This window comes from Notolabrus celidotus, chromosome 18 (genome assembly GCF_009762535.1).
Source record: "Notolabrus celidotus isolate fNotCel1 chromosome 18, fNotCel1.pri, whole genome shotgun sequence".
NCBI lineage: Eukaryota > Metazoa > Chordata > Actinopteri > Labriformes > Labridae > Notolabrus > Notolabrus celidotus.
Window position 1 is genome coordinate 668,035 of NC_048289.1, and position 144,179 is coordinate 812,213.

At 43.4% G+C, this 144,179-nt stretch overlaps 3 protein-coding genes and 1 long non-coding RNA gene across 6 annotated transcripts in view; 1 reads left to right on the top strand and 3 right to left on the bottom strand.

Moving 5' to 3' along the window:
• si:dkey-94l16.4 (transcription factor 20) overlaps window positions 1-10,321 on the bottom strand; it is a 16,710-nt gene extending 6,389 nt beyond the window's left edge. Inside the window, exons 1-5 of one of the 2 annotated variants that reach the window (XM_034707424.1) lie at window positions 10,099-10,321; window positions 4,588-7,052; window positions 2,459-2,552; window positions 2,050-2,099; window positions 1,837-1,908 (exon numbers count right to left, since the gene is read on the bottom strand). In XM_034707424.1, the coding sequence (XP_034563315.1) occupies window positions 1,861-1,908; window positions 2,050-2,099; window positions 2,459-2,552; window positions 4,588-7,047 (2,652 nt within the window). In that variant the 5' untranslated portion in view covers window positions 7,048-7,052; window positions 10,099-10,321 and the 3' untranslated portion in view covers window positions 1,837-1,860. The remainder of the gene's footprint in view (window positions 1-1,836; window positions 1,909-2,049; window positions 2,100-2,458; window positions 2,553-4,587; window positions 7,053-10,098) is intronic. The other variant, XM_034707423.1, reaches the window with a different exon arrangement.
• A 4,959-nt stretch (window positions 10,322-15,280) lies between these two features.
• On the bottom strand, window positions 15,281-101,492 carry mprip (myosin phosphatase Rho interacting protein). Of its 2 annotated transcripts, XM_034707201.1 has the most exons (25): window positions 100,573-101,492; window positions 86,044-86,121; window positions 82,004-82,069; window positions 65,856-66,007; window positions 65,643-65,727; window positions 65,388-65,559; window positions 64,533-64,977; window positions 59,350-59,476; window positions 56,417-56,521; window positions 48,943-48,999; window positions 48,527-48,595; window positions 47,467-47,556; window positions 47,258-47,367; window positions 44,962-45,487; window positions 42,917-43,054; window positions 36,067-38,595; window positions 29,497-29,644; window positions 28,139-28,256; window positions 23,961-24,120; window positions 23,756-23,860; window positions 23,499-23,585; window positions 23,031-23,193; window positions 21,831-21,916; window positions 21,099-21,172; window positions 15,281-17,721 (listed from the first exon to the last, which is right to left on the bottom strand). In XM_034707201.1, exons 1-24 carry the CDS (start codon window positions 100,693-100,695, stop codon window positions 21,140-21,142), a joined length of 5,772 nt encoding a protein of 1,923 aa, XP_034563092.1. In that variant the 5' UTR covers window positions 100,696-101,492; the 3' UTR covers window positions 15,281-17,721; window positions 21,099-21,139. The 2 variants fall into 2 exon arrangements, with proteins under 2 accessions (XP_034563092.1, XP_034563090.1); XM_034707199.1 differs by lacking the exon at window positions 21,099-21,172.
• Window positions 101,493-110,641: 9,149 nt separating this feature from the next.
• Window positions 110,642-130,736, top strand: dhrs7cb (dehydrogenase/reductase (SDR family) member 7Cb). The gene is made up of 6 exons (XM_034707195.1): window positions 110,642-110,810; window positions 114,054-114,166; window positions 119,152-119,362; window positions 125,801-125,893; window positions 127,991-128,152; window positions 129,986-130,736. The coding sequence occupies exons 1-6, from the start codon at window positions 110,657-110,659 to the stop codon at window positions 130,192-130,194; spliced, it is 942 nt and encodes a 313-aa protein (XP_034563086.1). The 5' UTR covers window positions 110,642-110,656; the 3' UTR covers window positions 130,195-130,736.
• On the bottom strand, window positions 124,862-125,149 carry LOC117829617. The gene is made up of 2 exons (XR_004634648.1): window positions 125,043-125,149; window positions 124,862-124,942 (listed from the first exon to the last, which is right to left on the bottom strand). It is a non-coding gene; the product is annotated as an uncharacterized LOC117829617 (long non-coding RNA).
• Window positions 130,737-144,179: the final 13,443 nt, after the last annotated feature.

Sequence of the window (144,179 nt, forward strand, 5' to 3'; positions counted from 1 at the left end):
TTCATTACCTGCACACATGTGTGCTAACAAGGAGCTTAGGAGGGAGGCATGCTAGTTGTAGGCTGTCTTAATAAACACAAAGGTCGGTTTTACTCCCCACGTCTGCAGATTTGAAGATCTAGTGGATGATTTTTATTTGTCATGGATAAGTGCTAGCGCTAATTAGCATAGCCACATAGCTATATGTTCATAGCTGTAGCTGTAGCTGTAGCTGTGTACCAAGACACACGTCGACATACTGACAAATAAAACAACAAGAAACACAGAATCTGTGACCAATCCTTCAGAAAGGTCCTGCTGTCTTTCTGGCAGAGGTCGGTTTTACTCCCCACGTCTGCAGATTTGAAGATCTAGTGGATGATTTTTATTTATCATGGATAAGTGCTAGCGCTAGTTAGCATAGCCACATAGCTACATGTTCGTAGCTGTGTACCAAGACACACGTCTACATACTGATAAATAAAACAACAAGAAACACTAAATCTGTGACCAATGGTTCAGAAAGGTCCTGCTACAGGCGCCTCTCCGTCAGGATCAGATTCAGAGGGTTGAAGTAACATGATCTCTGAGCAGCCGTGTATATTCACATTAGATCAACGTGCTGGAGAGCCGAGGCACATCCACTTCCGGAGGGGGCGTGGTCAGAGGGAAAACAGAGTGTTCTGATGAGGAATGAAGAAGAGGACTTTTCAGGCATGTCAAAATCTGATTTCTAAGTGTTTTTTTGAGCATAAACTTTAAAGACATGTTTTGGGGACCTCTTAGACCAATATATATTGATGAAAAAAGCGTGATATGTCCCCTTTGACTCTTGTTCATTGACTGACTGGAGCGTTTCTTTCGTGGTCCCTTTATAAAATAAATATTAAGTTATTAATAGCTGTAGACCGGCTTACTGCAAACGTACAGCTATATTTTTTTTTACCAATTGTGCATCTTTCAAACATCTGCTTTACATTGAAATCTCTTCAGTGGGTGATCTTGTGGCTCTTCATAGTAACTTTATGGGAATAAACTTCACCAACAAGTTGCATTGTGGGATTTATGCTTTGGCTAATGTCGCTCAGATACAATCTTATCGTAAGTACAGATAACAGGACACACTTGTGCACTGACACTAAGCACATGAACGCACATGCCAAGCACCCAAACGTGCAAGTGTGATCAAGTGCACGTAATGGGACAGCCCCTCAGCCTTACTACAGCTCAGAGGGCTGAGGCTGACAGTGAAGGGTTAATTCCTCCTGTTAGTCACTCTGCATGAAGGAGACAGAGAGGGACTAGCTTATGCCGAGTTCAAATACATTGATAAGATTGGTCCCTCACATCCAGAGTCAGTACTGCTGAAGCTGTTAGCATCGTTCATCCAACCGAGAAGAAAGCGGCTTAACTTTGAACTCAGATGGCCCCGATGTTCAGGTCTCAGGCTGAGGAGTGGTCAGGACCATCGGTGGGGTTTTGTTATCTGGAGTTAGCAGATGGTTGTGCTCACTTCCCATGATACCGTTCATACGGAGAGGGTTTTATTTCAGCTGGTGAAGACCACCGTAGAATTCAAATGTCTGGGTAACAGAGAGCTGTGTGGCAGGGTGTTCAGTGTACCAGCCTGCCTTTTAGTACTGATACATCATGACTCTCTCTGACTGTGTTCTGCATTGTTACCTTTATCTCTTGTACACTTTGTTCTACACACAGTTTCACAGACTAACACCCCTTGGTGTGTTCCTCTGTGTGGTCTGAATAAAAGGAGGTCAGAGGTTTGAAATCTGAGCTGCATGTAAAAGAGAAACAGTTCATCTAGGTTTGAAATTCAGCCCAACAGATAGATGTACTGACCTCACGATGAGTCTGTTATCGCTGTCACCTGTCATCACAGCGGGTCCCTGCAGAAGCTTTGAATGTCTTGTTCTGAGGAGGGATGAGGAGTCACAGAGATCACTTTCAGTCGGCACACATAAAAAACAGCTTCTCTTTTCAGCTCTCTCTCTGAGATTTGAAAATATGTCTCACTGCTCCGAGTGTCTGTACCGTGCAGCGCTTTGTGCTCACCTTGTGCTTTTTACACTTCATGGAGAAGTTTTCTTCGATGAGGACACAGTCTGCAGAAACAAGAAGAGAACAGGAGGTGAAGACGCTCTGATTCATACAGAGTTCAACCTCCCACAGCAGCAGCTTCAGGCTCAGGAAGTGATCAACGCCCACCACACTCAGAGGGGTTATTTACAGAACACACACACACACACACACACACACACACAGATATACATAATCTGCAAGCTGGAGGTGTTAACATGGCATAACAACCACAAAAACATCCGAATCTAAAGGAAACAAGTGTGTGTGTGTGTGTATGTGTATGTGTGCGTATGTGTGTGTGTATGTGTATGTGTGCGTATGTGTGTGTGCGTGTGTGTGTGCGTGTGCGTGTGTGTGTGCGCGTTCAGAGAGCAGTACGTACCTGACTGTAGAGCACACCTGTAATGGTATTTATTGGGACAGCCTTTGAAGAAGCAGCCCAGTGTGGCTCCAGAGTCCTGACATGCGGAACACGTCTGAAACACAGCAGGTCAAAGGTCAAACCAGCAGCTTGAGTTAGTAGAGCTCTGACTGTCTTCCTTTCAGTCCTCACTTCTGACTGGTTTAAGTCTGTGCAACAACTTTAAGTCATTAAAGAAGATTGCATGTTTAAAAATAACATTTGTTTCTCAGTCTCAGCAGATGTCTGTCTAACATGAGTCTGGTTCTGCTCGAGGTTTCTGCCTGTTAAAGGAAGTTTGTCCTCTCTTCTGTAACCAGCTAAATACTGCGAGGTGCAATGCTCATGATGGATTAAGGTGGGGTCAGACTGAGTCTTATCCTGTCTTGGTGTTGGGTCTCTGTTTATAATTTGACATAGAGTGGTCTAGACCTGCTCTGTTTGTAAAAGAGTCTACAGATAAGGTTTGTTGTGATTTGGCGCTATACAAATAAAGACTGATTGAGTGATGACTGATTGAGGAACTCTGCCATGTCAGCAGCTACAGATCAGAGAAATCAATTCATGATCAAATATAAAACCACCTTAATAAAACAGACTCCTCTCTGACAGTGGGAAACACTGAATATAAACATGTTCCTGACTCAGATCTGACTCTGGGTTCCACTGTAGCACAGGAACCTTCTAAAGTCAAATCTTAACTCAAAGATTTCCACAGTGACCTCTGGAACCAGGAAGTCTTTACTCACTGATATCAATAATCAACACCGTGAATGTCCTTAAGATCAATCAAAAGAACTGCTCCTAATCCAGACTACAACAAGGATGAGTCAGACTGGACCAAACCGGGTCACTGAGCGATGCCAGTGTTTAGATATCAGGATGACTGATGAAAAGATGAAGGGCTTGGCAAAGCATGCTGGGATACAGGCAGTAGTGGGGCACCATGAGGTTCTTACTGCTGAGAACTGAAACATGAAATGGTAACTGGACTAGTACTTCTATCTCTTATCTTTCTGAGCACTCAAAGCTCTTTTACACTACTGGTCACATTCACCCATTCATACACATTCACTCACTGATGGTAGAGGCTGCTACAGTAAGGGACCATCAGTGTTAATCTCATTCATACACATTCACTCACTGATGGTAGAGGCTGCTAATGTAAGGGACCATCAGTGTATCAGGGTTTAGGGTCTTGCTCAAGGATACTTCAGCACGTGACTGCCGGAGCTGGGATCAAACTGCCAACCTTCAGGTTGATAGACGATCGACTCTACCCACAGAGCCACAGCCGCCCAAACATTAGGCAGTTGTGATCAGGAGGAAGAACCGGTCTCTGCTCATGGAGCAGATTCTTCCTCAGTGCTGACTAACCTGGAGTCTCCTTAAACAGCACTGTACGGGGGTGAATTATTTTCATAACGCGGTAATTTCCCCTTCCTGCCCCTCTGTCCCCTCTGCCTGTTGACACTGTGGTAAAGTGTTAGTCTGTTAGCATGCTAAATCAGTAAGCTAATTAACTCAGGTTAGCTAGCAGCATGAACAGACACTCATTCTGTTTGATGAGTTCATTAACAGATCATCAGTCTCAGCTCTGATAACTTCATGTCTCCTAACCTACCTCTGCAGCTACATCCTCTCCTTCAAACATGGAGACTCCAGAAAAACAACATGGCCGCCCTGACCCTGACCCAACGCTCCACACACTGCTGTGTTACGTCACTGTGTACTCATCCATTATTCCATCAGCCTGTGGTCTAGATTAAGTTTCAAGTTTGATCTTCCTGGATGGGCCGCCCTCATGGCATCACTTCATGGGAAATACTGGTTTTGAGGTTCACATTTAATGCCCCCGTACTCAGGTCTCATGAGGACCACAGAGGTTACACCGAGTAAGCTCTGAGTGGTGTGATCACAGAAACCTGCTCCCTTTGAATCCATTAAGCCAGACCCTGTAGCCCCGTACAGTCTGTCATACTGGGCTGACTTCAGAGACTCTTCTTTCCTACGTTATTGAACCAGACTCAAACTCATCACTCATGCTTTTCTCTGATAACAGCTACATCATCATCATCATCATCATCATCATCATCAGAGTGGATCTTTACCGTCTCCTGCGCCGCCCTCAACACCTCCTCCAGCCCGTACACTCTGCCCCGCACCAGGTACACGCCTGTAGACCAGATCCCGCAGTCCTCATGGAGCCAGTACTCACAGGGCTCGGCAGGCAGTACAGGGGGACTGTACCAGTCCTCCACGTCTGCAGAGCCAGCACCAGACCTGGCCCGCTTAGCTGCAGGGCTGCCTGTACTGTCCCCAGTCCAGCAGGGGCTCTTCAGGTTGGCTCCTGGCCTCAGGGGCCGCGGTGTGGAGGGACACTTCCTCCCGCGGCCCCTGACGCTACAGGATGAGTCCGAGTCGCTGAAGTCGTCCTCATCCTCTTTCAGGCCTGAGACTCTGGCGGTGGTTTTGGTAGTGAGCTGGTATCCCTCGGGGTAGTAGGGTCCATGGAGGTCTCCCAGGTCCATGGCGTTGGCGGGGTGTCCACACAGGCAGCAGACGAGGGAGCGCCGGTGCTGGCCGTGCGTGGACACCCGGCCCAGCTTCAGACAGGAAGTGCTGGGTATGGTGGCAGAGATGAAGGCACCCTTGTGAGCCTGCTGCTTCCTGGTCTGAGGTCTGACCTCCTCGGGGTAGTTCATCACCGAGCAGAGCGCCGGAGACGCCTGCTGATGCTTCACATGGACATACGGAGAGAAGCCGTCCGCCCTCAGGTCCCTCTTCTCCTCCTTGTAGTTGACATACCTCAGTTTGATCTCAGGCTCTTTGGGGGCGAACATGGAGGACGCTTGGCTCTGTGTGACCTTCTTCCTCCTCCTCTTCCTCTGAGGAGGGGTGGTCTTGGCAGTGGGAGACGGTTTCTTACCTGGAGCTTTACCTTTTTGTTTCTTTGGAGAAGGTGTGGATGATGGTGGAGGTGGAGGTGGTTTTGGCAGAGAGGGTTTTGGAGGGGAACATGTCGCCACATGGTTTTCTGCTGAAGGTTTAGCGTGAGAAAGAAGCTCCGCCTCCTGCTTTGAGTTTTTGAGCCCAGCTGACCTCTTAGAGTTATGGATACTTTTAGAATCAGAGGTAGAGTCTTTGACGTGGTTGAGGGTACTGGTTTTGCCCCTCCTCCTTGGAGTGACTGGTTTGTCTTTTGTCTTGGCTGTGGGAGGACCACTGGCTCTCCTCGCCCTCTGTCCTGCTGAGCGGCTGTCTGTCCTCTGAGGACCTGATACCTTTGAATCGCCCCCTGTGGATGGGGAACTCTTCTTCTTAGTGCGAATGCATCCTGACACTTTATACCTGCCTGAGTTAATGCTCATCACTATGGTCTCTAAGCGCGTCCCTCTGCCGGGGCGGGCTGGCAGTCTCTTCCCTTTTAAAGTCCTCCTTGGAGTCTTTGTGTTCCCGTTGACGTGAGGAACGACAGCCTGTGGTTGGTTCTCTGAATCGTCCTCCGTCAGGTCGATCAGAGGCTCCAGCTCCGCCTTCGGTCTGTGATTATTCTCAGCACTGGAATCTAACCCTGAACCATCATTCAAGTCAGACCCGGGCTGAGCGCCCCCCTCTGTCCTCAGGCTGTCCCATTCAGCCTCCTCAGTGGTCTCCAGATAAGAGGCGGCCCCGCTGGGGGAACTGGAGGCCTCAGGCAGGATGAACACGTCCTCCACATCATCCTGAGAGGCTGCAGAGGGAGAGACTGGGTCCTCCAGAGGACTGACGAACTCCCTGCTGAGTGAACACAGGTCTCTAACACCTGCGCTGCCCGGGGCCATCACTGGGGCCTGTTCCTTAGAGAAGAGGAAGATCACCTCAGAATCCCCGCTCGTCTCTGCCTCCCCCCCAGCAGGAGCGAGAGTCTCCGGGGAGGATTCAGCACAGACTCCTGAACCTGACCAGGTGTCACCCCTACCATTCTCCAAACCCCAACATCCTCTCTGCAGGTCTCCAGCATCTGAGTCTCTGTCGGGGGACACCCCCCCACAGTTCAACTCATGTCCCTCCTGTGTGAGATAAGCCCCTCCATCGGTCCCTGGCCCCCCCTGAGCCTGAGACAAAGACTGAAGAAGAGTCTGAGCAGCAAGGTCCACCGGCCCCTCTACCTGCTCCTCGTAATGCTGGTTCAGTGCAAAGCTGGTCTCCCTGAGTCCTTTATCTGAGTCATGGAGGGACAGCCTGCTGAGAGGGGGCACGCTGAAGGACAAGGAGTCTTGGGTGGAGAAGACGTGAGACCTGCTCACGTAGGACAGGGTGACTGTAGTGTGGGAGAAGGCGTTGTCCGGTTGGATCTGATCTCCGGGTTGGGGCGTGATGTCAGAGGATTGAGTCTCTGAAAATCCAGGGGTACTGGTCCCTGAGTTCTGGTACCAGGCGGAGCTCGTGACCCTCCGCAAGGCATCAAGGGAGGCGGGGCTGAGGACACACTCCTCTCCTCTCCTGGTCAGGTCCATCACTGAGGGGAGGCTGGAGGTGGAGAGGTCCTGAGGCTGGAGGTCATCCACACTCATGGGTGGCTCCTCCATCACAGCTAAAACAGACAAGACAGGAAGAGACTGTCAGGGTTCCATCTTTAACATTGATCTGTTTCATCTTTAACATTGATCTGTGTTTCATCTTTAACATTGATCTGTGTTCATCTTTAACATTGATCTGTGTTTCATCTTTAACATTGATCTGTGTTTCATCTTTAACATTGATCTGTGTTCATCTTTAACATCGATCTGTTTCATCTTTAACATTGATCTGTGTTTCATCTTTAACATTGATCTGTGTTTCATCTTTAACATCGATCTGTGTTCATCTTTAACATTGATCTGTTTCATCTTTAACATTGATCTGTTTCATCTTTAACATCGATCTGTTTCATCTTTAACATTGATCTGTGTTTCATCTTTAACATTGATCTGTGTTTCATCTTTAACATCGATCTGTGTTCATCTTTAACATTGATCTGTTTCATCTTTAACATTGATCTGTGTTTCATCTTTAACATTGATCTGTGTTTCATCTTTAACATTGATCTGTGTTTCATCTTTAACATTGATCTGTGTTCATCTTTAACATAGATCTGTGTTCATCTTTAACATTGATCTGTGTTTCATCTTTAACATTGATCTGTGTTTCATCTTTAACATTGATCTGTGTTTCATCTTTAACATTGATCTGTGTTCATCTTTAACATTGATCTGTGTTTCATCTTTAACATTGATCTGTTTCATCTTTAACATTGATCTGTTTCATCTTTAACATTGATCTGTGTTTCATCTTTAACATTGATCTGTTTCATCTTTAACATTGATCTGTTTCATCTTTAACATTGATCTGTTTCATCTTTAACATCGATCTGTTTCATCTTTAACATTGATCTGTGTTCATCTTTAACATTGATCTGTGTTTCATCTTTAACATTGATCCGTGTTTCATCTTTAACATTGATCTGTTTCATCTTTAACATTGATCTGTGTTTCATCTTTAACATTGATCTGTGTTCATCTTTAACATTGATCTGTGTTTCATCTTTAACATTGATCTGTGTTTCATCTTTAACATTGATCTGTGTTTCATCTTTAACATTGATCTGTTTCATCTTTAACATTGATCTGTGTTTCATCTTTAACATTGATCTGTGTTCATCTTTAACATTGATCTGTGTTTCATTCACCTCAGTGTTACAGCAAAACAACAAACAACAGAGAGACGAGATAGAGGCGACAGACGGTCAAACATGTTTGTATGTAATGTCCCAACATGCAGGCCTGCTGCTCGTACCTAAAGTCTCTAAAAATAGTACGGGAGGTAGAACCTTCAGATTTCTTTCGAATCATTTTACAATTCTTTTTTTTTTATAGTCATGTTAATTAATTTTCAATTAGGAGTACTCTGTGTACAAATAGTCAGAACTTTAAAGCTCCTGTTTGCGTTGATTTTGGCGCCCCCTGTGGACAAAATCATACGTCCTCTCTCACGTCCGATCTTCACTTGTGCATGAGTTTTCATTTCTGTCTCATCCTGGGTTCTTTTAATCATCTACCAGTCAGGGTCTGGGATGCAGACACCCTCTCTACTTTTAAGAGTAGGCTTCAAACTTTCCTTTTTGATAAAGCTTATAGTTAGAACTGGATCAGGCTTGGACCAGCTCTTAGTTATGCTGCTATAGGCTTAGCCGTCCTCCTGCTGTGGACGTTCCAGACTCCAGCTGATACGGACGTGCTGGACTCCAGCGGCAACTGCTACTACTACTCGTCTCATCACTATCACCGCTCCCTCTCTCTCTTATTCTCCTCTATCCCTCTTTCCAGACCCAACTCGGTCGAGGCAGATGTATGTCTAACATGAGTCTGGTTCTGCTCGAGGTTTCTGCCTGTTAAAGGAAGTTTGTCCTCTCCACTGTAACTAGCTAAATACTGTGAGGTGCAATGCTCATGGTGGATTAAGGTGGGGTCAGACTGAGTCTTATCCTGTCTTGGTGTTGGGTCTCTGTTCATAATTTGACATAGAGTGGTCTAGACCTGCTCTGTTTGTGAAAGAGTCTTGAGATAACGTTTGTTGTGATTTGGCGCTATACAAGATTGACTGATTGACTGATTGACTGACTGATTGACTGACTGACTGACTGACTGACTGACTGACTGAGGTCTACAGAGGATTAATGATCAGTAATCCTGTAACATTTTCTACAGAGTGGATTCTCTGAGCAGATATTCAGAGATCAAAGTTCACTAAGTTTGACTTTAAACTTTATCACTTTGTGTTGTGTTGATTTGATGTAATGTAACTGAAAGGATACTCTCAGAAGTTAAAGCTCACTCCTCCACCTTCTTGTTGAAGTGTTGACAGAAGCTGAGCAGGCTTGAGTTTAATTAACGGAGGAGAACATGGCAGCGCTTACTGACACTTAATGATTCAGCTAATGTCCATATACATGAATGATCACCAGACTGACAGGTCCAGAGGGTCTCTCTCCTCCTGACCCCTGCTGACTCTCACCCCGCTGACAGCTCTGAGCTGCTGTACTCAGTTAGCTTAGCTTAGCCGCAGCTAACGCTAGCAGGCTAGGCCCGGCTTAGCGCCGGTGACCCTCCACTGAACCAGACTCCATTAAACATCCCACTGATTGGACTGATCTTCATTTAAAACAGAAAGAACACAGCCCAGGACGAGACTTTAGAACTTTTACTACTTGGCAGTGATAACTTCACATTTCGGCTTCAGTTTCCACCTGAAGAAGGTCTTCATTTTGATTAAACACCAGCTTCAGGAGCTTATTAGTCCACAATGCTCGTTACAGCTCTCTAACTTTGAGGTAATCAAATCCAGTGTGAGAATGTCACACCTTGTTTCCATCGCTGTCTTCGGGTGTGTTAAATGTACTCCGTATTGAAGAATGAACCAACATGATTCAGAGAAGTGCCCTTCTTTTTTACTTCCATTAGATTAATCAAAAATAATTCAAGTGTTATTCAAATGTGAATGACTTTAGATGGAGTTCTGCAGCACGTTCTCCACATTAAGATGAACGGCAGGCATCAAGGCCCAGCTGGATGAAACAAAGACTGAGAGGTCCTGGAACTTACCGGGACAGACAGGGGGGGACCGCAGCGTGGTTAACCGTCCAGGGAGGGCTTTATCCCGGCCTGCATCTCCTCCAAATGCCCGGCTACTCTACTGGAGACTGATAACAGGACAGAGAGGGACAGAGAGCCCCAACATTAAATTAAGATCAGGACACTTTCCCGGAACACACTACTCTGATCAAGTCAAGTTCAGTATGCTGCAATCCACAGATACCGGAAGTCCCTTCAAAATAAAACCATCAGCATTCTGTACTCTATAGATACCGGAAGCCCCTTCAAAATAAAACCATCAGCATGCTGTACTCTATAGATATCGGAAACCCCTTCAAAATAAAACCATCAGCATGCTGTACTCTACAGAAACCGAAAGTCACTTCAAAATAAAACCATCAGCATGCTGTCACATACAGATACCGGAAGCCCCTTCAAAATAAAATCATCAGCATGCTGTACTCTACAGATACCGGAAGTCCCTTCAAAATAAAACCATCAGCATGCTGTCACATACAGATACCGCAAGCCCCTTCAAAATAAAATCATCAGCATGCTGTACTCTACAGATACCGGAAGCCCCTTCAAAATAAAACCATCAGCATGCTGTGATCCACAGATACCTGAAGCCCCTTCAAAATAAAACCATCAGTATGCTGTAATCCACAGATACCGGAAGCCTCTTCAAAATAAAACCATCAGCATGCTGTCAGCTACAGATACCGGAAGCCCCTTCAAAATAAAACCATCAGCATGCTGTGATCCACAGATACCGGAAGCCCCTTCAAAATGAAACCATCAGCATTCTGTACTCTAGAGATACCGGAAGCCCCTTCAAAATAAAACCATCAGTATGCTGTAATCCACAGATACCGGAAGCCTCTTCAAAATAAAACCATCAGCATGCTGTCATCTACAGATACCGGAAGCCCCTTCTAAATAAAACCATCAGCATGCTGTACTCTACAGATACTGGAAGTCCCTTCAAAATAAAACAATCAGCACGCTGTACTCTGTAGATACCGGAAGCCCCTTCAAAATAAAAACCATCAGCATGCTGTATTCTACAGATACTGGAAGTCCCTTCAAAATAAATCCATCAGCATGCTTTACTCTATAGATACCGGAAGCCCCTTCAAAATAAATCCATCAGCATGCTGTACTCTATTTATACCGGAAGTCCCTTCAAAATAAAACCATCAGCATGCTGAACTCTACCATAGACTGTTAATAAAAATGGACAGCGTTGCTCCGCCTCTTCCCGTTGTACGGTTCTGAGGCCAAAAAACCCCGCTCCATTGTGCAGCCAGAGTCTGCGAAGCCACAGAATTTCTGTGGTTGCCACGGTAATTTCTGTGGCGGCATGGTAACGAGCTCCGCCCTACAGCGTAGCATCACAAGATCCTATGAAGTTTCCCTCTACGGTAGCTGTGAATCAAAGCAAACCCAGATATAAAACCCCGTTTTTTAAACTCTAATAACTAATGGAAAAGAAACTTTTCAGAAAAAAGAGGCCTTGAACACAAAACAGTCAAATACTAACTACATATCACCACAGCATACGGGTGTGAGGAACATTCGTACCACGTGCATTCATTCACATGAATGGGGGAGACAGAGTTTTTGACCAATACTGCAGCCAGCCACTAGGGGGCAGACTATTTGCTGGAAGCTTCACTTCCAGCCGAGCAAGCTGCACCCCTGTACTCTACTGATACCGGAAGCCCCTTCAAAATAAATCAATCTGCATGATTGATTTCCACAGATACCGGAAAACAGAAGGAGATGTCATGGGATATGGGTCTCGCAAAACATTTTCCAAAAATGTGCTCGCTAGCGCCCCCTAAAATTTTCAAAAACGCCTCCGTATTGGGGTTATTTTGAGCTACATGCTTGAAAAATTTTACGCATATTCATGGCATCAGGACGCACAAAAAAGCCTCTCACACACATATCCGAAACTCAACAGGAAGAGCGCCACCTATTTTTGAAAATAAAAAATGGCTCCAAAAGGCGCCCAAAAACGTCCGAATAATGGTGCATACTTTTGCTATTAACTTCTAGAGCTTTTCTCCGATTCATTCCAAACCAAGGTCAATCTATAGTAAACCCATTGACGAGAAAAAATTATCAGAACAAATTACGTTCAGACGAAAATTGTGGGCGTGGCAGACTTTGGGGCGGGGCATAAAAAAAAACTGTCAGAAAATGGATTTTTGTGACTTTAAAATGCACGTAATCTCACCTCATCAAACACACTCATCAGTCCTTGGAAAAATTGCGACATTTTATGGGTTTCGCAAAAAAAGTCAAAAAAATGTGCTCAATAGCGCCCCCTACAGTTTTCAAAAAACCCTCCCAATAGGGCTTATTTTGAGCTACATGCTTGAAAAATTTTACACATATTCATGGCATCAGGGCGCACAAAAAAGCCTCTTGCACCCATATCCCAAACTCAACAGGAAGAGCGCCACCTAGCTTTGAACATGAAAAATGGCGTCAAAATAATGGTGCATACTTTTACTATTAACTTCTAGAACTTTTCTCCGATTCAGTCCAAACCAAGGGCAACCTATAGTAGACACCATGACGAGAAAAAATTCTCAGAACAAATTTTGATCAGACAAAAATTGTGGGCGTGGCAGACTTTGAGGCGGGGCATCAAACGCACATACAGCACTGAATGTGAAGAATGAAGCCCGAATAAGGGTGCATACTTTTGAGAGCTCCTCCTAGGGTTTTTCTCCGATTCAGTTCAAAAAAGGCACATTCTATAGCAGACATATCGATGATTATAAAACCATTAAAGGCATTTCGTTCAGACTAAAATTGTGGGCGTGGCACACTGTCAAGTTTGGAGGTTTTCTTGGCAATCTGCCAAAAACTTGGAACATTTACACCACCTAAGCCAGCATATGCTCTCTGGTCTTGCTTTCACATCATGTGGTGGCAAATATCAGGCGGCGGTTTACATGTGGCGGTGACTCTCATAGGCGGCGGCTGCGGGTGTGCGAGGGCTTGTTCATCGCCGCTTGCGGCTTTAATTAAAAAGTATAATTGTAAAAAGTCTCAGATTCAAAATCTCCCTTTTATATAGTTTGTTTGTTTGTGTGTGTTTGTGTGTGTGTGTGTGTGTGTGTGTGTGTGTGTGTGTGTGTGTGTTACTAAAAGGCAGATGAGTTATTGTGTTTATTCAGCAGATCATTTGTACAGAAAAGAAAGACATTCTTTTTTTAAAGGTTTAATTCATACTTTAATTCCAGAGGTTTTACTATGAGGACCTTAAACAATATGCTTGATTCAGATTTAAGATCATAATAGCTTCATTGTCATGATTTAAAAGTGTTTGTATGAGCTGAAACATTCTTTTTCTTCTGTGTTTGAGTTTTCCTCCTCTTTTTGTGGTTTTTATTGTCATCGTAACTTCCCCTTTATGTTCTATGGTCTGTTCTCTCAGGTCTCTGGCAGTTTGTGTGTGTGTGCAGTGTGTGTGATCAGTGACCATCAGATGTGCTTTAAGGGTTATGTTGTATGAATTAGTGCAACATCACTTTTTTAAAAATGGATGTTTCAGTTTGTTTTATTTCTTCTGTGAACCCCAGTGAGTTTACGTTTGTATGACTTCCTGTTCAGATCAAATTAAATTAATTTCATTTAAAATGATTTATTTTTATTGTCATGTGAATTATATTTCTATGAGGAGTACTTGGTGTACAAATAGTCAGAACTTTAAAGCTTCCGTTTGCGTTGATTTTGGTGTCCCCTTTGGACAAAATCATACGCCCTCTCTCGTCCGATCTTCACTTGTGCATTAGTTTTCATTTCTGACGAAAAATTCTCATCCTGGGTTCTTTTAATAAAACATATCCCTGTGAGTATATGCTGTGGAAAAGGTAAAAATAAGTTTACTGGTTACGTGGTTATTTCACCACACTGTAATTCGCCTTTTCTGTCACCTACCCCCTCACAGCAATTTCAGGCATTAAAAATGACGTGATAGAAACTGTCATCTTTGTACTAATGGTCTAATTTGCTTTAGTTGGTTACAATGAGGCATCATTAGGCGTTTTTCGAACAGTTAATCTCCCCTCTAAAATGCCCCTGCTAGAAGGGTGGTACTTTTCAAAGGTCCCGGGACTTTTGGGGGGCGTGGCCTGCAATGCTGAACGTGTCTGATTGGTAGATGAACCGCAGTGTTTTTATTCCTCCCCCCGTCCACAATAACATCACACACATCTGTGATTCACTTGATTTCTCTTTCTTTCATTAGTTTTGATTTGTTCTATCTTTTTTGTATGTGTGTGTACTTTTCAAAAGAAGAAGCTGTGATTCTCTTGATTTAGCAGCTTGTAACAGTAGTCTTCTCTCAGCCCACCGTGAATGCGTCTCTCCTCCCGGTGTTCCGGTTTTAAAAGTGACCCTGTAAACTGGAGACCTTCAGCTGAACGTGTCAGTGTTTGTGGAGTTTACACAGCTGTTGAAACACAGAGGGAGTTCCTGGGAATGCAAACTAGTTTAGTTTTTTATTAAGATTTCAAAATATCCTTATCAGATATTTAATGATCGTCTAAAGACGTTTATGAGGGATGCATCCGGCTGAAAGTCTCCAGTTAACAGGGTCGCTGTTTAAACCAAAACACCGTCCGATCTCTGCCACGGCTTTTTGAGTTCAAAAGGATTTTAAAGCCGTGTTGAAACGTCTTTGCTACTCGCGCTTATCTCCTCTCACGTGTTGAATCAGTGAATCCATCTGTGATGAAATATAGCACCATCTAAAACAGACCAGCTGAGTCTCTTCATGCTAACAGGCTAACTGTTGTGTTGCTCATAATGATACCTGCCTTTACGTCTGCTTCTATGGTGTCATCTGTGATGAATGGCCTTCATCTTTGTGTTACTGCCCTCTACTGGTCTGGTGGTGTAGTGCATGTACTTTTTTTCCTCCATACGTCACTGGCCTGATTTACACAATCTACCCGGGACTTCAGCCCGTGGTCGAAACGCAGACAACAATGGGGGCACAGGAACCTTTTAGTTCCGGGTAAAGTAGTTCTGTGGGCTAAAAGACCCCGGAACTCTTGGTCCAAATGCACCTTCTGTTGATGTCAGTCTGTTTCATAACCAGTTATAAATTCCCCACAGGAGCTTTAATGATGACTACATGAAATAATCAAACAGTCAAAGACACAAGAAGGGTGCAAAAATATTTATTGCTAATAAACTTGTAGTCAGTTGGTGTATATTTGCTTTATATTTACAATAATAGAGTACAGAGGAATGGGAATGTGAAAGAAAAAATCCCAACCATTCAAATAAATACAAAGGACTGCCACTGAACTACAAACAAGACCGACTCCAACAACAGCTCCTCTACAGCGGACCCAGGACCCAGGACCGCAGCCAGAACACAACACGCCACACACACGCTCAGAGAAAATTAAATTAGAATCAGTGAAACGTCCAAGCTCGTCTCAGACCTGACCTTCATCATGTTAGTGTCCGAAGCATCATGGAGGCTGTCTCTGATGAAGACCTGCTCTTAGTTAGTGTCTTAGTGATGAAGATTTGTCCGTTTTTCTAAATCTGATGTAGGCGATCTCGATGGTTTATTCAAATGAAGACAAGCTTGTTGGTTTATTTGAATAAGACCAGCTCATTGGTTTATTCCGCTGAGGATCAGCTCATTGGTTTATTCCGCTGAGGATCAGCTCATTGGTTTATTCCGCTGAGGATCAGCTCATTGGTTTATTCCGCTGAGGATCAGCTCATTGGTTTATTCGGATAAAGACGAGCTCGTTGGATTATTCGGATGAAGACAAGCTCGATAGTTTGTTTTGGATGAAGACAAGCTTGTTGGATTATTCAGATGAAGACGAACTCGTTGGATTATTCAGATGAAGACAAGCTTGTTGGATTATTCAGATGAAGACGAACTCGTTGGATTATTCAGATGAAGACGAGCTTGTTGGATTATTCAGATGAAGACGAACTCGTTGGATTATTCAGATGAAGACGAGCTCATTGGATTATTCAGATGAAGACGAGCTCGTTGGATTATTCAGATGAAGACGAGCTCGTTGGATTATTCAGATGAAGACGAACTCGTTGGATTATTCAGATGAAGACAAGCTTGTTGGATTATTCAGATGAAGACGAGCTCATTGGATTATTCAGATGAAGATGAGCTCGTTGGATTATTCAGATGAAGACGAGCTCGTTGGATTATTCGGAAGAAGATGAGCTTTTTGGATTATTCGGATAAAGATGAGCTGGTTGGTTTATTGGGATGAAGACGAACTCGTTGGATTATTCGGATGACGACGAGCTCGAACTATATTTCGGATAAAGGCGAGCTTGTTGGATTATTCGGATGAAGATGAGCTTGGACGTGTATTTCGGATGAAGACGAGCTGGTTAGTTAATTGGGATAAGACGAGCTGGTTGGTTTATTGGGATAAGACGAGCTGGTTGGTTTATTGGGATGAAGACGAGCTTGTTGGATTTTTTCAGATGAAGACAAGCTTGTTGGTTAATTGGGATGAAGACGAGCTTGTTGGTTTATTGGGATGAAGACGAGCTTGTTGGTTTATTGGGATGAAGACGAGCTTGTTGGTTTATTGGGATGAAGACGAGCTGGTTGGTTTATTGGGATGAGGATGAGCTTGTTGGATTTTTTCAGATGAAGACAAGCTTGTTGGTTTATTGGGATGAAGACGAGCTTGTTGGTTTATTGGGATGAAGACGAGCTTGTTGGTTTATTGGGATGAAGACGAGCTTGTTGGTTTATTGGGATGAAGACGAGCTTGTTGGTTTATTGGGATGAGGATGAGCTTGTTGGATTTTTTCAGATGAAGACAAGCTTGTTGGTTTATTGGGATGAAGACGAGCTTGTTGGTTTATTGGGATGAAGACGAGCTTGTTGGTTTATTGGGATGAAGACGAGCTGGTTGGTTTATTGGGATGAAGACGAGCTTGTTGGTTTATTGGGATGAAGACGAGCTTGTTGGTTTATTGGGATGAAGACAAGCTTGTTGGTTTATTGGGATGAAGACGAGCTTGTTGGTTTATTGGGATGAAGACGAGCTTGTTGGTTTATTGGGATAAAGACGAGCTTGTTGGTATATTGGGATGAAGACGAGCTTGTTGGTTTATTGGGATGAAGACGAGCTGGTCAGGTGGAGTTATGAAGCAGCGTCAGAGCGTCATCGTGCACACCTGAGCGCTCTTGGAGCTGTCAGCATGTAGCAGAGCTGAATCCTCAGGTTGGTGCTTTGGCAGCGACAGTCGGAGTTAAAACAGTAGCTTCCACAGTCAGAGTTTAGTGTTTGCAGACATTAAAAACAGTATTTACAGTAAGACATGGCAGCAAAACATACAAATGTCACAGTTAACCGAAGTGCATGGAATGCAAAATCTAGACATGAAATTCAAACTTCATACCATGTTTAATAATAATATATGATCTGTGTTTGTGACCAGTGTGTAGTGTTTCTAAATTAGTAATCAGAGCTAAAATATAGGGTGGGCTTGTAACATGCAGGCAGACATGAAGCGTCGCTGTCAGAACTCCTTGGTGTCTTTGTTGTCGAACAGGTGGAGTCTCTGCTCGGCCGTCAGCCCCTCCTTCAGACTCTGCAGAGACGGACAGACCACATGTTAGAGAGACACACAGAGACACACGGTAATAATCTGTGTGATGAACACATGTCCCTCTCTGGGCAGATGTTCCTCAGCAGGCAGTGTGTCTGTAAATCTGTCATCACCCTGTGATCACATGACGCCCTCACACCACAGATGATTAAAACCCTCCGACACCCTGTGAGAAGTGGAGCCCCAGAACACAGAGAGGAGCGATCAGACTCTGAATGTTGAACTTTCTGGAGTCCCTGAGTTGCCTTGTCTCGTAGGTTCCTCTGGATCTCTGCTGCTGTGGATGTGCCAGACTCCAGCTGCTACAACTACTACTATCCGTCTCACCACTATCATCTCTCTCTCCCTTCAACTCAACATGAGTCTGGTCCTGCTGGAGGTTTCTGCCTGTTAAAGGAAGTTTGTCCTTGCCACTGTAACTTGCTAAATGCTGCAAAGTGCTCTGCTCATGGTGGATTAAGATGAGATCAGACTGAGACCTGTCTGTAAGATGGGACTGGATCTGATCCGGTCTTGATGTTGGGTCTTTGTTAATAATAGAACATAGAGTACGGTCTAGACCTGCTCTGTTTGGTAAGAGTCTGAGGAGAATGTTTGTTGGGATTTGAGAGGGGGCCAGCTGTAGACCTCCCCAGTGCAGAAACTCCACAGTCAGGTCTGGACCTTATGTAATATGTTGTTGTGATTACGCCTGGAGACAACGGTAGCTGGCGATTCTGAAGAATCCATACCAGTGAAAAAATAAGTCTTTATGTAACTTACATTTGATCCTTTTTCACAGTTTCAATCTGTCTGTCTGTTTGTTTTAAAATAGTCAACAGAACGTTGACGTAATCTGCGTGTGGTTCTTAGAGGACGAGTCTTCCTGTTTTTGAGCTTGGTTATAAAGTTCTGTAAAGAGGTTCAGCAGGTCAGGTTTGTTATTTGTTGTCTGAGCAGCTCAAAGACTGCACTCAAACACTGCAACAGATGGGGTAACCTGTACCTCTGCCCTCCGTGCCCTAAATCTAAACCCACAGAGAGTCTGAGACGTGATGGGTCCCTCATGATGTTTAAGGCTGGACCGGGTCCTAATGAAGTTCCTTAATAAAGAATCTTCCATCATTGTTTTCAGTCTGTGTGTTTGTTGATTTTCTAAAGTGAAGCTCTTATTAATTAAAATGCACAAAGATAAGCTCAAATAATAAAGTGAGACTTCATGTAGAGTCTGCAGCCAGTAGAGCCGTACTGTCAGAATAACATGAGAGTAGCATGATGCATTCACTAGATCATTCAAACTCAAACTAGATGTGTGTGAATTACATTCATATATATATGTTTTACTTTCTTTCATCATGACTTTGAATATACATTTATTACCATTATTTCGACTCTTACTTTTATTATTATTAACTTTATTACTATCATTAATCTTCATTGAGTTATCATTGTTGTATTTATTGATGTATTCAGCTGTTTACCTGTTTATTTATTAGAAGTAAATCAACACACCAACTTGTTTTCATTTGAAGCAGCGGCTCATAAGCAACCTAATCTGTCAGCACTAAACCCTTCTCCCCCTGCTGCTGCCACCCTGTGTCGGCCATCTGTGGATCTGTCCTGTGTTTTTTAACTTACGGTTGCTTGCTCGTGTTTTGTATTTGTTGTGTGCATCTGTAGCTCAGTCTATACGTTGCTTCATTTGAATTGCATGCAGCTAGTTTAATGATTGGTAGTCACTGCCTGATGTGAATATATACATCACTGTTAACTGTTGTCCTGTTGTGTCTGCATGTGTCTTCTTAAACATTTCCTCATTGCTGCTTCCTGATTGTCTTGCTCCGTGTGTTTTATGTTCATGGACACTTTCTCAAAGACTGTCATATCATCTCCTTATGTAGCATTGAGTCATTTTTAATCGTATAGTGCTATCTAAACTTTTCTTTTCATTTCTTCTTCTTTTTTTTGTTTGTGTTTTGGTTTCTCCCCTCTCTTCTTATTTTCATTTTATTTTACTTTATTTTACTTTTTTGTTTAATCTGGATCTTTTTAGGGAGCCTTTTTTAACATCTGGCAAGGGACTATGGATGTAGCTAGCCTTCTGGCTAATTCTGGCATATTAACAGAAGTGTTAATTAATATGCATGGTTGAACAAAACAAAATGATTTTATTTTATGTGTATGCATGTATGTATGTATGTATTTATGTACAGTATATATTCATTATGTCAATTTATGCAGGTGTGTATGTATATTTAGAATTATTATTGTTGTTATTAATATGTTATTACATTTCTTTATTTATATATATATATATGTGTGTTTAAAACATAACAAGATATTTGAATATTGGACCTGTATTTTAAAGTTTGCACTTTGCCAACAAAAACAGATCTTGTAAAAAAATCTGAACAAAGAGAGAGTAAGGATGGAGCACTGTACTCCATGTTTCAGCTGAGATGTGTTTTAAGAAGAGAGCCTGAAGTTCAAGCTGCAGACTCAATGAACTTGTTTTTTCTTCACATGTATTTCACACTCAGTAGAGTTGATTTTACATTCTTACTTTATAAATCAGTGACAGGTTTAAATGAGATATGATGTCGGGTTATCTAAATAAATGATTTTAATGTTAACAGGAAGTTCAACAACATTTTATTTTGAAACTTTTTGCGTGTGTTTCCGGCCTTCACTGTGGAGGTCTGCAGTTAGACTGTCCGGGGGATTTGGTGCTATAAATAAAGATCGATTGATTGATATCCTCTGACCTACTTCAGACAGGAGTACCAGAACTTATCCTCTGTGGCCCCAGGAACCTTTCTGAGGGTCTGTTCCAAAGATCAGGACTGAGATGGTGTCCCCTGACCTCTCAGAGTTACAAAGAGCTGAGGCTGAAAGAATAGGAGTCACTGGATGCTTTGAGGAGCTGTTAATGACTCGGAGTCAGACACACGTGGCTGTAGTGGTTCAGCTTGATATTGATTCTGATTGAGACGGACTGGTTTGGAGTTTTATTGGATTAGAATCAGTTCAGTATGATCTGATCTCCTCTGACGCTCACATTTCTTGGACTGTGTACTTTCTTAAACTTAAGACCAAACATCATGGTGCAGATATCTACGTCCACTGATGAACAAACAGGTGGATGAGTAAAGCTCCTTCAGTCCGGTCTGGTCTGCGGACTCTCTGAGTCTCAGGGCTCCACCCTTTAAAGACGGGATGTGATGTGAACAGACACCTTTAAACCCACAGACGTTCACACACTTCATTCACTCTTCATGCGTCAGTCAGGCGGAGATCTGTGGATGTTAATGAGTGCTTTACAGGTAGGCGACGAGAGAAGGCGGAGCTTAAACCAGCCAAGGTGCATCCAGGTAGTTTACCTAAAGGAGGAGGGGGAGGGGCCTACGGGTGGTCAGCAGCCCTAACTGTCCCAGGGCATGTCTGGACTCACAGACTGAGGACAGAAACACACCAACACACGTGTGTGTTAGACTCATGATATCACAGTGAGAACAACAGGAACACTACAGGAACACTGATGGAGAACACAACGCAGGAACACTGATGGAGAACACAACGCAGGAACACTGATGGAGAACACAACGCAGGAACACTGATGGAGAACACAAGGCAGGAACACTGATGGAGAACACAACGCAGGAACACTGATGGAGAACACAACGCAGGAACACTGATGGAGAACACAACGCAGGAACACTGATGGAGAACACAACGCAGGAACACTGATGGAGAACACAACGCAGGAACACTGATGGAGAACACTAGGCAGGAACACTGATGGAGAACACATCGCAGGAACACTGATGGAGAACACACTGATGGAGAACACAACGCAGGAGCACTGATGGAGAACACAACGCAAGAACACTGATGGAGAACACAACGCAGGAACACTGATGGAGAACACAACGCAAGAACACTGATGGTGCAACAGTGGACATGCAGCGCTGCATGCAGCTCAGCCGGTGACCAGCAGGGGGCAGTATGTCCCTGCTGAGTGTGTGTGTGTGTGTGTGTGTGTGTGTGTGTGAGGAAACAGGCCAGATGAGTGACAGACTGATGATTCAACACCTCAGCTTTCCAACACTGACCTTTGACCTCATGGTGCGCTCAGAGCGTTTGGCTGCAGCAGCCGCCATCTTTAGGATGTCAGGGTTACTTTTGGACTTCATGATGTCTGTGAGGAGAACAAGTCAGAGTGTGAACATCAACATCCAGCAGACGCATTGATCAGACAGGAACAATGTCACAGTAAAGGTGCAGACGCTGGAGGAGCTCCCAACATGCAGGCCTGCTGGTCGTACCTAAAGTCTGTAAAAGTAGTATGGGAGGTAGAACCTTCAGTTATCAGGCCCCTCTCCTTTGGAATCATCTACCAGTCAGGGTCCGGGAGGCAGACACCCTCTCTACTTTTAAGAGTAGGCTTCAAACTTTCCTTTTTGATAAAGCTTATAGTTAGAGCTGGATCAGGCTTGGACCAGGTCTTAGTTATGCTGCTATAGACTTAGACTGCCGGGTGGAACTGGCGCACTAGGATCCTATCTCACCCCCTTCCCCCCAACCCCTTCATCACTTACTTTAACTCTCCCTGTCCCATTAAAGTTACTAACCATAGACCTTTCTGGAGTCCCTGAGCTCCCTTGTCTCGTAGATTCCTCTGAGCTGCCGTAGACGTCCTCCCGCTGTGGACGATCTGGACTCCAGCTGATACGGACGTGCTGGACTCCAGCGGCAACAGCTACTACTACTCATCTCATCACTATCACCGCTCCCTCTCTCTCTTATTCTCCTCTATCCCTCTTTCCAGACCCAACTCGGTCGAGGCAGATGGCTGTCTAACATGAGTCTGGTTCTGCTCGAGGTTTCTGCCTGTTAAAGGAAGTTTTTCCTCTCCACTGTAACTAGCTAAATACTGTGAGGTGCAATGCTCATGGTGGATTAAGGTGGGGTCAGACTGAGTCTTATCCTGTCTTGGTGTTGGGTCTCTGTTCATAATTTGACATAGAGTGGTCTAGACCTGCTCTGTTTGTAAAAGCTTCTTGAGATAATGTTTGTTGTGATTTGGTGCTATACAAATAAAGATTGATTGATTGAGGAAACTCAAACACTTCTTCTGCAGCTCCTCAGTGGCTTTAAATCTAAGTCTCCTGAGTGACTCCTCCTCATGACACCAACTCACATGGAGTTAAATCTAGAGTTTAAACTGACCCGTATGAACAGAACTCAGAAAGAAGCAACGTTTTGAATCAGGGGGTAAACTTGATCAGGTGTGTGTCTCCATGCTCTCGTACCGTATCCTCCTCGCTCCACCTCCTCCAGCGTGGGCTCGCCAAGCGCCTCGTGAGCGAGCTGCAGCTGGTCTCTGAGCCGGCCCAGGTCCCGCTCTGCTTTGGCCTTCACTATGCTCAGCTCTGTGTAGATGTCCTTGTACTTGTCTGTGGCATACTTCTTGTCCTGCACACACAAACACACACACACAAAGACACACACACACACACACACACACACACACAAAGACACACACACACACACACACACACACACACACACACACACACACACACAAAGACACACACACACACACACACACACACACACAAAGACACACACACACACACACACACACACACACACACACACACACACACACACACACAAACACACACATACAGATTAGGATCAGACACAGAAGACTCGTGCTGTCTCTCAGATCTCACTGAGGTCTGCTCTTAGATCTACGAGCAGGGAAACACACTCACTCTTTGGGCGGCTTGGAGCTCGTCTTTCAGGGAGTTGATCTCCTGCTTCAGGTACTGGACCTCTGACTCCTTCACTCGCAGCATCACCTGGAGGAGAAGAAGAGAGAGGAAGATGACAGAGAGGTAGATCTTCACCTTTCTAAAGAGAGGCAGCTGTTAACCTCATGATGATAAAGAACCTTTAAGCTGAGGTTGTAGAGGTTGATGATACAGATTTGAAAAGGCACTGACAGACTGTCTCCTTGTCTAAGCCTCACCTCTAACTCGTACAGCTCTTTGCCCTGTATCGTCGTGTCTCCTCCGTCCTCAGACGTCATTGAACGCATCTTAGTGATCTCTGCAGCCAGTCGATTATTCAGCTCCTGAAAAACAATAGAAGAGGAAGTTCAGGATCCCTGTGTGATCACCAGCACACAGGTGTGATGTGTGTGTGAGTGTGTGTGTGTGTCAGAGTGTGTGTACCTGGTTGTGTGCGTTGAGCTCCTGGTTCTCTCTCTGACACTGCCTGAGGGCCTGACGCTCAGCCTCCAGAGCCTGAGCCAGGTGAGCGTTCTCCAGACACTTCTGAGAGTACTGCTCCGACAAGACCTCGATCTCCCGCTGGAAGGAACACAACTCCTCCCTGAAACACAACAACAACAGCACTGAGAGAGAACACAACAACAACAACAACAACAACAACAACAACAACAACAACAGCAGCAACAACAACAACAGCAACAACAACAACAACAACAACAACAATAACAGCAGCAACAACAACAACAGCAACAACAACAACACTCCCCCCCCTCACCCCCACTCCCCCCCCTCACCATCCTGAACAGCACTGTGTCTACTGTGGACTCTTTCAGGTTCCTGGGATCCACTATTTCCCGGGACCTGAGGTGGACCTCCCACATAGACACAATCAGAAAAAAGGCCCAGCAGAGGATGTACTTCCTGCGTCAGCTCAGGAAGTTCAACCTGCCTCAGGAGCTGCTGATCATGTTCTACACCTCCATCATCCAGTCTGTTCTGTGTACCTCCATCACTGTCTGGTTTGGCTCTGCAACCAAACTAGACAAACACAGACTGCAGCGGACTATAAGGACTGCAGAGAAAATCATCGGTGTCGACCTGCCCCCCATCCAGGACTTGTACCGGTCCCGGGCCAGGAAACGGGCAGGGAGCATTACCGCTGACCCCTCACACCCTGGACACAAATTCTTCAAACTCCTCCCCTCCGGCAGGCGCTACAGATCACTGTGCGCCAAAACAACCCGCCATAAGAACAGTTTCTTCCCCCAGGCTGTCACTCTGATGAACACTAAACCATAACAGTGTCATACCTGTCAGATAAATACTCTCTGTAAATATACATGTAGATACACAATGCAACAATTCTCAAAGCAGAATTCCATATTTCTATTTTTTGTACTATTTAACTTCTATTTTATAATGTAAAACTACCTCTGCAACTCACCACTGCACTTTATCATATATTTTTAGCCTGTACATATTAGTCAAGCTATTTGTTGTTTCTTGTATTTATAGCTAAGGTTATTGTTATTATATTTTCATTTTATTTTTTATTGTAGTTCTTATTCTTATTCCTATTCTTATGCCTTGTACAAAGAGAGCACAGTTTACCAAAGTCAAATTCCTTGTGTGTTCAAGCATACTTGGCGAATAAAGCTGATTCTGATTCTGAAAAAAAAAACAAAAAAAAAAAACAAAAAAACAAAACAAACAACAGCACTGAGAGAGAACACAACAACAACAACAACAACAACAACAACAACAACAACAACAACAACAACAACAACAACAACAACAACAACGCAGAGAGAACACAACACTCTGCTGGAAGGAACACTCAGAAAGACAGACCATGAGGGATTTTTCAACCGGAGGATCTTTACCCCTGAACTTCCGGTGGACCAGAGTCTAAATGTAGTTCAGGGGTAGATAATCTCCCCCCTAAAAAACCCCTGCTAGGGGGGTAGTACTTTTCAAAGGTCCTGGGACTTTTAGGGGGCAGGGCCTGCAATGAATGTGTCTGATTGGTAGATTAACCGCAGTGTTTTTATTCCTCCCTCCGTCCACAATAACATCACACACATCTGTGATTCTCTTGATTTCTCTTTCTTTCATTAGTTTTGATTTGTTCGTTCTTTTTTGTATGTGTGTGTACTTTTCAAAAGAAGAAGCTGTGATTCTCTTGATTTAGCAGCTTGTAACAGTAGTCTTCTCTCAGCCCACCGTGAATGCGTCTCTCCTCCCGGTGTTACGGTTTTAAAAGTGACCCTGTAAACTGGAGACCTTCAGCTGAACGTGTCAGTGTTTGTGGAGTTTACACAGCTGTTGAAACACAGAGGGAGTTCCTGGGAATGCAAACTAGTTTAGTTTTTATTAAGATTTCAAAATATCCTCATCAGATATTTAATGATGGTCTAAAGACGTTTATGAGGGATGCATCCGGCTGAAAGTCTCCAGTTAACAGGGTCGCTGTTTAAACCAAAACACCGGTCGATCTCTCCCACGGCTTTTTGAGTTCAAAAGGATTTTAAAGGCGTGTTGAAACATCTTTGCTACTCGCGCTTATCTCCTCTCACGTGTTGAATCAGTGAATCCATCTGTGATGAAATATAGCACCATCTAAAACAGACCAGCTGAGTCTCTTCATGCTAACAGGCTAACTGTTGTGTTGCTCATAATGATACCTGCCTGTCCGTCTGCTTCTATGGTGTCATCTGTGATGAATGGCATTCCTCTTTGTTTTACTGCCCTCTACTGGTCTGGTGGTGTAGTGCATGTACTTTTTTTTCTCCATACGTCACTGGCCTGATTTACACAATCTACCCGGGACTTCAGCCCGCGGTCGAAACGCAGACAACAATGGGGGCACAGGAACCTTTTAGTTCAAGGGAAATTAGTTCTTGGTAGAAATGCACCAATAGATGTGTCTTCTCCTTCAAGTTCAGTGGTTCAGTGGTTTAGTTTCTGGTACCTGGTCCAGTCTCTAAGTGAAGGAGCTGCTCTGTCAGCTTAACAAAGATCAGAGTGATTTACTGTCTTCCCCTGCTCTCATGTCACCTGGTTCACAGCAGCAGACAGGTGAGACTGAGCAGTTAGAGACAGGTTGGAGCAGGTCCCCAGAGACAGCTGCAGAGTCTCAAACCTTATCTGATCAAACCAAACCTTTATTTAAACGTTAGCTGGAGAGGAAGAGTTGTCTGATGTTCAACCCGTCTGCAGACTGAAAAACATTTTGTCTCTGAGAGCCAGCACTTTCTCTGACACCTCTCCTGTGTTTAAAGCAGCCGCTCTCACACTGAGTTTAAAGAAATTATTTTAATCTTTATGTATACAAAATATTTGTTTAGGCTCAGCAGATCAGTAACGAGCACTTTACTGATCTTCAGACGTCTTCAAATTTTCTCTATAGTCAAATTGGTTTATACGGACATTTGTATTTCCTGCATTTACAGCACTTCTGGGATCCCCGCTCATCAGCCGTGTATTTCATCTCCTCCTCTCTATTCTTCATGTAATCATGTCTGTATGATTAACAGCAACATGTATCAGCTGTAGATTAACAGAACACGCTCTGAATCTCTGTGGAAAAGGAAACAGAGATCGTAGCGGGGCCGGAAGCAGGCGACCGGCTATCAGAGAGACCACACTGCCCTCAAGTGTTTCAGTGGAGATTTGCTGCGTAACACGGACACATCAACACACAAGTATGTGGTGCTGATGTCAGCGTCATCCCCTGCTGTGTAGGAGAGACACTGAAGTATAAACCATCCTTGTATACATCTCCTTCATTCCCAGCGCTTCTGTACATAGCTAGCTGCTATCTGCGCTTCTGTATATACTTTATTATTATTTTATTTTATTCTATTTCATTTGATCTTTATTCTATTTTGATTTGATATTTATTTTGTTTTATTTGATCTTTATTTTATTTATTCTTTTTTATGTGATCTTTATTTTATTTTAACTTATCTTAATTTTATTTTATTTTATTTTAATTTATCTTTATTTTATTTTATTTCAATTTATCTTTATTTTATTTTAATTTATCTTTATTTTATTTTATTTCAATTTATCTTTATTTTATTTTAATTTATCTTTATTTTATTTTAATTTATCTTTATTTTATTTTAATGTATCTTTATTTTATTTTATTTTAATTTATCTTTATTTTATTTTAATGTATCTTTATTTTATTTTATTTTATCTTTATTTTATTTTAATGTATCTTTATTTTATTTTTATGTGATCTTTATTTTATTTTATTCCATTTTATTTATTTATTTTATTTTATTCTATTTTTATTTGATCTTTATTTTATTTTATTTTATTCTTATTTTTATCTTAATTTATACCTTCTTGTATTAATATTTTGACTTTCTTACACACTGTTTATAAGACCTCTGTAATGACCACATTTCCCTCCCCGGGATAAATAAGAATTTCTGATTCTGATTAAGGTTAGCTACGCTGTCAATGTGACGCAGAAGTATAAACCAGCATTTAACCTTTCAAATCCAAACACCACCACAAACACAAGCAGTAAACTCTCTACTTGAGAGGCAGCTTCGTTATTAAACAACCCAAAGATCAAACCTCCTCATGTGAAAGGATGAACTCACTCGTGCTGTCTGCGGATCTCCTCAATGTCTGCGTTTTCTGTGTTGTTGTTCGCTTTGCGAGCTCTGTCCAGCTCCTTCTCCAGCTCGCTGCGGTGTGCGTTCTTCATCGCTTCAATTGCTGCAGACAAAAAAGAAAATCAGAAGTTGATGCACATGTTGTGATGTAAGGCAAAAGGCATTTTTCGACTGGAGAAACTTTACCCTGGAACTAGGAACTTTACTCCTGAACTATGTGCGTTTCAACCGGTGGACCCAGGGTCTAAATTTAGATCAGGGGTAGATAATCTCCCCCCGGATAAGCCCCTGCTAGGGGGGTAGTACTTTTCAAAGGTCCCGGGACTTTTGGGGGGCAGGGCCTGCAATGCTGAACGTGTCTGATTGGTAGATCAACCTCAGTGTTTTTATTCCTCCCTCCGTCCACAATAACATCACACACATCTGTGATTCTCTTGATTTCTCTTTCTTTCATTAGTTTTTATTTGTTCTATCTTTTTTGTATGTGTGTGTACTTTTCAAAAGAAGAAGCTGTGATTCTCTTGATTTAGCAGCTTGTAACAGTAGTCTTCTCTCAGCCCACCGTGAATGAGTCTCTCCCGGTGTTACGGTTTTAAAAGTGACCCTGTAAACTGGAGACCTTCAGCTGAACGTGTCAGTGTTATCCTCATCAGATATTTAATGATGGTCTAAAGACGTTTATGAGGGATGCATCAGGCTGAAAGTCTCCAGTTAACAGGGTCGCTGTTTAAACCAAAACACCGGTCGATCTCTGCCACGGCTTTTTGAGTTCAAAAGGATTTTAAAGGCGTGTTGAAACGTCTTTGCTACTCGCGCTTATCTCCTCTCACGTGTTGATTCAGTGAATCCATCTGTGATGAAATATAGCACCATCTAAAACAGACCAGCTGAGTCTCTTCATGCTAACAGGCTAACTGTTGTGTTGCTCATAATGATACCTGCCTGTCCTTCTATGGTGTCATCTTTGTTTTACTGCCCTCTACTGGTCTGGTGGTGTAGTGCATTTACTTTTTTTTCTCTCTCCATACGTTTCGACCGCAGCCTGATATGATCTACCAAAAAGACCCTGGAACTCTTTGTGGAAATGCACCTTTATAAAGTGTAACACTGACTGACTGTGTGTGGACTGGTTGTGGTTTGAGCTCATTTTCATGTGTCTGTTGATTCTTCAGTTGCTGTCTTTCCTTCATTTAGAGTGCTCAGTTTAAGATGTGTAAGCCTGCTGCTCCCTGACCTCTCCTGAAACACCGGTGTTCTGATTATCTGGATCTCTTTCAGTTTGAGGTGTAGAAAAAGAAAAACAAAGAGAGTGAAATCTACGGTGGTTCTTTTCTGTGATGTACCGGCGATCGTTGCTGCGGTCTCCTCTGCCAGCAGCCTCTCCTTCTCCTCCTGCAGGTTCTCCAGCTCTCTCTGGTGCTTCCTCTGCAGCTCCTCGATCACCTTCTGATGGGAATCCTCCATGGCTGCGAAGCCGCGCTCACAGGTGGCCTGTCAGAGAGGAAACACAGTGCACCTGTGAGTTCAGGGCTCACCTGGACACGGACCAGAGGAAGAACCCCCTGAAGCCTCAGTGGAAATGATCTATGTTCAGCAAATAACTTAGCAAGCTGCAGCCTGTTAGCCACGAGCGGGTCGAGTCTGTGAGAGTGTGAAGGAACAAAAAGGTTAAAGGAGAGAGAGGGGACGCTGGAGGAAGGAGAGGAAGGAGAGGAGGAAGAGGCGATGAGAGGAGGGAGGGAGACATGTTCCGGATCAGACTTTAAGCACAGCGGGAACCGGGAAATGAAGCTAACACTGAAGGACTGCCGTTCCCTCAGAGTCCACCAGAGTCTGTCTCCTGTTTGATTCTGACCGTTTCTGCGCATCTACTGAACATCATCAGGTCATGCTGTCAGACCACTGCTGCCTCTCTTAATGAGCTTCAGTCATATAAACCATGAGAACCATCAAGGGTCAAAGTTCAGGACCCCCAGCATCCTTTACCTGAGGGGTTTCAGAAGCGTCTTTCAGAGAAAAGGTTCAGTCTTCACAGATCCAGACTCTTTTAGTTTGGGTCTCTAGAGCTCATTTCTCTCTTCATGACAACTGTACAGCTGAGTTTATATACAGCTCACCTTACAGCAGGTTAAGGGTTAAGGGGAGGTAGATTTAGGGGCGTGGCCTCTGAGTGACAGGTGGGAGCTGCTAGCTGTCTGCTATGTGTCCCTTCAGCTAATTCAGACCCTGAACTTTAACCTCTGGACCGTGTTTGTGGTGTTGGATCATTTTGGAGATTTGTTCATGTCATTTATTGGACTAACAGACCAAACCTGGACCTGGACTGTTAGCTGGTTCACAGTTTGCCGTACACTGATCTTTTAGTTGCTAAAGTCTCTAAAAGTAGTATGGGAGGTAGAACCTTCAGTTATCAGACCCCTCTTCTTTGGAATCATCTACCAGTCAGGGTCCATGAGGCAGACACCCTCTCTACTTTTAAGAGTAGGCTTCAAACTTTCCTTTTTGATAAAGCTTATAGTTAGAGCTGGATCAGGCTTGGACCAGCTCTTAGTTATGCTGCTATAGACTTAGACTGACACACTAGGATCCTGTCTCACCCCCTTCCCCCCAACCCACTCATCACTTACTTCTTCTCCCTGTCCCATTAAAGTTACTAACCATAGACCTTTCTGGAGTCCCTGAGCTCCCTTGTCTCGTAGGTTCCTCTGAGCTGCCGTAGACGTCCTCCTGCTGTGGACGTTCCAGACTCCAGCTGATACGGACGTGCTGGACTCCAGCGGCAACAGCTACTACTACTCGTCTCATCACTATCAACGCTCCCTCTCTCTCTTATTCTCCTCTATCCCTCTTTCCAGACCCAACTCAGTCGAGGCAGATATCTGTCTAACATGAGTCTGGTTCTGCTCGAGGTTTCTGCCTGTTAAAGGAAGTTTGTCCTCTCCACTGTAACTAGCTAAATACTGTGAGGTTCAATGCTCATGGTGGATTAAGGTGGGGTCAGACTGAGTCTTATCCTGTCTTGGTGTTGGGTCTCTGTTCATGATTTCACATAGAGTGGTCTAGACCTGCTCTGTTTGTAAAAGAGTCTTGAGATAACATTTGTTGTGATTTGGCGCTATACAAATAAAGATTGATTGATTGATTGATAGTGATCTGTAAACTGCGTCTATGTTAGCATGTTTGTGTCTTTGGCCGACGCTCGCCCTCCTACAGGAGACGTGAGTGAGCAAACAGGAAGTCAGCTGTGTTCCAGGATCTCTCTGAGCTCCTTTAGTTGGATAAAAAGCTTCCGTCTGTCACCAAAAGAATCCCGCTTCATGTGAGACATTAACTCACCCCTCAGCTAATGAATTAACAACAGGCACTCACTTTAAAATGCTGCAGGCTAACCTATGACTCCTCTCCAGCCCCGCCCTCCTCTGGATCTGGAAAGCAAGATGGAGAAATCTAAGCCTTCAAAAAAAAGGCAGACCACCAACCGACAGGTGACGTCTGCAGTGAGGCTCTTCTGTTATTTGTACAGTCCACGTCCCAAACAGGGAACATGTTGTTGAACAGGGTCCACAGTCTGCACCCAATGTGCAAATCCTAATCTGCCTCTGGGTTAAATCTGTGCTGGAATGTCGGGTTGAGCTAATAGGCTAATTGAATCATGGCTGGATGGACGTCTGGGTACCTGAGGTTAAATATATCTCAGGTGAGGTCCAGCTCTGCACCTCAGGGGGTCCAGAGAGATGGATCCTGATCAGCAGAGATTGAATATACAGAACAGTCCGACTTAACGCCTCCTCCTGCGTCTTTCACTCCCGCTAATCTGAGGACGCAGTGGACGGCCCACGTCTCTCCCTGCCTCCAGCCAAACAGGGGAAATGGAGGTCCAGCGTGTTTTCACAGGGATCAAACCCCCAGAGAGCTCAGACCCAGGAACCCCGCCCCCCCCCACAGAGCTAATGTAAACTTCCTGCTGTGACATCAGAGCAGCTTTATTTAGCAGCATGTCAGGCTGTGTATGTGTGTGTAAATAAACCCTGGGTCACGGCTGGGCCAGGGACTGGGACACTGCAGAGTGGAGACTGGAGCTGACGGACACAGCAACACGTGGAGCGCTCTACAACCTTTAGAGAGACATTCTCAGGCTGCAACATACGCTGCAGAAACACCAAGTGGTCTGGTTCAGTACGGTTAAGGACGGTTTGGTACGGTAAACTCTGACTTTATAAGCCTTTCCACAGAACCCTTCAGAGCTTCACACAGCTCCACAATGGCTAGCTTTTTATTTTTGGCTTATTAACAGATCAGAAGTACAGACCGCCGGCATGAGCAGCGAGTCTCATGTGCGTGTCCTGCGTCTAAAATCCAGAGAGTTGAAGGCTCACCTATTTTCCTGCATGCCGTGTGCTACTCTCAGCCAAAATACAGACACGTGGTCCACTGAGGACTGTACTGGCTTTCCATCAGCTATATTCACTTTAAAAGCATGAAAAATCACAATCATCTCTCTCTCTCTCTTCATCTCCCTCTATCCCTCTCTCCAACACGGTCTCAGCAGATGTGTGTCTAACATGAGTCTGGTCCTGCTGGAGGTTTCTGCCTGTTAAAAGGAAGTTTGTCCTTGCCACTGTAACTTGCTAAATGCTGCAAAGTGCTCTGCTCATGGTGGATTAAGATGAGGTCAGACTGAGTCCTGTCTGTAAGATGGGACTGGATCTGATCCGGTCTTGATGTTGGGTCTTTGTTAATAATAGAACATAGGGTACGGTCTAGACCTGCTCTGTTTGGAAAGAGTCTGAGGAGAACATTTGTTGTGATTTGGAGCTTTATAAATAAAGATTGATTGATTGATTGACTGATTGATTGATTGATTGATTGATTGATTGATTGATTGACTGATTGATTGATTGATTGACTGATTGATTGATTGATTGACTGATTGATTGATTGATTGATTGATTGACTGATTGATTGATTGATTGACTGATTGATTGACTGATTGATTGACTGATTGATTGATTGATTGATTGATTGATTGACTGACTGACTGATTGATTGATTGACTGATTGATTGACTGATTGATTGATTGATTGATGTACCTTTTTGCTTTTCGCCTTACGTCCTTTACACAACTGTGACCTTACGCTAGTATGAAATGAAGAGAGAGGGATTTTACTGTGTTCGGGTTTTTACCATGAAGACGGCACTCAAAGATGAGGATCATGCTGAGAGACACTGTGTGTCTTCTCTTCCTAATGAGGTCATGATCATGAATATAAAGACAACTGTGGTTTACCATCAGACGCATCGCAACCTCAATAGAACAGGACATCACACATCCACTAAACACCCACCTCATCCCACTCCCCTCAGGTACAGGGTACCGAGGTGTAGAAGGGCTCACCTTGGCAAGAGCCTGATCCCTCCTAAACGACAGGCCTGGCTGAATAACACCACTTCCTCTGTTTGAATGTGCCTTTGTGGATAGTCTGTTTAATAGAGTTGAGCAATGTATGTTTTTCGTGAATGTCTTTGTCTATGTCTGTGGAAACGCAGAGGGTGCTGTGAAAAAGAATTTCCCCAAGGAGACAATAAAGTCTAAATCTAAAGTCTATGAAGCTCATAAACCCTGTGGAGTGCTCCATTCATTGAAGTGAAGCAGAGTGAACCGGCCACAGGGAGTGAGTCTGCTACCTTAGACTGAGCTCTACCCACACCTGTACCCACTAGGGATGATTTTGGAATACTCAAATATTCCATTAGTCATCTGTTATTATCTTTTTCTCTTCACTACATGGAAGTTACTGTGGGACTTGGCAGTATGTCTCTGTCTCCCTGGGTCACTGTGTTTTTCATACTGTGTATGTTTTTAAATAACATGGTGCAATTGTATCTGTGCAATTGTTCACTAATTAAAATTCAAAGTGTTAAAGTGAATATAATCTCGTTTTAAATTACAGTTTTCATCAGTTTCACCGGTGCCTGGTTGTAATACAGTATTCCTGCCAGACGGCGGCGAAAGAGAGTCTTAAAGCTGTTTGCTAACTGTATTAAGTAACAGAAGAAGAAGAATGCTCACTGCATTAAACAGCTATATGTGTGTAGAGGTGTGACATTCAGAAACAGAGGAAATCATAGAGACTGAGCATGGCAGTAAAATGTAAACACACACCACGCTGCAGCGTCACAGAAACACCGACATGAAGGTCGAGACAGACCGCTACAAGCAGCACCTCGTCCCGGTGCAGGTTACCACGACTACCACACAAACAGAGCGTTAAGGGGACAGGTGTGTCGTGGAGTGTTTACGTTTACTGTCTACACCTGCAGCTGTCACCTCGACTTAACGTTTCATCACGAATAAATGCCGTATAGATGCCCGTGATTATCGGATAGTATTGTGGCGTGTAATGCCCACAGCTAGCAGGACTACAAACCCCATTGAGACAACACATGATCCTAGAGAGAGCTGCACAGACACAGCATGTTGTGGAAGCAAGCTGCAACCTGCGGTCTTAAAATATGAAGCCTATGTGGAAGTGTTATAAACTGCAGTTCATGGAGTGTCCACTAGAGGCTGGCTGCAGAAACACAGGAAACCACATACACACCCATTCAAAGAAGACGATCTGTACAGCAGAAATAAACATGTTTACAGTCTGGTTCAAAAAACACTTTGGGTCCATTTCTCTATCCGCACACACTGTACGGGATGAATTATTTATAACTCGTTATTTTTAAGATATTAAGATTAAGAGTTTTGCCCAAATAAGGACATGACTGACTTGACTTGCTTGCTGTAACATTTATGTATCTTATTTAATTATTTATTTATCTATTTATTTCTTGTATTCATCTGATCTTGTCAACGCTACCTTATTCAACCTTTTTTACTTTTCTTTCCACTCTCTTATTTTATTAATTTTACTGTATTGATTTCTTTTATTTTTATGTATTTTATTTATAATCATGGCTTTTATAATGTTACCATTGCTGTTGTTTTCTGTCTCTCTGTTATTCTATGAAGCACTTTGGGCTGCATGTTTATATGTATAAAAGGTGCTTTATAAATAAAGTTGAGTTGAGCTGACCAACAGGTGGGAACACTGAAGCTGTTAGTGGGGAGGATACTACATCCATTATTTATACAGTCTATGGTTTGAACCTTCTCCCTGTGGCAGCCCTTACACAGCTGACTGTCCCATTCTTCATCTAGTGACCTGTAGCTTTAAAAAAGTATCCCCCTCTATGTTTATCTGACCCCTGCTCTCTAGTGAGTCTGGTTCTGCTCGAGGTCTCTGCCTGCTAAAGGAGCTTTTCATGCTGGTGGTGGATTAATGCTGAGTCTCTGTAAATATGGACCTGGACCTCAGATACCTCTGGTTACTAGAGCTGGAGGGAACTCAGTGAGAGGACTGAGATGTTGAGAAAGAGGAGATGAGCTGTTAGTGCAGTCAAAGAGGAAGTGTTTGTATCTGATTAAGCTCAAAGCTGAGATATTTGAGTTTCTCAGTTGTTCAAAGATTCTGATCCCACAGTGTCAAAAGCAACAGAGTTGGGCCCAAGGGTTAGCTTCTGAAGCACACTGAGCTAGAACAGAGGAACTCATTTAGAGGGGGTGTGGCGTGAGACTCTGATGGTGTGTGCTGAATTTTGACAGTTAAAGTTTCTTAAATCTGGGGATGAAACAAAATGTGTTCCTCTGTCCAAACTACTGCAGCGTCACAGCTCTCATGAACCTACAGGGAGGACGTTAGTTTCATGCAACACAGAAGGAAAGTGGTTTAGAAGAAGAGCCAGAGGTTCGTGGGCGAGGTTAGGAGGGGACGAGGGTCGGGGGGAGGAAGGGGAGTCTGGGAATGCCACAAAGGAACACAAGGCATCACAGATGGACGACGGTAAGGACAAGGAGCGCTTCCACCTTCAGGTTGTCCAGGTCTTTCTCGTATTTCTGCCGCAGCGTCGTAACGTCTCCCTGCTCTTCGCGTCGTCTCATCTCCTGGGTCATCTCTGACACCTGGGTCAGCAGCTCCTGGATGCGCCCCTTAAGACTGGCGGTGTGACAGAGCTGGTCCTCGGGTGGGTTGTTGGTCTGGTTTGCCGGAGTCATCATGCTCCTCAGCTCTTCCATTTCCCGGTCGAACCTCTCTGTGAGTTCCGTCCTCTCCAGCTGGTGTTTCTCCTTCAGGGTCTCCATGCAGCTCGTCAGAGACTCCATCTCTCTCATCTTTTCTTCAGAGCGGAGTCGCAGCGCCTCGTTGGCTGTCGAGATCTCTCCCATCAGCTTCTCAGCTTCCAGCTCGTAGCCGTCTTTCACTTCTCGTATCTCTTTCCTGTGCTTCGCTACCAAGTCCTGAACTTCAGTGCATTCAGCGGGTCCTCCTCCAGTCTGGGTCGGCGTCTGTGGAGTGGCAGTTGTTTTCAAAGACATCTCAGAGACCTGACTCTGGAGATCTGCCAGAGTGGACTCAAGGTTTCTTGCAGCTTCTCTCAGTTTGGGACAGTTTGGACAGTCTAAGCCTCCAGTCTGGACTTCAGTCTGCTTCAGCTCCGTATCATGTTGGACCTTCAGTCTGGTGTTCACATAAGACGTGCAGGCTTCTTTCAGGGCGTCATGCAGATAATCTGAAGGTTGTTTCTGGGGGAATTTAAAGCTTGCTCGAGCCAAAGACAGAAGACTTTCATCGTTCTCCATCTTGATATTTGACACGATCTGTTTCAGATCACATAACTTCGCCTCCAGTGTCTCTGTTAGCTCTTTAAGAATCAGAGTGCCGGTGTCGTTGTCCATCCATCCATACATGGAGGCAAAACCTTCCTCCGTTACCACCTCTCTCTCTTCTTGAGGACCGGTCTTCCTGAAGAAAAGCATGAACCGATTCTGTGCCATCTTCTGCTCTGCAGCTCTTCTCTCTGAGCTGTGTCCGTCTTCCTCCTGGTTAGTTTTGGATGTTCCCATCAGCTGACTCCAGAACTCTCCCTCCATCACCATCCTCATGACTTTAGGGTCCAGAGAGAGCGTCTCTGAATCAGATCTGAATAAAGTGCTTCTTAAATCACTGATCATTCTCTCTACATTAACGTCTACCTTTGCTAACATGTCTAAAACCTGACTAATCGCCTCACACCTCATCTCCATCTCTTCTACTACTTGCTTTATCGGCTCTTTATCGTCGACCTGCGTCTCTCTCGCCTCACCACCCGTCTCTTTGACCTCGCCTGACTTCATCTCTAACTTCTCTCGCAGCATTCTTATTTCCTTTTCTGCCTCTCTTAGCTTCTCTGCGTTCACTCTCTCATGCTCCTGGTTTAACGTGATCAGTTCTCTGTTCCTGGCTTCAAGATCCAAACACTGCTGCTCTTTAGACTGAAGGTTTGCCTTCGTCTCAGATAACTTTGCCCGTGAGGCGTCTAGCAGTCCTTTGAGTTGCTGGTTCTCTGGTTGGACTTCTTCGTCTTCATAATCAGCGTGGAAGCCCAGACCTTTCAGCGTGGCCTCTCTCAGCTGCAGCTTCTTCTCCGTGTCTTTCAGGGTGTTTCCGAGCTCCTCCAGTGTGACCAGAGCTTCGTGGAGCCTCAGAGACTTCTCGTTCAGCTCCCTCTCGTAGTACTCCCTGTCGATGGCGGTGGCCTGGTTTTCTTCCAGCTCAGCCTTCAGTCTCTTCAGCTCCTCCAGGACCAGATGATGCTGTTTGCCTCCCTGCTGGCTGATCAGCTCTGCCTTCAGTCTGTCGATCTCTCTGTCGGCCTCTGTCAGCTGGTTCACGATCTCCTGGCATCGCTGCTTCAGAGCCCCGTTCTCACTGGTTAACAGTTCCAGCCTCTGAGACAGCATGCCCACCGTCATGTCGTTGGTGTCCGGATGGTTTTCGATCCCGGATAGCGGGCCGTACGGGCTTTTCAGGTTTTGCTTCTGAACCTTTTCCACCAAGTCCTCCATGGTTAGAAGACGGGCTTCGTAATCCCGGACACTCTCTCCGGCCCTGGCTAAACTCTTCTTTAAGGTTTCGTTTTCCATCTCCTGCTGGTACTTCCATGTCTCCAGGAGCTTCTGCAGCTGGTGTTTCTCTGCCGAGTCTCTGTTGCAGCTATGAGACCTCAGCAGCTTCATCAGCTCCTTCAGAGTCACAGGGTCCTCAGATATCAGGTCCTCTAGTTCTTGGATTGCCTCTGAGCTGTCTGAGAGCGAGAAGCTGACAGTCTTTTGGACTGGCTGAGGGGGGGGACCCTCCAGAATGGGTGTTTCAGAAAAGTAAGGCTCCTTGATGGGGAGGTGAGAAAGCGAGAGGCCAAGCTGTGCCTGCATATTGCGTTTTTTCAGCTCTTGCAGCTTCAGGAGCTCTTTGGTCTCCTGGTACTTCTTTGTTAAACTCTGTGCTTGAGGACTAACCAGTTCAGGCCTCTTCGTCTGAGGCGTCACGTCGGCCTCCAGACCCAAAGGGGGCTCCAGCTTGGAAAAGGGGGACCAAACATTTGGTTAACACACAGCAGGGGACACACAAAGCTTGCTAAACATAGTCAGTGTTAACTACCAATCATGTCCCTTTAATTCAAAATGAAAGAGTGACTTTACGATTAGCTGTAGCCCAAACAAGAATCCCACATTAATGAACACATAAATCATCAGTGAGTCAAAGCCAGAGGAGCTACAGATTTCATGGAGTGAATCAAAGCAAAGGAAAGAGATTAAATGGCCAGGGTTAGTTAATCACAACAGAGCATGCTCATTAAGGGTTAAAAGTGACTTCATGTGGTCAGTAATGCAATATTAGTGTCAGCTAGATGGTTTCCTACAGGATGGAGGCATACCAGCTCCCACAAACACATTTCTGAGGTTCTCTGCTCCGTGCTCATGACTCGTTCCAGAGCGGAAACACGGAACAACAACGTCTGACAGAATCTAACCTTCATAAACATCTCCACAGGATTCACGCCATGTCAGCGCTCTGCTTCCAAAACAATAAACAACAGCAGGAGTGCATCACAGCCGAGTCACACTGTGACTGACTCCATCAGACTCACTCAGGAAAACTCATTCATTCATCATCATACAGTCAGGATTCATCCAACAGCACACTTCACGCTGCAGCAGCTGCTCAGTCCAGGTTAGCAGAGGAACTAATGGATGAAGATGAGAGTCTGACGTCCATGCAGATCATTAGAAACAAGCTGAGAGGTTATTTTTCAAACATGTCGAGACAATGATTCAGCAAGAGGAGACACCGTGTCACTGAGCGGAGAGGATCACATCACTCTGAATATAAACAACATTTAACTGATCAGCTGTTTAATATGAGGGAGGAGTATAAACTCACTCCTTTTCAAAATAAAACGCTGGATCAATCAAAAACATGGATAAAGTGGAGGATACATTTAGAAGTCAGAACACGTTTATAAAGTTTATTTAAATCAAGATAAAAATGAAAGTTTTACTAATGTATGACGTCCTTCTTCTAACTTTATTTTCTGATAATGCACTGCACTGACAGCTGTAAGGGGAAACCTTCTGATATTTAGGGTAACTAAAGAGACTCTAAAGGAGGCAGAGTTATGAAGCTGATTTTAAGACTATCAATCAATCAACCTATATTTATACAGCACTTATTCACAACAAACGTTATTCATACCTGTCTAATAAAACCTTCCTAGTTGTCTGAGTAAACTCCAGTTCATCACATTTTAATTTACAGTGTGGTGTGCCACAAGGATCCATTCTCTGCCCTCTCCTGTTCTCCATCTAAATGCTACCCCTCAGTCGGATCATTCAGAAACATGGAGTCTCTTTCCAGTCATACGCTGATGACACACGGCTGTATGTCCCCCTCCAACACAATAATCCGGACAGCCTTGATCATTTACTAATGACAGCAGATGTCCTATAACTTTTTAAAGCTCAACCCTGACCAATCAGAAATCATAATCTTCGGTCATTCTCTCTCCACCACCCTTCTCCATAACAAACTCGGTCCCCTCTGCAATAACATCACAATGAAGGTCAAAAATGTAGGAGTGACATTTGACACAGATCTTTGCTTTGACACTCATGTGAATAATCCTGTTAAATCCTGTTTTTTGCACCTCAAACAAATCTCCAAAATAAGATCTTTCCTTTCCCCCTCTGATCTGTCCAAAGTCATCCATGCTTTTATTTTGTCTCGTCTAGATTATTGTAATGCACCTTTAACAGGTATCAGTTAGAGCTCCGTCTGCAGACTGCGACTAGTTCAAAATGCAGCCGCTCAGATTTTAACAGGCACAACAAAACACCAACACATCAGTCCTGTCCTCACCAGCTTACATTGGCTGCCAGTTTCTTATCGTGTTGATTTTACAATTTTATTGGTTACTTTTAAAATTTTAAATGGAGAGGCTCCAAACTATTTAAGCCACCTTTTATCCCCCTATGTGCCTGGGCGACCCCTCAGATCTGTGGATGCAGCTCTGCTTGATGTACCAAGATCCCGCCTTAAAGGGGACATATCACGCTTTTTTCATCAATATATATTGGTCTAAGAGGTCCCCAAAACATGTCTTTAAAGTTTATGCTCAAAAAGACACTTTGAAATCAGATTTTGGTCTGCCTGAAAAGTCCTCTTCTTCATTCCTCATCAGAACACTCTGTTTTCTCTCTGACCACGCCCCCTCAGGAAGTGGATGTGCCTCGGCTCTCCAGCACGTTGATCTAATGTTTACATGTTGGCTGAATATACACGGCTGCTCAGAGATCGCGTTACTTCAACCCTCTGAATCTGATCCTGATGGAGAGGCGCCTGCAGCAGGACCTTTCTGAAGCATTGGTCACAGATTTAGTGTTTCTTGTTGTTTTATTTGTCAGTATGTCGACGTGTGTCTTGGTACACAGCTACGAACATATAGCTATGTGGCTATGCTAACTAGCGCTAGCACTTATCCATGATAAATAAAAACCATCCACTAGATCTTCAAATCTGCAGACGTGGGGAGTAAAACCGACCTTTGTGTTTATTAAGACAGCCTACAACTAGCATGCCTCCCTCCTAAGCTCCTTGTTAGCACACATGTGTGCAGGGAATGAAAAACAGAGGAGGGATTCAGTATTATTTTATACAGTCTATGGGCTGAACAAGCTCCGAGCTCTGACTCCGTGACAGACCGGATATTGTTGTGACGTAACAAAATCACTGAAGTCTGAAACGGCTCGTTTCACACACATTTACAGAAAGGTGGAGAAATCAGAACAGGGGCAGAATGGATTTTTTTCATTCTCGGGGGGTTTGTAGACAGGGACACATATTTCAGGTAAAGAACCATTAAAAAGTCAATTTTGCATGATATGTCACCTTTAACATAAAAGGTGACCGGGCCTTTTCAGTCAGAGCTCCAAGACTGTGGAACTCCCTGCCACTGCTGAGTAGACAGTCCACAGTCCACTACCTTAACTGCTTTTAAATCCTCATTAAAAACCTCTTTATATAAGAAGGCATCTCTCCACCCCTAAATCATGAATTTGCTCTGCACTCTGACGTCCTCTTCTGCTTCTTGTTGTTCTCTTTCACCTTGTCTTCACCGTTTTTCATGCTTTGTAATTTTCTGCATTTTTTGTTGTGAAGCACTTTGTAACTTTGTTAAGAAAAGTGCTACATAAATAGTTTATTATTATTATCTTCTATAAGGGTTATCAGAGCAGCGGAGATATCTGTCACTGAGCTGAACGTCTGAAGATGGAGATCACGTTGAGATCGTCTTAAAATGCTCAAGAAAGTATAAAACTGAAAAAATATGAACAACTACATTTTGAAAGACATTGAAAACAAGATTTGATTGAAAGGTTGTTAAAAACAAGAAGTCTGTTTGTCAGTGTGTTTGTTTAATCATTACTATCTTCATAAAAAACTAGATTTGGTCTCAGAGGGGGGCGGGGGTCCTCTTAAAATAACAGTTGTCTTATATTCAGTCCAATACAGTAACTCAAGTTTTTCATGTTTGTGATTTTGGTGAATAAAAAATACCAATTGAGAGAAAACAGCAAACTAACATCAGAAATTTAAATGAAATCAGCTTAAAATAGAAAGTTTCTCATTCGTTTTTTTATCCATTATTATTTTTTAAACTCATTTTGTAAATAAAACACGACTAATCAAGATACAGAGACGTCTGCAGAAGAGTGTGTATATCCATATCACACACACGTTTGTGCTGGCTTCAACTCCAGTTCATCTCAACATCCTCACATACTAAAACACACTCTGCTCTTAGTTATTGTGGTTATATTTCCTTTGGACTCACACTTGTTGTGTAACTGATATTGCATTCTGACAGCAGATTGTTGTTTGTGCTATAAAAGTACATTTGGACCCGACCTGACTCTGATTAAGAACACAAGACTCAGTCAGAGGAACCTGATTCCTCCTGAGTGTGTTTTGAAATGATCTGTTGTTTTGGATTCAGAGTGAAATAATCCTCACAAAGTCTCAAACACAGAACTTCTCCAGTCAAACAAACAACGGTCCTGAAGTAGCTGCTGCATGAGTTCAGACCTCTAACAGACAGAGAGGACCTAGGAGGAGCCAATGGAGTCATACCGGATCAATGTTTTATTTGACATGCAATGAACTCATGCAAAGGATCAGATCTGCAGCTGTTTGAAGCTTTAATGTCAGTTTGTTTGGTTTCTTCCGTTCCAGTCAAACATGCAAAGAATGTTACTAAATGGAGGAGAAAACACTGCTCAGTGTACTCATGACATCTACATCAGGACTAACACACAGGTCCGAGCACAGACACACACTCACCGGAGAGATGTACCCCGTCCGCATGTCCTGCTCTCTCTCCAGAGCCATCCTCAGCTGCAGCTCCAGGTCCTGCTTGTGTTTGTTGGAGTCGAGCAGCTGCTGGTGACAGCTCTCCAGCTGAGCCTTCAGCTCCTCCATCTGCAGGGAGAACACAGGCTGTGTTTACACCACGTTACACCACTTTACACCACTCGACAGGAGCAGCAGAAATAACACATACAGCAATCTACTATCAAGAAGTGAGAGGTGAACATGTGGATCTGTCTGAGAGAGCCACAGGTGAACGGACAGCTTCCATGAGATTCAGACTCAGATCGGAGGTTTGCTCCATGAAGTGACAAAACGTAAACAATTCTTGGTGATGTGGCAAACTCCAGATTACACATATTAATGTTTGTTCCACTAAATGATAATGAAATGCTGCCAATTTGAGAGTATCCTGATATTGACTGTCCTAAAGAAACTACTCATTCAATAAACGTTTAGATATAAGGTGCAAGAGTTCCAGGGTCTTTTAGCCCCCAGAACTACTTCACCCTGAACTAAAAAGTTCCTGTGCCCCCATTGTTGTCTGCGTTTGGACCGCGGGCTGAAGTCCCCGGTAGATTGTGTAAATCAGGCCAGTGACGTATGGAGAAAAAAAAAGTACATGCACTACACCACCAGACCAGTAGAGGGCAGTAAAACAAAGAGGAATGCCATTCATCACAGATGACACCATAGAAGCAGACGGACAGGCAGGTATCATTATGAGCAACACAACAGTTAGCCTGTTAGCATGAAGAGACTCAGCTGGTCTGTTTTAGATGGTGCTATATTTCATCACAGATGGATTCACTGAATCAACACGTGAGAGGAGATAAGCACGAGTAGCAAAGACGTTTCAACACGCCTTTAAAATCCTTTTGAACTCAAAAAGCCGTGGCAGAGATCGACCGGTGTTTTGGTTTAAACAGCGACCCTGTTAACTGGAGACTTTCAGCCGGATGCATCCCTCATAAACGTCTTTAGACCATCATTAAATATCTGATGAGGATATTTTGAAATCTTAATAAAAACTAAACTAGTTTGCATTCCCAGGAACTCCCTCTGTGTTTCAACAGCTGTGTAAACTCCACAAACACTGACACGTTCAGCTGAAGGTCTCCAGTTTACAGGGTCACTTTTAAAACCGTAACACCGGGAGAGACGCATTCACGGTGGGCTGAGAGAAGACTACTGTTACAAGCTGCTAAATCAAGAGAATCACAGCTTCTTCTTTTGAAAAGTACACACACATACAAAAAAGAACGAACAAATAAAAACTAATGAAAGAAAGAGAAATCAAGAGAATCACAGATGTGTGTGATGTTATTGTGGACGGAGGGAGGAATAAAAACACTGAGGTTAATCTACCAATCAGACACGTTCTGCATTGCAGATGCTCCTGGGAAAAGTCCCAGGACCTTTGAAAAGTACTACCCCCCTAGCAGGGGCTTTTCAGGGGGTAGATTATCTACCCCTGAACTAAATCTAGACCCTGGGTCCACCGGTCGAAGAAAAACCCCATCTAGTTTATTTTCATACTCTGAAGCTGGTTTCTTCTGATTCTGTGAAGTCATGGCAAGAAAAGGATGAACACTGAATCATGTCTCATGTGTGACTCACTGTGTTCAGCAGGAAACAACATCATGGGGGGCTGCTAGCTGAGCTGAAGCTTATGACGTTAGCTTAGGTCTCAGGTTATTTCAAAGGTTCTTTAACTGGGAGCTAAATCATCTGCAGAGGTTTCAATCATGATCACTCTGACTGGAGCAGGTTCAAGTCATTCTTCGGTCTGACTTCAGTTAGCAGAACTTCACAGGTTTGAGCTTTCACTACACTCTAACAAAGACTGTTTCTGTCTTTCAGACATCCACTTACTAACATCTCTCATGTTTTTGAAGATGTAGTTAATAAGCACCAGAGTCTACAGAGAGAAGGATATGAGACTGATCTATTTGTAGGGTTGCAGAGCTCGTCTGTTGAAGGTCATCTTCTAAAATGTTGTAACAATGATAACATACCCCTTGTTTGTAGTTCTCCAGCAGCTGCTCCAGGTCTCCAGACTCCCTGCTCTGTCCAGAGCCGGGTAGAGCGACCCTCCTCTCATCCCGTATCGGCGTCTTCTCCACCTGCTGCCAGTGTTGTTCGATCACCTCCTCCACCCTCTGCTGCCTCTCTAAAGAATCCACCTCCGTCCTCCCTCCATCTCTGACAGATGAGTTCTCTGCCGTGGAGCCGGTCACAGTCTCGTACCTCTTCCTCCTCTCCTCCCTCCTGCGGCTCCTCTCCAGCTCTCCCAGCTCCGCCTGCAGGCTCTCCGCCTCCTGAGCTCTCTGCTGAGCCAGAGCCTGAGCGATGGGCCTGAACTCCGCCCAGTCGAACGTCTTTGAGCGGCCCTCTCTCCTGCGTTCTCTCGCCCGGCTCTTTGGGACCCCCAGAGCGGGTTCTCTGTCCACAGACGAGGCCTCGGAGGAGGGAGAGTCCTGGGTGATGTCTGGCCGAACCAGACCCTCCAGAGGGGAGAAGGAGCCGTGGTCCTCTGTGGAGCTGGAGGACGGAAAGAAAGGACATCGTGTCCATCAACACAATCTTTGACTCTTTTTCTTCACATGCAGAGTAAAACAAAGAACATGTCACTCTGTCACTCTGTCACACTGTCACTGTCACACTGTCACACTGTCACTCTGTCACTCTGTCACTCTCACACTGTCACTCTGTCACTCTGTCACTCTGTCACACTGTCACTCTGTCACACTGTCACTCTGTCACTCTGTCACACTGTCACACTGTCACACTGTCACTCTGTCACTCTGTCACACTGTCACACTGTCACACTGTCACACTGTCACTCTGTCAGTGTCACACTGTCACTCTGTCACACTGTTACTCTGTCACACTGTCACACTGTCACTCTGTCACTCTGTCACTCTGTCACTCTGTCAGTGTCACAGTGTCACACTGTCACTCTGTCACTCTGTCACACTGTCACTCTGTCAGTGTCACACTGTCACTCTGTCACACTGTCACACTGTCACTGTGTCACTCTGTCACAGTGTCACAGTCTCACACTGTCACTCTGTCACTCTGTCACACTGTCACTCTGTCACACTGTCACTCTGTCACTCTGTCACTCTGTCACACTGTCACTCTGTCACTCTGTCACTCTGTCACTCTGTCACTCTGTCACTCCGTCACTCCGTCACACCGTCACTCCGTCACTCCGTCACACCGTCACTCTGTCACTCTGTCACTCTGTCACACTGTCCCTCTGTCACACTGTCACACTGTCACACTGTCACTCTGTCACTCTGTCACAGTCTCACACTGTCACTCTGTCACACTGTCACACTGTCACACTGTCACTCTGTCACTCTGTCACTCTGTCACACTGTCACTCTGTCACACTGTCACACTGTCACTCTGTCACACTGTCACACTGTCACTCTGTCACACTGTCACTCTGTCACACTGTCACACTGTCACTCTGTCACACTGTCACTCTGTCACTCTGTCACACTGTCACTCTGTCACAGTGTCACTCTGTCACAGTGTCACTCTGTCAGTGTCACACTGTCACACTGTCACTCTGTCACTCTGTCACTCTGTCACTCTGTCACTCTGTCACTCCGTCACACCGTCACTCTGTCACACTGTCACTCTGTCACACTGTCACTCTGTCCCTCTGTCACACTGTCACTCTGTCACTCTGTCACTCTGTCACACTGTCACTCTGTCACACTGTCACACTGTCACTCTGTCACTCTGTCACACTGTCACTCTGTCACACTGTCACACTGTCACTCTGTCACACTGTCACACTGTCACTCTGTCACACTGTCACACTGTCACTCTGTCACAGTGTCACTCTGTCACAGTGTCACTCTGTCACAGTGTCACTCTGTCACTCTGTCACTCTGTCACTCTGTCACACCGTCACTCTGTCACACTGTCACTCTGTCACACTGTCACTCTGTCCCTCTGTCACACTGTCACTCTGTCACTCTGTCACACTGTCACACTGTCACTCTGTCACTCTGTCACACTGTCACACTGTCACACTGTCACTCTGTCACTATGTCACACTGTCACACTGTCACTCTGTCACACTGTCACACTGTCACTCTGTCACCCTGTCACTATGTCACTATGTCACTCTGTCACACTGTCACTCTGTCACACTGTCACACTGTCACTCTGTCACCCTGTCACTATGTCACCCTGTCACTATGTCACTATGTCACTCTGTCACACTGTCACTCTGTCACTCTGTCACTCTGTCACTCTGTCAGAGTCTGTGTGCAGGAAGGAGCGACTCACCTGGCCACATCGGGGGCAGTGGAGGGTCTGACGTTCTTCATCACTGCCTGGATCCAGTTCCTGCGGATCCCTGCTGTCATGGCCGACAGGGTGTGAACTCCCTCCTGAGTCTGATTGAGAAAAACAAACATGTAATAAAGAAATAATAGAAGATCTTATAGTCTCCACCACAAACATCCTGACTGAAAACATGATGAGGATCCTCTTACATGAATCTGGAAGCCGTAGTTACGCTGAGCCTGATACTCTGTGACGCTGTAACAGCTGGACAGATCGATCTCTCCATCCAAATCTGAGGCCTGAGGACACACAGAGGAGACAAGGAGAGGAGACACAGGGAGGGGACATGGAGAGGAGACAAGGAGAAGAGATGGGGGGAGATACAGGGAGGAGACATGGAGAGAAGACATGGAGAGGACACAAACAGAGGAGATAAAGAGAGGAGACACAGGGAGGAGACAAGGAGAGGAGACAAGGAGAGGAGACACAGAGAGGAGACACAGGGAGGAGACACAGAGAGGAGAAGACATAAAGAGGAGAAGACATAGAGAGGAGACACACAGAGGTGACACAGGGAGGAGACAAGATGAGGTGATAAGAAGAGGAGACAAGGAGAGGAGACAAGATGAGGCGATACGTGGAGGAGACATTGAGAGGAGACACAGGGAGGAGACAAGCAGAGGAGACAAGCAGAGGAGACAAGGAGAAGGGACACAGGGAGGAGACAAGAAGAGGTGATAAGAAGAGGAGACAAGGAGAGGAGACAAGATGAGGTGACACAGGGAGGACACAAACAGAGGAGACAGAGATGAAGGAACAACAGTTAGAGAGTGTGTATGGAGCTCATGTTCAGTCTTCATATCGTTCCTCTGATAAATCTGGAGCAGCTTCATTTACATCAAAATTAAAAACATCCTGCCCAGCACTCTGGAACCAAGCTTTTCAGAAGCCTCCTTCACTGTTACCATGCCTCAAAGTCCTGTTTCTCTATTTAAAATCAGACCTTATAAAATGTGTCTGTGTGTTTAGACCCTGAGAGTCTGTAAGAGACAACACAGAACAAAGAAGGACGTTTCTGTCCAGTGTGTCTTACGTTTGAATGACCTTTAAGGAAATTAACTGATCTGTGATGTCATGATTTGAGTTAATCTTGTGTCTCTCTCGCCCACGTTTAGTATCGACACCAAACATTTGACCTTCATATTTGTTTGTTGAATACAAAGAGGCACGACAGCAGCTCAGTGTTTAAATGAGGTAAATCCCACTGACCTCCTCTGCGATGGAGTCCTTGTAGTATCTCAGGCTGTGATCGGTCAGAACAAACCAGAACTTCTTCCACTGAAACACACAGAGCAGGTTCAGGTGATCAGGCACGAGGATCTATCTCAGGTATAAAACATCCAGTGGATCATTAAAAGCTGCTCTGGGAAAAAGCACCAGGCTCCGCCCTCGTCTTTTGAATCCACTGAAGAGAAACATCAAAGAGTGACCACAGCTCTAAAAGGACACAGAGCTGCAGACGCTCAGGTGAGCTTCAGGTGGACCAATCAGACATCACTCTCTTAAACAAACAGAATCTTTTGATTTGACAGAAAACAATGATGTGTTTGAACAATGTCTTCACAGAAGGAGACTCTGTTCAGTCTTCTTGTCCTCTACAGGACGTGTCTGAGGTCATGAGTTACCTGTCCTTGCTCGTCCAGCTTCACCATCCAGCCTTTCTTGAAGTTCAGTAAATCCGGCTGTGAGAGAAAAATAAACACGAGTAATCAGACGTGCATGATATCAAAAGGAGTCAAAGACAAACGTGTGATAAGCAGACAAAAGTGCATTTTATGACTAAAGTATGAAAGTATCAGGATTCCTTCAGGTCAGGTGTGAAGGCACTTTAACACAGAGTACAGTTTAAATGCTGATTGTCTTGTTTCCAAAACAAGGACACTGTCACAATAAGAGTTACAGGTGAAGTGTAGTACAGGAGAGACTTGGTGCTCTGTGCAATGATAAAAATGAAGGTGCGTGTATATCAGTATCTGTAATGTCCAAATGAGATTGAAAATGTTAGCATATTGGAGATCGGCTAAAATCCAATATCATGCATCCCTGTCCCGTTTCCTGTCCATCAAATCCAAAAGCAACACAGAGGCTTTCCTGTTTGTTTTGACTTTGTAAATCTAGAGTTTACAGCAGCTTGATCTAAAATAAGAGTCCTGACAGCTTAGAGATCAATCTAAGTTCATGCTAACTTCCTCCATGTCTGCAAAAGGTGTAAGACATGTCATCTGAAGTCTGCTCCCTCTGCCTGACCTCAGAGTGGAGATCTGAGAATCCTCCAGGTATGAAAATAAACTACTTATCCAATGTTTCATGCTTTAGTCATAAAATAAACCATACCTTCCATGTACGAGCTTATCTGCTCTCCTAAAGTCATCTTTATCATCTTTTCAAAGTGCTCCATACATAATCCCCACTTACCTTCAAACACAACAACAGAAACACCGGCAACATGTCACATTCAAATACAGAATCTAGGTGTTTTTAAAATGCAGCGCAGCAGAAACTCATGCTCAGTCCATCAGCTGAGGGGAGAAGTTGACCCGACCACAAGTTCACAGATATATTGGGCAGACATGGGATGGTCTGAATGTGAAACACAGGAAAGGATCAACTTCTGCCTGTCCTACTGTCACTCTGTGGATCAAACTAAACCCAGTGATCAATACTGCTGTGTGGAGGAAACACACACACATGTGCACTGTGACCTCAGGAAGCAGTGGGAAGTGGTGACACACACACACACACACACACACACACACACACACACACACACACACACACACACACACACACACACACACACACACACACACACACACACACAGAGACACAGAGACAGAGACAGAGACAGAGACAGAGACACAGAGAAATGTCTGACACACAATGAAACAACACTCAGCACAGAACAGCTGCAAACTCTGCACACAGAAGGAGCAGGATGAGGAGAATAACCTGGAGAGGAGGGAGAGAGGAGGGGGCTGCACTGCCCCCTGCAGCTCGGATGGTTTTCCTACAACATCCACATCCACAACAACGCCACAGAAGTATTAGGACAAAGGCATTTTCAGCTAAAACCATACACTGACATTACAAAGATTTACAGTCGGCCCATCTAAAGATATCCAAAGATGTGTTCAGACCAAAGAGGAAGACAACTTTAATGCAATGTGAATACTGAGAGACTATTTGTATCAGTTTAGGGTGGTTTAACATGATGAATGACCTTGCAGAATATATCACAAACTAAACAAAGTCGTCTGCAGGTCCATTTCATCTCCTGGACTCTCTACTTTGACTTAATGACATTAAACAGATGTTACTGTGATTTTATGACAGTAGATAGGAGGTATAAGATAAGTTATTCCTTTATTCCTTTAGTCCTACAACAGGGACATTTAGAGTGGTACAGCAGCGGAGCAGAAAGTGCAAAAGAGTATAAAGTAAAGAAGAGCCTATAAAATAGCAATTATTAAAAGTTATTAGCAATTAAAATTAAAGAAGTAAAATAAGCATATCTTATGAATGTACACTACCGTTCAAAAGTTTGGGGTCACCCAGAAAATTTTGTGTTTTCCATGAAAACTCACACTTTTATTTATTAAATGAGTTACAAAATGAATAGAAAATATAGTCAAGACATTGAGAATGTTAGAAATAATGAGTTTTAGTTGAAATAATAATTTTGTCCTTCAAACTTTGCTTTCATCAAAGAATGCTCCCTTGGCAGTAATTACAGCATTGCAGACCTTTGGCATTCTAGCTGTTAATTTGTTGAGGGAATCTGAAGAAATGTCACCCCACGCCTCCTGAAGCCCCTCCCACAAGTTGGATTGGCTTGATGGACACTTCTTGCGGACCACACGGTCAAGCTGCTCCCACAACAGCTCAATGGGGTTGAGATCTGGTGACTGCGCTGTCCACTCCATTACAGACAGAATACCAGCTGCCTGCTTCTTCCCTAAATAGTTATTGTATAATTTTGAAGTGTGCTTTGGGTCATTGTCCTGTTGTAGGAGGAAATTGGCTCCAATCAAGCGCTGTCCACAGGGTATGGCATGGCGTTGCAAAATTGAGTGATAGCCTTCATTATTCAAAATCCCTTTTATCTTGTACAAATCTCCCACTTTACCTGCACCAAAGCAGCTCCACACCATCACATGACCTCCACCATGCTTAACAGATGGTGTCAGGCACTCTTCCAGCATCTTTTCACTTGTTCTGTATCTCACTAATCTTCTTCTGTGTGATCCAAACACCTGAAACTTTGATTCGTCTGTCCATAACACTTTTTTCCAATCTTCCTCTGTCCAATGTCTGTGTTCTTTTGCCCATATTAATCTTTTCCTTTTATTGGTCAGTCTCAGATATGGCTTTTTCTTTGCCACTCTGCCTAGAAGGCCAGCATCCCGGAGTCGCCTCTTCACTGTAGACGTTGACACTGGCGTTTTGCGGGTACCATTTAATGAAGCTGCCAGTTCAGGACCTGTGAGGTGTCTATTTCTCAAACTAGAGACTCTACTGTACTCGTCTTCTTGTTCAGTTGTGCACCGGGGCCTCCCACTTCTCTTTCTACTCTGGTTAGAGCCTGTTTGTGCTGTTCTCTGAAGGGAGTAGTACACATCGTTGTAGGAAATGTTCAGTTTCTTGGAAATCTCTCGCATGGAATATCCTTCATTTCTAAGAACAAGAATAGACTGTGGAGTTTCATATGAAAGTTCTCTTTTTCTGGTCATTCTGAGAGTATAATCAAACTCACAAATGTGATGCTCCAGATACTCAACTAGCTCAAAGAAAGGCCAGTTTTACAGCTTCTCTAACCAGCAAAACCGTTTTCAGCTGTGCTAACGTAACTGCACAAGGGTTTTCAAGATGTTTCTAATCATCCATTAGCTTTCTAAAGCGATTAGCAAACACAATGTACCATTAGAACACTGGAGTGATGGTTGCTGGAAATGGGCCTCTATACACCTATGTAGATATTCCATTAAAAACCAGACGTTTGCAGCTAGAATAGTCATTTACCACATTAACAATGTATAGAGTGTATTTCTGATTCATTTAATGTTATCTTCATTGAAAAAAAACAGTGCTTTTCTTTCAAAAATAAGGACATTTCTAAGTGACCCCAAACTTTTGAACGGTAGTGTATATACTAAATAAGTACATTTACAAATATTTACAAAACCAGTGATGCAGTTCAAAATGTGCACAGATGTGTAAACAGATGTTACTGTACATTAACAACAGTAAACAGATGTTACTGTGATTTAATGACAATAATGCGATGATGCTGAAGTAAATAAATCATGATACTGATTTTTAAAACTGCTGTTGTCAGTTCTTTTCAGGAAACCAGAATCAGAGACTTTTAAATGATGTTTGGTTTGACCATATCTGATTGAACATGAAGACGTTGGATAAATCTAAAGTATCATGATACTTTAGTACCTGTATAAATATATATAAATTCATACCCATTTGCTGCTTTACACAGACTTTCAATACAATCACTCCCAGTTGAATGTTCACCTTAATCTTGGTCTGAAGTTCTTTTTTTCAGATTATAATTAACCAAGAGGTTAGAGGTCAGAGCTGGAGGTGTCACACACTCCATGAGATCATGTATGACCCAATTCTTTTACTTTTTGTCTTCATATCTTCTTCTTGCTCTTTCATTTCTAAATATGAAACCTGACTTTCAGCACCTGCTGGTTCTTACTCCAGAGTTGAAGTATTTCAATTTTAATTCTATCTGGTAGAGAGTGATAGGAGGGAGGAGAGGGACTGGATTGGGTTTTGACTTGAATCTTTTGCAGGGCTTGAAATGAACCTTTATACTTGGTAGCACTGGTGCTCCCAATTTCAAAAAATGTAGGAGCACCACAACTCCAATATGCATTTTTTTCATTTCACACGAGGAATGTCATGATCCCAATCTCAATTTCTGGATCAGAACTGTTTGGTTATTTTCTAACTGATCCAGGATTGACAATCATCTCACCCCCATTATTTATGTCAGCTGTAACTTAGCATAAGCAACACAGCGGCTAAAACATCAGCAGTGTGGGAATATTCTAAACTAGTACGCAAAATCAGTCCAACAGCTTCCTGCAACACGTGCAATACTTACTTATTACTAATCAACCCCCGCTTGCTTTTAGCAAATGTTTTATAGAGAAATGGGAAACAAAGGTTGCACTTGCACAAATTCTAATAAATATATTTGGAGGTCACACAGATTCAATTTCAGGAGGGTATGTTATACCCTACATTTTGTCAAATTGTCAGTTCAAATATTCCTGAGGACAGACGTGCTGCACTTTAAATCCCAGATCTGTGTGTGTTTAAAGTTTCTCTTCTCACTTCATTCAGCAGCTTCTCCAGTCCAGCAGATCTTCACTGCAGTCGTCGGCCTCCAAAGAGATTTCACAATTTGTAATTCTGCTAACTCGGTTACCAAACGCTGCCCGAAAACAACCCACTGACCTCCCCTCACACAGCTGAAGACCTGGCACTGAAGCTGACCCTGAACCATGCAGCTTAACAGAACAGCAGAGGCTTTGTCCGACTCCCTGAAACACACTGAAACAAACAGGCCTCTGAGGTGAAGGTGGAGTGTTGCTTTATTTCAAAACTAGAAGAGCTAACTTTAACCCAGTCCTTCTCGTAAGCTGAATCAGCTTCTGTTTCTAACAACCTCCTCTGCTGGAGTTTCATACACAGCTGGTGAGGACTGTGGGATGAAACGGCAGCCTGATCGAGAGACCTGAAACCTGAAACCCTGTTTCAGGTGTGAAGATTAAAAACAGCACATCAACATCTTAATGATCAGACACCTTCATATCTTAAAGAGCTCATAGTGCCCTATTACCCCTCTAGAACACTACGCTCCCAACATGCAGGCCTGCTGGTCGTACTTAAAGTCTCAGTAGTATGGGAGGTAGAACCTTCAGTTATCAGGCCTCTCTCCTTTGGAATCTGCCGCTGTAACTAGCTAAATACTGTGAGGTTCAATGCTCATGGTGGATTAAGGTGGGGTCAGACTGAGTCTTATCCTGTCTTGGTGTTGGGTCTCTGTTCATAATTTGACATAGAGTGGTGTAGGGCTGTCAACGAATATTCTAAATTTGAATATTTATTTGAATATTAAAAAAAAACGGAGATTCGATTGTGAAAATGAATATTCGACTGTGGAAAAAAACACATCAGCGGCTGCTTTGCGAGTGGGCGCACTGCATGACGGGTCAGGGACAGGTCACAGGAGTCGCACATGAACAGCGTGAAACAGACTGCAGAGAGAAATCCTTCTGTCCCCGGATCCTCAGTGCGCTCTGAACCTGTCTTTTCCTCCGTTGGGAATACAGTGAATAAAAAGAGATCGGGCCTCTTCACATGTGGACTGTCTGATCGGCACTGGCCTCTTCACATGTGGACTGTCTGATCAGCACTGGCCTCTTCACATGTGGACTGTCTGATCAGCACTGGCCTCTTCACATGTGGACTGTCTGATCAGCACTGCCCTCTTCACATGTGGACTGTCTGATCAGCACTGGCCTCTTCACATGTGGACTGTCTTGTGTTTTTGACAAATAACCTGTCAGGCCTAAGACCCTACATTGACAGTGGACTAAAAGAGCCTGACAGTCAGTGACACTGGGATAAAATGCAGTTTTTCCTCTTTTTTTTTAGACAAGCGCCAAGAATGTAAGTGGACTACTTTTTCGTTTTTAACTTCAATTAATGTTAATAATATTTGCTTCAATCACTGAATGAAGCCTGCCTATATTAGGGACAAGAGTCAGGACCTTTAATTGCTCGCACAAGTCTTGTTCAGCACTCACTCAGCGCTTTGCGCACAGAGAGGGGAGGGGGCGAGCGAGCGAGAGGTCTTCAAATTGTTTCGGTATAGACCATTAGGTCATTTACTTGTTTTGTAATGTGTAGGTATGTTTTAGGCATGTTATATCTTAAATAAAAATACATATACAAGTAGTTATGTCTCCTTGTATTAGTTTGTCCACCTGTTATTGACATAATGCGCAAATATAGATATTCAAATGGTTCGAACCTCTGGGTTTTTTTAGAGCGAATATTCGAACGTCATTTTGGAGCAATTTTGACAGCCCTAGAGTGGTCTAGACCTGCTCTGTTTGTAAAAGAGTCTTGAGATAACGTTTGTTGTGATTTGGTGTTATACAAATAAAGATTGAAAGATTGTCTTTAAAGTAAAGGCCCAGTAGACACAAGCCCTTCATCAAGTGTTTCTCAGGATAACCAGGATTCAGTTATGTTGAGACCACAAGCAGAACAAGCTCAAGAACTCAATGTGCGTGGATTTATATTTAACCAAGCATGAACTCTGTGTGTGTTGTGAAATCCTCTCAGAGTTGTGAGTCTCCTGACATCCTGAGGTTTTATTGGAGATGGAGGAGCCCAACTCTGTCCAATAAATCAACATGTTTAGTTGCTGCCCCGCCCTCTCGCAGACAGACCTGACGGATCATGAGTTATTAAAAATATGCATCATGGTGGAGTTATTTCAGCATCCTTCCAGACTGTTTATTAAAATGTAATCTGTCTGTAGTGAGCCTGAGCTGTGTGCACCTCCAGGTAAGTCATAAACCCAGACAGTGTTTGAGTGCACATAAAGAGGAAAGATGAAATGTAATCCAAGGCAGAAAGTGTTTTCACTTCAGTTCTGAACACATCTTAAACTCACTTTGAGCCCTTTGATTTGTTTGACCTACACTGAATCAAATCACTGAGAAACACATGAAGCTTTGACGTCAAGGAGAATAATAAGTCTCATCTGTGGTCCGCTCTAACGTATCTGAGCTCTCAGGAATGCTGTTTGCTGCAGTCGTTCACACAAACAGCTGGACTGGGAAGCAACACTGATTCCAGATTTCCAGTATATTATTAGTCATATTATAAGTACCTCAAGTATAAGTCTACCAAAGCAGCTCCTGTGAGTCCAGCTGTGTATGTACATGATTCACAACACAAGCTAAAGGTTAAGTGACGGCAACCAGGAATCATTTCCTCTCCGCATCAGAGAGCAGAGACCGACCACGCTGCAGAGAGCATCTGTTTCACACTCACCGTCATGACAGAGTCCGTGGTCCTCCTGTCCAGGGACTTGGCTCTCCTTAGAGGGGGCAGAGTGGAGGGGAAATCCAGACCCTGATCCACGTCACGCCTCTGATCCTAAACGAAACACACACGTATTTTACATTTCATACTATCACAAAATGAACCAAATGTATGTGTATATCAACAGCATGACACTTTCTACCTATGAGTGTTAGTGTGTGAAAGCCAAAGACGACAGACATCATCACAGATCATTCATTGTTCATTTTCTAATTTGGTCTAGAGCTGGGCGATTCTGAAAATGATGTTATCACTATAAAATATATCAGTCAATATCCATAATTATCATGATAAATATCAAACCATTATTTCATTTAAATGTGAAGTCAGATTTTTGCTCCTGAGTGAAAGTTGAAGAAAGCAGACAGTTTGTTAGTTTGTATCTGGATTTAGTTTCTGATGAGCTTCTTGAATCCATCATTTCTGACGGTGCTAACAGGAAGCAGGTCTTTAAAGGTGACATATCATGCAAAATGGACTTTTTAATGGTTCTCTACCTGAAATATGTTTCCCTGGCATGTCTACAAACCCCCTGAGAATGAAAAAAATCCATTCTGTCCCTGTTCTGATTTCTCCACCTTTCTGTAAATGTGTGTGAAACGAGCCGTTTCAGACTTCAGTGCTTTTGTTACGTCACAACAATATCCGGTCTGTCACGGAGTCAGAGCTCGGAGCTTGTTCAGCCCATAGACTGTATAAAATAATACTGAATCCCCCCTCCGTTTTTCATTACCTGCACACGTGTGCTAACAAGGAGCTTAGGAGGGAGGCATGCTAGTTGTAGGCTGTCTTAATAAACACAAAGGTCGGTTTTACTCCCCACGTCTGCAGATTTGAAGATCTAGTGGATGATTTTTATTTATCATGGATAAGTGCTAGCGCTAATTAGCATAGACACATAGCTACATGTTCATAGCTGTAGCTGTGTACCAAGACACACGTCAACATACTGATAAATAAAACAACAAGAAACACAGAATCTGTGACCAATCCTTCAGAAAGGTCCTGCTGCAGGCGCCTCTCCATCAGGATCAGATTCTGGATCAGATTCAGAGGGTTGAAGTAACGCGATCTCTGAGCAGCCGTGTATATTCAGCCAACATGTAAACATTAGATCAACGTGCTGGACAGCCGAGGGCACATCCACTTCCCGAGGAGGCGTGGTCAGAGAGAAAACAGACTGTTCTGAGGAGGACTGAAAAACAGTGTTTTTCAGGCAGACCAAAATCTGATTTCAAAGTGTTTTTTTGAGCATAAACTTTAAAGACATGTTTTGGGGACCTCTTAGACCAATATATATTGATGAAAAAAGCGTGATATGTCACCTTTAATGTAAGATGAGATTTTTGTGAATTTCAGTTTGTAGATTCTTATTTTTCTCAGGTTGAGGTTATTTCCATAGTTTGATTTAAATTTACAACAAAGATATATCAAATTGTATACTGTGTATCAGTGTAGTTTCCCACAGTGCAGTGAATGCATCACGGTTATTCAGTGTTCAGTTGTCCTACGTTCATGTTGGACATTAAACATGTTCACAGCAGAAGTAGTCTCTGTGCTCTTCCTTTCCCCACATCCTGAAAGTAGATTTAATGAAGTGTATGAAGTTAATAGTTAACTCAGAGTCGACTCAGTGTCAGACTAACGACTCTGCTTTGAGCTGCTAGGTTTTGACTTTTCTTCAGTGTCGCTGTCGCTCTTCTCAGCTGTGTTTACATTCTGCTCCAAACGTCTTTAAGCCCCGCCTACCTCTTACCCTGCGACAGGATTGGCTGTTCGCCCCTCCATTTTAAGTGGCTGGGGGGTGTAATTACATGATTATTTATATTGAATTTTTATCGAACATTTTTTATATCTATGTCGAGAAAAATGATATCAAGATAATTATCCTTATCGAATTTATCTTTGATTTAAAGTCAAACAAGTAATGTTGATGATCAATGTCTCCACACACTTAGGTCAGCAAGAGGGAGCTGAGCTGAAGCTAACACCAACCGAGCGTCCCTAAGTGAAGATTCCTTCAGTGCTGATTATTAACAGAGTCCTGCAGGAGCTGAGTTATCAGCAGAGGTTGTGTCCTCTAAAAACACAAACACAGCTGATGGTTCAGACTGAACAAACACTGTAAGGACAGCCTCACTCCCTGACTTACTCAACTCTAGAAGTGAGAAGACGTCCTCCTCTGGAAAACAACCGGGCCCAGGAACTAAACCTGGTAAAGGAACTAAGGGGGTCAATCTGAGGTTTTCTGACACACTTCAGCATGGTGACTTTTTACAGTTGGACTGTAAAAACAGGAGGACTGACAGAGATCTAACTACCAGAGTGTCAATCAGAGTCAGTGTGTGTGCTGCTGTGTACAGGCTGTGTGTTACTGAGGGCCGGCTCTGAGGGTCGGGTGGGAAACGGAAGAGTAATCATCAGGGGAATCCTACCACAGAAAGGAAACTGGAAATGAACACAGCACACATTGATGACCTCTGACCTCCATCCAAAACAAAGACAGGACAGAGAGGAGGAGGGGACGGAGAGGAGGAGGAGGGGACAGAGAGGAGGAGGGGACAGAGAGGAGGAGGGGAGGGAGAGGACTGAGAGGAGGAGGGACAGAGAGGAGGGACACAGAGGACAGAGGGATGAGGATGTGGGGAACATAAAGTGAGGAGTTCAGGAGGAGGTCCAAAGCGAGCTCTATCTGCTGCTGTGTGATGTTTTTCCAATCAATGTTTCCAATTGTGTTACACATGCAGACAGACAGACAGACAGACAGACAGACAGACAGACAGACAGACAGACAGACAGACAGACACACAGACAGACAGACACACAGACAGACAGACAGACACACAGACACACAGACACACAGACACACACATTTGTGTTACCTCTCTCTGGAAGCGTCGTTGCTCGCTCCGTCCCTGTCTCACTCCACTGCTCCCCGACTCTTCCACCTCCATCTTCTCCTGATTCTCCAGCTCCAACGCCTCCAACTTCTCAATCACGCCGGAGCGACTGAAAACACACAGACACACACACACACACACACAAACATAGTATTAATTTCAGTGGATAATGAACTCACTGTTGTGTTGGATGTGGCCCCCTGTGTGGAGGAACAAAACTCAACACTTGTTTCTTTCCTCTTGCTGCTTCAGCCTCTGATGAACTGTGAATGTCAGACCAACCACAGAACTCAACGAACACATCTCAGACGATATCCCCGTCATGAGTGACCACCAACACACTCGTCACATTGATCTTTGTGTACTGCATCAGACTGCTGTTTGAAGGATTTTTAGAGATGAAAATGAGACGTGCAGAGCTGGAAGAGGAGACCACGGCTGGGTTCAGACTGCAGGACTTCTATCTGATCTCAAACATGCAGCATGGCACCGGTCACTACAAGAGATGATCAAGACCACTGTGAGGGCCAGAGCCTCCAACCTCCAAGTTCTCATGTGATCAGAGGCCGACTCCAAGCTGCTGCAGAGCGAAAAACAAGATGAATGCATCTGTCTTATGGCTCTGTCACAACGATTTAGCCAGCGTTTTCCTGACGTATCAAAATGCCTCTTACCTTGACATACGCTGAATAATAATTCAATGATAGGCGTATACAGAGTATATTCATAACTTATGCCCAACTATAGTCCACTTGTGCAAAGCGTGCTGCAGCGTAATAACACAGACAGAGTGTCTAAAAAGGCTGCAGCTCGTTAATGTGAAATGAGATGCTCTTCATTGGTGATTCAAAAAGGTGTGTGTTATTAAAAACTCTGCAGTCTCTCTTTGTAAGAACATGATGAGGCGTGGAGAGTGTCAGAGGAGTGAAACCAGCAGGAACACAGCCTCTGCTCTTTAAAGAGAAGTTACACTTATTGACTGCAGTGCTTTCTAAAACGTCACATTTTGAACTTCATTGAATTCAACAACAGCAGCTTTATCATTGAACACCAGCAGACTCTGACATGCTGGCTTCAGCTTCTGTTTCAGAGGCTCTGCTGTTTGACACTGAGTGAGGGCTCCAAGGCTTCTCACACACTCACACACACAACTCTACGTGTGTGAACGTGTGTCAACCATCACAGAACACACCTTCAACTTATGGCAGGCGTATGCCAGACGTATGATCCATACACTGCATACTCGCCGTACTACGACGTATACCAGCGTGCTTCAGCGTGCTCTTAACTTATACAAAATGTACCTATACATTACGGCACGTAAGCCAGGGTACTCACCAATTTTTTTATACACTGACTAAATCGTCAAGTTGTGACAGGGCCATAACTCTAAAGTGTCATTGATTTAAAAATGGAAAGCTCAGGATATTCAAAGTGTCCTCAATGAAACAGACTTTATCTGTCATCATGTAATTAGATGAAGTGTCAGCTGTATTCAAAGACCTTTACTTTATGTGGGACACCCTGAGGGGAAGCTAAGCGTGCTGTACAAGTGCACACATGCTGTGATGCTCTGACTGAGAATTCATCTGCTGAACCAGCCTAATGGAATCATCTACCAGTCAGGGTCCAGGAGGCAGACACCCTCTCTACTTTAAGAGTAGGCTTCAAACTTTCCTTTTTGATAAAGCTTATAGTTAGAGCTGGATCAGGCTTGGACCAGCTCTTAGGTATGCTGCTATAGGCTTGGACTGCAGGGGGAACTGGTGCACTGACACACTGGGATCCTATCTCACCCCTTCCCCCCAACCCCCTCATCACTTACTTTAACTCTGCCTGTCCCATTAAAGTTACTAACCATAGACCTTTCTGGAGTCCCTGAGCTCCCTTGTCTCGTAGGTTCCTCTGAGCTGCCGTAGACGTCCTCCTGCTGTGGACGTTCCAGACTCCAGCTGATACAGACGTGCTGGACTCCAGCGGCAACAGCTACTACTACTCATCTCATCACTATCACCGCTCCCTCTCTCTCTTATTCTCCTCTTTCCAGACCCAACTCCGTCGAGGCAGATGTCTGTCTAACATGAGTCTGGTTCTGCTCGAGGTTTCTGCCTGTTAAAGGAAGTTTTTCCTCTCCACTGTAACTAGCTAAATACTGTGAGGTGCAATGCTCATGGTGGATTAAGGTGGGGTCAGACTGAGTCTTACCCTGTCTTGGTGTTGGGTCTCTGTTCATAATTTGACATAGTGTGGTCTAGACCTGCTCTGTTTGTAAAAGAGTCTTGAGATAACGTTTGTTGTGATTTGGCGCTATACAAATAAAGATTGATTGATTGATTGATAATGCTAAAAGTTTCAATCACCTGTCTCAACACATGAAGAGCCAATCCTGGACATCATGACTGAACAGAGTGATCCTGATCTGAGGGGAACAATGATCTCTGCGCCTCCCTCTGTCAGCTCTGACACGTTCCCACACAGGAGGAAGACTCTCCATCACAGAGAGGAAGAGGGAATATTAGATTACTCTTCAGACTAAATGCTGCCCTTATTTGGGGACTCTTCGGTTAAAGCTGTGGTCCTTAAAAGGGAATAAAAGAGAGAGGAGGAGGAGGAGGACAGTTTGAGGCCAAACGCCCACTGTAGGACGTATAAATCTGACGTGATGTCCCAGACTGGCTCCAGTTAAATGAAAGAATATAGATTTCACAGAGGTTCATGGGAGACCAGCTGCAGGAAGGTCTTATCAAACTGTCCCAGAGTTCTGTCGCTGAGGAGAGAGGCGGCGAGGTTCTTTAATCCATCAACACATGCTGGGAGTGTCTTTAGCTCGTCTAACTAAAGTCCACAGAGTGACGGATTCAGACAGCATCTAAAAGTGAACTCATGCAGAAACAGGGTTTACAAACAGGCTCCGTTACACCCGGGATGTTTATGAGGCATGTTGTCGCCACTCCTCCTCCTCTTCCTCTTCCTCCCTCTCTCTCCTGGCATGAAGGGGGGGGGGCTGAACCGAGCAGGAAGCCGACTATGGAAGGAAAAAGATGACCCCCGCCTCACCCATTTTGGGGTGTGTATGACCTTTGACCTCTTCACTTCCAGCAGCAGGTTACTGAATGGAAAGTTTGCAGTGTGTTTACGCAGTGTGAGCTTACAGTAAGAGAGATGGCTAATAAAGGAAGGAGAGATCTGACGGAGGGAGGGAGGGAGGGGAGGCTGTCAGAAAAAAACTACGTCAGAGAATAACTTCATCTCCCTCTCACCGAAAACAGGCCTCACTCCTCCCTGCTCAGAAAACCACACGACAAGAGATGGACGAGCATGTGCGTGTGTGTGTGTGCGTTTGTGTGTTTGTGTGTGGGTGTGTGTGTGTGTGTGTGTGTGTGTGTGTGTGTGTGTGTGTGTGTGTGTGTGTGTGTGTGTGTGTGTGTTTAAAGCAGAGGCTCAACTATTTCCAGAACAGTTGGTTCTCAGAAATCAGTCCCTTCCCGTCAGGTTCAGTAAGAGGATGATGTCTATATTAATACACATTTAAAAACAGAAACTCTTGGGCAATCTTTTAGACATATTGAAATGTTTGTGCACATGAATGGACAAAATGTTAGCTGTGGTCAGGCAAGGCACTTCTTTACACGGGACTTCCAGTCCGGCTCCGTGCTCTCTCGTCCGTCAACACCCAATAGTTTCACGCAACAAGTTCCCCTGGCTGCACGCACACCCCCCTGTTAAGTGACCGCACCTCACACTTTGGGAACTACTGGACGAAAGCCGCTCTGAGATTGTAGAGAAGCACAAGAAGCTCTGTGAGCAAACACGGCCACATAACACAGGACTTCCACCAGCTCCGTGTCTGGTCTCTGGTCCGCTGCGGTCCAGCTCGTTGCTCTCTCATCCGTCAACACCCACCTGTTGCGTTTTCAGAACGCAGCACTGAGCAGGACCTCCGGACAGCTGGAGTCATGTGACCGAGGTTTTCCTGCGGTAATCACTGAATCAAGGATTCTCCTCCTCCTCCTCTCCTCATCCATGTTGTCTTTCTGGTCCTCTGAAAACCTCTGACCTGTTGACTCCAGGCCTGGCTCCGCTCATCATGACTTTGGTTTGTTGTTGTAGTTAAGTGAAATACGATCTGGTGATAACACAGAGTGTTTTATTCTGAAAATTAACCGGATGTTTTCATTTTGTTTTGGTGAAACCTGACTTCCTGTCCCGCTCCATCTGCTCTGTTGAGATTGATGCGTCGTGCTCCGGCATCCGGCAAAAATAGAAGTCTTGTGTATCTGATCCGAAGGACTCCGACCTGCAGGATCAGAGACGCAGCCGGAACGCAACGGAGTGGATCCAGTGGAAGTTAACACATTGACTAGAATAGAAACCTATCAGATCTGGTGCTGTGACGGATCAGAGACGGACCGGAGATGGATCTGGTGGAATTTGGCCGTTAGTCTCCTCAACACATGAGGGACTAAAGTTTGAACTTGTCTGTTGTTTTTATGGCGAGATAAGAAGGTGAGATAAATCTCAGAAAATTCAAAAATGTCAAAGTGACTTTCTGCCTTCAAGAAAAAGGAGTTTGAACTCTGGCAAGACAACAAATGTGGAACCACTGAGACACAAACGTCTCTCTCATTGTTAAGTTTTTACTGTGGGACAGGAGGGGCGGGAGGTTTGAGGAGGACCCGATGTTTGCAGAGGTAACATAGACTGTATAACAGTAACACATACAGTGTTAGAAAAAATCCACCCCCTACAGTGTGTGCTGATAGAGAAATGAGCTATCCAGACTACACTGGTCTTTTAAACCAGACTGTAAACATGGTTATTTCTGCTGTAGAGATCGTCTTCTTTGAATTGGTGTGAAAGTGGTTTCCGGTACTTCCGGAGCCAGCCTCAAGGGGATCCTCGATGACCTGAAGTTTTTAGCACTTCTGCATTGGCTTCAATTCTCGCGGCCGGAGATTGCCACTTGGGTGGTAATCATTGTAATGGACCATTAGTGTTAAAAGCAACATTCACTGCATGAATGTGTGTGGACGTGTGTGTCTATGTGTGTGGATATGTGTGTATGCGTATGTGTACGTGTGTGTGTATGTGTGTATGTGTGTATGTGTGTGTATTTATGTGTGTGGATGAACACTTATGAAGGGTTAACATCAGGAGTGACTGACCTCCTCTCGGGGCTGATGACAGCCTCCCTCTCCTGCCTGTCGGGGCTCCTGTATCTGCTCCTCTTCTCCGCCTTCCTGGCCTCGGCCTCCAGCCTCCTGGACCTGGGCGTGTCGTGGTGGCTGTAGGAGTGCCCCGCCCTCTGGTGGGTGGGGTGGCTGTCGGTGCTGGTCACCGTGCTGCCGCTGGCGTCGGAGTCCAGAGAGCTGACGGAGCCGCTGATGTGTGAGCCGTTGGAGAGCATGGAGCTCCCTGAAGGGAAGGGGTCGCTGGGAGCTGGAGAGAGGCAGCGAGGAAGACCCCCTAGGCTGGAGCAGGAGCCTGTCGGGGACAGCAGGTCGCTGGGAGGCTGAGGGGCGGAGCCATGCAGCGCCAGGCTGCCCCGGTCCACCTCATCACCGTTTACTGAGCCAGCATCAGAGCCCGGAGCCACAGAGCCACCGTCACCTAGTCCAGACAGGATAATAAGAACCTTAATCTATGTGATCTCATATCCACTGCAGTTTATCACAGACCTCACTCTCCTGGGCCCCATGACATGTCTCACCTTCAGTTTAGGATATTGCTTTAAATCGATCTTTGAAACCTCCACAGCAGGTCTTAGATCATCGTTTGATCAATCAAACAACATAATGAACAAAGCTTTTGTTCTTTTTACAACAAAGATGGAGGTTTCTAAGAGCTGTGGTGAAAACTGATACACTTAACATAACCTGCGATTGTATTTATGATCATGGACGCTCCCCTGAATGACATCACAACCTGTTAAAATACCCATCTCTGTCTCAGAGCTCTTTGGATTGATCTATATTCTCTTCTTAAACGCCCTCCCCTGTTCCTCTGTTTGTCCTCCTCACCTGCAGGGGGCAGCGGTGATCCTGGAGGCAAGTCTGCAGCGGCCCACACAGCGGCCCCCTCAGCCTCCCTCTGGTTCAGCTCCTCCTGCCAGATGATGGAGCTGGAGTCTGGGACCTTCTCCGCCTCTGGGATACCTGAGCCCGTCACAGGGACCTTGGCTGGACCCGGCTCCTGGACGAGGTCACATGATCAGTCAGATGGAGGGAGAAAAAGTGACATGGCAGAGACGCTGAGGATTTTACACTGAGGCTTACCTGCGAGGTGGTGGGCTCCACTTTACGCTTCTTCTTCTGGTTCTGTTTGTTAGTGCGAGGGTACACCACCAGCTGATCACTCCACCTGCAGACAGAGGTGTTCAAGTGGTTATGTTAAGAGCCTGTGCATTCACTACAGCTAGCATAGCGTAATGTGATGTTGTGCAATGTGTAAGTACGGAGGTGTACTGATGGCAGAGACGACAGACTCACCCGTTGATGATCTCTTTGTTCTCCCCCCTGATGTAGTACTCCTGCTCAGGTGTGATGATGCACAGAGAGTTCTTCTGGCCCGTCTTTGGCTCAGCGTCGATGACGTCTGTGCAGAGGTTCATGTTCACCGTGCCCTGAGGAAGCGTGCTCGGCTGAAGGAGACACAATCAAGTTTTAACCGTTAGATTCACTTAAAACTGGGAAATTTAACTTCAGCAGAATAACAGTTCATCAAGAAGCATCAAAACCACTGATGGCCTTTAACCTGCATTCCTTCTACTGTCCAGCAGGGGGCGACTCCTCTGGTTGTAAATCAGTCTAAAGATGCATTTGGACCAAAAGTTCTGGGGTCTTTTAGCCCCCAGAACTACTTCCCCCTGAACTAAAAGGTTCCTGTGCCCCCATTGTTGTCTGGGTTTCAACCGCGGGCTGAAGTCCCCGGTAGATTGTGTAAATCAGGTCAGTGACGTATGGAGAACAAAAAAGTAAATGCACTACACCACCAGACCAGTAGAGGGCAATAAAACAAACAGGAATGCCATTCATCACAGATGACACCATAGAAGCAGACGGACAGGCAGGTATCATTATGAGCAACACAACAGTTAGCCTGTTAGCATGAAGAGACTCAGCTGGCGCTGTTCCACGTGAGAGGAGATAAGTGCGAGTAGCAAAGACGTTTCAACACGCCTTTAAAATCCTTTTGAACTCAAAAAGCCGTGGCAGAGATCGGCCGGTGTTGTGGTTTAATAAGCGACCCTGTTAACTGGAGACTCTCAGCCGGATGCATCCCTCATAAACGTCTTTAGACGATCATTAAATATCTGATGAGGATATTTTGAAATCTTAATAAAAACTAAACTAGTTTGCATTCCCAGGAACTCCCTCTGTGTTTCAACAGCTGTGTAAACTCCACAAACACTGACACGTTCAGCTGAAGGTCTCCAGTTTACAGGGTCACTTTTAAAACCGTAACACCGGGAGAGACACATTCACGGTGGGCTGAGAGAAGACTACTGTTACAAGCTGCTAAATCAAGAGAATCACAGCTTCTTCTTTTGAAAAGTACACACAAGGGCCCTGCCCCCCGAAAGTCCCGGGACCTTTGAAAAGTACTACCCCCCTAACAGGGGCTTTTTAGGGGGGAGATTATCTACCTGTGAACTAAATTCAGACCCTGGGTCTGATGGTTGAAATGCACGGAGTTCCAGGGTACAGTTCCTCCTGTCGAAAAACGCCTTTAAAAAATGATGATCCCATTTAGAGTCACAGAGAGCAGGAAGAGGGGGCGGAGTCAGACAGGTGGCTGAGACTGATTTGTTCAGGGTTGTATTCATAAGATAAGATACTCCTCTTCCCACAACATGGAAATTCATGGAGTTACAGCAGCAAACAAGAAGGTGTACAGAACAAGAATTTCAACAAGAATATATATACAAAAAAAATGTTCATCAGAGACGACAGCTTGGCCATAATTATCATGTCAGCTACCTGACAGCAGACTGAAGCTGCTTTGTGTGTGAGCTGGCTCTGCCTTGTTCAACACACACACTCACACACACTCACACTCACACTCACACACACACACACACACACACACACACACACACACACACACACACACACACACAGTACGTTTGAACATGTGATCACTTTCTGTCTCGTTAACATCACCATCACAGAAATCCCCTAAACCTCCTCCTCTGAGCTCTGAATCCTGCAGATCAGTGTTATCAGACTCTGCTGGACTCTGCAGGCCTCAGATGTAAAACAGGTGCCGGCTCTCGGTCCAGCTCCTTTTAAGGCCACTGAGCACAGATCCAGCTTTATTAAGATCTGCCCGTAAACCCCCGGGGCTGCCAAATATGGCAATTATGCTGCGTCGCACTTCAGGACTCAGACGCAGGGGAAGAATTTCCTCCAGTACAAAGAAACAATCACGTCTGAGAACAAGAGCTGAGGGGCCACCTCGGATCTGCAGACCAGGGATGAGTCTCTAGTACACTGGTCCAGAATCCCCCGCAGGCTTTACAACCACAGAACAAACTGTTATCATGCCACATCAGAGGGGTACAGACTTCTTAAAACCTACTTTCAAAGGTACCACCGGTCCGACCAGTGGCCAGTCTGGCTAGGGGAGCCACAGCCATTCCGATAATTATCTTGATATCATTTTTCTCAATAGAAATATAAAAAATGTTTGATAAAAATAAACCTGTAATTACATCCCCCAGCCACTTCAAATGGAGGGGGCGCTAATTAGCCTTAAACGCTAATTGCCACACAACATTAGACAGAAGAAGAAGAAGAAGAAGGCTGCATTGAACCGCCAATCATGTCGCAGGTTGAGAGGTAGGCGGGGCTTCAAGACATTTGGAGCGGGATGTAAACACAGCTGAAATGAGCGACAGCGACATGGAAGAAAACTCAAAACCTACCAGCTCAAAGCAGAGTCGTTAGTCTGACACTGACACCATATTGCTGCTGTCGAGCAATTGTGACGTAAAGAGATATTGTAGATTAAAGGTGACATATCACGCTTTTTTCATCAACATATATTGGTCTAAGAGGTCCCCAAAACATGTCTTTAAAGTTTATGCTCAAAAAAACACTTTGAAATCAGATTTTGGTCTGCCTGAAAAACCCTCTTTGTCAGCCCTGCTCAGAACACTCTGTTTTCTCTCTGACCACGCCCCCTCAGGAAGTGGATGTGCCCTCGGCTCTCCAGCACATTGATCTAATGTTTACATGTTGGCTGAATATACACGGCTGCTCAGAGATCGCGCTACTTCAACCCTCCAGAATCTGATCCTGATGGAGAGGCGCCTGCAGCAGGACCTTTCTGAAGGATTGGTCACAGATTTAGTGTTTCTTGTTGTTTTATTTGTCAGTATGTCGACGTGTGTCTTGGTACACAGCTACGAAGATGTAGCTATGTGGCTATGCTAACTAGTGCTAGCACTTATCCATGAAAAATAAAAATCATCCACTAGATCTTCAAATCTGCAGACGTGGGGAGTAAAACCGACCTCTACCAGAAAGGCAGCAGGACCTTTCTGAAGGATTGGTCACAGATTTAGTGTTTCTTGTTGTTTTATTTGTCAGTATGTCGACGTGTGTCTTGGTACACAGCTACAGCTACAAACATGTAGCTATGCTAACTAGCGCTAGCACTTTTCCATGCTAAATAAAAATCATCCACTAGATCTTCAAATCTGCAGACGTGGGGAGTAAAACCGACCTTTGTGTTTATTAAGACAGCCTACAACTAGCATGCCTCCCTCCTAAGCTCCTTGTTAGCACACATTTGTGCAGGTAATGAAAAACGGAGGAGGGATTCAGTATTATTTTATACAGTCTATGGGCTGAACAAGCTCCGAGCTCTGACTCTGTTACAGACCGGATATTGTTGTTACGTAACAAAAACACTGAAGTCTGAAACGGCTGGTTTCACACACATTTACAGAAAGGTGGAGAAATCAGAACAGGGGCAGAATGGATTTTTTTCATTCTCGGGGGGTTTGTAGACATGCCAGGGAAACATATTTCAGGTAGGGAACCATTAAAAAGTTGATTTTGCATGATATGTCACCTTTAATACTGAAGACATCAAAACTATGAAATAATCTGGTTTTACCATAATCTGGATTACAACAGTAGTCAAATAGGTCTATCCATTGTGTACTAACCCGACCTCTGAACAACACAACTGATGGTCTCAAACACATTAAGAAGGCAAGTCATTCTACAAATGAACTCTTGACAAGGCTCATGTTCATTAGAAACCATTCCAGGAGACCACTTCATGAAGCAGACTGAGAGAATACCAAGAGTGTGCAAAGCTGTCATGAAGAAAAAGGGGGCTACTTTACAGAATCTAAAATATAAAACACATTCTGCTTTGTTTAACACTTTTTGGTTCATTCAATAATTCCATATCTGTTCTTTCATAGTTTGGATGTCTTCAGTATTAATCTGCAGTGTTTACAATCATTACAATAAATACAAACCCTTGAATGAGAAGGTGTTTCCAAATCTTTGACTGGTAGTGTACTTCATACCCTCGCTATGAATATATCAGAATATATTTATCAAAAAGAAAATATTAAAATATTTTTTAATGTTTGTTTAATGTTGATTAGCCAGAGTGTGTGTGTGTGTGTGTGTGTGTGTGTGTGTGTGTGTGTGTGTGTGTGTGTGTGTGTGTGTGTGTGTGTGTGTGTGTGTTTCTTTTTGGGGGGCATGGGGCTCTGGATTAGGAACAATCACAGAATAGATGCCGGTGATGATCGTGGAGTGTTTTGGCTTGAGATGCCCATCCCTCTTCTCTAACCTGTTTCTCTGATTACGACATCACTGAATAAATCATCACTGTTGGAACCAGCTTTGGATTCCAGTGATACATGCACACACAAACACACACAAACACACACACACAGTTGAAGGTAACGCTGCGTTTAATGAAGTGCTGTGATGGGGACAGGACGCACAGCTGTGCTTCAGTAATGAGGCCCTGGAGGCAGAGCTGTTCTGAGGGCGGAGAGGATCTCAGAGCGGGCAGGTGAATGTCAGACTTCTTGTCCTGCTCAGGACCCCGTTGGACTTTCTTGTAAACATTTGGGCTTCCTGCTCAAGACGCTCTAAAAACACTCACAGTGTGTCTAAACTGTGTAAAAATCTGACTTTAATATTCTATAAATCAGTGTGAGGGATATCAGAAGAAGAAGAGTGTTGTTCTTGTTCTTCTATTATTTAGATATCTTCTGCATCATTTATTGTCTTCTTCTATTCTTTGATTCTCTTGCGGTCTTGTTAAGGTTTTGAGAGAGTAGAATAATTGACAACTTGTGCAGCTCTTTAATATTAAAAAGGTTTATTAAATACTCCCCAACAACGCAAAGTCCCCGACAGTTTGGCCCGGATGAAAGCATGAGAGTATATTCTGTTGCTCTGTAAACCAGACCTTCTGCCTGATCATACACGGAGTAAATCTTGATGATCAACATGAAACAGATTTCTGAATCTTCCTGTAAACCCAGAGCCAAAACCCTCAACAGCATCAGGTTTTACCGTCTGCAGCTACGGGACCTTTAGAAATGAAAACATGATCAAAATAAAAGAGAGAGCTGGATCCAAAAACCACCTAACCCTGGAAACTTCAGCCTGAGAGCGGGAGGTCAAAACAAACACTAAAAGTGACGTTTACTGTCTGGAGGTGAGTCTGCTGTGTTATTTGTTGCTGTAAGGTGGAGTCTGGATATCTTGAGTCCAGCTGATCCTGGTCCTGATCCTGGTCCTGAGAGAATAAAAGCCACTTGTTGCTGAGAAACTGCCCTCTGCTACTGGCACCAAAACAAAGGAGAACTTTCTGCCAAGGCTGCCGCTCAAACACTGAGCCATTGTTGTGGGTTTGATTTCTACACCAGTGGGCCAATTCCATATCCTCCCATTGTCTCCCCCCCAGCCGCCCCCCATGGGTCCACTATTTTTAGCTCTGCTGCAAGATATTATTAAAAACCACCCACTTTCTCACACTGTGTCACTGCAGCTGACACCCAAACACAGTGAACAGAGACAGTGCGACCCACAGGAGAGTGGACGTCTCATACCGAACACACTGTCTCCACGGTCATGACCCAAAGCTGAATCTCCACCGTCTCATCTGAGCCAATACCCGCTGGTAAAACCTGTAAAGACCACATGAAGAAGTAACAGAGCCAGCGTCAGAGAGAAGTGAGTACACCCACTCCATAAAGAACAATAAATCCTGCAGGAGGCTTTTACAGGCCGAGCCAGAGGAGAGTCCGCCCAGCAGCTCTGCAGAGACACCGCTGTTTTATACGCTTCATGTTCCTCACACACCAAAACTACAAACACACAGGAAGTCCTGCTCCAGCTGCTCCTCTCTGGGTTAAAGACACGTCTGCTACATGAAGACATATTTACAGAAATCAACAACAAGGGCACAAAAAGTGAAGACACACGCTTTCATCCCTGATTCAGACACAGAGTCTGAATCAACTGGTTCACTCAGATTAAGGCTCCTGTACCAGGGCTGAGTGCAAGGATTTCATCTTCATTCAGGGTGTTTAACACTTTCATTTAAAGTCTGTTTGTTATGGAGAGGATGAGACCTCTTCTGATCAAACAGCCCAAATAATAAACCAGCTCTTATTCTGTGAGCAGCTCATCTGTCAGTCACTCATCTGCTGAAGAAACACATCAGAGAATTTCTTGTTGCATTCATAGACTGAATAAATAATGGACGTAGTATCTGTGACATCACCCATTTGTTCCTGAAGGGCTGTTTTGAAGCCAATCAGCGGTGGGAGCCATATTGGGAATTTTGAACTCAACCAAGCTTAGTGTGAGGTAAAGAGGCGGGGTTTGAGCCTCCTAGCCAACAGCTACGTGTTACCGCCTGTCAGTCAAGTCAGTCATGTCCTTATTTGGGCAAAACTCGTAATCTTAATACCTTCTGAACAGTTGCATTAGAAAAAAATTCACCCCCCGTACAGTGTGTGCTGATAGAGAAATGAGCTACGTAGAGCCAAGCCATTTTTGAACTAGACTGTAAACATGTTTATTTCTGCTGTAAAGATCGTCTCTTTGAATGGGTGTGTATGTTGTTTCCGGTGTTTCTGCAGCCAGCTCCAAGTGGACACTCAGGGAACTGCAGCTTGGTGTTAACTGATAACTGATGGAAAAAATTGAACTTTTTCACCATATTCTAACTTATTGAGATGCACCTGTTTAAGAAGTGGCTGTAACATTTGGGTCTTTAAGACGAGCATCTGTCTATACTGGGCGAACTTCTCTCTCCTCTAAAGCTTAGTCCTCCTTCAAACATCACATTAAGTGTCTCTTAAAACCAAGACTGCTTCCATAATGTGTAGCATAGACTCTGGACCATCACAGTGGCTACCTGCACTTCTAAAATACACAGTCTGTGGTGACAGCACAGAGCAGCTACCACTGGAGTCCACGGCTGATAAATTACAGTATCAGATTCAAGCAGGCTGGTGGACATAGGGATAGTGGATCCTGCTCTTTAGGCTGTATCTGAGGTCTTTCTGAAACTGGTCTCTGTCGGAGCAGAGCGAGTTATTCTGATGGAAACTGGAGTATTTTCTAAAATCTGATGTAGGGACGAAGCTGCTCTGAAATCAGAGTTTCCCTTGATTCCTCCTCCTCCTCCTCCTTCAGCATGTTCTCATGGTCACTGACCTTTGACCCCTAAAACTTTCATGGTGGTCTCACTTTATTCCATCATCATGGAAACTCTGCTCCTCCCTGACAGTCTGAGTATTTATGTCTTTATCTAAATGTGATTATTCTTGAATGTAACCGTGCTGGACCTCTCTGTGAAGCATTAGCAGCATCAGCAGCAGAGCGGTTGCAGGAATGTCTGTGTCTGGGGCAGATCTGAAGTTTCCTCTGTGGTTTTTAGGGGCTGCAGCTCCTTTTCTCCTGCTCTCTGTGGCCCGGGCTGAGAGCTCACTGCAGTTCACCAAATAAGGGCATCAGAGGAGGAATGCTGCTGTGCATGGGAGAGCATCTTTGCCTCTGCTCGTGGGGAAAATAGTTCAGCTTCAGATAGCACCCTGCTGTCTGCGGGGCAGAAAATAGAGGATGAAGTCATCGCTCCCCCGACCGTTTTTCACCAAGACTCAGATGTTTGGAACATCAATACAGAGAGAGGCTTTTTATCTGTAGGAGGATGTAGAGACAGGAGCTGGCTGTTACTGTCACAGATATATCACACTAACACACTCATCCATGACTGACTACACACACACACACACACACACACACACAAACAGACAAAAAAGATCAATACCATCCAGCTGAAATAAGAACAACATGAACTGAACAAGCTCAGGTGTGCTACTATCACTGATCAAACTTACTGATCCCTGTGTCCTTACTGGGCCGGAGACAGGTGACCAGACTATCATAGAGACCATGCTGCCCTTAAGTGTTTCAGAGGAGTATTGCAGAGCTACATGGACACATCAACTCACAAGGATGTGGCACTCATGTCCACATCGGTCACTGCTGCGTGGGGTCAACACAGACACATAATCCAGGCTTTACGGCCAAACACCAGATCTGTGTCCGGTACGCCTCCGATACATCACAGCACCGAATCTCAGAGGTTTCTATTCTAGTCAAGGTTACCCCTTTTCGACCGAGGCTGTTTCAGGGCCGGTTCGGAGCCGGCGCTCAATTGAGAACCGGTTTTTCATGTTTCAACTGTGAGTGAACCGGCTCACGGCCGGGAAAACCAGTTCCAGAGTGGCTCCAACTCTTTGCTGGTCTAGAACCGCGAACCACTTATGTCAGGGGCGAGGGGCGGGGTTGCCGTGATCAAAAACACAAACCAAACGTGTTTCCTCCATTGTCCTGCAGTGAAAAAATAAAAGAGACTAATGGATTCCAAGGTAAAGCAGCGATCGGCCAAGGAGACAAGCTGCCGTTGTCCGCCATCGTTGTTGTTGTGAGGGAAAGTTCACGCTAGCGCTGCTGGGAAAAGCAGTCACGTAATTCAGACGTCATGACGTGTCTCTTCCACGGGCTCGAGAGGGCGGAAAAACAATCGGGTGCCGTGTTGGTTCCCGAGTTCAACCAGCTCTGAACCGGCGCGAGCACCAGCCTGGAAATACAACCCGGTTCATGTTGGTCAAAAAGAGGTAAGAGAGACCACGCTGCCTTGCGTCTCTGATCCAGCAGGTCGGAGTCCTCCGGATCAGATACACAAGACTTCTATTTTTGCCGGATGCCGGAGCACGACGCATCAATCTCAACAGAGCAGATGGTGGTTAATCTCCGGCCGCGAGAATTGAAGCCAATGCAGAAGTGCTAAAAACTTCAGGTCATCGAGGATCCCCTTGAGGCTGGCTCCGGAAGTACCGGAAACCACTTTCACACCAATTCAAAGAGACGATCTCTACAGCAGAAATAAACATGTTTACAGTCTGGTTCAAAAGACCAGTGTAGTCTGGATAGCTCATTTCTCTATCAGCACACACTGTAGGGGGGTGGATTTTTTTCTAACACTGTATGTGTTACTGTTATACAGTCTGTTACCTCTGCAAACATCGGGTCCTCCTCAAACCTCCCGCCCCTCCTGTCCCACAGTAAAAACTTAACAATGAGAGAGACGTTTGTGTCTCAGTGGTTCCACATTTGTTGTCTTGCCAGAGTTCAAACTCCTTTTTCTTGAAGGCAGAAAGTCACTTTGACATTTTTGACTCTTTCTGAGATTTATCTCACCTTCTTATCTCGCCATAAAAACAACAGATAAGTTCAGACTTTAGTCCCTCATGTGTTGAGGAGACTAACGGCCAAATTTCACCAGATCCATCTCCGGTCCGTCTCTGATCCGTCACAGCACCGGATCTGATAGATTTCTATTCTAGTCAATGTGTTAACTTCCACTGGATCCACTCCGTTGCGTTCCGGCTGCGTCTCTGATCCGGCAGGCCGGAGTCCTCCGGATCAGATACACAAGACATCCATTTTTGCTGGATGCCGGAGCACGACGCATCAATCTCAACAGAGCAGATGGAGCGGGACAGGAAGTCAGGTTTCACCAAAACAAAATGACAACATCCGGTTAATTTTCAGAATCAAACACTCTGTGTTATCACCAGATCGTATTTCACTTAACTACAACAACAAACCAAAGTCATGATGAGCGGAGCCAGACCTGGAGTCAACAGGTCAGAGGTTTTCAGAGGACCAGAAAGACAACATGGATGAGGAGAGGAGGAGGAGAATCCTTGATTCAGTGATTACTGCAGGAAAACCTCGGTCACATGACTCCAGCTGTCAGGAGGTCCTGCTCCGTGCTGCGTTCTGAAAACACAACCGGTGGGTGTTGACGGACGAGAGAGCATGGAGCAGGACCGGACACGGATCAACTTGGCTGGAGGACATCACTAAACACTAACACACTGATGGGGGAACACCTCATGTTCTGTTCACAGACTACATCCTGCCCAGGGGAGACACCGAGGGGGGGTGACATCTTGTAAACAAAGGTATGAGTATTCAGGGGTGAAAAAAACCTTCCTCTTATGTCCTCTTTTCTAGAAACGGTCTGAAAACATCCTGAATTGTTTGATCGGTCATGGACTACGATCAAATCCAGAAAAGTCTGAGCATGAAGCTTCACCTGGACCTCTGCTTGAACCTGCTGTGTTTCATACGGCCTCTGTTACAAACAACAGAAGGAGTTTGTCCTGTCCTCTGTATGAGTCTGTTGATGAACAGCAGCAGAGATGAGGGGATCAAACAGTCATAAACAAAGAGGAGCAGGAGGGTGTGGCTCCTGTAAATCTCTCCACTCTAACAAAAGCCACATGAGAGGAGTAAATAATATGAATGTAAACCTCAAACTAATCACATCTCCAGTCTTTGTCAAACAATGATGATCCTGATGAGATCAACAACAGGACCGTGTTGTTATCAGCCACACAGTTCCTCTCCTCGGGCTCACGGCACAAAGCAGCCGTTTTCCTGACCCACTTTCCTGCCTGCTGGAGCAGATGAAAAGAGCGCGGGACAATGAGGCAGACAGTTTTGGAATCACTGTTACAATGAGAGGAAAACACAGCAGGCTGGGTGTCACTGGAAACACATTACACAGTGGAAAACACGCACACGCACACACACCAAACCCAACACAGTTTCCTCCTATTGTCATCGCTGGAAACACAAAGAGATCCACCACATGTGACTTCAAATGGACTGCTGGACACGAGGAGGAAGACTCCCACTGCTACAGGGATCCTCTAAACTCACTGTGCAGCTCACACCTGCACTACAGCAGCTGTGCATCATGTTTACAAAGGTAGAATCCCCAACCTGGAGTGGAGCTCTCTTTAACTTCAACCTTTGAGTTTTCAAATATCCTGGGACATGGTGAACAGAAGAGCTGCCTGCCTTCAGGGGATTATTCTGCATTAATCTGAATCTTTGCAACATCATTTCCTAAAGTGTATTCTCTCTTTAGTCCTCTTTGTGTGTTTTGTTATTACATGTAACCTCTTTGTTTGTGCAGCTGGCATCATTTCAAATCAATCAAGTCTTTATCGGTCAGCTAACGGACGCTTTTAAGTTTGTTTGGAGAAAGTTCGACTTAGGTCACCACAAATCAGGAATGTACGGGATTTTTTGATGAAACAATGCAGGACTGCTCACCGTACCTAAAGTCTCTAAAAGTAGTATGGGAGGTAGAGCCATCAGTTATCAGGCCCCTGTCCTTTGGAATCATCTACCAGTCGGGGTCTGGGAGGCAGACACCCTCTCTACTTTTAAGAGTAGGCTTCAAACTTTCCTTTTTGATAAAGCTTAAAGTTAGAGCTGGATCAGGCTTGGACCAGCTCTTAGTTATGCTGCTATAGGCTTAGACTGACACACTGCGATCCTATCTCACCCCCTTTCCCCCAACCCCCCCATCACTTCCTTTAACTCTGCCTGTCCCATTAAAGTTACGAACCATAGACCTTTCTGGAGTCCCTGAGCTCCCTTGTCTCGTAGCTTCCTCTAGATCTCTGCCGTATATTCCTTTTTTGGATCCATCATTCATTATTTATTTTCCTCTTTCTTTCATTCCTTTGTTTTTCTTTATTCCTTCTTTCTTTCCTTTTTCTTCTTCTTTCTTTTCTATTCCCCTTTTCTTTCTTTCATTCTTCCTTTCATTACGTCCCTCTTTCTTTCTTTTTTTAATTCCTTTTTCTTTTCATTCCTTTCTGCTTTGTTCTTTCTGTGTTTCTTCAGTCTTTATGTCTCCTTTTCTTATCCCATCCTTTCCTTCTGTCTTTCCTTCCCCATTTCTTCTCCTCTTTTTCTTTCTTCTGGTCTCCCTCTCTTCTCTCTTTTCATAGACCTTCCTGGAGTCCCTGAGCTCCCTTGTCTCGTAGGTTCCTCTGGATCTCTGCTGCTGTGGACGTGCCAGACTCCAGCTGCTACAACTACTACTATCCGTCTCACCACTATCATCTCTCTCTCTCTTCATCTCCCTCTATCTCTCTCTCCAACACGGTCTCAGCAGATGTGTGTCTAACATGAGTCTGGTCCTGCTGGAGGTTTCTGCCTGTTAAAGGAAGTTTGTCCTTGCCACTGTAACTTGCTAAATGCTGCAAAGTGCTCTGCTCATGGTGGATTAAGATGAGATCAGACTGAGTCCTGTCTGGAAGATGGGACTGGATCTGATCCTGTCTTGATGTTGGGTCTTTGTTAATAATAGAACATAGAGTACGGTCTAGACCTGCTCTGCCTTATTTTGTGAGCATTAGTTTGAATGTATTTTCCCACACAGTGACTCACAATGATTTCACCATCACACGTAGAAGTGTGTATGTTCTGGCAGGCTGACACTGGTGTGTGTGTGTGTGTGTGTGTGTGTGTGTGTGTGTGTGTGTGTGTGTGTGTGTGTGTGTGTGTGTGGCCCCCAATGTTTACACACAAACAGAGTAATCTGCAGACTGATCAGCCTGTGTGGGTTTGGTCACCCATGTCACATTCCCTCAGAGACACACACACACACACACACACACACACACACACACACACACACACACACACACACACACACACACACACACACACACACACACACACACACACACACACACACACACACACACACACACACACACACACACGCTTACAGTGGTCCACAGGACAGACACTTATCACTGTGCAGTGACTCTCAGGCCTGTCCTCCAATTTTCAACCAGAGGCCGGTCAGTGAGAGGCCTTGAAATCAACCCAGTCTACACTTCCTCCTAAGAGCTGAACCTCTCTACTGTTTGTCACTGTCAGATCTCTCAGAGGTGTTACCGGCCCTTTAAGGATGGTGGCCTTGTGGGTAATGTATGCCTGTTTGTCATGTGCTGTGTGAATAGAAGTGTTTTGATGACCTCAGGTTAAAGTTTAAAGAGCTGTGTGAAAACTGAAGATCCAGGTTCAAGTTTATTGAAACCAGAGAACACCCTGCCACGTTAGCGAGCTAGCAGCTTAGCGTCAGACTGAGACTAACTGAATCCGCTCAGAGGAAGCAGAGCTGTAGTCACTGAGCCGGGCTTCATTTCAGTCCATATCTAATCAGCAGCAGCAGCACACTATACTGCGCTTTGCTCTGCTGAGCGTGTGTGCACAACCTGCTGCTGAGCACTCGTTTCTTACGTCTGATTGAGCTCCACAGTAATGACGACACAGGGGAGCAAGGAAACAGAGCTGACCTGGCAGAGCATTGACAGAGGAGGACTGAAAACTGAGAGAAGCAGGGAGAGATAGTCTAATCTGGCATCAATATATCATAATAAGTAATCAATAAATGAATACTTGATAGGTATCAGAGTATGGATCTGTAGTTAATGTTAAGATACCAGCTGAGACCTAGAACTCAAACTATCAGCTCAAAAACATACACCTCATTTATCATTTAACATCATATATGGTCCTGTCACACCTCCACGCTTTAGCCAGAGTTATCCTGACGTATCAAAATCCCTCTAAAACGCTGACTTACACTGAATAATCCATGTTTTTTTCAATGTTGGGCATAAACACACAACATTCATAACTTATGCCCAACTATAGTCCACTTGTGCAAAGGGCACTGCAGTGTAATAACACAGATGAAGTGTATAGAAAGTCTGCCACTCGTTAATGACGATGTATACGTTTTCTTTATTGTTTTTGTTTTTTTTCAGTTATATTTTTTGCCTTTATTTAATAGGACAGCTGGAGAGAGACAGGAAATATGAGGAGTAGAGAGTGGGGGAAGACATGCAGGAAATGGTCGACCGGCCGGGAATCGAACCGGCGACCCCTGTGATGAGGACTGTAGCCTCTGCAGTAGGGCTGAATGATTCATCGAATTCAAACCGACATGTGATGTAATAGAATGCAATTTTCAAATCGCAAAGGCTGCGATTAAATAAAAAAAAAAGGTTTCATGTACACAGATGCAACCTTATGTGACATGCATGCAGTAGGTGGCTGTAATGCACCTTTCAGCTGATTTGCCGACGGCCAAAAATCTCCGAAGAACGAGACACGTGTGAGCGGGGGATGAAGAAAACAACTTCAGCCACGCTAAGTTTGGATTTGTTGTTTTGTTGTTGACATCTTTGAAAATGGCCTCAGCAGAAGAACCAATCATATTAAGGCATACAAAACAATCAACACTCTGAATATCAACATGTGGAACAGGCTTCTAAATAATCTCTGCAGACACAGAGTCAGTGAAGACCCAGACAACATGTGGATTTACTGCAACAGGACAACTGAACAGATTCATATTTTAGACTCACAGTGTCCAGTTTTCTGTCTACTCGTTCTTATTGAGGAAAAAATAGCATGTTTACGTGGTCAGGTGTCAGCCAGGAGCACAACCGGGTCAGAATCAGTCCGGCAGTGGAGAAAAAAAGAGACCTGTCACTGAGCCACAGCCCCAAGCTGAGCGTCTCCTCTGTGAGCAGTCTGCTGATTCACATCCAAACATGCTTTAAACTTCAAACACTTGTGTTTTGTGTTCAACACTTACAAGACGGCAAGTCAAAGTATTTAGTAAGTTCACAACTGTAATTGAAGTAGATAAATAAACTGCTTTCATATTAATTCATTCTTCATTTGCTTTTATCTTAACAGAAGTCTAGCCTATAAGAAAGAACAATTCAATCTGATATTGTTTATTATTATACAGATTGATTTATTGCTTGTGTTTGTTAAAAAATACATGGAGAGGACCCTAAAAAATAATCGCATATTAAATCGCAATCGCAATATTAAGGAAAATAATCGCAATTAGATTATTTTCCAAAATCGTTCAGCCCTACTCTGTATGTGGGCCGCTTAGACCGCTAGACCACCAGTGCCCTGATGTCTACGTGTTGAAATGAGCTGGTCTTCATTGGTGATTCAAAAAGGTGTGTGTTATTAAAAACTCTTTGTCTCTCTTTGTAAGAACATGATGAGGCGTGGAGAGTGTCAGAGGAGTGAAACCAGCAGGAACACAGCCTCTGCTCTTTACAACAAGTTACACTTATTGACTGCAGTGCTTTCTAAAACGTCACATTTTGAACTTCATTGAATTCAACAACAGCAGCTTTATCATTGAACACCAGCAGACTCTGACATGCTGGCTTCAGCTTCTGTTTCAGAGGCTCTGCTGTTTGACAGAGTGAGGGCTCCAAGGCTTCTCACACTCACACACACGCAGACACACAGCTCTACGTGTGTGAACGTGTGTCAACCATCGCAGAATGCACCTTCAACTTATGGCAGGCGTATGCCGGACGTATGATCCATACACTGCATACTCACCGTACTACGATGTATACCAGCGTGGTCTTAACTTATACAAACTTACCTAGAACTTATGTGACGTACACCAGCGTACTCGCCAATTTCTTTATACGCCGGCATACGCTGGCTAAATAGTCATGGGGAGACAGGGCCATAACAGGCAAGAACTGCTCAGGTGACTAATGGCAGCCTTCATGTGCATGCAGGTTTGATGTAAACATTTGAACATGAAGGGGTTAACAGCATCTACACATGTGATATTACACACATGTTCCAACATGGCATCTCTGCAGCGCCTCACTTTGAATCAGTCAGACAGCTCCTGCTGACCTTTCTGTGAACGAGGAGTGAAAGTTTCAACACTTTGGAAACTCTGCTGACATTTGTTTTTTTTAACTCTTGGGAGATAAGCCGGCAGTATTTTCATTACTCCACAGTCCTGGGAACAGCCTCGAAAGGTCATAACTGATTAAAAACTTAACCATGATCAATGTGATCTCCAACAAGTCCTCCTCAGACCAGACCAGTCAAAACGCACACAAAGGTGCAAACATAGTTGCACAGAGTCAGTGTAACAACCCTCCTCTACCTCATGTTAAACCTGCACATGAGTTTACAGCGGAGTAGAGGAAGAGAAGAGCCAAAGTATGACACAGCAAACATGGATGCAAACGATGCTTTACTCAGTGGTAGGAATAGAGCCTGAAACCAGAGGCAGTGTGATGCTGTTCTGATCATTTTGAATGTTTTAATGGAGACTCTAAAAGTCCGTAAAGCTTTAGGTTCAGTGTTTGCAGTGAAGAGGAGACAGGTGCATGACTTACCGACTCATCCAGAGCGAAGCGCAGACAGCCGTGTTCGTACAACACGAAGAATCTCCTCTGCCATTTCTGTCAGGAGAAACAAACGTCATCATCAGGGAGGAAAAGTCATCCTGTGACAGTTCAACAAATCAGACATGGAGATACTCATTCACAGAGTTCATTTCCTTAACCAGAATTATTACAATAAATGTTCGTCAATGACTTATTTTCATGACGAAAATGAGACTGTGACGAGATAAAGTTCATGACTGATAATAAAAACTCTGACAGAAATATGTTTTCATTTTGTTGACGAGATGATGTCGAGACGAAAACATTAGTGGCAGACAGCCGGACATTAAGAATCCATGTTTCCCTCGCTGTGCGTCTTTAAAGGGGACATATCACGCTTTTTTCATCAACATATATTGGTCTAAGAGGTCCCCAAAACATGTCTTTAAAGTTTATGCTCAAAAAAACACTTTGAAATCAGATTTTGGTCTGCCTGAAAAGTCCTCTTCTTCATTCCTCATCAGAACACTCTGTTTTCCCTCTGACCACGCCCCCTCAGGAAGTGGATGTGCCTCGGCTCTCCAGCACGTTGATCTAATGTTTACATGTTGGCTGAATATACACGGCTGCTCAGAGATCACGTTACTTCAACCCTCTGAATCTGATCCTGACGGAGAGGCGCCTGCAGCAGGACCTTTCTGAAGGATTGGTCATAGATTTAGTGTTTCTTGTTGTTTTATTTGTCAGTATGTCGACGTGTGTCTTGGTACACAGCTACGAACATGTAGCTATGTGGCTATGCTAACTAGCGCTAGCACTTATCCATGATAAATAAAAATCATCCACTATATCTTCAAATCTGCAGACGTGGGGAGTAAAACCGACCTTTGTGTTTAGTAAGACAGCCTACAACTAGCATGCCTCCCTCCTAAGCTCCTTGTTAGCACACATGTGTGCAGGGAATGAAAAACGGAGGAGGGATTCAGTATTATTTTATACAGTCTATGGGCTGAACAAGCTCCGAGCTCTGACTCCGTGACAGACCGGATATTGTTGTTACGTAACAAAAACACTGAAGTCTGAAACGGCTCGTTTCACACACATTTACAGAAAGGTGGAGAAATCAGAACAGGGGCAGAATGGATTCTTTTCATTCTCGGGGGGTTTGTAGACAGGGACACATATTTCAGGTAGAGAACCATTAAAAAGTCAATTTTGCATGATATGTCACCTTTAAAGATGGCGTGATGACTTCCTGTGACAGGCTGAGTTATTATCTGAGGGGCTCAGTGTTAGCTTGGTCTCTACCTGCAGCAGGTGTGCTTTATGAACCAGCTCTCCTCACCTCCATGCATCTGTCTCATCTTCAGTGAGGATTTTACCCCCGGTGTGCGTTAGTGACAAAGACACAACCGGGGGACGTCTGTTTAATATTTGATGTTTGACCCTCTTGCCGCTATTACCGTAAAAAGCTCCTACAGCTTGATTTAATCCAGTTTGGTGAAACATCAGACACATGTATTAAGTTTGGATCAACTCCTTGTTGAGAGATACAGATGCATTTCAGAGTGCCGTGAACTGACTGTCTGTCCAGTGCTCCTGTCACTGCAGGTGCATTCAAGGACCATCGTAAATGTGCAATACAGTCCTTTCATGGCATTTTTTTTTTTATTAAGAGAATCAAAATACAGTCACAGTGACGGGCTGAATTATTTCACTTCAGATATTACACAACAGTGTTAAAGGAGTGAAATGTTGACGATTTTAACACTTGGTATAACCCTGATATCGATATCTGATCGACTACATGAATTATTTAAAGAGTGAAAATGTTCTGGGGAAAATCAAAGACTCATGTTTTGAGTTTCCTTCGACTAAAACTAGACTCAAACTCTAAAGGGCAGAAAAGACTCAAATGTGATGAAGACTAAATCTTAAATAGCCGCCAAAGTTAACACTGCTCATTCACTCCCTCTTCAGCTTACATGAGCGTCATGTTGTTTATGTAGCTCTGATCATAGTAAACATGTTTTAGTAAAGATTTGATCCTTTGCATGTTTTCCTTAAAGGTGCAGTGCGTCCACAGAGTGCATCCTCGACCTTAAAGCTCATGGAGCATCCTGGTGATGTTTGTGTCTGGTTTGTATTTCCTCTCTTCTTCTGCTCTGCTTTTAACATACATTCTTATCTCTGTGTTTTTATTAGATATGAGGACATCTTATTTTGAAGCAAAAAACAATACAAACATTAAAAACCATGAAAGCATGATCTGAAAACTAAAGTGCAGGTTTGACTGACTAAACTGCTTCAACCTGGGATCTTCACATGAGTCACTTCTCAGGGGTGGGTCACACTCGCACTGAGTTTAGACCCTTCCCTCAGGGCTGATTGGAGGGTTATTTGAGCTTTAACCTCAGAGGAACAATCACAATACAAGATTTGATTCATGAATTGATCCCTGTATCACAAACGCTCAACTCTTGGGCTGAACATTTCAAACTGTGCTTGGACAGAATGTTTATAAGATGTTAAAGCCTCTGCTAACTCAAACCAACTAAATCATTCTACCTATGATATTTATAGTCACATGACCATACTATTATATATACACAAATATTAGAACTGAACTTTAATCCATTTTTAAACGTTATCACAAGTTTTTGATAACGTTCTGACACTAGGTTAAAGTGGGCGGGGTTGAATTGGATATTTATTATGAAATATCTAACCAATCATAAATAAAACAGTAAGCCACGCCCACACATGTTCAACTAAACTCCTCTCCTGCTCAGACCGTCTCCTGACGTCAGAGTGAACTCCTCTCTGCTTCTCCTTAGCTGTTAGCTTGTTTGCTAATCACGTACTGTCTGTAATCTGTCTGTATAGCTGTCTCTCTGCTCTTTGCACCGCTGTGCTTGTGTGTCCCTGTCTGCACATCCATTGCTGAAGATGACAGCTTGTGTCATTCTTCTATTTTCCAACTGTGGTAGATTTGGGGAAACTCTGCATATGATCCACTAACTTTCCCCGAACAGCTCAGAGTTTAGGCAAACAGCTCCATCTGACACTCAGAGCCGAGCTCTGCCTTCCTGCACTTCAGCCTCCTCTGCTCCGGGTGTCACATGAACGTGGAGACTAAGTCGTGATAAAAGTGATGAACTAAATACGTATGTTGTGACTCAGCACTCAGAGACCATTGTAAATGAATCATTTTCAGGTTCTGGAGTTTTGATGTCTTTAAATTCAGAGTCAGACGGCTCAAACATGCAGGCTGTGAACTCTCTCTTGACCTGTCAATCAAAGAGTTAGGCCACGCCCACACAGTCCTCAGAAATGCACTGACCTGTAAAAGAAGCTGTTTTTGAACAGAGTTTGTTCAGAGTTATGGATGTTTATTTTCACTCAGATTCTTGTTGAAGCTTGATTACACATTACATTTTGATATTCTGTATGAATTTTAAATATTCAAAGTCACGTTCCCAGAGGCTTTAAGAAGATTTTACAAAAGGTCAGTATTTGCCAACCTTTGTGTCGTGCAGATATTTTGTGAGATCTTCATGTGTGATGGAGAGAATACAGGAAGAAGTGTGAAAACAACCTACAGACAAACTAAATGTAGCACCTTTCTGAAGGTTTGTGTGGAGGTGTGGAGGTGTTTATCAATTTTTATGGAGGATAACAGAAAATAACGCCTTTGTTTGTTTCATGACGTGGTTTTTATGAGTGCCACTCGCTCTCCTCCTTCACTCTCAGCAGCTCTGGATGAAAACATGACCGACTGTAGATCTGTTGGGTCATAAGCTTCAGTACTTTTACACCCTATCAAATATAAACTAACAGAGGCTATGGTTCTAAAGTATCACAAATAAGACAGCCTCTTCTCTCCTCAGCTTCAGGTTGAAACAGCCGCTGATCTGTCGTTCCACAGTGTATCAGAGCTCTCAAAGTGACTGAGGTCTGACTGTTTGAAACCTGTGAAAGCATCGATCCTAACCTAGAGTACAGGCACTCCATGAACACACTCTCAGGCCTGTGATGCACGCTCTTACCCGGGATCTCTGCATCGGGTTGTCAAAGTCAGTTCCCTCGGGGGCCAAACACAGCCATCCGCCATAAATAGGTTTAGCCTGTAAAAGAGAGAGAGAGAGAAAAAAGAGCAATTTAGGTAATCATTAAAACTGGGAGAGTGTGTGAGCTGAGGGGGAGGGGAGAGAGAGAGGGGAGGTAAACACATGACAGAGAGAGAGAGAGAGGGTGAAGCCTTTTGGGGTCCAGATGTTGCCCCTGTTCTCAGTCAGTGAGTGAGCGCCGTGCTGCGATCAGCTGTTTGATGACTGACTGGTTCACCACACTCACAAAATACACATGGACAACCACACACACGCTCCTGGTTCACATTCTGGACCGGTTTGACCACAAACCACCTCAGACCAGCAGCGGCAGAAAGTTCAAAAGCCGTGGAAACACATAAACACAGAGCAGCAGGTCGGCTCTTTAAAGTGTGAGACCTGCGACAGACACGCTGCTGACTGAAACCACACCTCACACTCTTTGTGTTTGTGTTGTTGACTCAGATATCTTTAAATAACTCTCAACCATTCAATCTGTTAGAGCTCAGAGAGGAGCGAGGGGTACAAAACTTTCACCTGCACAAAGAAAAATACAAAAAACTTCATGTGCAATAATTCTCAGGACCAGTTTCACTCACTGGTTACTACAGTGTCATATTTTACAGTGTTTGTTTCATAAAGAACACACTTCTTGTGTATAGTCATAATGACAGCCTGATGCTGTGGACGTGCCAGACTCCAGCTGCTGCAACTACTACTATCCGTCTCACCACTGTCATCTCTCTCTCTCTTAATGGCAAACACTGATGCCATTTGCAAAAAAGGCCAATCAGAGACTCTTGTTTCTTGAGGAAGCTGAGGAGTTTTAATGTTGACAGATCACTTTTAAAAATATTGTATTCATCTTTTATTGAGTCTGTTTTAACTTTTACAATGACCTCTTGGTTTGGTAACCTCAGCATTTAACAAAAACAGGTTAGATTACATTGTCACAGTCTGCCCAAAGATCGTTGGTGCTGATCTTAATAATCTTGACCATCTTTACCAAGTGAGAGCCACTCAGAAGGCAAAGGCCATCCTTGAAGACCCTCACTACCCCCTTTATTCAGAGTTTAGACTTTTGCCAACAGGGATGAGGTTCACATATACTAGGAGGGCCAGATCTAACAGATACCTTAGATCATTTGTGCCTCAGCTGTTGGGCTTTTAAACAAGCTGTAGGACCTTACCTTGGTCTCATGCACAGGAAGAATGATGTCATCCACGGGGGTTAAGTTATATGGATACGTACTTGAATTGATTTGTGAACATGTGTTTGTTGTTGTGTGTTTTACTTTTTACCTTGTAAAGCACTTTGGCCAACACTGGTTGTTTTAAATGTGCTATATAAATAAAGATGACTTGACTTGACTTGACTTGTGTATTGCTTGTATGTATAGGATGTGTGGACTACTGTTGCAACACAAATTGCCCCTTGGGGACAATAAAGATTTTCCAATCTAATCTAAGCTAATCTCCCTCTATCCCTCTCTCCAACACGGTCTCAGCAGATGTGTGTCTAACATGAGTCTGGTCCTGCTGGAGGTTTCTGCCTGTTAAAGGAAGTTTGTCCTTGCCACTGTAACTTGCTAAATGCTGCAAAGTGCTCTGCTCATGGTGGATTAAGATGAGATCAGACTGAGTCCTGTCTGGAAGATGGGACTGGATCTGATCCGGTCTTGATGTTGGGTCTTTGTTAATAATAGAGATGAGTATTGGCAAGAACCTCACGATACGATACGCATCACGATACTTGGGTCACGTTACGATAGTATACCGATTTATCACGATATCACAATATTGTGATATATTGATATATTCTACACAGTTAATGAAGAAAAAAATAGGGATGGTGTTTATGTAAATCACACAATATGACTCAAAATGTAAAGGACAAATTAAGTCAAAACTATTTGATTGAAAACAACTTTTCCACTTAATTGTTATATAGTCGTATTTTAGTTCTAACTCGGCTAAAATATTATTTTTGATTTTTACAAAAATATCGTTATTAAAGCTAGGGTTGGTAGTCTCGGAAAACTAGCATGAATTTGAATGTAGCATTTCCTCATGACTCCGTCTAACCCCTCCCCTCCTCCCTTGGAGCTCCTCCGAAATGACGCCCCCCCCCCCCCCCCCCCCCCCCCGCTCACATGCACGAGCGCCGCTGACTTGCGACCATATGATGGTGACTGATTCAAAACCGGTCATTCTCATAGTGAAAGTTAAAAACACAAACAAACATGACTGCTGTTAGTACTCACAACTGTCATGCTAGCATTATCCAGTTGTACTGGTGACACGATATCAGGAGAAAAGTTATAACACATATATAACACTGTAACAGATCTACTGTTTGTTAAACGTGTTCAGTGTAGATGTTCTTATTCCTACAGTGTTGACAGTCAGTGAAGGCATCAGGAGAGGTGTAGAGTGTGTGAGCTGGAGAGAGGAGAGACAAGAGGAGAAGTTCTTCATTCATTCAAACATTGATTGTTGTTTTGTTGGTTGGCGTGGTAACGGCCGACAGTGACCGGTTATTAAAGATCAACGTGTTCACGAATCGGCTCGTCATCACTACAGCGTCCGGACGGACGCTACAACATCTACATTTTCTGTAGGACTTAGTAAATGTCATTAATTCTTTTATCCGGACTACAGTCCTGAGCAAAGCACCTCATCGGGTCAGAGGGGACAGGCCCGAGGTCGAGCGAGAGGGGCAGTCAGTAGAGTCAGGGGAAGCAGAGGCAGGAGACGGGGACTCGAAGTGCACGCAGGGGAAATGTACGCGCAGGAGGCGGGCAGAACGGGATTTGAATGGTTTAAAATTTGGGGACCCAAAAAACGCTGATTGGTTGTTGTTTTCCCAGGTTTACTCCGGCTGTAGATAGCAGCTTTTTTCCCCTCTTTTTTAAGAACACATTATGTATTGATTACCATCAGGACATAAAGATCATTTTAACCAGTATAACAAGAAGTGGATCTAAATCTGACTACCAACCCCAGCTTTAAGAGTTGAAATATCGATATTATATCAGGTCAAAGTATCATGATATATTGCTGTGTAGATATTTTTTCACACCTTTAGTTAATGATAGAACATAGAGTACGGTCTAGACCTGCTCTGTTTGGAAGGAGTCTGAGGAGAACGTTTGTGTGATTTGGTGTTATACAAATAAAACTCTAACAATCAGGAGTTATATTTTAGGATCTACTTGAAGCCTTGAATGCTCGGCCCTGTAACGGCCTCTCTGTAGGGTAGATCTGCTGCTCCATGCTTCACATTGACAGTCTCTCTACTTTAACTGATCAGCTCCTCTACCACTCCTCCACCTCTTACACAAACCTGAAATATCTCTGCTCGGAGGAAGGAAGGAAGGCTCTGATTATTAGTCTGCTCTTCTAAAACTGCTCCATGTCACTGCATGCCCATCATAAATCTATATGTGCCTGTGTTAAACCTGTACGGACGTGTCTGTGAAGGCAGTTTAGATGAGCTGGAACCCTTTGAGAGATTCATTTGAAAGGGAGCGTGTCGTGACCCGGATAAATCAATTTGGCCTGTTAATTAGGAAGAAGATGACGAATGATTTCTCTCTGATGTCCTGCAGGGAGGCAGACGGACGGAGAAACGTTCAGACTGTGTGAGAGGAGGAAGCATGAAGCAGCTGCTGCAGAGAGCAGAAACACATCATCTGTCCTGACACATGTTAAATAATGAGCAGACTGCACAGCACATGCTACTGCCTGTGCTGTACTTCATAAGAATGTGCAGACGCCTCATTCTCCAGCCACCAGCCTGTTGAATGTCAGAACTCTGACACAGTGTGTACAAACAGAAAGTTCAGCTCAGAGTAGTGCTGGGCCATAATTCTATACCGATAATTATCATGATATGATTTTTCTCAATATAAACATAACAAATGTTTGCTAAAAGTTCAATATAATTAAACCTGTAATTACATCCCCCAACCACTGGGAAGGAAGGGGGTGCTAGGCCTTAAATGCTAGTTGCCACCCAACATTAGACAGAAGAAGAAGACTGCATTGAACAGCCAATGATGTTGCAGGGTGAGAGGTAGGCGGGGCTTAAAGATGTTCGGAGCGGATGTAAACAGCTGAATCAAGCAACAGTGACACGGAAGAAAACTGGAATAATGATTTGATATTTATCGTGATAATTATTGATATCGACTGATACTAAATGTTTTGATCATGATAACATATTTTGTAATTTCGCCCAGCTCTAGCTCAGAGACGTGTTGTGAAACTCTCAGGTGATTTGGCTTTTTTTCCTCAAAAATAAAATTAAAAAAAGCCATCCTTCCTTTTTGGTGTGGTCGTCCCCTGACTGATGACAGGATGTGTAGAAACGGTCAGTCTGCCAGGTGAAGTCTGACCTCACTTTTCTGCACTGTGCACACTGTGATTTCATTTTGGAGTTGGTTTGAATATTGTGACAGATTTAGCGGGTCAGATTTGAAAACGAAAAAGCAATGTGCTTTCAGCTTTCATTTCAAGTGTTACAAAATGTGGAAGCTTGAACATGAAAATTAAAATGACAAAGGAAGGATTGCTTTTTCATTTTATTTTTGAGTAAAAAAATGTGTCTTCATTCTGAAAATTAAAAAACATTTCTGTGAATGCATTTTTCTTTTAAAGGTGACATATCATGCAAAATTGACTTTTTAATGGTTCTCTACCTGAAATCTGTGTCCCTGGCATGTCTACAAACCCCCCGAATATGAAAAGAATCCATTCTGCCCCTGTTCTGATTTCTCCACCTTTCTGTAAATGTGTGTGAAACGAGCCGTTTCAGACTTCAGTGTTTTTGTTACGTCACAACAATATCCGGTCTGTCACGGAGTCAGAGCTCAGAGCTTGTTCAGCCCATAGACTGTATAAAATAATACTGAATCCCTCCTCTGTTTTTCATTCCCTGCACACATGTGTGCTAACAAGGAGCTTAGGAGGGAGGCATGCTAGTTGTAGGCTGTCTTAATAAACACAGAGGTCGGTTTTACTCCCCACGTCTGCAGATTTGAAGATCTAGTGGATGATTTTTATTTTCCATGGAAAAGTGCTAGCGCTAGTTAGCATAGCTACATAGCTACATGTTCGTAGCTGTGTACCAAGACACACGTCTACATACTGACAAATAAAACAACAAGAAACACTAAATCTGTGACCAATGGTTCAGAAAGGTCCTGCTGCAGGCGCCTCTCTGTCAGGATCAGATTCTGGATCAGATTCAGAGGGTTGAAGTAACGCGGGTCTGTGAGCAGCCGTGTATATTCAGCCAACATGTAAACATTAGATCAACGTGCTGGACAGCTGAGTCCACATCCACTTCCTGAGGGGGCGCGGTCAGAGAGAAAACAGAGTGTTCTGAGGAGGGCTGAAGAAGAGGGTTTTTCAGGCAGACCAAAATCTTATTTCAAAGTGGTTTTTTTGAGCATAAACTTTAAAGACATGTTTGGGGGCCTCTTAGACCATTATATATTTTGATGAAAGAGAGCGTAATATGTCACCTTTAAATTTGAATTATAATATTTTTCTTCTATAGTCATTTTCTTTTTCCTTTTAATTGTGTGACATAATTAACATTGTTGATTTTTGATTAAAATTAAAATGCAAATATGATCAGTGAATATTTATTTTATTCATGAGTAACATAATGCACCCATATTTGGAAAATGAATTAGCATTTCTGTTAATGCGATTCAGTTTTCAAATGTGGTTGTTCATTTTAATTCTGGTAAATATTTGCTTCCATACACATGGACTGTTGGAACATTAGAGGTTGAGGTTGGTTCAGTTTAGCATGAAGTCACTGCATCTTTCTCTACCTTCAGTCAGGGTGTGTGTGGGAACATTTGCTCTATGTTAAAGCTATATCCTGTGTAAAGTCTGACTCCTCCATGGATCATCATCATCTCACATGGAGGGAAACTGAACTCTGATTTCCTGACCCCACGCTTCCTCTCTCCTGCTGTACCTCCTCCAGTCCCATCACACCGTGCGTCTCTCCCACGTATGTTTAAACCTAATCCTCCCTCCTCCTCCTCCTCTCCCTGCTGGCCTGATCACTTCTGTGAGGCCGACTCCTCCAGGTCTCTGCAGGGACACACTGTTCATGTGACCCGTGACAACAGACCTGCAACTTGCAGGGACCTGAACCCTGTGTGTGGAGCACATTGATTGAAATAAGTGAATGTTTTCTGGCTCCAGCAGCAGCAGCGGCGGCGGCGGCCCCTCCCCCGGCCCACCTTTTATTCCAGCTCTGCTGAACAAAGACTTTGTTTATATTGGATACTGTCCTTCCGACATCCAGCTCTCTTCTCTTTGCACAACTTTTCCATGTGGGCTATCTGTTTCAGAGCTGCGTTCTGAACAGCGTTAATTTAGGGCTCAGATTCACTCAGCTGAACAGCCTATTCATGGTGTTTTAACAGCATTACGCAGCTTTACAGGAGCTTTCACCTCGCAGGGTTACACAGTTTATCTCCTGTAAGTCAGCCCGTATCACTTTCTGAACACTGGAACATTTCACAAAGCCTCACCCTCACCTCACAACTTTAACACTGTTTATGTGCGCTTACATAACACAGCTTTGGGCCAGTAACGGCCCGGTGAGTGGAGGTAACTGGTCTGAGCAGCGTCCACACAGTCCTTACAAAACCTGCTTGTGCAACGAGCTCCCCGCTGCCTGTTTGGATAGCTGACAGACTGGAGACGGTCTGAAACAGCCTGCGGGCGGTGGGATGAGTGAGGACGGATGGAGTATCACTCAGTAAGCCTCTCTGGTTCCGTCATAGCGGAGAGCGAGGGCCGGGTCACAGGGAGATTAGAGGATGTGATGTAACACTAAGCTCTCTATCTGCACCCAGGAGTCTCAAGGGTTAACCTGCAGTACACTCAGTACACTCAGTACACTCAGTACACGCAGTACACGCAGTACACGCAGGGAGCTGTGTGCACTTTACAGACAGAGAGTGCGTGTATCCCCCCCACAAACACACACACACACACTCACACTCACACTCACACTCACACTCACACTCACACTCACACTCACACACTCACACTCACACTCACACTCACACTCACACTCACACTCACACTCACACTCACACTCACACTCACACTCACACACACACTCACACTCACACTCACACTCACACTCACACTCACACTCACACACAGCAGAAGAGGAGGATGCTGACGTTGCTGTTTGGCTCTAAAGCTGCGTTCAAGAGCCCATCTGGGCCTCAAGTCTGGGATCAATTACAGGACACAACAGAGACTAAACTAATGATCTAAGAGGGAGAAACAGGCTCTCAGAGAGCGTCATCTACACCGCTCTATCTCTGCTTCTTTAGATCAGGGGTTCCCAAACTTTTCAGCCTGCTACCCCAAAATATAGGTGCCAAAGACTCATGACCCCCACTGTCCCTCAAAGTGATTTAATGTGTCTTCATTTAGCTGGTCTGTAGAAAATGACCCTACCTATATGAGCATGTGTGTGTGTTTCCTGTGCTGTTATGAATGAACCTGCTGCTACTGATGCTTTAGATAATTCACTGTTCACTAACTCTAAACTTAGGAGTCATCTGGAAACAAAGAAAGGCAGAAAACTCATTACACTTTATATTTTCAAGGTTTTATATCAAGGTTAGCTACTATTTTTGTCAATATATTTACTATAGTGGGTCAAATGTACTATTTTTAGATAACTTAAAAAAAAACATTCCTGCAGACATCTCATGACCCCCCATTTGTGTCTCGAGACCCCCCAAGGGGGCCCAACTAGGGCTGTAACGATTAGTCGACATAATCGATTACGCCGACTATAAAAACCCATCGTCGTGGAAAAGGAGCGTGGACGCGTCATATTGTTGTTGTTAAATAATTGTTATTGTTGTATGATAAAATCAAATGCCGGCCGGTACATGTTCATTTGTAGCTGCAGTGCATAACCAAAGGTACAGGGGGCAGTATCGCTCCCACTGTTTACATTCTGCACAGAACCAGAGAAGAAGAACACATGAACTATGGCGGAACGCACAGACGATGAGGCTCGAAAAACACGACCCAGAATGTCCAAAGTTTGATCCAGAACAAAGCAGAGAAACAGGTGAAGTGCATCTCTCACTCCATGGCAGCTCTACGGCAACGCACCAACACCTTCAACGCAGACATCCTGGAGCCGTGGTGTCTTCAAATACAGCTAATAGGTGAGTTCATGAGTTATAATTCATACATCTTTCATTTTGAAGGACTGTTTACTTTCCATTGGTCCATTCTGCCCCTGTTCTGATTTCTCCACCTTTCTGTAAATGTGTGTGAAACCAGCCGTTTCAGACTTCAGTGTTTTTGTTACGTAACAACAATATCCGGTCTGTAACAGGAAGTCAGAGCTCGGAGCTTGTTCAGCCCATAGACTGTATAAAATACAACTCAACCCCTCCTCTGTTTTTCATTCCCTGCACACATGTGTGCTAACAAGGAGCTCAGGAGGGAGGCATGCTAGTTGTAGGCTGTCTTAATAAACACAAAGGTCGGTTTTACTCCCCACGTCTGCAGATTTGAAGATCTAGTGGATGATTTTTATTTATCATGGATAAGAGCTAGCGCTAGTTAGCATAGCCACATAGCTACATGTCGTAGCTGTGTACCAAGACACACATCTACATACTGACAAATAAAACAACAAGTAACACTAAATCTGTGACCAATGGTTCAGAAAGGTCCTGCTGCCTTTCTGGCAGAGGTCGGTTTTACTCCCCACGTCTGCAGATTTGAAGATCTAGTGGATGATTTTTATTTTTCATGGATAAGTGCTAGCGCTAGTTAGCATAGCCACATAGCTACATGTTGGTAGCTGTGTACCAAGACACACGTCGACATACTGACAAATAAAACAACAAGAAACACTAAATCTGTGACCAATCCTTCAGAAAGGTCCTGCTGCAGGCGCCTCTCCGTCAGGATCAGATTCTGGATCAGATTCAGAGGGTTGAAGTAACGCGGGTCTGTGAGCAGCCGTGTATATTCAGCCAACATGTAAACATTAGATCAACGTGCTGGAGAGCCGAGGGCACATCCACTTCCTGAGGGGGCGTGGTCAGAGAGCTCATTCTCATTTAAAGGCACAGCCACAGAAAACAGACTGTTCTGAGCAGGGGTGAAAAAGAGGGGTTTTCAGGCAGACCAAAATCTGATTTCAAAGTGTTTTTTTGAGCATAAACTTTAAAGACATGTTTTGGGGACATCTTAGACCAATATATTTTGATGAAAAAGAGCGTAATATGTCTCCTTTAAATACTTAACGTTACTATGACGTTTGTGTCGGACGTTTACTTGTCTCTTTTCTGTTCCTGTTAATGCTATCGATCATTCGGAGTTGTAAAAATACGTCCAATTTGTCTGTTTTGAAGCAGATTACTATTAATTTAATAAACATAGACATGATATATATAGCCTAAATATATATAGGACTGAAGCAGTCCAGAATACTTGAGCCAAATAATCGTGACTAATAATGGATAGATTAGTCAACACCAAAAAGAATTGTGAGTTTCAGCCCTAGTCCTAACCCACACTTTAGGAACCCCTGCTCAAGCTGAGCTCCCTCTATCTTCCCTACAACCCTGTTCACACCTCCTGGAACTTCTTTCTGCATTTCCAGGACATTTAACAGAGTTTCCTGGTCACACGTGTCCCTCACCAGCTCCAAGTTTTCCCTGCTGGATGTGGACTGGGGACTTCAGGAGGCCGGATATGACAGGAAGAGGACGTTGAGGTCACCATGTAATGTTTACAACATATCCAAGGAGGCGGAACGAGCGACAGAGCTGTGCGCTTTGATAACGTTGTGTTCCTTTCTAACACTGCCTCTGTTCGTGGACGTTATCAGAGTATGAATGAATGAGGGGAACAGGACAGGCACACAGAGCATGACGCAGATACACTGAGTGTATGATACACACATCATCCCCCCCACACATCACCTCTCAGTGAGTCCTCCTAACTTTACTGGCTGTGTTCACAAACCAGATCACCCTGACTTCTGGGCTGGAGGAACATTGATTCAACTCGTAGGCACATTTTGGAGGAGGTGTGCGTAGTCACGGGAGCTACGCAGACCTATGCACGTAGGCTACGCCGTCAATCCAACACAGAAGTACAAAACAGGCTTTAGCGCCCTTAACATTTCTGATTGGTTCAAAGCTTGCAATGATCAATTTCATGCACCAGTTAAGCTTCCTGTCTTTTTCTCACTGTGCTTGAGGAGGTCCGGGTCAAACTGAGCACTGATACTGAATATAAACCACTTTGAGTCATGCAGCAGACTGATAAAGTACCTCATCTTAATGTTATGGATTGTATCATCTGTGTAGTGTCTAATCTGATTTGAGATGAGTCTGATTCTATCCTTGATTTTGTCCGTGTGTGTTCTGTCATTCTATTTGATTCTGCTGCAAAATTAACTTCCTCTTATGGGCAATACAAATACGAGAAACGTAGAACAGAACAACCTGGTGCACTGACACACTGGGATCCTACCTCAACCCCCCAACCCCCTCATCACTTACTTTAACTCTCCCTGTCCCATTAAAGTTACTAACCATAGACCTTTCTGGAGTCCCTGAGCTCCCTTGTCTCGTAGGTTCCTCTGAGCTGCCGTAGACGTCCTCCTGCTGTGGACCTTCCAGACTCCAGCTGATACGGACGTTCTGGACTCCAGCGGCAACAGCTACTACTACTCGTCTCATCACTATCACCGCTCCCTCTCTCTCTTATTCTCCTCTATCCCTCTTTCCAGACCCAACTCGGTCGAGGCAGATGTCTGTCTAACATGAGTCTGGTTCTGCTCGAGGTTTCTGCCTGTTAAAAGGAAGTTTGTCCTCTCCGCTGTAACTAGCTAAATACTGTGAGGTGCAATGCTCATGGTGGATTAAGGTGGGGTCAGACTGAGTCTTATCTTGTCTTGGTGTTGGGTCTCTGTTCATAATTTGACATAGAGTGGTCTAGACCTGCTCTGTTTGTAAAAGAGTCTTGAGATAACGTTTGTTGGGATTTGGCGCTATACAAATAAAGATTGACTGACTGACTGACTGACTGACTGACTGACTGACTGACTGACTGACTGACTGACTGACTGACTGACTGACTGATTGATTGAAGAAATGATTCAGACCCTTGAAAAGTATCTGCTGGACTTTAAGTTCCTGTTAGTTCTGGTGGAAACGTGACTGTAGTGTTCTCCGGCCTGCCTCAGGTACACACGAAACACAAACAACTGCAGATAAACAACAGCTGGAGGTTACACAATCAAAGACAACATACTGGCAGCCAAATGTCTTCTTCTTGTTTTATTAGCGGTCCTGCAGAAGAGAAGTACTTTCACCTGTCTGTTTCTGAAGACCGACAAAGACCACAAACTTTCTCCACACCACAAACGGTCTCTGGAGCTCAATGTTAATACCCAACTCATCTGAAAACATTACAAATACTCAAGCATGCCAGGTATTCTCAAGCTACGAGGACGCTGAGGCCGTCTAGCCAACATTCCCGTGAGCTAGACGAGCTGGTTCCTCAGTCAATAATCATTTTCAGCTTTCCAAGCATTTGCAGACAAGACCAGCAGCTCGGGGAAAGACTCTCCTGGATGGTGGTCCATCAATCAAGGGACCTTAAACTATCGGGTGTGAGAACAACACACCTGGGAGCTAAGAAACACTCAATTGGAGCTGGTGCACATGTGAAAGATATGATTAAACAGTCACATTTTAATCATTTTGATGCTGGATGTAGAGTGATGAAGAAGGGTTTAATAAGTTAAACATCGCCCTGATAACAGCAGCAACATGTATTCTAGTGAACTGGATGATATCCTGTGTCTCACTCACAGCTGGGATCAAATACAGACACTCCTCCTGACTCATGGAGAAGATAAAGTGTATCACTGAGTCGAATACGAGTGTTTCATCTCATAATAATACAGATAGACTAACAACTCATTGATTATCACATACTCACTGTACTGGTATTTGTTCCCTATGACTCCCTATATTCTTTAGACCAGGGGTTCCCAAACTTTCAGCCCACGACCCCTAAAATATAGGTGCCAGCGTCTTGTGACCGCCACAGTCCCTCAAAGTGATTTAATGCTGCAAACACACGAAGGGTGAACAGAAACAAACCCCACTGGTTGTTGGCACAACGAACGCGAAATTGGAAAGTATTAGAGCTCATGAAAAGTCAAAATGCCACAGTGACAGCTTAAAAACCTTGCATACACGATGATGCAGCAGTCACCTTCAAATGAAGTATAACCTAATAAAATAACAATGATACAATTTGATCTGTACATTACTGTGTTCTTCTAAGCTGCTGTTGGTAGGAATGGTGTAAAAGACGTTCTTTTTTTCTGCTGGGTTTGGAGTAAAGGTCATAATACCCATCTGTACTCATTGGTAAGTGAAGTCATTTAAGACTATTGCGAAATCTCTGTGTTTTTCAATGCCTATATATAAAGCAATGTTATTATTACCCTTGTTCCCGTTATGACGGACCAATCATAGCTAATCTCCAATCCTCTGTCCTGATTGGTTAAGGGGCGGCTCCTACTACGTCCCTTGATTGGTTATGAGTCAGGCACGATCATGACTGCACACGCCGATTATCTTTATTTATGTACCTCTTTATTTCTCTACTTATCTCTACTTTCTCTTCTTCCTTATTTCTTTATGTATTTATTTTGGTGCCTAGGTCCACAGTATCCTGTAACCTCTTGAGTCCTTTGCCTCCCTCCTCCTCCCGCCACCACAGATAACCATGGACAGAAAAGGGTTACAACACCCTGAGCTGTCCCACCAGGCTCAAGGATCACCTTAGCCTTACTTGGGGAGTCCACAGGATGCGTGTGCGCCGCGTTACGGCTGCGACACAGCTCTGCTCCGTCCCGGGGCTTTCGCCCTGGTCCATAGGATGCGTGTTTGGAGCGGCGCGCACTCCGGAGCAGGAAACTCAAGATCCCTCGAGAACTCCAAAACGCGCGAGAACAACACAGTATAAACTTTTCCTCGTCCATGGTGTCTGATATCTTTTGAGACTGACGTCTGGCCCGATGCCACAGGTTATGACGTAATGTTGAAGAAGTGGTGAAATTTACAATCTTGTGTTTGCACATGGTGTTTATTTTGAAAGTGAGCGGATGTTGCATACGATCCTCGTGCCTGACTTCCGGGATAGTTCGATCATTTCTGTGTCGATTGACGCGTGCTGGGCGCGGGGAGCGGCGAAAATAGACTCCCCGCGTATCTCTGGCAGAGCGGCGCGGCGGAACGCTCCAGAGACGGAGCTGAGACGCGCCGCAGCGCGCCCTGTGGACTCTAGAGCATTGACTTGAATGGGAACCTATTTGCTGCGACGTGCGCGGCGCAGCCGTAACGTAACGCGACGCATCCTGTGGATCTTGGGCTTTAGCCTGCACATGCCGATCTGTGTTGGGGGGCTAAGAGGAAATCTGGTTGGGAGGGGTAGTGTTGACATTCGAAGTCCCTCTCTCTGAACAGATGTTTACTCTGTGACTACCAACAGCAGCTTTAAGTGATGCTTAAGTCGGATTTTCATAATAAAAACATATGGTAATTATTTTAACAACAATAATAATAATAATAATAATAATAATAATAATGATAATAATAATTGATACGTTTTCTATAGCGTTTTCTTGGAACTCAAAGTCGCTTTACAGAAAAATCATAATAAAACTAAAATGAAAAAAAAAAGCAGATGAATAAAACAGAACCAGGACAGAGGTGGGGTGTGAGTAGAGGTTATGTGTTGTAGGAACAGGCGAGTCTTGAGGTGGTTTTTAAATGAGTGAAGTGAGTCAGAGTTGAGGATGTTTGGAGGGAGGGTGTTCAGAGAGTTGGGGTAGTGATGGCGAAGGCTCTGTCCTCCAAGGTAATTATTTCAAATCAAATAAGGCAGGATTTTTTTATTTGGCCAGTGAAACATATTCTTGGCCAGTACATTTTTGGAGGTCACTAGCCAATGGCAGATGAGTTAAAAAGTTAACTTTACACCCAGGTTAGGAGTCTTCTGGTAAAAAGAAAGGCAGAAGAATGATGACATGTTCTATGTTCAAGGTTTTATTCCAAGGTTAGCGTGTATTTCTGTCCAGATTTTATACTAGAATGAGTCAAATGTACTTTTTTTAGATGACTTAGAAAAAATAAACATTCTTGAAGACATCTCACGACCCCCCAAGGGTCCCGACCCACACTTTGGGAACCCCTGCTTTAGACTGTGGTCTTTAACTAACATTGGGTGGTGTTTAACCTCTGCAGTGCCATAATCTAAATCCCAACATGTGTCTTCAAACACTTCTATAAGGGGTCTACATGAGACCACATCACCATGCAGTGTACTGATGTGCATTAGGGTTATGTGTACCTGGGTCAGGTCCTGGTCCGTGAGCAGATGCAGCTCTCGGGGCTTGAAGCAGTTCTGACATTTGCTCTTGTTGAAGAAGTTGGCCTGGAATTTCCTGCAGGGGTTTTCTTTAGCAGTAGACATAGTTCCCCTCTTTAATACCAGCTTCTCTTCAGGACTTTAAAGACAGGGGAGATCTGATCCTCCTGGTTTCTTCTCAGTCTCTCTATCCGGACTTGTTAAAAGCTGCAGGACTCCGACACATCTTCAGTAAAAAAAAAAAGTGACCCAGAGGGAGAATCAAGGTTCAGATGAAATGCTGCTTCTGTGTGTTTGGTTGGATCCCCTTGCTGGTTCCATTAAACCCGGTCTCCCATCCCTCAGTCCTCAGACCTGAATGCGGCTCAGTCAGACCTGAACGCGGATCAGTCCATGGCCTGCTCCACAAAGCACTCAGAGAGGAGCTAATATCCTGTTAGCTTCCACATCAACTATGTAAGAGCCTCTAAAACAAAGCATGCACAGTCACTGTCTTTCAGCTCCGGGGGGACCGAGTCCACAACAGACCCCCATGTGAAGGTGAAGGTCCCAGGCCGGCAGCAGGACTCTGTCCCAGGAGTCAGTCCATGCAAACTTCATCCACTGCTCTGTCTGCTAGCCGCGTTAGCCCTGTTAGCTCCTCCTGGATCTGGTCTTTAACTTTAAATAAACAGATAATCCGAGCCGGTCCCGTGCTGAGGTCCGTGGTAGACCCGCTGCGTGCAGGGGGGGCAGCTCTGCGCCGGTCAGAGGCGGCAGGAGGAGGACTCCGGGTTCGGGTCCATAACTAGCCTGGGTAGCAGCGAGACCTTTATTTTCTTCTTCCCAAACGGAGCGAGGGGGAGCGGACACAACACACACACACACACACACACACACGCACGCACACACTCAGGAACACAAACACACGCACACACGCTCCTGAAAATCTGAAAGTCTCGCGATAACCGCTCACTGTCGCCCTCCAACGAGATAAATCAGGAACTGAGCTTCTCGAGATGTCAAATCAAATCATTGATTATTCAGCTAATAAACACAATACAATCTTTTGGCACGTTTATTTTAAACTCTTTACTATAAATTAAAAAATGATTTAAATAATTATGTTAAGGTATTTGTATTTTTTTACAGCTATGTGATGGATGTTTTTTTGAGTTTTTTGGTATGCTATTATTTCAAAATACAATAATTTTTTCTGAATTGTATAATTTTTCTGATTTAATTTAAAACAAATATTGAGTAAGATATACTGTTTCTTACTTTTTTATAGATTTATATTCATTTTTATTAATTATGATAAATCAATATTTATAAGATCGGATAAGATAAGGTATACTTATGTACTTAAAAAGTTAAAAAATATATATAATAACATTAATAAAAGTAATGATAACAGTAAAATAGAATAGAATAAAATAAAATAGAATACAATTAATTAAAAATTGAAAAATAAAATAAAATTAGAATAGAATAAAATAAAATATGGTTGATACATACACACTATGCACACTTCTGTCTGATGAATAGATAGTGAGGTAAGTTATTTCCCAGATAATATTGCACCAGGTTATTTAAAAAACATACACAGTATGAAAATCAGTGTGATTTCAAATGTGAGATTACTGTGATTACTTTTTGATTGTTCCGTCTAAATCAGTGGTCTTAACTTCTTAAAGTAATAAAAGGCTTGTGATAAATAGGTCAAATGTGGATTTTTCTATCTGTATGTATTTGATGCATGTTTATTTCATTTTTTGGTAGGCTATTATTTCAAAACACAATCATTTTCTCTGAGTTGTATCATTATTCTGATTTCATTAAACACTAAATATGAATAAGATATATTATTTATACATTTTTTTAAATTTATTTTCATTTTTATGAATGATGTTGAATCAATATTTCAGTTATTTTTTTGATTGTTCCATCTAATTCAGTGGTCTTAATCGCCTTAAAGTAATCAAAGGCTTTTAAAACAAATGAATAATTTGAATGTCATTTTTTTCAATCTGTATTTATTTGATGGTTGTAAATCATGATCTATTTTCTTTCTTTAATTTAATACTTAGTCCTGATTTTTATTATTTTGCTTATTAGTGAGAGTAAACTATGTAATATTTTAAATACTACTTAATAAACCATGATGCATATTTATTTCATGTTATTTCATTCTTATACACATTTATGTTTTATTTGATCAATTTATAATAATAATAATAATAATAATAATAATAATAATAATAATAATAATAATGATAATAATAATAATAATAAAATCAGCTGATTATTTTTGTTTACCATTATAATTGCTATTATTACTACTGTTATCATTATTATTAAAATCGAATAATAATTATTATTATTGTTATTAGTAGTAGTAGTATCAATATTATTATTATTTTTATTAATAATAATAATAATAATAATAATAATAATAATAATAATAATAATAACAACAACAACAATAATAATTATATAGTGATGATTATAATAATAATAATGGCAATTTCCATCTTGAATTGCAAAACCTGTATGAGACTATATAATTTCTGTTTTATGTCAGTTATGTTTTCAATATAAACCGTAATAAAATTTGATATCTTAATCATTTTCAATCATTTTCTCATTTAATTCAACTTCATGTGAAATTCCTGCCAGGTGTCCCACCACTGGAGTATATAAACTAAGTCTTAGGACTTATCATGGATAACTACACACTTGTAAGCAGTAGAATATATTCTTTTTTCACTGCATCACTGATGCCTTCCATTATAACTGGTGACACACAAAACTTCGTCTTAGTTAATGCCCTTTTTGGTGCATCAAATACATCAGTAGAAAAAAAACTAGAAAGGGAGCAGAACCCCTAACACCAAGAAATTTAGAAATGTTGTTTTCAAAAATTGCATCACAACACTTGTATATGTTGGCTTAGAAGTCTGTTAGCAGGTTTTGATTGCTGTTTTCGGTTTAGGTGGGTTAGTTTGAGCATTTGGGAGTCTGAACTAAAGTCTCAGTAGAGCAGACTTTAACCTGGGAGTGTTGGAAATGATCTGATGCCCTCAGGGTATTTCTTCATACGGTTATTTTAAGAGTAAGTTGGAAAATATGTCTGATTGACTGATGTTAAAGCAGAAGCAAAGTCAAGTCAGGGCAGAGTTTATTTATACAGCTCTTTTGAAACAGCAAACTTGTTACACAATATCAAATTAAAAACAAATGGAACAATATTAAAATAATAAATAAGAGCAAATGAAGTACACAAAGTGGATCTGAGACTCTCTCTTGTGGTCCTTCCCTTCATGCTGGCAACAAGGAGCATGCCTCAGATAGTGTTCTCTGCATGTGTGTGTATTAATGGCTGACTGAAGCAGAGGCTATTATAAGCAGCAGGTCCCAGTGTGCACAGACAGACAGACAGACAGACAGGCAGACAGGCAGACAGGCAGACAGACAGACAGACAGACAGGCAGACAGACAGGCAGACAGACAGACAGACAGACAGACAGACAGACAGACAGACAGACAGACAGACAGACAGACAGACAGGCAGAGAAGAGGACAGTGGGACAGTGAGCTGTGTGAATGGGACTCAGAGGGAGGAGAAGGACCCTGTTATCTAACTACACCCAGAAAAAGCAGCAGCAGCAGCAGCCAGTCCTGCTGAAGGATTAACTCCCTGATCGTTCTGTAAGTGAACCAAGAATAACACAGATTACAGGTGTGTGTCTGTTGTGTGTTTGTATGTGTCTTGTGTGGTTGCTATAGATGTGCATTCTCTAACCCGGTGGGATCCAATCAGGCCAGATATGTGTATGATCAGGGCAGTCATAAATACGGGTTTAATGTGGATTAGCAGTTATCTGGACGTGTTAACCAAAGTGAAGCGGGGCAGACGAGGTCACACATTGCTTATAAATGTGAGTCTCCTCAGTTGCCCCCCCTCGGAGTATCTAATGACAACATCCTGGAGGTGACACAGTGAATGGTGTGTGTGCCAACACATGGACAGAGTATATTTAGCTGTTCTCCTTTAACACACTTTACAAGGTAAGTGTGTTATCAAGGACAGCCAACACACAGTCTTACCAACAGGAGATTTAATGTTGGAGATTTCACTTTAGTGTCTAAATGACACCTTCAAAGAAAAGAAAGGTTTCAGGATCAACTTACTCTGCAAACAAAGAAGAGATTTAAATGAAACACTGCAATAGAAAGTGTTTAAAGACTGAGAACATGGGCTCACAAATCAAAAACGTGTTTGATCTTTTTAATACTTTACTTTCAAGAGTTTAGAAATGAACAAAGAAACAACAAAATATACAGAAAGAACAGCAGAAGACAAAAAGAAAAGAAAAAACAGACATTAATAAATCAATAAAAAAAGAGAACTGACAACACGCTGCTTCTCAGCAATAAACATTCACCATGAGTGATACATTTCACCATTTTCTCTTGAATATTTATATACACACACGCGCATGCACACACACACACACACACACACACACACACACACACGCACACACACACACGCACACACACAGACATACATGCACATGCTCACATAAAAACATGTATATCAACACCCTGTATAAGCGCACACGTGTTCACATTTACATACTTATAGATATGAATAAACACAAAGGTGTACATACACATATGTAAACACACAGATTGGTTGATAGATATTATTATAGTAGTTTGTATTTCAATCTAAAATCTTTGTTTGTTTGGTTTGCAGTCAGACTGTATCTTGAGGGCTGGACATGATAAATCACTTTGTATTGGTCGATCTCAAACAGAGCGACATCTTAGCATCTTTCACTTTATACTAAACAATGACCATCACTGTGCCTTCTGTGTTTTAATAGTTATTTATTACTGCCTATTTATTTCAATTCAATATTTTAGCTGTACTATTCATTCAATATACAGTTAGGCCCAGAAATATTTGGACAGTGACACAATCTTCATGATTTGGGCTCTGCATGCCACCACATTGGATTTGAAATGAAACAACTACAACTGAATTGAAGTGCAGACTTTAAGGTTTAATTCAAGGGGTTGAACAAAAATATATGATTAAACATGTAGGAATTGTAGCTATTTTTATACAAACGCTCCTCATTTCAGGGGCTCAGAAGTAATTGGACAAATAAACATAACCCTAAGTAAAATGTTACTTTTCAATATTTTGTTGAGAATCCTTTGCAGGCAATGACTGCCTGAAGTCTGGAACCCATGGACATCACCAAACGCTGGGTTTCCTCCTTTGTGATGCTTTGCCAGGCCTTTACTGCAGCTGTCTTCAGTTGCTGCTTGTTTGTGGGTCTTTCTGCCTTAAGTTTTGTCTTGAGCAAGTGAAATGCATGCTCGATTGGGTTGAGATCTGGTGATTGACTCGGCCATTGCAGAATATTCCACTTCTTTGCTTTAAAAAACTCCTGGGTTGCTTTTGCAGTATGTTTTGGATCATTGTCCATCTGTACTGTGAAGCGCCGTCCAATCAACTTTGCTGCATTTGGCTGAATCTGAGCAGAAAGTATATCCCTATACACTTCAGAATTCATCCGGCTGCTTCTGTCTTTTGTCACATCATCAATAAACACAAGTGACCCAGTGCCATTGGAAGCCATGCATGCCCATTCTTCCCATCATTCTGGTACAGGTTGATCTTAGTCTCATCTGTCCAAAGAATGCTGTTCCAGAACTGGGCTGGCTTCTTCAGGTGTTTTTTGGCAAAGTCAATTCTGGCCTTTCTATTTTTGAGGCTGATTAATGGTTTGCACCTTGTGGTGAATCCTTTGTATTTACTCTCATGAAGTCTTCTCTTTATGGTAGACTTAGATACTGATACACCTACTTCCTGGAGAGTGTTCTTCACTTGAGTGGATGTTGTGAAGGGGTTTTTCTTCACCATGGAAAGGATTCTGCGATCATCCACCACTGTTGTCTTCCGTGGACGTCCAGGCCTTTTTGAGTTCCCAAGCTCACCAGTGCACTCTTTTTTTCTCAGAATGTACCAAACTGTTGATTTGGCCACTCCTAACATTTCTGCTATCTCTCTGATGGATTTCTTCTTTTTTTTCAGCCTCAGGATGGTCTGTTTCACCTCCATTAAGAGCTCCTTTGACCGCATGTTGTGTGTTCACAGCAACAGCTTCCAAATGCAAACGCCACACCTGGAATCAACTCCAGACCTTTTAACTGCTTAATTGATGACAGGTTAATGAGGGAAGAGCCCATGCAGCCTTGTTATTTTTTTTTGCAGCCTTCTGAGTCAATTGTCCAATTACTTTTGGTCCCTTGAAAAAGAGGCGGCTGCGTATTAAAGAGCTGTAATTCCTAAACCCTTGCTCCAATTTGGATGTGAATACTCTCAAATTACAGCTGAGAGTCTGCACTTTAAGCCCATATTGATTATATAATTGTATCCTGAATATGTTTTCGTAAACAGCTAAAATAACAAAACTTGTGTCACTGTCCAAATATTTTTGGGCCTAACTGTATATTGTAAGGCAGCTCACCATAGTTATAGTGATGCTCTGTTATGTTGTTATATGTTGTTGTGTGTACGTACTGCTGAGTGTGGCGAGTGATTGGTTGTTGCGTGTCACGTGGGCGTGTGTGAGGATGTGGCGAGATTCTCTGGTTTTGATGTTCAGTTCATGTTATGGTTTCTGATGGTGCTCACGGCTCACTGCATGGACACGCTATCTCGCTGTCTGTGCCCGAGCCAGAGACCACAACCAGACAGAAAAGTAGCCAATGTTCTCCCTCTGTATTTGCTGAAGTGACATCAGTAAAAGCTAAAACGAAGTCCCTTGTTGTGTGAAGCATTTCCCACCCATGCATGAAAGAGTATAATCAAAGTACCAGCACAACAATATATATATATTGCAGCATTTGTATCCAGCGCTACCTCACTTACTGTTTTATTAATTTATCTATTCACTCCATCATAATTAATAGTTTAGTTTGACTCATGTAGTCAGCCCTTTTCTAGTCTGTCCTCATGTTTGTTGTTGTTTTGTCTTATCTTTATATTCTGTCTTTGTTGTCTGTGTATTTATTGTCTGTCATTTTGTTTGCACTTGCACTGGTTTGCACCTGCCATGCGAGAAACGCAATTTCATTCAGCTGTATACAAGCTATCCAGATGAATGACAATAAAGTTTAAGTTGAGTTGATTTGAGCAGAATCCATGACCACAGTGAGGCAGACCAGACTCAACAGAATGAATGCAAAGGCAAAAAAAATGTTTCATTTGACTTTGTAAATTTGGCTGTGGCTCAGTGGTAGAGTGGGTCGTCTTTTAATCAGACCTTTGTGCAACACAATGAACCCTTAAGTGCTCCTGGTGACAGAGTCAGCATTGTGTGAATTTATATGAATAAAATCAGTTAATACCGGGGGGCATAAGAACCAAATTATTGTTCTCGAGTTACAGTAAAAAGTACTTTATTCAACATGTAGCTGGGGGGTTGAGGAGTCATGATGTAATGGCTCATTCATGTGCGAGGGGATTTTCTTGACACAACACCTGTCCAGGAAGGAGTTATGGAATACGTGCAAAGAGTTCACTGTGAGCTCTCGGGGCGACTCGTTCTGGTTAGTTGTGGCTTCCCGTCCACCTGACTAGAGCAGGTGGACGGGAAGCAGGGAGGAGGTGTAAGGTTTTTTTTTGCTGATTAAAAAGCCTGTGGATGTTCACCAACTTTACCAGAGTATCTTTATTTGTGTTTTCAGCACCAGCATGTGTGATCTTATCCTCCGCTACTTGTTGGTTCACCTGGCTGTCAGGTGGTAGATGTCATCCAATCAGCTGGCTGTCAGGCGGTTGATGAAAACCAATGCAGAGTAACATGTAGGGAAGTAATTCCCACAGAAAATACTTACACAGTACAAACAGAACAAAACTACTCCCCTCCAGCCGCATGGGAGCATGTCATTTGTTCCTTTCCACTCCTCTACAACATCATCTGTATCAGTGTGAGTCAATCAATCAATCAATCAATCAATCAATCAATCAATCAATCAATCAATCAATCAATCAATCAATCAATCAATCAATCAATCAATCAACCAATCAATCAATCAATCAATCAATCTTTATTTATAAAGCACCAAATCACAACAAACGTTATATCAAGACTCTTTCCAAACAGAGCAGGTCTAGACCGTACTCTATGTTCTATTATTAACAAAGACCCAACATCAAGACAGGATCAGATCCAGTCCCATCTTACAGACAGGACTCAGTCTGATCTCATCTTAATCCACCATGAGCAGAGCACTTTGCAGCATTTAGCAAATGACAGTGGCAAGGACAATCTTCCTTTCACAGGCAGAAACCTCCAGCAGGACCAGACTCATGTTAGACACACATCTGCTGAGACCGTGTTGGAGAGAGGGATAGAGGGAGATTTAGAGAGAGAGGGATGATAGTGGGGAGACGGATAGTAGTAGTTGTAGCAGCTGGAGTCTGGCACGTCCACAGCAGCAGAGATCCAGAGGAACCTACGAGACAAGGGAGCTCAGGGACTCCAGAAAGGTCTATGGTTAGTAACTTTAATGGGACAGGGAGAGTTAAAGTAAGGGATGGGGGGTGAGATAGGATCCCAGTGTTCCAGTGTGCCAGTTCCCCCAGCAGTCTAGCCTGTACGTGTGGTGAGAATGGGTGGATGTGATGAGTAGTGTGAAGGTGCCTAAATGAGGTTATGGAAAAACGGCAACGTGTTTTATAAAATCTGCAACTCTGAAATCATGAACTTCTTCTTTTAAGTAATCAGAATCCAGTTTTTGAACAAAGGGTGTATCAGCCTGGAAATCCACCCATTGATATTCTACAGGAAGAGACACCTGAGACAGAGAAGTATCAGAGGTCTTTTATGTTAAAGGTGACATATCATGCAAAATCAACTTTTTAATGGTTCTCTACCTGAAATATGTGTCCCTGTCTACAAACCCCCCGAGAATGTAAAAAATCCATTCTGCCCCTGTTCTGATTTCTCCACCTTTCTGTAAATGTGTGTGAAACCAGCCGTTTCAGTTTTCAGTGTTTTTCATACATCACAACAACATCCGGTCTGTCACGGAGTCAGAGCTCGGAGCTTGTTCAGCCAATAGACTGTATAAAATACAACTCAACCCCTCCTCTGTTTTTCATTACCTGCACACATGTGTGCTAACAAGGAGCTTAGGAGGGAGGCATGCTAGTTGTAGGCTGTCTTAATAAACACAAAGGTCGGTTTTACTCCCCACGTCTGCAGATTTGAAGATCTAGTGGATGATTTTTATTTATCATGGATAAGTGCTAGCACTAGTTAGCATAGCCACATAGCTACATGTTCGTAGCTGTGTACCAAGACACACGTCGACATACTGACAAATAAAACAACAAGAAACACTAAATCTGTGACCAATCCTTCAGAAAGGTCCTGCTGCAGGCGCCTCTCCATCAGGATCAGATTCTGGATCAGATTCAGAGGGTTGAAGTAACTGGGGTCTGTGAGCAGCCGTGTATATTCAGCCAACATGTAAACATTAGATCAACGTGCTGGAGAGCTGAGGCCACACCCACTTTCTGAAGGGGCGTGGTCAGAGAGAAAACAGACTGTTCTGAGGAGGGCTGAAGAAGAGGGTTTTTCAGGCAGACCAAAATCTGATTTCAAAGTGTTTTTTTGAGCATAAACTTTAAAGACATGTTTTGGGGACCTCTTAGACCAATATATATTGATGAAAAAAGCGTGATATGTCACCTTTAATATACTGAATATTCTGATCATCAGACAGACGCCGTTCTCCTGGTGAACACACACTAAAAACAATCAGTGTGTTTTTCTGTGATTAAATGGAAACCAAACTCAAAGAAGAAATGTAGATTAGAACATTGTGTTAGACCAACAGGACACAGTCTGATGTACTTTATATTATTTACACTGTGTTAGTCCACAAATGAGCCACAAACCTGATCTGATAGATCCTGAGTGACTGCTGGCTCATAAAGGCAGGTCAGTGGGTCTGATCCTGGTCTGATCCTGGTCTCTCTCATCCTCAGATCATGTCCCTGTCCTCGGCGTTGGTGCTCCCCCTGCTGGTGGTGGTGGCAGCAGGGATTTACTACATCTACAACGAGGTCCTGCAGTTCATGTCCAAGTCTCTGGTGAAGAACAAAGTGGTGGTGATCACTGACGCTGTGTCCGGGGTCGGAACAGGTAAATGATGACTCTTCACATTTCAATAGTTAATCGTTGACATCTTTCTTTGTTAGCTTCTTTCTCTGTCGTCCTCAGACTGTAGTTTATGTGACTTATATTATCTGAAGAAGTACATGTCAGTTTTTAAATTTAAACAGGATACACCGCTTCCCATTACATCTGCTCCGCACACTGCGCAGCCAATACGTTCCCATTACAGTCAATGCTCATCTCAGCTCAGTCTCGGGAGCATGCACCCATGCTGCTCCACTAAAGATACACGCTGAGTCTATTCTCAACGAAGCCTGCGCCCAGCACACGTCAATCTGAACCATAGACTGTAAAAAAAAGTGGACAGCGTTGCTCCGCCTTTTCCCATTGTACGGTTTTGAAGCCAAAAAAAAACAGTTCGAATGCGCAGCCATTGTGCAGCCAGAGTCTGCGTAGTAGAGAATCTCTGTGTTGCCACGGTAATTTTCTGTTTCCACGGTAAAGAGCTCCACCCTACAGCGTACCGTCCCAAGATCCTATGGAGTTTCTCTCTACAGCAGCTATCAATCAAAGTAAAGCCGGAAGTAAAACCTGTTTTTAACCTCTGATAACAAAAAAGAAACTTTTCAGAAAAAAGAGGCCTTCAACACAAAACAGTCAAATAATAACTACATATCTCCACAGCATACGGATGGGAGAAACATTCATACAACGTGTATTCATTTTTTAAAGTTTGACTGCAGCCCCATTCAAATGAATGGGGGAGACAGAGTTTATGACCTGTACTGCAGCCAGCCACCAGGGGGAGCAATTTTTGTGGTGGCCTCACTTCGAGCCGAGCGATCGGACGTCCATTTTTTTTAACAGTCTGTGATATAAACAGAGAAGACCGACCTTGGACAGGAAGTCAGGCACGAGGATCACATGCAAAATCCACTCAATTTCAAAATAAAACACCATATACGGACTCCAGACCATTTAAAGATCAACAGGACTTTAAGATGATCACTGTGTCAGAAGGTAACAGGACTTTAAGATGATCACTGTGTCAGAAGGTAACAGGACTTTAAGATGATCACTGTGTCAGAAGGTAACAGGACTTTAAGATGATCACTGTGTCAGAAGGTAACAGGACTTTAAGATGATCACTGTGTCAGAAGGTAACAGGACTTTAACATGATAACTGTGTCAGAAGGTAACAGGACTTTAAGATGATCACTGAGTCAGAAGGTAACAGGACTTTAACATGATCACTGTGTCAGAAGGTAACAGGACTTTAACATGATCACTGTGTCAGAAGGTAACAGGACTTTAACATGATCACTGTGTCAGAAGGTAACAGGACTTTAACATGATCACTGTGTCAGAAGGTAACAGGACTTTAAGATGATCACTGTGTCAGCGCGCTCCGGGGTCCCTAGAGCTTTCACTAGAATGGGAATGTATCGGCTGCGCAGTGCGCGGCGCAGCTGTAACATAACGCCACGCATCCTGTGGACCCGAGGCTTTAGAGATATGTGTGCTAACCTGACTTGATGCAAAGATCATAACGTTTCATGTCTGTTCATATGAAGCTTCATCTCAGAGGAAGGTTGATAAGCAGAAACCATGAGCACATCAACATCCAAAGTTAAAACAGTTCAAAATAAATGTGACTGAAGGAGGACTCTGCTGCTAATGGATAAGTGTCATGAGTTGATGGTTAGTTTAGTTCTTGTGTTTCATGCCCTGGTTCCTCCCCGTGTTTATTCTGTATTCGTTATCCTTTGTCTCTCTTGTGTGTTTAGTGATCCATGTCTCTTGTTGTGTTTTCTTGTGTTTCCTGTTTTATTTTGTAGTTCTTGATCCCTGTGTTTCCTGTTTCATTTTGTAGTTCTTGATCCCTGTGTTTCCTGTTTTATTTTGTAGTTCTTGATCCCTGTGTTTCCTGTTTTATTTTGTTGTTCTTGATCCCTGTGTTTCCTGTTTTATTTTGTTGTTCTTGATCCCTGTGTTTCCTGTTTTATTTTGTTGTTCTTGATCCCTGTGTTTCCTGTTTTATTTTGTTGTTCTTGATCCCTGTGTTTCCTGTTTTATTTTGTAGTTCTTGATCCCTGTGTTTCCTGTTTTATTTTGTAGTTCTTGATCCCTGTGTTTCCTGTTTTATTTTGTAGTTCTTGATCCCTGTGTTTCCTGTTTTATTTTGTAGTTCTTGATCCCTGTGTTTCCTGTTTTATTTTGTAGTTTTTGATCCCTGTGTTTCCTGTTTTATTTTGTAGTTCTTGATCCCTGTGTTTCCTGTTATATTTTGTAGATCTTGATCCCTGTGTTTCCTGTTTTATTTTGTAGTTCTTGATCCCTGTGTTTCCTGTTTCATTCTGTAGTTCTTGATCCCTGTGTTTCCTGTTTTATTTTGTAGTTCTTGATCCCTGTGTTTCCTGTTATATTTTGTAGATCTTGATCCCTGTGTTTCCTGTTTTATTTTGTAGTTCTTGATCCCTGTGTTTCCTGTTTTATTTTGTAGTTCTTGATCCCTGTGTTTCCTGTTTTATTTTGTAGATCTTGATCCCTGTGTTTCCTGTTTTATTTTGTAGTTCTTGATCCCTGTGTTTCCTGTTTCATTCTGTAGTTCTTGATCCCTGTGTTTCCTGTTTCATTTTGTAGTTCTTGATCCATGTGTTTCCTGTTTTATTTTGTAGTTCTTGATCCCTGTGTTTCCTGTTTTATTTTGTAGTTCTTGATCCCTGTGTTTCCTGTTTTATTTTGTAGATCTTGATCCCTGTGTTTCCTGTTTTATTTTGTAGTTCTTGATCCCTGTGTTTCCTGTTTCATTCTGTAGTTCTTGATCCCTGTGTTTCCTGTTTCATTTTGTAGTTCTTGATCCATGTGTTTCCTGTTTTATTTTGTAGTTCTTGATCCCTGTGTGTTCAGTTTAGTGTAACTTCCTGTCCTTGTGTGTTTCCCTCATTGTTGATGAACCTGATTAGTCTCACCTGTGTCCTGTGTTCACACCTGTGTTAATCACTCTGTGTATATAGATCCTCTGTTTCCCATGTCCTGTGTTGGATCTGCTAACAGACAAAATATTTTCTGGTACAAAACCGGCTTAAACAGGAAGTGATGATCTGGTTTCAGAGGTCCTGATGGGCAGGTTTGTTTCCTGAGGAAGTTCAGGCTAGCTGAATGCTAAGCTACAGAGAGTGAACTCAAAGCTACGATGTCATTGAGCTATAAATCAAACGTTTGATTTAATGTGAAGGTAACTCATCATGTTTCTGTCTCTGTGTTCAGAGTGTGCCCATCTCTTCCATAAGGGCGGAGCCAGACTGATCCTGTGTGGGACCAGCTGGGACAAACTGGAGTCTCTGTACGACTCTCTGACGAGCGACTCTGACCCCAGAGAGGTGAGGAAACCACACACACACACACAAATATACCTCCATTAGTTTCACTTTGAAACATCATGAATGATGATGACTGAGGAAACTGGTCCAAACTCAAACCAGCTCTCTGTTCTGTGGTGATGAGCCACCATCCTGGTAAACATCCTGGCGTTGTCAGGATGAGGGGCAGTGGGATGCATGTGTGGACCACAGGGTTTCTTTAAGTTACTCCAAAAGGAATAACCACTAAAGTCACAAGCAATCAAATGAAGAGGGTAAAACCAAAATAAAGAAGGCTAATACAAAGAGACTCATATGGAAGCAAACAGTTTCCAAAATTAAAATGAAAAAGCAAATTTGAGAATTAAATTGCATTAACAGAATTGCGTATTCATTTTCCAAATATGGGTGCATTATATGACTCATAACTACAATTAATGTTCAATAATCCTATTTTCATTTAATTTTAATCTTCAACAATGCTAATTATTTCAAACAGTTAAAATGAAAAAGAAAATTACGTTTGCTTTTTAATTTTCAAAAAATGCCCCTCCATCATAATTCAAATTAAAAAGAAAATTAAAAATTAAAATGCATTCACAGACAGGTTTTTTTAATTTTCAGAATGAAGACATTTTTTTACTCAAATAAAAAGAAAAAGCAATCCTTCCTTTTTCATTTTAACTTTCCTGTTCAAGCTTGCACATTTTGTAACACACTTGAAATGAAAACAGAAAGTGTATTGCTTTTTCGTGTTCAAATCTGCCCGGCTAGATTGGTCTCAATATTCAAACCAACTCCAAAATTAAATTCCAATGTGCACAGTGCAGAAAAGTGGACTCAGACTTCACCTCGCAGACCGTTTCTACACATCCAGTACGGGAAGCTGGAGGTGTGCTCTTTAACGCTGTTGCGATCTGTCAGCCAACGAGGTCCACATATGAAGAGTCTGTTGTGGAGCTCTGCACGGTCCTTTCCTCAGCTCACTGAACCTTCGGCGAGCATGCTGTTCTTTGGCAGGGAGGCACAGTCAGTCTTGGAATTGGCTGACCAGGTGGATATTAATGAGGATACCCTAACCAACCTGTTAGACCCCAAGACCTAAACAAAGCTTTACAACGATAAGAGAGAAACTAAACCACCGCTGCAGAGCAACTAGCAGGAAACCAAGGTACGAGGGAGACCCAGGAAAACCCAGAAAAAAACAGAACTCAAGGGCTTCTAGAGATGCCTTAGAAGAAAACCAAGACCCGCCCAACTTCAACTAGACTATTTTCTTATTGATCTAAACAGAGGGGGTGTAAGTGGCCAGCAATGCCCAATTAAATTCAGTTCCATCGGAGGGTGTGGTGTGTGTGCAGTCGAGGGGCGGTCCATGGTCTAAATGGTTCTCCAAGCATGGGAAATGTTTTGCACACTTGGTAGGTGAAGCGAGGTTTGTCTGCTTTAAATGAAAGTTAGTCTATTTTTATATGGAAAACATTATTGTGTGTGTGATATGGTGAATTGAAATGTTCTTTGTAACAGAGGGTTTGAGGTGCTTAGGCAAGATACACAATGCAGACATCACAGAGGAGCTCCTCTCACTAACTCTGAAGCTACTGAGCCAGTACACTGGCACAGACACAGGCACTCCATGTTTCATCACAGTCCTCTGCTCCGCCCGTGACATCTCCATTTCCTGCTCCAGTCAACAGAATAGCAGGATTTCCTCTCTGACAGCACGCAGTCCTCCAGGTATCTTACATACACAAACCAGACCAGATGGGCTCGACACAAAGAGACATTAATATCTTCTACCTCCGTTTCCTCCGTGTTATCGCTGGTTGGAGTTAAAGCTTTCTGTCCTTTGGTGCTCCCTCTGCAGCATCCAGAAGTGATGAGCATGTTGATCCAGTGTGATAGAATATATCTACTCTACATTTATTTTCCTGTTAAGATATCATGTAAGGGAAAATGTTTGATGAGCAGGTGCTAATGCAAAACCCAACAAAACCCTGACAGGGTGAGAATAGACCCTGATCCCCAGCAGAGTAGCTTTGTCTTCTCTTCTGCTTTTCTCTGCTGACTCTAAAGTCTCTCCAAATATACCCAGAGTCATCAGAAATATCTCCCATGTTGGTTTTGTTATTAGGGCCCGAGCACCGCTGGTGGCGAAGGCCTTATTGTAACCCTAAGGATTGTTCTTTCTTCCGCCACTTAAAACGCAGTTTTGGACCCCTGAACGTGAATGAAAGCGCAGATATTTTTGCACACTCATCGGGTCTGGTGAAAATTGTAAGTTATTATAGGTCTCGCAAAAAAAATCTCAGTAGCGCCCCCTAGAGGTAAAAAAAAACACCCTACGCATAGAGTTTTTTGAGCTACATGCATGAAAAGTTCTACATATATTCATGGCATCAGGACGCACAATAAAGTCTCTTGCACCCATATTCAAAACTCAACAGGAAGAGCGCCACCTAGCTTTGAAAATGAAAAATGGGGCCAAAATGAGTCCCAGCAAGGGTGCATACTTTTGCTCATTTCTCCTAGAGCTTTTCTCTGATTCAGTCCAAACTCGGCACATTCTATAGTAAACCCATTGACGATTAATACAAAGTAAAGGCATTCCGCTCAGACGAAAGTTGTGGGCGTGGCAGACTTTGGGGCGGGGCATCAAAAAAAAACGTTGTAAAATTGAATTTTGTGACTTTAAAATGCACGTAATCTCACCTCATCCACCACACTCATCAGGCCTGGGGAAAATTGCGCCATTTTATGGGTTTCGCAAAAAAAGCTGAAAAAATGTGCTCACTAGCGCCCCCTACAGTTTAAAAAAAAAACTCCCCATAGAGGCTATTTTGAGCTACATGCTTGAAAATCAATACACTTATTCATGGCATCAGGACGCACAAAAAAGCATCTTGGCCAGCTCATCGCCGCTTGCGGCTTTAATTGGAAACTAAAGCTTTAGCCTCATCACCACCAGAGTAAATAATAAACTCTTTCTGTTGATTGATATCACGTGTGTTCTCAGGTTGTCCCTGGAATAGATCATGATGGGGGTTTCTACCAATCAGAATCAAGTAATTAACACAGCCCAGTGATTAGTAAGAAAAGGATCTAATTCCAAGACATTCTGAGACGTTATCATCAGGAGGATTTCAATTATTTTTCACAATGATCTGTGAGACATAAGACCACCATGACCTAATGTTTAGTTTCATTGTTCATTGTGCATGTCATGTCGTATTGGATCGTGTCTTATCTTGCCCTCTCGTGTTGTATTGTGCTGTATCGTATTGTACCACCTGGTATCGTGTGTCCTGTTGTGTTGTGTCATATTGTGTTGTACTGTGTCGTATCGTTTCCTACTGTATTATATTGGTTTGTATCGCAAGATTTCGTATCATATGATATTATACAGGTCTGTTTTTTCTAGGGATGCACCGATCCCACTTTTTAGGTCCCAATACCGATATCGATACCTGGGCTTTGGTATCTGCCGATACTGATACTAGCCGATCTGATCCTGGTATTGATTTAACAATCTCTATTCCTTAATGTGAGGACAGAATCATGTTTAGGCAACTTCAGGCTTTTCTGACTTGATGGTGAACTGTACCTGGGTTCCAAGTGCTAAACCAGAGGCTGGAATCCCTTCATTTCAAGGATCCAGAACAATTAAATCCAATAGCCTGTCAGTTTATCACACTTTGAATCCATTAATAGAAGGTTTCTTCCTTCTTTGCAGTAGGCTACAGCTGACGTAACCTTCTTCCTTTGGGCTTCCATTATATTTTTCAGGGCGACTGCCATCCGTCGAAACATTAGCGCTGCACATGTTGCAGGTTTCTGGTGGAGTTGTTAGCAGAAGAAGTATGAAATGCACCTAAACTGCAGAGTCTCTGTAGTTATCCTGCATCAGGCTCCACCGGGCAAAAATGCACAGACCGGCTGGCGCTGATGATGTAGGAGAAACACATGGCTGTTGTAAACACAGAAAAGCATAGAACTGAGATGAATAGATCTGCAATATGGATCGGCACTATATATCGGCCCTTTGTCACCGATATCCGATCTAGCTTTTTGAGTCCGATCTAGCCGATATCCGATACCAGGGTCGGATCGGTGCATCCCTAGTTTTTTCCTGTGTAATGCAACTAGTTGTGTTGTATTGTACTGTAGTCTTTCCCACTGTACCATATTATATCATATGGTATCACATTGCATCATGTATCATGATATTTTTCCAAGCTGTATGGTATCATATTTTAAATGGACCCAGGGCTGCTTAAATCAGTAAACCTTCCTCCTCATGATGAGTTGATTTCCTCTCCACATGCTGCACTGAGAAAACGCTCTACATGCAGGTCTCCTAACTGTGTCCATGTGGTGCCTGTCATGTCCCTCTGCCCCATGTCTCCTGTCTCTCCTCAGCTATCTGACTAAAGCTACAGGCCTTTAATCTCTGAACAAAGATAAACACTGTGTTTAGGCAGATCAACAAAGACTTATTAACACTTTTAATACGGCTTAGTTCTTAAGTCAAGATGAGACACACCAAGAATATACGAGGAAGTAAAAGATGGAAGATACTCTTCACTACTGGCTGCTCAGGATTTTTTTCTGGAACATGTTGGACTACAGGTTTAAAATCACTGAGACCAAACACGAGCCACATCACAGTGCTTCACTTCTTACAGTGGAGTGGTGGTCATGTACAGTAGAAGGATGAACACCAGAGAAGTATCAGCCTTCACTTCTTACAGTGGAGTGGTGGTCATGTAGAAGGATGAACACCAGAGAAGTATCAGTCTTCAGTTCCAGGTGATGGTGATGAAGTGTGTTTCTGAAATGTTTAACTTCCTTTAAAGAGGAACACTTCTGTTATCAGTGATAATAAGACAGACATCTGATAACAGTGATTCTGACAACAATGCAGCAGCTGTCATTGATGCTGGGTTAACAGGTCATATTATCCACAAACACAGGCTCACAGTAAATACACTCCTGTGTCTCTGCAGACGTTTGCTCCCAAGCTGGTGATCCTGGACTTCAGTGACATGGACAGCGTGGAGGACGTGGTGTTAGAGGTGGTGGAGTGTTACGGCTGTGTGGACGTGCTGATCTGTAACAGCAGTGTGAAGCTGAAGGCTCCGGTGCACAGTGTGTCTCTGGAGATGGACAGAAACATGATGGACGTCAACTACTTCGGACCCAGCTCTCTGGCCAAAGGTGGGCCAGACTTAAGTGATACCAACGCATCTAAATAGGCCGTCAATGTTATTATGTTGGGTCTTTTAGCCCCCAGAACTACTTTACCCTGAACTAAAAGGTTCCTGTGCCCCCCTTGTTGTCTGCGTTTCGACCGCGGGCTGAAGTCCCGGTCAGATTGTGCAAATCAGGCCAGTGACGTATGGAGGAAAAAAAAGTAAATGCACTACACCACCAGACCAGTAGAGGGCAGTAAAACAAGGCGAATGCCATTCATCACAGATGACACCATAGAAGCAGACAGACAGGCAGGTATCAGAGTGGCCTCTGACATCAGGCTCAGGGAGAGACACTCACTATCATTATGTTATCAGCGTTTCAGGTTCTAGACCCAAATACAGTAAATCTGTGAAGTTATGAACACCTTTAGGATAAGAAAAATGGTAGTGAGACTTAGCATGGAGATGAGGACATGCTTCAGGGTAAAACCACATTCATAACAACAGATTAGCTACTGAGGATCAGCTAAGGCTAGCATTCAACCACTTCCAAGCTAACATAACATTTCATGGTGGATGAAGGAAATAATATGGAAGAGATGAATTCTATAAAACAGCTGATGGAAATCTTAGCTTGTAAACAATGATAGCCAGCAAGTGGTTGATGGCTATTAATAGCTTATCTAACAGTAACAGGGTCTCCAAGTATCTTGTTTAGCACATCAGTGGTGCTGAAACCTGTTAGCTAAAAGTTGTGTTATTTGATTGATGATTTGAGTTTCAGTTTTCTGTCAGTATTTGAACAATCAGTGAAATGTTAATGATCTGTCAGATCGCTTACTTTAACAGGACTAGACTCCAGAGCACAGAAATACATCCTTATATCAGCATTTGAGTCGTCACCATTGGTGTGACATCAGAGGAAACATGGCTGCTGTGTCAACAGATCTGTTTACGGCTGACATCATCAACAACATGTGCAAGCATTTAAGCAACACAAGCGCCATCTAGATCCATTCATCCAGACGAGTCAGTGAGCTTTAACCACTGAGTGGAGACTGTTAGCAGAATCAGAACGTCTGTGTGGTGCATGGTCTGTTGAAGGAGTCCACACTCGAGCTGTAGACTCTAGTTTCACAGAGTTCAGAGAGGATCAGCATCATTTCAGTGCAACCGCTGTGTTGTTGCAGTTTTATTTCAAAAGATATGGCAACAGAAACAGTTCATCTGTGGTAAAATAGGGAGGCATTTATTGCCATAATCCAAATAAAAAACCTTGGTAACACTTTACAATAAGGGTCCCTTAATAAACGTTAGTTAATGCAATATTAAGCATTAATTAACAGTTTAATAATGTTTTAATAATCATTATAATGCATTACCTAACATTAATTAACATAATAGTTAATGCATCGATAAGCAGTTAAGTAATGTCTACTGCTCAGAGTTAATTAATACATTATTAAGCATTAATAAATGTACATAATGTAATTAGTTAACCATTAGTGAATGCTTTTTGGACCCTTATTGTAAAGTGTAACATATGTATCCCTTGGGTAACACATACGCTGAACCACTATTAGATGAAAGGTAGTTGAAGCAACACATATAAAGAATTTTACACGTTTTATTTAAAACAATAAAACAGATAATCACAGATAACATCTCAACTCACACAGAGGAGAGCTTTGAACAACAATAAGGGTCCAGAAAGCATTTACTAATGGTTAACTAATTACATTATGTAACTTTTATTAATGCTTAAAGGCCCTGTGAGGAGTTTTGAAATGGCTGAGAAACAGACTGAAAATGATACTGACGCCTCTTTATGACCTTCAATAGCAAACAAGACCATCAGCAGCAACACTGGCACCTTCTCTGTTGTAATTTTTAATGCCTGAAACCACCCTGGGAGGGTAGGTGTCAGTCCAGATGATGGACATCTTGCTTCAGAAACAGCCTTTATTTGACTGTTTTCATGGAAAATAATCACATTGCCTGATAAAGTTGACAGTTGAGCACAACAGGATAAGGCTTTTGTTGAAAACACTCCTTTTGCATGTATAGAACAAGAGATAAGAGGTATCACTTTGTCCACAAGGGGGGCGCCAGAATCGATACAAAACAAAAGTTCCTCACAGCAGCTTTAATAATGTATTAATTAACTCTGAGCGGTAGATATTAATTAACTGCTTATTGATGCATTAACTAATATGTTAATTAATGTTAGGTAATGCATTCTAATGATTATTAAACTGTTAATTAATGCTTAATAATGCATTAACTAACGTTTATTAAGGGACCCTTATTGTAAAGTGTTACCAAAACCTTCACTAAAGGGCACAAAGCATAAGTAATACATGGCCTGTGGTCCCTATAGTTTTTCTATGGAGGACCAGCTGCTCTGTCCCTGTGTCTAGCTCTTTGGGAGGTCAGAAAACAGTAGACTAGTCACACCATGCCTACCTTAGTTGAATAAACCCATACGTAACATATAAAGTTGCATTTTACCAATTTATTGAGTAATTGTTTCCTTTAAACTGTGACATTACTTTTATGTTTTAGATTGCTTAAACAAAAAAAAACTGCACCAAGCAAGAGAACTGTCCTCACAAACAAAAGTGCATAAAGACATTACCTTCAGACATACTGTACCTCAGTTTGAGAAAACTCTGACCCGAGCACTCATCTTGGTTTAGGTGAACGCTCCACTTGTGATTTTTGTCAGCACTTCACTTCACATTAGAAAGCCTGTTTTTTTTTTTTGCATTATTTGCATAACACAGACGTGCTCCTCCGCCTGCAGCGCACTGATCAGCTGTTCAGGTCTGCAGCTTCAAAGTCATAAAAATACAACTAAACTTAATAATGAGGGATTCTGACCGAGGTGATGTCATGCCGTTTACTGCGGACACACATGGACACCTTTATGAGCCGGAGTTTACAGAGGAAAAGGAGATTCAATGCACCGGAGGGAAAAGAGGAGAAACTTCTAAACTAAACTGGAGAGCAGGAGAGATCCAGAGTTACCTGGTGGAGCAGGTGTGTAAACTGTGAGTTAATGCACACAGTTTACACACACTGGGTCTCAGTCATGAAACATGAGTAAATCTGTGAGCAGATTTGCACATAAAAGCTCATCTAAAACTCTACTCTGGATTCATGAACGGCGCAGGAAACTCAGATTTGAACGTAAACACGTGTGTAAGATGATGAATGCCAACCCATCGTAACACAGACCTGTGCATCTGGTGGGCCTGCCCTGCAATCATGGCGCAGGGAAAGAAGGATAGAGAGTGAAAAAAGAACTTCTCTGAGGCGGAGATTGAAATGATTTGGGGCGAAGTGGAATGTAGGAAGCACATTTTATTTTCTCTGGATATAATATAGATATAATAGTCAGTCTCTACATATAAAACACATGCATTTGTATAGAAGACTACATTCTTACCGTCAAGCCAGCCGTCTCTCACAGCTCCATTCTACAAACGGGTGCCAACTATGAAGCTGTCATGAGTCCCACCGAGCCACAACGTTGAGCAACACACAGTTTGCATCACATATCAGCTTCACATTCACAGAATGAAAGTTTTTCTGGTTTATGTATGCAAATGCATCATCAGATGGGGCCTTGATGTGTATGTGTGTGCAGTCTATGGCACCCATGACATTTGGCGTGTTGGCCAGCGCGCTAAACCCCCCCTTTACCTTGATTTGCCGTTGTGCTCCATAGGGGGAATTGAATGTACTCCGGCCTTAATTCAATAATGCCGGCAAGTACTACTAGTAAAATGCGGCTCATTGATGGCTGGGAGATTCCAGATCTATCTGCCATCTCCCGCTGGAAGGTCCCTGTGACTAAGAATCCCAGCACAGAGAGAACCTGCAGATGTGCAGGTATGTCGTGGCTTCTTGTAGTTGGCCTCGTCAGATTAGGCTCCAGTTAGTCTGTGTGGTTTTTAACACGTAGTTCACCTTCTAAATAAACCTAATCTAGATCTCAAAGAAAAAAATATGTTATATATATATTTTCAATATTTTGTCATGTTTAAATTACGTGTCTCAAAGGCATCTGTGTATTGTGTACATAACAGAGAGCAGTACGTATTCAAATTGTAATTTCTGACAGTGACAAGCAGTATTTAAGTGTATTCCTACATTTACACAAGCTCTACACACAGTGGGGAGCAGGTGTAGATGTTGTGAGTAGTTACTCACAGATCAGCTGTTACGGCTTGAGCAAAGGACTAGGACCCAAATGCAGAGTACAGGGAAAAAGTATTTATTAAGCAAAAACCAAGGTTCAACAAAAAGCGCCTTGCGGGTAAAAACAACTGAGAAAAAGTACAAAACTAGGAGTAACACAAAATCACCCAAAAGGGGAAAAAGGTTCTATCAAAAACTCACAAACAAAAACTAGGAATCAATCCTCTGGAAACAACTCGAGATAAGTAAACAGAAAAGCGTGGCTTGAATCTCCTCAGGAGCAAGGCTACAACGGGACATGGAGCATGCGGCTAGAGGAATAATCTGGCACTGGAGGAGTGTTTGGTGGTGGCTTAAGAAGCCAGTGCTGATGAGCAGATCAGGGACAGGTGTGCCTGATGAGCCTCACTGCTGAGGAGACCGGCCCCGCCCCTACCCATGCAACCTGCAGGCAGAGAGAGAGAGGGTTAGGGCAAATCACACAACAAATCAGGACCATAACATCAGCTCTACTAAAAGATTGATGAATGCGGAAATCTGCGTTAATTTCTGCTGCACACGATTCACACACAAATCCGTGCTGCTCACATTTCATGAGTGAGACCCAGTGAACCGAGTAAACTTTGTTCTGTCATGAGTAAGACTTGGTAACAACAGTCCCTCTAGACCTTTGGGAATTAAGATATACCAGCAGATCACAAACTGCTGTGGCTGGTATAATTAGCAACATAAAGCTCATACAACCCCACTTCAAAGACAATGAAAAATCCCTGTAAGAAGCAGACCCGGTCTTGTCTCCTCGTCATATAACTGTATAACAACTGTTAGGCACTTTTTAAGTGTTTAAACATGTAGTTAGCAGCAGAGTCCGGTCATTTCCCGTAGTAGTAAGAAGCCTCTTCTTGCCCTCCAGGGTAGTTTTCACGTGCGACGTCACGTGAAAACTATGAATGAAAGGCTAGTTTAAGCCCTAAGTTTCATACTGTTCGACTCTGTCCGTCAATTGCTTTACTACTCCCTTTAGCTGTGCCAATTCCTGCCTCAGTAAAACGGTCTCTGGATCTGCAGAGTCTCTTGATTGCCTAGTTGGCTGGCCATAAAGTTCAGTTTGGTAGTCCTGCAGATACCTCGGAGGTACCCGCTCTCGCTGTGGCCTTCTGCTCTGAGACTCATCCTCTTGAGAACCTGCATTCGGATCCATTGTCCAGCATCAATGTTCACTCCGGCTCGAAGGACCATGTAAAAAGTCTGTTTTCTCCTGGTGGTAGTTCACTGAACAATGTGTGGTGTGAAGTCAAACACGCCGGGTCCAGGGCAGGTTTCGAAGGTTTATTATCAACAGAAAGGATCAGCTCAGTGCAGACAAAGGACTGAGTTCGGATGTGGATGATTTGTACTATCAAACAAAAAGGGACAAAAAGGGAGATGTTAAATATCTAAATAAACAATGTAGCATAACAGTGATAAAGATAATATAGAAATAAGGCGTTACTTACATCAATAATGCATCCACTCCAGGTAATAGTTCAAAACCACATGATACAAACATTTCAACAAAGGGAGTCACTGGCACATGGCAGGTGTGGAGGGAAAAGGAGGAACAAAGGCTTGGGTGCAGGCTTTTATAGTGTAGGGGGCGTGGCTTAGGCGATCAGGTGTGGCCTGGTGAATTAACAGTCAGGTAGAGTGGAGACTTGTGATTTAACATACAGAGACAGGACAATCAGGGCTTCACATGGAGAGGTGAGATGTAAGTGAAAGCTGGAAAGACAGTAAACATAACAGAGTTCATGTTCACATTACAGCTATCATCAAACAAATAACTCAGCTAGCTAACAAGCTAACTACACCAGATGTTTATCCCCTGACATGCAGGTGCAGTCTGATGTTAGGATGTAGTTCCTGGATCAGGTCTCATACTTAGTCTTTAGTGCTGGTCTTTGGCTTGTGAGGATTTTTGATCTCAAACTCAAACTCTGAGTTAAAATCTTGATGTTTGACGGTCGTTCCACAGATAATCTAGTCATGAGCATGGAGGGACCCGTGTTGTTAAACTCTCAGGTGTACACTGTGTGCCTCTATCTGCTCACTCACTGATAACACTCAGATCAGGAGCCTGTTTTGTCAGAGTCTATCTGTTTTGGTAAAGGTTATAAATCTTTGGCCCGTGTACCTTATCAAACTGTCACAAACTGCGTGCTGACTACATCATCACTGCTTCACTGTAAACATGTCTCTGCCCGGTGTGTTGCAGGTGTTCTTCCAACAATGCTCTCCAGGAGATCGGGACACATCGTTCTGGTGAACAGTATTCACGGAAGACTGGCCGTCCCTTTCAGGACTTCATGTGAGTCCCTAATTCAGAGCCTCTGAACTCTTCTCATCGAGGTGAAGGAGTCACCTGTTCACTGTCAAATATATGGCTGTTCATTTACTCTCACAGGAGCTGAAACCCTGCACACTGGAGATCATACTGTTCTCCTGTAGGAGTCTTAAAGTGACCATGAAACAGACTGAAATTCATACTGATGCCTCCTTGTGACCTACAAAAGCAATTGTCTGACATCGGACTTCCACTAGATCCGTGTCCGGTCCGTCTTAAAATCCGCTGTGGTCCGGCTCCATGCTCTCTTGACCGTCAACACCAACCCGTTGTGTTTTCAGAACCCAGCACGGAGCAGGACCTCCGGACAGCTGGAGTCATGTGACCGAGGGTTTCCCACTGTAATTACTGAATCAAGGATTCTCCTCCTCCTCTCCTCATCCATGTTGTCTTTCTGGTCCTCTGAAAACCTCTGTGTGTGTTTTCATTTTGTTTTGGTGAAACCTGACTTCCTGTCCCGCTCCATCTGCTCTGTTGAGATTGATGCGTCGTGCTCCGGCATCCGGCAACAATAGAACTCTTGTGTCTCTGATCCGGAGGGCTCCGACCTGCTGGATCAGAGACGCAGCAGGAATGCAACGGAGCGGATCCAGTGGAAGTTAACACATTGACTAGAATAGAAACCTATCAGATCCGGTGCTGTGACGGATCAAAGACGGACCGGACACGTATCAGGTGGAATTTGGTCATCAGTGTTTCTGAATATCAATTTTAAAGGCAAAGATCACTGCCAGGAGGTCGGGATCACACGAGGCCATGACAATGCGCTGAAGGAACAGACTTTTTAAAGATAGACAGTCAGAGATGAATTTCTGTTTGAAAAGAAAGCAGGATGAGATCTTTGTCAGAGAATATTACCAACACATGTTCTGACCAGACCAGCAAAGAGAACGCTCTGTCCACAAGGGGTGCCAAAATCAAAGTATCAAGCTTTAAATAATACACACTCAATTATCAGTTTATTACACCTAGAAAATGCTTGCACCAACTACTGGTTCCCTGAGCCAGGGTCGTAACACTGATATATATTTTCTTTATACCACCCTTATTACCCAGCTCTCTGACTGATCACCAGGCTGTGTGATCGGATCGATCTAAACCACATAACAACGGTTATTAACTCTAAATACTAAGAGCTAGTTCATGGACAACCTGCCAGTCGCACAAATCAAATCAATCCTCAGAAAAGATTCACAATTACACGGGTTTTAAAAACCATAACATTTGATGCTCTGTTGAAACCACTGCAGGTCTTTTCTTCCTGCCGTGGTCAGACTTTACAACAAACAGTAATAATATAATCTCACTAAAGGGACACAAGGTTTTGTAAATATATTGTAAATTGACTTAATTAGTTTGTACATTCTTTTCTTAGAAAATGCTAATTTACTTTTGAATTGATAATAACTTTAATAATTACTATTTTTATGCACTTTGTTGTTTGCACTACCTTCTGCTGCTGTAACACTGTAAATGTCCCCATAGTGGGACGAATAAAGGAATATCTTATCTTGAAATGAGCTAACAGGTGTCTGCAGACCTCAGGTAACTTGTCTAACAGGATGGAGGTGTTAAAAAAATGAAGACTAGTTTGGTTCTGGCCCCATGAACACCGAGTACACCTGTCCCAGGTCACCTGAGGGGCCTGTGTGTTCACAGCGCAGGAGGAAAGTCAAAATCCAGTGACCTTCAAAGTGTTTTATTTCAAATCTACTCTTCAGCTCCCTGACACCTCACACACACACACACACACACACACACACACACACACACACACACACACACACACACACACACACACACATATACCGCACAGAGTCAGCACACAGCAACACCTCACTCACATAGTGAGACATAAAAACCCTGCAGCCTGCTGATGTTTGGCAAAGTTTCAAACGAGTGTTACAGACAGGAAGAGAGAAAACAATCAGACAAAATATGTCCTCTGAAATGTATGGAATGACCCCACGGCTGAGTCACACCTTTTTATGTGTGTGTGTGTGTGTGTGTGTGTGTGTGTGTGTGTGTGTGTGTGTGTGTGTGTGTGTGTTTCTCCCTCAGACACAGCCTCTAAGCATGCAGCTCAGGCCTTCTTTGACTGTCTGCGTGCGGAGGTGGAGGAGTTTGGGATCATAGTGAGCACCATCAGTCACACCTTCATCAACGCTGCTGAGCCGCCACCCGTCGAAGAGTCCGCCCCCAAACCCGGCACGCTGTCTGCATGTGAGTGACACCTTGGAGGACCTGTGTGGTGACTAATGACACTAACAAAATCATTACACTGGTGTGTCAGGGACTGCACTACGAGGTTTACAGCAGAGACCCAACACCAAGACAGGGTAAGACTCAGTCTGACCCCACCTTAATCCACCATGAGCATTGCACCTCACAGTATTTAGCTAGTTACAGCGGAGAGGAAAAACTTCCTTTAACAGGCAGAAACCTCGAACAGAACCAGACTCATGTTAGACAGCCATCTGCCTCGACCGAATTGGGTCTGGAAAGAGGGATAGAGGAGAATAAGAGAGAGAGGGAGCGGTGATAGTGATGAGACGAGTAGTAGTAGCTGTTGCCGCTGGAGTCCAGCACGTCCGTATCAGCTGGAGTCTGGAACGTCCGCAGCAGGAGGACGTCTACGGCAGCTCAGAGGAACCTACGAGACAAGGGAGCTCAGGGACTCCAGAAAGGTCTATGGTTAGTAACTGAGACCCAGAAGAAGAAAAGATTTGATATATTTTTTCCTAGATAATATAAGTATTGGGGTTGAAAGAAACATATTACAGAAAAAAGTCAATAATGTTGTCATCAGGTCTTGATAAGTCACAGAATGTCATTATATTATTTCATGGATTTGTGTATTTCTGTTAAGATTTCATGTCATTTCATGAACATTAAAACACTTATATAGTGTGAACACATCAGAACAGTGACATACAAATTTAAAATGCATACTCAACGCTTGAAATTCACCTCAATCATTTTTTTTACTGATTTGATGTGTCAGTGTGTGCGCGTGTGTGCATATATGTGCATGTGTGTGTGTGCATGTGTGAGTGTGTATGTGTGCGTGTGTTCATGTAAAAACCACTCAGCCTCACTCAGCCCTCTGCCTCCTGGAGTATTGAAATTGGTTGAACACAGATGTATTTAGTCCTGATGTCCACTATAAAGGACACTGAATGAAAGTCGTGTTTTAAATAAATGTACATTTGTGAAATCTTACTATATTGAGGTTAAGACTCTTAAGTTGAAGAATTGATTTGATTATTTGCAAGAGAAACATGATATCTGCAAAAAAACAAGATCCCTCACCTCCTTTGGTGCCATAAAATGTGAAACTTTTGAAAAGAAAGTTCATGTGCTCTGTTGGCCACACCCCACAAGTGAGACATCATTAGGAGGCCCAGGATGTCCTCTTCAGAGGACAGTAGGGTTTTTACAGACTGCATATATGGTGCTTAACTTAGATGGCGAAAATGCATATCCTCCACAGAAGACAAAAATGAATTGCCGTTACTCAGGATGGGACAGGGAGAGTTAAAGTAAGTGATGAGGGGGTTGGGGAAGGGGGTGAGACAGGATCCCAGTGTGCCAGTTCCCCTAAGCCTGTAGCAGCATAACTAAGAGCTGGTCCAAGCCTGATCCAGCTCTAACTATAAGCTTTATCAGAAAGGAAAGTTTGATGCCTACTCTTAAAAGTAGAGAGGGTGTCTGCCTCCCGGACCCTGACTGGTAGATGATTCCAAAGGGGAGGGGCCTGATAACTGAAGGCTCTACCTCCCATACTACTTTTACAGACTTTAGGTAGGACCAGCAGGCCTGGGGTCTGAGGGTAATTCAGAATAAAGTCTTACTTTAGAGAGCAAACGTTGAAACCTTCATGAAATATTAAAACACATTATTCTAAAAGGAGGAAAGGTGACAGACTTCAAAACTCATTTTTCTGGCAGGTCTAATAATCTGAGTGTGTGTGTGTGTGTGTGTGTGTGTGTGTGTGTGTGTGTGTGTGTGTGTGTGTGTGTGTGTGTGTGTGTGTGTGTGTGTATTCCTCCACAGTCATTGCCAGTCAGCTGACCCATGGCGTGCGCCCATCTGTTTTGGCCAATGAGATCATGCAGACTGTGAACAGGAAGAGGAAGGAGGTGATTCTGGCCCACCCCATCCCCCGGGTGGCGCTGCTGCTGCGTTCCCTCCTCCCCTCCTTCCTGTTCGCCGTGCTGTCTGCGGGAGTGAAGGACTCGGTGCTGAACGAGCAGCTGCAGTAGAAGAAGAAGAAGAAGAAGAAGAAGAAGATGAAGAAGAAGAAGAAGGAAACCTGCGTTACTTTGAAATGTTGGAAGGCCTCAGGCGCATCATGAGCCAACAGTTGGTATAATATGTGATCATGCTGATGATCACATCTTCACGATTATCTCCCTGAGTGTTTACAAAAGCTGCTCTCTATGCTTTTATGAGTTATAAGACTGATCCTGCACTGAGAGGCATTTTCTCTGTTTCTAAAGTTAGGACTCAGGAACAATGAGCTGGATCTGCTCTGTTCTCACTGCTGTTAGCTGAAACACACAGATATGCAGAATGAAACAGCCCACCGCTCTAATCTTTGCATTCATACTCATACATTGAACCCCCTTCCTTCACATTGCTCATTATTTTAAACTAGATTAGATGGTATTTGCAGTCTGTAGTGATGTTTCCTGTAGTTGTTATTGTTCGTGCCTAAAGCTGCCATCTCCTCAGGTGAGCCACAGTAAGGTGTTCGTCATCTTACTGAATCCATACTGATGTAATAAAAACTCAATTTGCATCACTCACTGTGAGCTCTGAGTTTCTCACCTGATCAGACGGGGAGTGTGAGGTGATGCACCGTGCAGAAGAGAGTGTGTGTGTGTTTTATTTATCTCACAGCTACTGTCACATCAGACACACTCTAACATATAAAACACTGTCACAATGAAAATATGTCTCAGTTGGCCTTGGAACGCCTCGGTGTCCTCCTGGAGGAGCTGGTGGAAGTGGCCGGGGAGAGGAGTGTCTTGGCTTCCCTGCTGAGACTGCTGCTCCCAGGACCCGGACTCGGATTAGCGGAGGAAGATGGATGGACAAACACACAACATTTGTAACAGGTGTACAGATTTTAACACCGCTGTGTGAGGACAATAATAATGATAATAACTTTATTTGTATAGCACCTTTAGAAACACAGGTTTACAAAGTGCTTTGACAAACAAAGCATGGTTGAGATAACAAAGTAAACCTTTAACAGACAGGGAGGAGGAATTTAAACAACACAGAATACAACCTGAGGTTAAAAAGAATACACGTACATTAAACAGAATGAAGGGGTGTGACAATAGACCAGTAAATCATTGTTTAAGAATGTTTTTCAAAAATAAATAAATAAATAAATAAAAATTGATCAGTAAATAAAAGCATTAAAAGGACAATAAAAGAGGTTTTCAGAACCAGAGGACATCACATTGAGAAAATTAGAAAAAGTGAAAAGGATAAACTAGGAACATTAAAAAAAAAAAAAAAAGTTAAAACAATAAATAATCAAATAAAATGTTAAATAATTAATTAGTTGGATAATCAATCAATCAATCAATCAATCAATCAATCAATCAATCAATCAATCAATCTTTATTTGTATAGCGCAAAATCACAATAAACGTTATCTCAAGACTCTTTTACAAACATAGGAGACCACTCTATGTCAAATTATGAACAGAGACCCAACACCAAGACAGGATAAGACTCAGTCTGACCCCACCTTAATCCACCATGAGCATTGCACATCGCAGTATTTAGCTAGTTACAGGGGAGAGGAAAAACTTCCTTTAACAGGCAGAAACCTCGAGCAGAACCAGACTCATGTTAGACAGACATAGAGACATAGAGATAGAGGGGAGTAAGAGAGAGAAGTGATAGTGATGAGACGAGTAGTAGAAGCTGTTGCCGCTGGAGTCCAGATCGCCCGCAGCAGGAGGACGTCTACGGCAGCTCAGAGGAATCTACGAGACAATGGAGCTCAGGGACTCCAGAAAGGTCTATGGTTAGTAACTTTAATGGGACAGGGAGAGTTAAAGTAAGTGATGAGGGGGTTGGGGGGAAGGGGGTGAGCTAGGATCCCAGTGTGTCAGTGTGCCAGTTCCCCCGGCAGTCTAGGCCTATAGCAGCATGACAAAAGCTGGTCCAAGCCTGATCCAGCTCTAACTATAAGCTTTATCAAAAAGGAAAGTTTGAAGTCTACTCTTAAAAGTAGAGAGGTTGTCTGCCTCCCGGACCCTGACTGGTAGATGATTCCAAAGGAGAGGGGCCTGATAACTGAAGGTTCTACCTCCCATACTACTTTTAGAGATTTTAGGTTTATTTTAGGTAGATAAAAGCTAATAATAATAATAAAACAGGAGTGAAAGCGGTTAGAAGGATGAAGTCACATTAACTCAAGTCTGTAAAAATGGGTTTTAAGAAGAGATTTAAAAAACGTCAAATAATGAGACAAATAATGCCCAGTTGGAATAAACTGGCAACTGTATGTTTATTTGAAATTAGGACATTCCTTTTATTCTATTTCTCACAGCAGTTTTATAACTTTTATTAAATAAGGACAGGCTAACATTTATCTGATCTATTATTCTACTCATCATCCCTCTGGATATACTGACCCAGTGTTTAATGACACAGAGTGTTGATCTCTGTTTGTCCTCTAGGTGGCAGCCACACACAGTCATTAAAGATGCAGCATGAGTTCAGAGGCTGCTCAGTGTGACCTGCAGACCTCCCTCTTAACGTATTGTCTTCTCTTTTTAAACAATAATCAGCTCCCTCTTTTATTCAGATTTAAAAAGGAGGATTTTAAAGCTCTCAGGTGACTCCCTCTCATGTTTCGGGGTGTTATCTCTGTTGGTTCAGGGTCACACCTTCTCTGCAGTGTCACAGTTTGTGCCCCGCATCATGAAGAGAGTTTATGTCCTTACAACACTGCTGCCATGGTACACCTTCTTCAGACAGTCATGACACTAACACAGAAGTCCATCGACACGTCCCCACAGATTTATGATTCTCATCAGTTTGGGGATGCGGCCTGGCTCATTTCATCCTGCAGGATTACACAGAGGGATCAATGCCACTCTGAACAGGACTAAAACCTGTTTGTGGATTAACTGTTTAAAATAACGGACCTTCAGATCCATCAGGAATAACATGTCAGACTGCTGGGACTGTCCCCTCTTTCTGATGATAATGAGGTGTGTGTGTGTGTGTGTGTGTGTGTGTGTGTGTGTGTGTGTGTGTGTGTGTGTGTGTGTCTGTCTGTGTCTGTGTGTGAAGTGTTGGAGTGAAGTCCAGCTGGTGTGCGTGGGTCTGTCCTCCAGGTCACTCTCCTCGGGGGAGTTCAGCATCTTTTGTCCTCGCGGTGTCGGACAGGAATGTGTGTGTATGTGTGTGTGTGTGTGTGTGTGTGTGTGCGTGTGTGTGTGTGTATGTGTTCACATGAATAAATGCAGCTCTGTGACATTTCAGCATGTCACAGGAAGGACTTCTCTCAGCTGGAAGCTCTAAATTGGCGTTTTGATCGAACACATTAACATGTGTCACGCGGCGCAGACACGTCATGTATGTTTCATTGAATCAAACGGAGGTCAGTCGGTGTTACTTCGGGATAATTGATAAAAGAAGAGGTTCATGTTGTATGGAGTCGACGATGGCTGACAGGGGCCATGTCTCTGCAAACACCCAGAATGGTTTCCATGTGTAGAAACAGACGTTCACAAACACACGCCTCAGTCCAAAACAGAAATGATAAGTGTAAAAACAATGAAAGCTTTGCTGATAAACTTTTGCACTGAGCGCCCCCTACAGGCCGGCAGCAAGCTCTGCTTTGTACTTTGCATTGTATCTGTGTTTGCAGCAAAAAGACCCAACATCAAGACAGGATCAGATCCAGTCCCATCTTACAGACAGGACTCAGTCTGATCTCATCTTAATCCACCATGAGCAGAGCACTTTGCAGCATTTAGCAAGTTACAGTGGCAAGGACAAACTTCCTTTAACAGGCAGAAACCTCCAGCAGGACCAGACTCATGTTAGACACACATCTGCTGAGACAGTGTTGGAGAGAGGGATAGAGGGAGATGAAGAGAGAGAGAGATGATGGTGGTGAGACGGATAGTAGTAGTTGTAGCAGCTGGAGTCTGGCACGTTCACAGCAGCAGAGATCCAGAGGAACCTACGGGACAAGGGAGCTCAGGGACTCCAGAAAGGTCTATGGTTAGTAACTTTAATGGAACAGGAAGAGTTAAAGTAAGGGGGGTTAGCAGCATCATTCATGGAGCAGCTTTCTGAGTAGCTTCACTGTCACAGGCAATTCTCCAACACAGGAAACAACACACAAGGCTTCAGGGTGTCGTGTTGATATTTTGGTGTAATGTGGTCATTAATGACTTTTATCAGTAGTTTTTAGTCATGGCTTATGTAAATAGTTTATGTCCAAAAGTTAGGTTTAGGAATGAGGTTCACTGACAAAGATCAAAGGTTAGGGTTAGGCAAGAACTCAGAGTGGTTAGGGTTAGGGTAAGGGTTAGGCACACTGTGTAGGTTGTAAACCTGGAGGGGGCTCTATAGAGGGCTTCCCTCACTTCACCTTACCTAACCCATACACAACTTATTTTGCATGTGACTTTAAAGAAAATCAGGATTGTGAATGGTCAAAACAGAGACAAACAGGAACAGCTTCTTCTTCTTCTTCTTCTTCTTCTTCTTCTTCTTCTTCTTCTTCTTCTTCTTCTTCTTCTTCTTCTTCTTCACCTATCTTGACCCATTAGACCGTCAGAAAGACTCAGTTCCTGTGTAAATCCCTTTATTCAGCGTCCATGTAAGAAGTAGAGTTTGGAGCTCCAATCAGAATGATTTTACTCAGACTGATGTAACTAAAGCTAATGACATCTTACCCCAGCGTGTGAAGTTTATGTGGTAATATGAACAAATAAACATGTTTTTTGTATATGAAAATATTAACAAATGTAACCAATCTTGTCATGGCAGCTTACGCATCACATCAGACCAATGGATTTTGAGTTTGTTTTAATAATTATTGAGGATGATATTAATTAATATTTCTAGTCCCAGAGTCGGTGTCATGAGTTGATGTTTAGTTTAGTTTTGTCCTTGTGTTTCTTGTCTTGGTTCCTCCCCGTGTTTATTCTGTTAGCTATCCTTTGTGTCGCTCATGTGTTTAGTGATCCATGTCTCTTGTTGCGTTTTCTTAGTCTAGTCTTGTGTTTCCTGTTTTATTTTGTAGTTCTTGATCCCTGTGTTTCCTGTTTTATTTTGTAGTTCTTTGATCCCTGTGTTTCCTGTTTTATTTTGTAGTTCTTGATCCCTGTGTTTCCTGTTTTATTTTGTAGTTCTTGATCCCTTTGTTTCTTGTTTTATTTTGTAGTTCTTGACCCCTGTGTTTCCTGTTTTATTGTGTAGTTCTTGATCCCTGTGTTTCCTGTTTTATTTTGTAGTTCTTGATCCCTTTGTTTCTTGTTTTATTTTGTAGTTCTTGACCCCTGTGTTTCCTGTTTTATTTTGTAGTTCTTGATCCCTTTGTTTACTGTTTTATTTTGTAGTTCTTGATCCCTGTTTCCTGTTTTATTTTGTAGTTCTTGATCCCTGTGTTTCCTGTTTTATTTTGTAGTTCTTGATCCCTGTGTTTCCTGTTTTATTTTGTAGTTCTTGATCCCTGTGTTTCCTGTTTTATTTTGTAGTTCTTGATCCCTGTGTTTCCAGTTTTATTTTGTAGTTCGTGATCCCTGTGTTTCCTGTTTTATTTTGTAGTTCTTGATCCCTGTGTTTCCTGTTTTATTTTGTAGTTCTTGATCCCTTTGTTTCTTGTTTTATTTTGTAGTTCTTGACCCCTGTGTTTCCTGTTTTATTGTGTAGTTCTTGATCCCTGTGTTTCCTGTTTTATTTTGTAGTTCTTGATCCCTTTGTTTCTTGTTTTATTTTGTAGTTCTTGACCCCTGTGTTTCCTGTTTTATTGTGTAGTTCTTGATCCCTGTGTTTCCTGTTTTATTTTGTAGTTCTTGATCCCTTTGTTTACTGTTTTATTTTGTAGTTCTTGATCCCTGTTTCCTGTTTTATTTTGTAGTTCTTGATCCCTGTGTTTCCTGTTTTATTTTGTAGTTCTTGATCCCTGTGTTTCCTGTTTTATTTTGTAGTTCTTGATCCCTGTGTTTCCTGTTTTATTTTGTAGTTCTTGATCCCTGTGTTTCCAGTTTAGTGTAACTTCCTGTCCTTGTGTGTTTCCCTCCTTGTTGATGAACCTGATTAGTCTCACCTGTGTCCTGTGTTCACACCTGTGTTAATCACTCTGTGTATATACCTCCTCTGTTTCTCCTGTCCTGTGTCGGATCACTGTTTGTCTTTCTTGTATTTCTTTATCTCAGTGTTTCTAGTGTTTTCTTTTGAACTCAGTTTCTTGAACATTTTAGTAAGTTTGTTTGTTTTTTGTTCTTTTATTATTACATCTTTATTTCCTGCACGAGTCCTCCTCAGTTTTCCCCCAATGTGACAGAAAATAAAGATGTAATGATAAAGAACAAAAAGGGACAAACAAACTTACTAAAATGTTCAAGAAACTGAATTCAATAGAAAACACGAGAAATACTGAGATAGGAAACACCAGGAACACCAGAAACCACATCCACACCCATTTACAGCAGAAATAAACATGTTTACATTCTGGTTCAAAAAACAGCTTGGCTCTACGTAGCTCATTTCTCTATCAGCACACACTGTACGGGGTGAATTGTTATCATTTCTTATTTTTAAAGATATTAAGATGAGGAGTTTTGCATAACTAGAATCATGGCTGACTTGACTGACAGGCGGGGACACAGTAGCTGTGAGTCAGCATTTCAATAACTTAGATGATAGGCTTCAAACTCTGCTTCAGAAATGTGACGTCATAGACATGACGTCCCTGTTGTATACAGTCAGTGGTTGGTGTATGTTGTAACATGTTGGACTGATGATAGTGAGCTTGCCTGCAGTAATGACTGATATGAGGATAATGTTCCCTCCCTCAGCTGATCGTCCTGCAGCCATATTCAGGGCGACGCCTCCTGACTCATGAATGACAATCAGCTCACGGGGACGTGTGCGTCTCTGGATCTCATGAGCGAGGTGATCACCCTTATCAATTTTTAATGCTCATGTTATTGACACTGAGGTGACTGATGGAGGTTATGGAGAGGCCATGCTAATGATTCAGCCTCACACACAGCAGGACTAGATGATGGTGGGGGTGTGAGACTCTGATGAGTATTATAGTAACGTCTCTTTGTCCACATGTCCTCACTCTGGATGGTCCTGCTCTGCCCTGTGGTCTGACCCTAAAGAGACACATGAAGACAGACGTGAGGTGGCTTCCTCTTCACCACACTGAGACCAGAGTCATTTCAAAAACCCCATGGAAGTGTATTTTTATGATTGATTTTATTTGACATAAATCTGGTCTGGTAGCTGAGTTTGAGGCATGAATGAAATGTACCAACCACAACAGAGGAGGAGTCATGTCTTCTTCTTCTTCTTCTTCTTCTTGAATATTTAAATCAGAAGTGTCAGCTCTTCCATCATCAGCTCTTCCATTGCTTGTGCTTCCCCTGCAGAGGGAGAACTGAGACGCTCTCGAGCTGTCAGCCTCCCCGCAGGATTAAACTTTTCTTTCAAGGTATAATCTCAGCATCACACGTCATCTTCAGAGGGGATTTCTTTAGTCATAGAAGTCCTCCTAATCCCGCAGTCTTGTTTGGTTTAAAGATTACACATATTTAATCTTAAAGGGAAAGTTTGCCTTAATCTCTTATAAATCCCAGCATGCACTGCTTCTCATGTTCCTTCCCTTCAGAACACTTTCTCACAGACTGTTTGGAATAAGACTCCGCTGCCAGCCGCTGATTACAGACCTCTAATGTTGGTTACCATAATCCCTTAATTTCCTCTCCTTTGGACAGAGAGTATGATAATGTTTCTCATGACCCTCAGATCAGCAGGGAGTGCAGATATAATTATGTTTGCAGAGATTTAAATCCGAGCAACTTCGGGGAATAAGAGCCACAGTTGGCTGGATTAAATCCTGTAAGTGAAAATGCAACAAAAGCCAAATTGCAGCACGAACCCTGGAGCTGAAAATAGCCTTGGATTAACGAGATAAGAGCAGAGTTTATCCCTTCTTTCTGACTGTTAGAGCCGCTCTTTGTTCAAATGTCTGCACGTCTCATTGATCCGCCTGTCTCACTGGAGGTGTTAATAAAGCTGGAGTCTCTGTATTGATCGTCTGCCTATTATCAGTCCATGTATCGGGAGCTAACTCAATGTTAATGTCAGCTGCTGGCCGAGGTGTCGCTTTATGGCTGCTGGTGTAAATAACACACACACACACACACACACACACACACACACACACACACACACACACACACACACACACACACACACACACACACACACACACACGTTCTTTTACTACCTATTGACAAAAGGCCTGTTTCATTAGCCTGTTAGTGTGAAGCTGAGAACTGTGTTTTATTCATGAACATCGATTGTTACTGTAGATGTTTAAATATAAATGTGCAGTTTGAGCCAATGAGTGTTCATAAACATGGACCATCTCCTCTCAGTGTAAGAAATGAAGCCAGAACACTGATGCAATGGGAGCTGACAAACTGGACCAAGCGGCAACCTCCGGTCTAAAAATATGAGTCCAATGTGGAAGTGTTAAAAGCTGCAGTTCATGGAGGATCCGCTTGAGGCTGGCTCCGGAAGTACCGTAAGTCACATACACATGAATGGGAAAAAGCTGATCTTTACAGCAGAAATAAACATGTTTACAGTCTGGTTCAAAAGACGAGTGTAGTCTGGATAGCTCATGTCTCGATCGACACACACTGTACAGGGGGTGAATTTTTTTCTAATGCAGCAATTTCGAAGAAATTGAGATTACTAGTCTTCCAATGAGAGGAACAGCTGTCTTGATTGACAGGCGGGAACACTGCAGCTTATGGCTAGGAGGCTCAAAACCCACCTCTTTACGTCACAACCACTCGACAGCAGCAAACAATCAATCAATCAATCAATCTTTATTTGTATAGCGCCAAATCACAACAAACGTTATCTCAAAACTCTTTTACAAACATAGGAGGTCTAGACCACTCTATGTCAATATATATCTAATCTATCAGAATATATATCTAAAAAAGAAATGTCCATCAGAGACGACAGATTGGCCATAATTCTCCTGTCAGCCACCACCTCCACAGGGTCCAGGACTGAGCTGGCCTTCTTCACCAGTTAGTTCAGTCTTGCTCTCCTGAATCCTGTCCACCACAGCAGGTGAAATCCTTCCAATGTGGCGTTCGTGTCCGCTGTTAGCTCTGTTAGCATGATGCTACTCTGCCAGTATTCCCTCTGGTGCTGGGTTAGCTCGTCCACCTTATCGTAGATAGATCTTACATTCCCCATAACGGTGGGTGGAAGGACAGGTCCATGTCGTCTTTTCTTAGTGTAACCGGCTGATTAGCGCTCATGCCCCACAGCTGGGTGGGAACCAATCACCTGCGTTTACCTGGTTGTTTGCGGGGATAAAATTGAGTGACGGAGCTCCCTTCAGTCTCTGCAGAGCTCCGGGTTGAGAGCAGGTACGAGTCGCGTGTGTTAAGTGTTTTCAACGTCCGTACATGTGAGTAACTTTCACTTTAATTCCAGGACTGTGTTCCTTTCGGGTTGGCTTGATCGTTGTCCTGGAAGCGCATATAGTACGCGGTACGAGCGTGAGGTAGTGACGTGATCGGGTTGCGGACGGCCGAGGTAAACCTCAACTGGGTTTTGTTTATCTTAATGTGCCGTGTGGTTGTTGTTGTATGTAAGTGGTTAACGTTCATGTATTTTGTTGCAGATTGCCACTTTTGCCTTGTCTTTTTGTCTCTTTTTGCTTGTCTTTTTGTCTTTTTGTCTCTTTTTGCTTGTCTTTTTGTCTTTTTGTCTCTTTTTGCCTTGTCTTTTTGTCTTTTTGTCTCTTTTTGCTTGTCTTTTTGTCTTTTTGTCTCTTTTTGCTTGTCTTTTTGTCTCTTTTTGCCTTGTCTTTTTGTCTTTTTGTCTCTTTTTGCTTGTCTTTTTGTCTCTTTTTGCCTTGTCTTTTTGTCTTTTTGTCTCTTTTTGCTTGTCTTTTTGTCTTTTTGTCTCTTTTTGCCTTGTCTTTTTGTCTTTTTGTGTCTTTTTGTCTTGATTTAAAGACTCTGCTCAGTAACAGTGTGATTTAAATACTCTACTCAGTAACAGTGTTAAAGTGTCCCCGTCCAGGCTGTGTAAGCAGCCGTGGCTGTAGCTACAGTTTGTTGTGTCAGGCTTTCTTTTCATGTCCTTTACATAGTCTAATTTATTAACTAGATGTGTGTGTTATTGTTGTGAGTTTGCCGTGTTTATTTTAGGCCTGATACAGATAAGCCTGGCTGCAGTTAGCGGGGTCCCTACACTGATTTCTGGTGTCTGTTCAGGAAGAAGTAATTGTTGTGTTTTTTAAAAACTATTTTGTCTAATAAAATAAAGTTTGTGTATATATATTTTCCTAAACCATGCCTTTGTATTCATTTGTGGACTAACCTGTGTATTGTTAAAGGGGAAACCCTCTGTTAAAGGGTCGGTAACTAAAAATAAGTACATTGTTTAAACTCTTAGTGTGAAAGTCCCAAGGTGGCGTTGTTGGTATTTTATCTTCTAAATCCAGAAATCCCTTTCCAGCCCTAGCTTGGTTACATTAGCTTGCACCTCAATACCAGCAAGTCATCCTTGCCTCCTTTTCCTCAGCTTGCAGGGAACATCAGGCCTAGTATCGTTTAGCATCAACATGCTACGGGCAGCTAACAGCTGATCTCGTATGTAAACAATGTCACCATGGATACACGCAGGATCTCCATATGCCATAAGCCATATGTAAGCAATATGGCTGCCGCCGACAATTGGCTTCAAAACAGCGCTTCAGAAGCAGATGGATACTACGTCCATATTTTATACAGTCTATGTACTGGACATATTTTAGAGAAGCATTGGTAATAATGTCCTGCCCCTTCCTCTAACAAACCCAAATGTAGCTTGTTGCTAAGACGTTGTGGCTCTCTCAGGTGGGTCCAGTCCTCAGGTGGGTCCAGTCCTCAGCGTCACAGATAAGTCTTTTCGACCAACGTGAACCGGGTTGTATTTCCAGGCTGGTGCTCACGCTGGTTTGGAGCTGGTTGAACTCAGGAACCGAAACGGCACCCGTTTGTTTTTCCGCCCGCTCAAGCCCGTGGAAGAGACACATCATGAGGTCAGATTTACATGAGCACTTTTCCCAGCAGCGCTAGCACAAACCTCACAACAAGGATGGCAGACAACGGCAGCTTGTCTCCTCGGCCGACCACTGCTTTACCTTGGAATCCTTAAGTCTCTTTTATTTGTTCACTGCAGGACAATGGAGGAAACACGTTTGGATTGTGTTTTTGATCACGGCAGCCCCGCCCCCCCAACCCCTGCGGTTTGCGGTTCTCGACCAGCAAAGAGTTAGAGCCGCTCTGGATCTGGTTTTCCCAGCCAGGAGCCGGTTCACTCTCAGACATAAAACATCCTTAAAAAACATAAAAAACTAGTTCTGAACCGGCCCTGAAACTGCCTCTTCAAAAGGGCTAAGATTCACTCACGGTTATGGAAAATGATTTTGTGTTAGTGTTTGTTATGTTTCCTCTCACTGATCCTCCTCTACTATTGATAACCTGGTGCAGCCAGTGCTGCAGGAGCCTCATTTGTCAACACAGCTATCAATCATGATGTCACACCCCCTCCATTATAACATGAAATGAAGGAGGTAGACTCTATTATTACCTACAGTGCAGAAGTCACCAATGGGATCTCTAAACACTTTGGCTTCACTTTTGGCTTCACTCTGAGTCAATCCCTTCAGTCCACAGACAAGTCAATAGAGAAAGTTTATTAATGGGGAAATATTGCTAACGCTAGCTGCGTTAGCCCATTCGCTATTGCTAACCGCGGCTAGCTCGCCCGCTCAGAGTGACACAGACTAGTTTAAGATCCCAGGAGGGAGAGAGCTGCACCCAGAGTCTGTCAGGGAGATGAAGTGTTAGAGCAGCCGGGGAAGTAACACAGCTGAACCGTACTGGATCCAATACGTGTACTAAAGTCAGAGTCAGTATCAGGCTGTGAGGCTCTCCTGGTCCTCTTCACTCCTCCCAGTTTACTGAGCAGGGTTTAGTATTTGTATAGACTCTGATGACAGACACACGTACCAAACACGTCATCGCGTCCTCAGCCAGCCATTGGAAAAACTCCATTGCAGTAGAGGGGTTTGGACCTGCAGAAGGCAGTCATTATGTACATTTTAAACACAATTTGAGGAATGTTAATACTTTATTCTCAGCTGCTGGGATCAAGACCCACATTGATTAACAGCACTACTTAATAACCATATAAATAAGTGTTCAGCTTAAAAAAAAAGTGGTGTGGGGTTTACACTTTAACCCCAAGACAGGAGAGTCCTGGAGGCTGAATATAAGAAAAGTGTCACCATTTTGCAGCACGTACAAACTCTCAAAGTGAGAAACTCATCCGAGAAAGATTTATCTGGAACCTGAGTTGCTAATTTTTGCTGCTAACTCGATTACTGTATCTGCAGAAACTGACGCTCGAAGGAAACATAGACGTCATATTTTGAATATTTGAAATTAGATGCTGTACGCTTCAGTCATCACTCACATCATGCAGGAAACCATAACAACACTGGTAAGCTCATTCAGTGACAGACTTCTTCACCCGCGGTGTCTCATGGAGAGATACAGTAGGTCTTTTCTTCCTGCAGTGGTCAGACTCTGTAATGGACAACAACCTCACCAAAAAGGACTCAAGTGCAATATTTCCCCCATCTATTCATTACTGTGTTACTCCATCTCTCTAACATGTGCAATATGTTTTTCTACAAAGCTTCTGAGTTCTATACGTTGTTTTTTTATTCACCTATGTGACCTCTGTGCACATCTCTTAATGTTTCTCTGGTTCTATAACTGTATTGTACATTTACTTATTTAGTTCTGTACATACTTTTCTTAAGATATGCTAATTTACTTTTTAAATTACAAATAACTTTTTAATAATTGCTATTTTATAAGCTCTTGTTTACTTTATACTGTTTTGCACTGTCTACTTTGCTGCTGTAACACTAAATGTCCCTGTTGTGGGACAAATAAACGATGATCTTATCTTATCTTATCTTATTAATTATCAAGTTGCAGCGTCTTCGAGAGCAGAGATGTACAAAAGAGCAGAGTAAAGGTCTCATAGGTTTGAGAGTGAAGGTAGGTGACAGTGTGGGACATGAGATCAGTGTTTCTCTCAGCAGCTGCAGCGTGCACAGCTCTCATGATCCGTCCTCTTTGATTACTTTATTTGGGATCTGTGGGAATCGAACCACAACAAACACTGATCATCAGAGCGGGTCATCGGGTCTGCTGCTGCTCCAGACAATAAACAACACGAGTTACATCACTGGAATCCTGCCACATCACAAACAAATAAACTTCAGCACACACACTCACACACAGTGCCAGCACCCCCACCCGGACACATGCTCACACACCCCCTCCCCTCTCCTCCTCTAAATTAGAAAAGGGTGTGCGATGGGAGGAGGGGAGGCTAATGAAACAGAAGGGGCACAGAGCGAGCAGATCTCTAAAGCCTCAAGCCACTGCATGCCTTGACCTCGGCTCAGCTCCTCACCTCCGTGGCCTCGTTAGGCCGCCGTACTTTGACCCAGAGAGGCTCCGGGAGAGGACGGAGCTCTTCAGACATCTGATTGGATTTTTTTCAATGAAAGAAAATAAAACCTCATCATGGTTTTCTGCTCCTGTTCTCACCTGACAGAGTCCGGTGTGTGTGCCTCTGCTCACAGAGGATCCTCTGTGAGTGACCTCTAGTGACCTGCAGTGACACTCCAGAGGCTCTGCTCTGAGGAAAAACACACTTGTGCACACACATGCTCACTTCAATGTAAGGTATATGATGTTCAGTCACACATTAGAGATCTGACTTAATCCCCCTCTCACAGCCACGTGTGATCATTCTGAGAACTGCTTTCCATAGAACAAGATGAAGTTGAAAAATTCAGATGAGATGAAACAGCACTCTCCTTCACAAGACCATCTGATCTGATCTGATCTGATCT

What these genes read in the sequence shown, in the direction of transcription:
- mprip (XM_034707199.1), bottom strand. Translation starts at nt 100,695, where the DNA reads ATGTCTACTGCTAAAGAAAACCCCTGCAGGAAATTCCAGGCCAACTTC. An exon ending in AGGACTCCATCGCAGAGGAG is followed by an intron (nt 47,557 to 48,526) that starts GTCAGTGGGATT and finishes GTGTGTCCTCAG; the next exon opens with GCCTCAGATTTGGATGGAGA. An exon ending in ACTACGGCTTCCAGATTCAT is followed by an intron (nt 47,368 to 47,466) that starts GTAAGAGGATCC and finishes TTTCTCAATCAG; the next exon opens with ACTCAGGAGGGAGTTCACAC.
- dhrs7cb (XM_034707195.1), top strand. Translation starts at nt 110,657, where the DNA reads ATGTCCCTGTCCTCGGCGTTGGTGCTCCCCCTGCTGGTGGTGGTGGCA. An exon ending in TGTGTCCGGGGTCGGAACAG is followed by an intron (nt 110,811 to 114,053) that starts GTAAATGATGAC and finishes CTCTGTGTTCAG; the next exon opens with AGTGTGCCCATCTCTTCCAT. An exon ending in GCGACTCTGACCCCAGAGAG is followed by an intron (nt 114,167 to 119,151) that starts GTGAGGAAACCA and finishes GTGTCTCTGCAG; the next exon opens with ACGTTTGCTCCCAAGCTGGT.